The sequence below is a fragment of the Ranitomeya imitator genome, chromosome 2 (assembly GCF_032444005.1).
Source record: "Ranitomeya imitator isolate aRanImi1 chromosome 2, aRanImi1.pri, whole genome shotgun sequence".
Taxonomy (NCBI): Eukaryota; Metazoa; Chordata; class Amphibia; order Anura; family Dendrobatidae; genus Ranitomeya; species Ranitomeya imitator.
Genome location: NC_091283.1, coordinates 749,491,084 through 749,635,262, shown reverse-complemented (window position 1 = coordinate 749,635,262; position 144,179 = coordinate 749,491,084). Strand labels below are relative to the sequence as shown.

The window sequence follows — 144,179 nt, the reverse complement described above, 5'->3', positions numbered from 1 at the left end:
CAACAAAATATTGAAAATAAAAATATTTTGTTTGGGTTATGTTTATTTGTCCAATTACTTTTGACCTCCTAAAATGTGGAGTGTTTGTAAAGAAATGTGTACAATTCCTACATTTTCTATCAGATATTTTTGTTCAACCCTTCAAATTAAACGTTACAATCTGCACTTGAATTCTGTTGTAAAGGTTTCATTTCAAATCCAATGTGGTGGCATGCAGAGCCCAACTCGCGAAAATTGTGTCACTGTCCAAATATTTCTGGCCCTAACTGTAAGAGCAGACAAGAGTAGCCGGATGAATTCTGAAGTGTACCGGGATATACTTTCAGCCCAGATTCAGCCAAATGCTGCAAAGTTGATTGGACGGCGCTTCATAGTACAGATGGACAATGACCCCAAGCATACAGCCAAAGCTACCCAGGAGTTCATGAGTGCCAAAAAGTGGAACATTCTGCAATGGCCAAGTCAATCTCCAGATCTAAACCCAATTGAGCATGCATTTCACTTGCTCAAATCCAGACTTAAGGCGTAAAGACCCACAAACAAGCAAGACCTGAAGGCTGCGGCTGTAAAGGCCTGGCAAAGCATTAAGAAGGAGGAAACCCAGCGTTTGGTGATGTCCATGGGTTCCAGACTTAAGGCAGTGATTGCCTCCAAAGGATTTGCAACAAAATATTGAAAATAAAAATATTTTGTTTGGGTTATGTTTATTTGTCCAATTACTTTTGACCTCCTAAAATGTGGAGTGTTTGTAAAGAAATGTGTACAATTCCTACATTTTCTATCAGATATTTTTGTTCAACCCTTCAAATTAAACGTTACAATCTGCACTTGAATTCTGTTGTAGAGGTTTCATTTCAAATCCAATGTGGTGGCATGCAGAGCCCAACTCGCGAAAATTGTGTCACTGTCCAAATATTTCTGGCCCTAACTGTACATACCTATGAGAGCGAGAGAAGGTGAATGGTGGTGTTTTTTATATATATGTATACCCCGACCCTAATACCGGAGAAAATTGCATCTGTGGTAAAACAAAAGTGTGTAGGTATATATGCTATACGGGTGGGAGGTGACAGGAGAATTATAGCTGTGTAAGTGGACATACCAAATTTGTACCCTGAACAGGGGATCCTGTGGTTAGAGGGCTATGACCAGCCGATCTAATGGGAGAAAAAAATCCTATTAGGGAGGTGCAATATAGTGCATGTCCCATCAAAGTCCTGCCAGGTAGCATAAGCTGGTGTGCGCTACCACTGGGCACTGTAATATTACACTTACGGAGCCGTAAGTCAGGCCAGAGGGTAGGAGTCAAACGCGGTATCCGCCGCGGATCTGCTGGTGAAGATGCATAGTCCACGTGTGTGTGAGTTTATAGAGGACGGTGTGCGCGCTCTGACTGGGGATGAACCGGAAGTAGCCGACCGGAAGTGACGTGCACAGTGCACGTCAAGTGAGATTGCAGGTGCTGCGTGTGGTCCACAGAGGAGGGGGTGGTATCTGGTGCGTTCCAGGAGGTGGGGCTCCTGCGCATCTCCATGGTGAGGGATGGGAGAGAGTGTAGTAGTAACCCATGCACTATCAGTATGGACAGCTCTGTAAATAGAAGGGGAGAATTAGTAATGAATACCACACAGTGTATAGCTACTAAGATGGAGGGAAAACATGAGGTAGCAGTAGTAGGTGCGATGCTCGCTGTGAAGACTCTTATATACAAATAAATAAAGCTAAGACCAGTTCTATGGAATACACACAGGAGAAATGTATATTTGTATGGCATAAATCGGCACTAATCTATCAGACTGGAGGAGAAAAATTATTATATCCATACATGCTGCGTGAGATATTTCACATAACAGAATGCAGGTCAAAGTCTTTGTTCAAACCCTTAGGGCTCAAGGTATTGAGTTCGTGAATCCAAAAGGCTTCTCTGCGTTTGACTATGGCACAGCGAGGGGGAGTCACATGTTCAATTACCTGAAAACGTAGCTGTGCCACATTGTGTCCTTTGTGTTATGATAGGCAATTCAGGAACACAATGTACATAGCGATCAGAGCACACACAGTGATCTGACAACAACCCAAAATAACAGAACGAGCTCTGAGACGTGGGAACTCTGTAGACCGCAATTCCTAATCCTCTCCAAACACAACTAGAGGCAGCTGTGGATTGCGCCTAACGCTCCCTATGCAACTCGGCACAGCCTGAGAAACTAACTAGCCTGAAGATAGAAAAATAAGCCTACCTTGCCTCAGAGAAATACCCCAAAGGAAAAGGCAGCCCCCCACATATAATGACTGTGAGTAAGATGAAAAGACAAACGTAGGGATGAAATAGATTCAGCAAAGTGAGGCCCGATATTCTAGACAGAACGAGGATAGGAAAGATAACTTTGCGGTCTACACAAAACCCTAATGAAAACCACGCAAAGGCTGCGAAAAGACCCTCCGTACCGAACTAACGGCACGGAGGTACACCCCTTGCGTCCCAGAGCTTCCAGCAAAACAAATAGACAAGCTGGACAGAAAAAATAGCAACAAATAGCAAAGAAGCACTTAGCTATGCAGAGCAGCAGGCCACAGGAATGATCCAGAGAAACACAAGTCCAACACTGGAACATTGACAGGAAGCATGAATCAAAGCATTAGGTGGAGTTAAGTAGAGAAGCAGCTAACGACCTCACCAGATCACCTGAGGGAGGAAACTCAGAAGCTGCAGTACCACTTTCCTCCACAAACGGAAGCTCCCAGAGAGAATCAGCCGAAGTACCACTTGTGACCACAGGAGTGAACTCTGCCACAGAATTCACAACACCTTTGTAAGAAAAGTGATGCGGTATCGGAAGCAATACATTGTTGCATCTAATCGTAGATTTATGTTTCGATATCCTGTCCTTAATGGCCTGGGTGGTTTCTCCCACGTATAATAGTGCACACGGGCACTTGATCAGGTACACTACGAAGTTGGAATTGCATGTAAAAAAGTTGTCAATATTGTATTGTCTCCCTGTGTGTGGGTGGTAAATAGTGTCGCCTTTTAGGACGTTACTGCATTGATTACAGTTCAGGCATGGAAAAGTACCCTTTTTAGGGGTACCCAGGAACCGTTGAGTGGGAGGGGCCCGAGATGGACCTATATCAGCATGTACCAAGGTGTCACGTATGTTACAAGGTCACCGGAAACATGGGAGGAAAGGATTTTTAAATTCTTCTATGGCGGGATAGGCCATCTTAAGAATATGCCAATGTTGGCGAATGGCCCTATGGATTCTATAGACTGCTGGGTGGTATTGGTGCACAAAAGGGATTCTATGGTCAGTGGAGTGATTTCTTCTGGTAATGTCACGTGGGGGATTTAGAACTTGTGGTGGGTAACCCCTTTCTTGAAATTTGGACTTCATCTCTCTAGTACGTTCAATTTTGAGAGAAGGGTCTGAGACAATTTTATTGACCCTCTGAATTTGGGACTTAGGGATGGAATTGATCATGTTCCGTGGGTGAAAACTATTGTAATGTAACAGGCTGTTACGGTCGGTAGGTTTGGAGTATATGTCGGTGGTAAGATTGCCGTCCTGATCTTTTATGACTAGTGTATCTAGAAAACTGATCTGATGGTGATCATGGGTGATGGTGAAGTCTAAAACTGGCCAAGAAGTCTTGAGGAACTGGAAAATGGTATCTAGGGATGTGAGGTCGCCCTTTCAGACACAGAAAATATCATCTATGAACCTCTTCCATATGACACTGTGGGTGCGGAAGAGGCTATGGTTGTAGATGAGATTCTCTTCAAAATGGGCCATATAGGCATTGGCGTAAGGGGGTGCTATGTTTGATCCCATGGCCGAACCCTTGATTTGTAAATAGTAGGTGTTCTCAAAAAGAAAATAGTTGTTAGTCAGAACAATAGAGAGGAGGTCACAACAAAATTCAATGAGGTTGGGGTCCATATTAGCTCTAGAAAGGAGCCAGTGGGTGGAGTTGATGTCATGTGAATGGGGTATTGACGTGTACAAGTCCTTTACGTCAAATGAGACTAAAATAGAGTCAGCAGGTACAGGACTAATGGTTTTTATGTGGTCTAGAAATGCGCCCGTGTCGAGAAGGAAAGAGGTGGTATTGCAGATCAATGGTGTGAAGATTTTTTCCAGATAGATTGAAACTGGTGCTAGAAGGGAATCTGTGGATGCCACTATCGGTCTACCAGGTGGATTTTGCAGGTTCTTGTGGATCTTGGGAAGTATGTACATTACGGGTGTGATTGGATGTTGTTTAGACAGATAGTCACGGGTTTTTACAAATTTGGTATGTCCACTTACACAGCTATAATTCTCCTGTCACCTCCCACCCGTATAGCATATATACCTACACACTTTTGTTTTACCACAGATGCAATTTTCTCCGGTATTAGGGTCGGGATATACATATATATAAAAAACACCACCATTCACCTTCTCTCGCTCTCATAGGTATGTACCTTTATATATTCAGTGTTTCTCAGCATGTATCACCCTCGCCCGTATTGTCCAGCATACACTCCTGTCTCATCCCTTGGTTGTCCCAAGGTTTTTTTCAGGTCCTAATCCCTATGTATCTATTATCTGTTTCGCCAATATGGCATATGGAAGTTATAATTCTTGGTCGCCTTCTCCCGTCGTTCGATCTGCTATATATGACCTAATGTAATTACTTGTATATACTTCATTTTGGTAATTTTTATTTGTATTTGTCTATGCACTTTATTTTATTATTTTTCTAGAGCACACTGATGAAGGTCCACTCGTGACCGAAACGTTTGAACATTGTGATACTGTATGTATTGTAATAAACACTTTTGCATCAGACCCACGAGAGTGTGCCAAGTATATACTATAGAGCAATCTCCAGACCTGAACCCCATTGAAAACCTTTGGAATGTAATCAAAAGGATGATGGATCGTCACAAGCCATCAAACAAAGAAGAACTGCTTACATTTTTGCACCAGAAGCAGTGTGAAAGACTGGTGGAAAGCATGCCAAGTCGCATGAAAGCTGTGATTAAAATTCATGGTTATTCCTCATTATATTGATTCCTGAACTCTTCCTGAGTTAAAACATTAGTAAATGATTATGAACTTGTTTTCTTTGCATTATTTGAGGTCTGAAACCACTGTTGTTGTTTTTTTAAATTTTGACCATTTCTCCTTTTCAGAAACAAAATACAAAATTTAATTGCTTGGAAATTCGGACACATGTTATCAGAAGTTTATAGACTAAAAGAACAATTCACATTTTACTCAAAAATATACCTATAAAGAGAAAAATCAGACAAACTGAACATTTTGCAGTGGTCTCTTAATTTTTGCCAGAGCTGTATATCCAGGGCTAAAGAGTTAAAAATCTGAGGCTCTTCATTAGCTTTTACATTAAATCTCAATTGGATGTGTTCTGTATACCACACACAGAGAAAAATAGATTATTATGCCAAGAATAGAACATTGCCTCTTCTGCTATAGAAGCCAACCTACACCATGTCTGCATACATTACTTTGAACTTGGCACGAAAAGCTTGCAGAAAGGAGTAGGGAAGTCATGCTTGATTGTTTGCACTTCAGTAGGAAAAACAAAATGAGCATAGATTTTATGGCTACTGCATCACAGAATTAATTCTGACAAATTCAGCCTAGCAATACGTCATATAAGACAATTCTCTACGCCATTTATGCATATTTATTTATTTCATCCATATACATGATTGGAGGGTGCTTCTATTCTGAAAATAAAATCTCAAGACAAAACCACAAGTCAGTAGTGAAAAGAAAAACTGTAGTCTACAGCCTTGCACACATGGGTGAGTAGTATGCAGACTGAACACATACATGAAGCATGAAGATGATCCCAGCCAAGCATTCTAGTACTCTCCTGATTATGGATACATGGGGTAACACTTATGGGTACTGGGCTATTTATACCAAAGGCAGATTTAACCGCTGTTTCTGAGCCGTCGATCACTTCCCCTCAATCAGCGTCCCTCAAAGGGAATAGATTTCTCCAGACATTTATGCTCCAGGGGATGGATAATGCAACAAGTACGCTTCTGCATTTTTAATTTACGACATGGCTGAATGAAGAGCAAAATGGAAAAATGATAACTTCCATTACGTAATGCTTCTTCTTCACTTTTAGCATTCAGGTATATATTTTTACTTGTATAGTGCCTCGTATTCCACAGCGCTTTAGAATTACTGTCCCCATTGGGGCTCACAATCTAAATTTCCTATTAGTATGCTTTTGGAGTTTGGGAAGAAACCCAGCAAGAACAAACAAACTCCATACAGATATTGTCCTTTGTTGGGTTTCAACCAACTCTAACCCCTGAGCCACCATGCTGCCCTATAGGCACAGGTGAGAATTTACAGGGTTTGCCATATTTAGACAATTATCTTCTCTGTAAATTTCTGTACAGAATAATTTTAAAAAACATGTTTTTACTGTTCTGTAATAAAGCTTTGTCTAACCTATTACTAGTTAGAAATTGTCATACCTTGCCAAGAGGCACACAGGTATATTCATAAGTATTATCTTTCAAAAATAAATGATACTGTGAGCTGGTACTGGTGTAGGATCAGAAATGTAATGACCAGGTATAGAATGCAGGTGATGGGTACAACCATTATTAGTCTGGAATGCTCAATAATCCAGAAGATCTATCTATCTATCTATCTATCTATCTATCTATCTATCTATCTATCTACACTCCCTGGCAGAAGTTATGTCGCTTATCCATGTTATGTAAATAAAAGCTTATAACCTGATGTTAAATTCATCCATTGGTTGTATAAATTATTATTTTGAAAGCTCAAACCCTCCGAAATGTGGTTTAGGTTAAGAAAATAAATTGGCATCAATGCAGAAATATTGATCAGTTAATGGACATAGAATGGTCAGATTTTGGCACGACAAAAGTTTTGTCGCCTGGTCATATAATGCACCCAATCCTAGTTTACATCCTCACCTGTGCTCAGTAAATGATCGGTTAATTAGTGGGTGTGTATAAAAAGAAACCCAGCACCCCAGACCTTTACTTGAACTGCAACTTGAGCTCTGATAACATGCCAAAAATCCACACTGCTACTAAAGCCTAGATTATCAAGAGGCTGAAGACCAAATGCAATGTAGAGATGGCTGGCACCTTTAAAGTGTCTCAGCGTCAAGTACAAAGAATTAAAAAAAGATTTGAAGAGACTGGAGATGTGTTTGACAAGCCCAGGTCCGACAGACCCCGCAAGACAACTGCTCAGGAGGAACGTTTGTTGGTTAGAAAATCCAAAGCAAGCTCCTCTTCCACTGCAGCATAGCTCCAACAGGCCTGGTCACCTCAAGTCCCTTTGTCAACTAGAACAGTTTGTAGGATTCTGTCTCAAAATGTCCTCCATGGTCGAATCAGTGCCCAGAAGCCAGCACTAATCAAAAGGCAAATAAAAAAAGTGTGGCATTTGCAAAGTCCCACAGCCTGCTAAACAAAAGGACGCTGGAAAAGTGGCAGAAGGTGGATTTCCCTGATGAATATCTTCAGAAGAATTACACCACAGCCGCCGCAATACAGCAGGAGACCTACTGGAGCCCGTATGGATCCAAAATACACCCAGAAAACAGTTAAATTTGTTGGTGGAAAGATCATGGTCTGGGGTTACATTCAGAATGGGGGTATGCGAAACATTTGCAAGGTGGAAGGCAATATCAATAGCCTTAAAATATCAAGAAGTATTAGCTACCTCTTATATTCCAAATCATAAAAGGGGTCAAATTCTGCAGCAGGATGGTGCTCCATCTCATACATCCATCTCTACAACAAAGTTCCTCCAGGCAAAAAAAGATCAAGGTGCTCAAGGACTGGCCAGCCCAGTCACCAGACATGAACATCATTGAGCATGTTTGGGGTAGGATGAAAGAGGAACCTTGGAAGACAAAACCAAAGAACCTAGATGAACTCTGGGAGGCATGTAAGACTGCATTCTTTGCTATTCCTGATGACTTCATTAATAAATTGTATGAATCATTGTTGAACTACATGGATGCAGTCCTTCAAGCTCATGGAAGTCACACAAAATATGAAATATGACTCTAATAGCACCACAACTTCATTCACCAATGTTATGCAACATATATTTGTATTTTAAGTTAATTATTTGTTTGAATATCACATTACTTTCTGTGGGTGACAAAACTTGTGCCTTTCCAAAATCTGACCAATATTTCTGCATTGATTCCAATTTATTTTCTTAACCTAAACCACATTTCGCAGGGTTTCAGCTTTTCAGAAGTTTATACAACTAATGGATGAATTTAATGTCAGGTTACAAGCTTTTATTTACATAACATAGGTAATCAACATAGCGTCTGTCATGGAGCGTATCTATCTATCTAATGGCTATCTATCTCATACAGTATCTATCTATCTATATCTATCTATCTATTTATCTATCTCATTTCTATCTATCTAGCTAATATCTATCTATCTATCTATCTATCTATCTATCTATCTATCTATCTATCTATCTATGTATCTATCTATCATAATGAAAGAAAATTTGGCAGCATTACCAAAAAAATGGGTTCAATAAAACCTGTAAAGGTGATGATGTCCAATCCTCCAAACTAGAAAAACAGAAAAAATCAGGCAGCACTTCAAAAATCAAAATGAAAAACCACGTCATCACAGGGTTCCAATCGAGGCCATGGTGCATGGTCTAACTAACTTGTGTCTGCAGGGCTGACAGGCTATAAGGTGCATTGCAATGCTTTATAACAGTGGTCAGACTGCAAAAAGTGAAAGTCCCATAGTGGGACTAAATAAAAAAGTTGTGAAAATATAGTTTTTAAAATAATAATAGTAAAAATATATTGTACCCATAAATAAATGTTTTTATGAAAAAAAGCAAAACAATAAAAATGCACATGTTTGGTATCGCTGTGTCAGGAACAACCCGACCTATACGTAAAACTGTCTAGTTAACCCCTTAAGTGAACACTGTAAAAAGAAAAAAATGAGGTATTTTCATGTTGCGGAACAAAAAATAAAATAAAAAGCAATCAAAAATATGAATGTAAATAAAAATTGTATCACAGAAAAAGTTATTTTGTCCCACAAGCAACAAGTCACAATACAGCTCAATCAGCTGAAAAAGTTAAAAGTAATGGCTCTCTGAATAAAGCGATTCCAACATTTTTTTTCCTATAAAATAGTTTTTATTGTGTAAAGGCGCCAAATCATAAAAAATATAAATGTGGTATCGCTGCAATCCTACTAAGGCCGGGGTCACACTTGCATGTGCAATGCGAGATACTCGCGCGAGTCTCTCGCATCAGTACCCGGCGCTGCCACCAGCGCTTGGGACCGGAGCGTGCAGCTGCATGTATTTCTATGCAGCAGACCGCTCATTTTGTTTGTGCTGAAGACTCATCCCTCAATTCATACTCGAGTCATTGTCCCAGAAGATGGAGGGGGAGTGGCAGTGGTGGAGGAGGAGGCAGGAACTAACTGCTGTAGCTAACTCCTGCTCTTGCTGCTAAAGAGAAATGAATATTCACTTTGCTGGCAATGAATATTCATTTCTCTGTAAGCCTGGAAAAGGTTAAAAGCCATTTCTCAAGCTCTGGGACTCCAGTGAACCACAGTGAGAGCCATTATCCACAAAAAACAAGGCGACAGTGGCAAACCTTCCAGGAGTGGCCAAATGACCAAAATTACCCCAAGAGCACAGCAACAACTCATGAAAGAGGTCACAAAAGACCCCACAACAACATCCAAAGAACTAAAGAGCACAGTGAGGTAAAAAATACTCTGTTGTTAAAAAAAATCACAGTAATAAGCAAGTGCTATTCAAAAGATGGAAAAACAGGGTATTTAGTTGATACGTTTTTTTGCAAAAAAATGTATACTAAGCTGCTCCACCAATCGTCAAGGTATACCTATATAGAGCAGTTCTAACTAATGTATATAATCCATATCTGATGTATTTAGAAACCTGACCATCTGTATAGTACCTGTATAAGCAGGGTTCAGAGAGGGAATATCCATGTGGACATGCTGGATGGAACAGCTTTGATGCAAATAACCCATAAGGAGTGGTGGACTCCCTAGTCTTGTAGAAACAAGAGAACAATTATAGAACCAGAAACACATGGGCTACTTGCACATTGAACAAGTCTGTAGGAATCTGTTCACACACCACCAAAAAACTTGAAGACATAAAAGAGCACAGTGAGGTAAAAAATACTCTGTTGTTAAAAAAAATCACAGTAATAAGAAAGTGCTAGTCAAAAGATGGAAAAAACAGGGTATTTAGTTGATACTTTTTTTGCAAAAAAATGTATACTAAGCTGCTCCACCAATCATCAAGGTATACCCATATAGAGCAGTCCTAACTAATGTATATAATCCATATCTGATGTATTTAAAAACTTGATCATCTGTATAGTACCTGTATAAGGAGGGTTCAGAGAGGGAATATCCATGTGGACATGCTGGATGGAACAGCTTTGATGCAAATGACCCATAAGGAGTGGTGGACTCCCTAGTCTTGTAGAAACAAGAGGACAATTATAGAACCAGAAACACATGGGCTACTTGCACATTGAACAAATCTGTAGAAACCTCTTCACACACCACCAAGAAACTTGAAGACACAAAAGAGCACAGTGAGGTAAAAAATACTCTGTTGTTAAAAAAATCACAGTAATAAGCAAGTGCTAGTCAAAAGATGGAAAAAACAGGGTATTTAGTTGATACTTTTTTTTGCAAGAAAATGTATACTAAGCTGCTCCACCAATCGTCAAGGTACACCCATATAGAGCAGTCCTAACTAATGTATATAATCCATATCCACATCCAAAGAACTGCAGGCCTCTCTTGCCTCAGTTAAGTCAGTTCATGACTTTACCATAAGAAAGAGACTGGGCAAAAATGGCCTGCATGGCAGAGATCGAAGACAAAAACCACTGCCGAGCAATAAGAACATAAAGGCTCATCTCAGTTTTGCCAGAAAACATCTTGATGATCACTAAGAGTTTTGGGAGAATACCCTGTGGACTGAAGAGACAAAAGCTGATGTTTTCAGAAGGTCTATGTCCCATTAAATCTGGCGTAAAAGTAAAACAGCATTTCAGAAAAGAAACATCATACCAACAGTAAACTATGTTGGTGGCAGTGTGATGGTCTGGGGCTGTTTTGCTGCTTCATGGCATGGAAGACTTGCTGTAAATGGAACCATGAATACTGATTTCTATAAAAAAAATCCTGAAGGAGAATGTACTGCCATCTGTTCGTGACCTCAAGCTAAAGCTGAATTACAACAATTCTGAAAAAAAATGAAATATTGTAATTTTATAAAACAATTTTAAGGTTCAAGATCTAAGTTCGCATTACAGGAACTATTTGTAAGACAAAGAAGTTTAAAAATAAAAATAATTTTGGTGTTTAAAATGTACATTAAAAAAATCCATTAAGAATGTTCAGATTTTCTGGGGAGTAAACTACAAAGCACTTCCTTCTGTAAACAGAATCACAGTCAGGGAGGTTCAATCAATACTGCAGCAAAAACAGAATTATTAAAAACGATGTCCGTAAAGACTGCAAAAACAACTTGTGTTGTATTTTATGACCATTCTTATGTGATTCTGACTTTGACAATAAAAGTCACAATGTGCCCAATATTACCTATATAATATGGCTTTGAAAATACACATCATATGTACACAAAATGCCTGGCTGCATAGATCTCCCAGAGTGTGTAAAATTGATGGTATTATGAAGTATATCGCACATCTGATAATGTTGTGGTATTTAATACTATTATGGCTTTTACATCGTATATTGAATTCTGAAAATGACCTTTTCTATAATTCAGTGTTTCTCCACTTTTTTTAGTAAGTAACACCAAAGTGGATTATAAGACAAGGATAATATCTCTAGCATTAGATGACTGATCTTTATCTGAAAATTAATTAAGTGGCAGAAGCTTCCAGTGGTTGGGAATCTTAAAGTAGATATGGCTGCCATTCACTTCAAAAGCCACACTGTCCATATGTATACACAATGCCTGGACTGGCAACTGGTCTTCTCGACGTTGAAGTTATATGTGGACTATGAAACACCGCCATCAGAACCTGATGATTCAGGTAAGGGAAATTGCTGTTGTGAAGGAGTTATAATTAGAGATGAACGAACGTGTTCAGAAAATGTTCGCCAATTTCAAATTCGGCACAAACGTAGCACATTCGAGTTCATGTTCGCTTTCATGAGCATTTTTGCTCAAAGTCGGCAAAATTCAGTCACAGTTCGGTAAATCATCACGTTTCCACTAATGCTTTTGTTAGGACTTTGGCTAGGATAGTGGTGCTGTATAGTGATGAGCGAATATACTCGTTACTCGAGATTTCTCTAGCATGCTCGGGGGTCCTCCGAGTATTTTTTAGTGCTCGGAAATGTAGTTTTTATTGCCGCAGCTGAATGATTTAGATCTGTTAGCCAGCATAAGTACATGTGGGGGTTGCCTGGTTGCTAGGGAATCCCCACATGTACTTATGCTGACTAACAGATGTAAATTATTCAGCTGCGGCAATAAAAACTAAATTTCCAAGCACTAAAAAATACTGGGAAGACTCCCGAGCATGCTTGGGAAATCTCGAGTAACGAGTATATTCGCTCATCACTAGTGCTATATGATGAGATGATGAGCAAAGGGGGGAGGGGACAGGGGGGACATATTTGATGAGGGGAGGAAGTGTGGAGAGGTTAGAAGGGCATGTGGAGAGGTTACAGGAAAGGTGCGCACTTTTTTCCCCTTAACTTTATATAAATTGATTCCGGCAGCCAATCAGGGCACAGAAACCATCCACAATGTCATGACCCAAAGTCTTTCGTGATTGGCTGCCTAAGTCACATGTTACTGGCCATATAAAAAGTGGACATCTTGTTTTGCTGGTACCATTGTCTCAGTGTCCCAGTGCAGAGAGGTCGCTCCTGCACTAGTGCTGGTGCTGCTGAAAGTGAACTTGTCAGTTAACTAGATAGGATCCTGTCCAATATGAAATCTATCTTCCAGCATCAAAGTAGATTGTGCAAAAACTGTGAGGCAGTCTCCGGAAGCCCTATTTGCTACTCCAAGTCGTTTGTGCTAAAACTGTGTTTCAGTGGCAAATGAGAAGGCCAGATTTCTGCTTAAAAATTGTGAGGCCTAATATTGTGATGCAGGCACCAGGCCCAATTAGCTACTCCAAATCGTTTGTGATGCAAATGTGTTTCAGTGGCAAATCAGAAGGCCAGATTTCCACTTAAAAATCGTTAGGCCTAATATTGGGAATCAGCTACGAGTCCCACTTAGCTACTCCAAATTATTTGTGATAAAAACAGTGTTTCAAATCAGAAGGCCAGATTTCCATTTAAACATTGTTAGGCCTAATATTGTGGTGCAGCAAGGAGGCCCAATTAGCTACTCCAAATCGTTTGTGATAAAACTATGTTTCAGTGGCAAATCAGAAGGCCAGATTTTCACTTAAAAATCGTCAGGCCTAATAAGTGGATGTAGCCATGAGGCCCAGTTAGCTATTCCAAATCGTTTGTGATAAAAATGTGTTTCAGTGGCAAATCAGAAGGCCACATTTCCACTTAAAAATTGAAAGGCCAATATTGTGGTGCAGCTACCAGGCCCAATTAGCTACTCCAAGTTGTTTGTGATAAAACTAGGTTTCAGTGGCACATCAGAAGGCTAGATTTCCACTTAAAAATCATTAGACCTAATATTGGGGTGCAGCCACGAGGCCCAATTAGCTACTCCAAATCATTTGTGATAAAACTGTGTTTCTGTGGCAAATCAGAAGGCCAGATTTCCACTTAAAAATCATTAGGCCTAATATTATGGTGCAGCCGGAAGGCCCAATTGGCTACTTCAAATCGTTTGTGATAAAACTGTTTTAGTGGCAATCAGAAGGCCAGATTTCCACTTAAAAATCGTTAGGTCTAGCAGTGTTGTTCCAGCACACTATCTAAGAAAATAAATAATGATTGTTCATTTAGTGACATGTGACTGACAAGAGTGGGCCTAAGGTTGCGAAACATCAGGTTACAAGAGGGGAAAGCTACTTACAACATGAGTAGGAAAAAAGAGAGATCTTGGTGGAAAGGGCAATAGGCTTGATGTTGGACGTGCACGTGAGTTAGGTATTAATGTGAAAGAAATCTCAACTGGGCAAAAACCATCTCGTCCTATCCAAAGACCACTGACAACATCTTTTACTTTCCGAGCTACTCAACTCCCCTTCTTTGGCAGCCACACAGCGGTCTGCCTTGTAGATGCGGCTCAGAAAGAGCATGTGCTACAGTGGATGGCAAGCGCTGCATCAAGTGGCCTCTCCTCCTCTTCCTCCACCTTAGCATTACACACAGTTCAATCTTCAGAATGGCACCCCAATCACTCTTCTTGCCCCCGCGTCAAAAATGTCCAAACGCCCAACTGTCTGTGGGGAACCTTAGATAGACCATTCTGTAGAACTGTTCACATATTCTATTCTATGGGCATCAGAGTTCTGCTCCAAAGAATCACAAAATCCAGAGGAGGAAAGCAACTGCACCGATGCCCAAAAATATTTTATGTTGGATAAGAGTCCGAGCAGAATTCAGACACTTGTCACCAGACGTTAACCAACAAGGATATAGGTGATCCTGATGAGACTCAGATACCAGAGGTGCATGCAGACTGTACAGTTTTGTCAGTGCAGGAAGAGGAGGAGGGTGACTCTCAGGGTGAAGAGTCTGAGAACAGAGAGGATGACGATGAGGTTGTAGATCCCACTTGGTGTGAACCCAGAGGTGCGCAGCTGAGTAGCTCAGCAGAGAGGTAGAGGAAGATGAGGTTACGTTGTGGCTTCTCACACAGACAAGAAGTGATGCAACCATGAAAAGCACCGTATTCTCATCCCCAACTCTGACTGTGGCCAGCACCAGTCACGAATGTGCAGTCCGCAGTTGCAACAAAGGTTGCCTAGCCTGGGAGTCCTATTAATCCTATCTGCTGCTTCTTCCTCCTCTGTCACTATTCCAAGTCTTCTCACACAGGTCTCCAGCCACAGAAGCTACAATTATTTACTCTCCACAGTTGAGGTAAGTGAGAGCCTGTCATTTGTTACGGAAGTAGCCATGACTGCTGCTTTTGTGTCACCTAGCACAACACATCTTTCTCAATCCACAATAACATTTCTGCCTGCACCTCACTCACAGTCTAGCAGTTTATCCTGTTCCCCATACTCCACCCTCTCTCAGCACAGCAGCCAGCCCTCGATCTCACAATTTTGGTCAGGGAAAAGAATGTTTCCTCCTACACATGGCAAAGCTAAAAGCTTGAACTCCACCATCTCCAATCTATTGGCCATGGAAATGCTGCCTTTCCACCTGGTGGATACAGATGGTTTCAGAAAGTTGATAGCCATCACAGTCCCCCAGTACCAGCTGCCCTGTTGCCATTATTTCTCTGAGAAAGCTGTGCCTGCGCTGCACCAGCATGTCACCAGCAACATCACTTATTCCCTGAAAAAATCTGCCAGGTTTCATTTTACCACACCTGGACGAGCAAACATGGGCAGGAGCGTTACTTCTCGCTGACTGGGCACTGGGTTACCAAGGTAGTTTTGGGTGCAGGTGGTCAAGTGGCTTCTCCACAAGTCTAGGAATCCCCAAGGCTTGCAGGGCAAACCTCTGTATCTAACAGTTTCGCGACTGCGTCTGCCTCCTTCACCTTCTCTAGGGCCTCCACCAGTGCCGTCAACCTCTCCCTTAATCAGACATGCAATAGTGCAATTAGAATCCCTCCCACCGCCATACTGCACAGCCATGGTTCACCGCAATCAGGCAGTGTTTAACTTAACATGCCTTGGAGTTTGCTTTCACACAGCTCAAGAGTTGTGGACAGCTATACAGGCCAAAAAAGAGCAATGGCTGTCTCCACTAAAACTGGAGCCAGGGAAGGCCATGTGCAATAATGGTGCAAACCTTTTGGCGGCCCTACACACATGTGCTTTGCAAGGCACACGTCCTCCACCTGCTGGTACAGCAATGTCTGCACCCCTATCACTGTCCCTGTGTGCTCACTTCTGACGATTGCACCCTGCAGGTCATCGACTTGCATAGTTACAGAGGTCTTTCTGCCTACCGGTTAACCATTTGATTAGCAATGTTCCGACATGGTGGAATTACACTCTGCCCATGTTGCAGTGGCTGTTGCAGCACCGATGAGCCCTGGTGCAGTATGTCCTTTTGCATAGTTTTCGCCAACACAGTCTGAACGTGGTACAAATTACGTTTTCAGAGTGGGCACAAGTGAAGTACCTCTGCATCCTTCTGCACAGTTTTGAAATGACTACTAAGATGGCTAGTGCTGAAAATGCCATCATCAGCATCATTATTTCAGTCATCAACATGTTGGAGCACACTTTGAATAGTCAGCGTGAGGAGGTGATGGTCCCAGAGGAAGATGTAGAATCAGAGAAGGATGCAGAACAATATTTCAAATTTCCAGACTGTTGTCACACAGGTGGGTTCCATGGGAGGGTGGCTTACAGCGATCAAGTGGGACTCATAGTACAAGACAAATTGGTAGTAAAGATGTAGGAGCTGAGGAACAAATGGAGGAAGACTAGGTGATGGACGGGCAACAGTCAGGAGATGAAGAGGATAATAATTTGCTTTCTGTTGTCAGTGGTTCGCGGGAGGGGATGGAGGAAGCAACCATGAGTGTTTCCCCGCTATCAACACACCACGAACTTGAAACTCATGAAAGCGCCTGACACATTAGCATCTTCTCTCTGCACTATCTTCAACATGATGCTCATATTCATAGGGCTAGAAATAGTGCTGTTAAATTCACGGTACAAGAATAAATTTAGCCAGAAGCTTCCCCCCCCAAAAAAGGGATGCGCGCATGCTGTATCGAAACACGCTTGTAGACAATCTTAAGAGTAGTTTTCCCCAAGACAGCAGTGAGGCACACAGTGTGCATCCCAGTTCTAGACGTCAAACACCAGGAACGTCAAGGTGTCATTGTAAAAACATTAGCAGCAGCAGCAGTGTAAGTGACATAGACAATTTCTGTGAGTCGTTTAACACATTTTTTAGACCAGCCCATGCACCTGCAGAACAGAATACAAGTCTGTCACATTGTGAATGACTTGAGAAGACGGTGCAGGAGTTTCTGGAGCTCAATATCAATGCCATCAGGGGGGTTTGGACCTTTTTGCATTCTGGTCTTCAAAAATGGAAGAGTGGCCTGAGCTCGCCTGTCATACCTTAGAAGTTTTGTCATGCTCGGCAGCCAGCGTCCATACAGAATGTGTCTTCAGTGCTGCTGGTGATGTCCTGACAGATACGTCCCCTGAAAGTGTAGACCGCCTAACTTTCATGAAAATGAACAAATCATGGATCTCCAATGACTTTTACACTCCAGTTTCAGATTGGGCAGATTTGGCAATGGTGTTGTTTTTAGTGTCATGTATTGATCTCACGTTATTGCTGTTTGTGCCATCTTTGGGCTGTATTCTGTGACTGCTGTTGCTACTGCTGCTGATGTTACACACAATGTTTTGAAATGTGGAGACTCCAAGTGAGGTCTACATTTGGTGGGCTGCATGTAGTAGAAGTGGTGTCAGAGACCTATTATAATGTTTCTACTCTGTAGAAATTTATGCCACCTTAGTGCTGTGTCACAAATATTTTTTTGGAAATATAAAGACTCCAATTTGAGATTCCATCTGGAGGGTTACCTGTAGTGGAAGGTGTGTCAGAGGCCTATTATACTGTTTGTACTGTTGAAATTGTTGCCACTTTAATGCTGTGTGACAATTATCTTTTTAAATGTGGAAACTCCAAGTTGGGTCTCCATCTGGTGGGTTCCTTGTAGAAGAATGTGTGTCAAAGGCCTATTATACAGTTTCTACTCTGTGGAAATTGATGTTGCTATAGTGTTGTGTGACAATTATTTTTTGAAATGTGGAGACTCCAAGTTGGGTCTCCTTCTGGTGGGTTGCCTGTGGTGGAAGGTGTGTCAGAGGCCTATTATATTGTTTCCTGTTAGGGATCGAGTTCCCGCCTCTGCACAGGGGGAATCTAGAACCATTTCTGCTGTGGTCTCCCATTCTTCTCCAGCCGCAGTGGAGCCTGCTCAGCGGAGACATCGGTCCCAGCATCTGGCTCAGCCTGATACGGTGCGGATGATTACTGCTGCCTTTCCAGGCTTACCCATTGTAGCCAGTACTGGTCAGCGGCGAGCAGACATCTCTGGGACTAAGTCCTGCTTTTCTCCTTCTGAGCATGTCCAGGGTAAGACCTCTCATTGGAGGTCGGGGTCACATGCTCAGGTACTGCAGCAGCTCCCATTGGTCCTCTAGGAAGGTCCTGAAGTTGCTCAGGTACTGTAGCACCTCCCATTGGTCCTCTAGGAAGGTCCTGAAGTTGCTGCAGCTATAAAAGGTTTGCATGGCCGCACGGCCATGAGCTAGTATTAACCTAAGTTATGAGCTCAGCGCCAGTGTTGTCATGCTTGCATGTGGTCAGGGTTCAGCTGACATAAGCCCCTAGAATACTGGCACCTCCAGTGAGGAGTTTGTGTATGTGGATTCAGGGTTTGGCTGAAATAAGCCCCTAGATTACCGGCACCTCCGGTGAGGAGTTTTGTGTGTGCTATGCTGACTGCATGACCACTGTCGACTCTGTTTGGTAGCTTTCCCCTGTGAGATTAACAGGGCACAGCGTTCTCTTTCTCAAGCGAATCTGTGAAGTAACAGAGTTCGCTTATACCGCCATATTGTACTGTCTTTTACCAGCAGCAGGTTCTCTCCTGCACGGTGGACCCCGAGTTGCGAACGCACCTACTACTCAATATACAGTGGGGCAAAAAAGTATTTAGTCAGTCAGCAATAGGGCAAGTTCCACCACTTAAAAAGATGAGAGGCGTCTGCAATTTACATCATAGGTAGACCTCAACTATGGGAGACAAACTGAGAAAAAAAAATCCAGAAAATCACATTGTCTGTTTTTTTAACAATTTATTTGCATATTATGGTGGAAAATAAGTATTTGGTCAGAAACAAACAATCAAGATTTCTGGCTCTCACAGACCTATAACTTCTTCTTTAAGAGTCTCCTCTTTCATCCACTCATTACCTGTAATAATGGCACCTGTTTAAACTTGTTATCAGTATAAAAAGACACCTGTGCACACCCTCAAACAGTCTGACTCCAAACTCCACTATGGTGAAGACCAAAGAGCTGTCAAAGGACACCAGAAACAAAATTGTAGCCCTGCACCAGGCTGGGAAGACTGAATCTGCAATAGCCAACCAGCTTGGAGTGAAGAAATCAACAGTGGGAGCAATAATTAGAAAATGGAAGACATACAAGACCACTGATAATCTCCCTCGATCTGGGGCTCCATGAAAAATCCCACCCCGTGGGGTCAGAATGATCACAAGAACGGTGAGCAAAAATCCCAGAACCACGCGGGGGGACCTAGTGAATGAACTGCAGAGAGCTGGGACCAATGTAACAAGGCCTACCATAAGTAACACACTACGCCACCATGGACTCAGATCCTGCAGTGCCAGACGTGTCCCACTGCTTAAGCCAGTACATGTCCGGGCCCGTCTGAAGTTTGCTAGAGAGCATTTGGATGATCCAGAGGAGTTTTGGGAAAATGTCCTATGGTCTGATGAAACCAAACTGGAACTGTTTGGTAGAAACACAACTTGTCGTGTTTGGAGGAAAAAGAATACTGAGTTGCATCCATCAAACACCATACCTACTGTAAAGCATGTTGGTGGAAACATCATGCTTTGGGGCTGTTTCTCTGCAAAGGGGCCAGGACGACTGATCCGGGTACATGAAAGAATGAATGGGGCCATGTATCATGAGATTTTGAGTGCAAACCTCCTTCCATCAGCAAGGGCATTGAAGATGAAACGTGGCTGGGTCTTTCAACATGACAATGATCCAAAGCACACCGCCAGGGCAACGAAGGAGTGGCTTCGTAAGAAGCATTTCAAGGTCCTGGAGTGGCCTAGCCAGTCTCCAGATCTCAACCCTATAGAAAACCTTTGCAGGGAGTTGAAAGTCCATGTTGCCAAGCGAAAAGCCAAACACATCACTGCTCTAGAGGAGATCTGCATGGAGGAATGGGCCAACATACCAACAACAGTGTGTGGCAACCTTGTGAAGACTTACAGAAAACGTTTGACCTCTGTCATTGCCAACAAAGGATATATTACCAAGTATTGAGATGAAATTTTGTTTCTGACCAAATACTTATTTTCCACCATAATATGCAAATAAAATGTTAAAAAAACAGACAATGTGATTTTCTGGATTTTTTTTTCTCAGTTTGTCTCCCATAGTTGAGGTCTACCTATGATGTAAATTACAGACGCCTCTCATCTTTTTAAGTGGTGGAACTTGCACTATTGCTGACTGACTAAATACTTTTTTGCCCCACTGTATATATACAGTACAGACCAAAAGTTTGGACACACCTTCTCATTTAAAGATTTTTCTCTATTTTTATGACTATGAAAATTGTAAATTCACAGTGAAGGCATCAAAACTATGAATTAACACATGTGGAATTATATACCTAACAAAAAGTGTGAAACAACTGAAAATATGTCTTATATTCTAGGTTCTTCAAAGTAGCCACATTTTGCTTTGATGACTGCTTTGCACACTTTTGGCATTCTCTTGATGAGCTTCAAGAGATAGTCACCGGAAATGGTCTTCCAACAATCTTGAAGGAGTTCCCAGAAATGCTTAGCACTTGTTGGCCCTTTTGCCTTCACTCTGCTGTCCAGCTCACCCCAAACTATCTCGATTGGGTTTGGGTCTCCTTCTAGGTCAAATAGCCCTTACACAGCCTGGAGGTGTGTTTGAGGTCATTGTCCTGTTGAAAAATAAATGACGGTCCAACTAAACGCAAACTGGATAGAATAGCATGCCGCTGCAAGATGCTGTGGTAGCCATACTGGTTCAGTATGCCTTCAATTTTGATTAAATCCCCAACAGTGTCACCAGCAAAGCACCCCCACACCATCACACCTCCTCCTCCATGCTTCACGGTGGGAACCAGGCATGTAGAGTCCATCCGTTCACCTTTTCTGTGTCGCACAAAGACACGGTGGTTGGAACCAAAGATCTCAAATTTGGACTCATCAGAACAAAGTACAGATTTCCACTGGTCTAATGTCCATTCCTTGTGTTCTTTAGCCCAAACAAGTATCTTCTCCTTGTTGCCTGTCCTTAGCAGTGGTTTCCTAGCAGCTATTTTACCATGAAGGCCTGCTGCACAAAGTCTCATCTGAACAGTTGTTGTAGAGATGTGTCTGCTGGAACTCTGTGTGGCATTGACCTGGTCTCTAATCTGAGCTGCTGTTAACCTGCGATTTCTGAGGCTGGTGACTCGGATAAACTTATCCTCAGAAGCAGAGGTGACTCTTGGTCTTCCTTTCCTGGGGCGGTCCTCATGTGAGACAGTTTCTTTGTAGTGCTTGATGGTTTTTGCAACTGCAGTTTGGGACACTTTCAAAGTTTCCCAATTTTTCAGACTGACTGACCTTTATTTCTTAAAGTAATGATGGCCACTCGTTTTTCTTTACTTAGCTGCTTTTTTCTTGCCATAATACAAATTCTAACAGTCTATTCAGTAGGACTATCAGCTGTGTATCCACAAGACTTCTGCTCAACACAACTGATGGTCCCAACCCCATTTATAAGGCAAGAAATCCCACTTATTAAATCTGACAGAGCACAACTTTGAAGTGAAAACCATTTCCGGTGACTACCTCTTGAAGCTGATCAAGAGAATGCCAAGAGTGTGCAAAGCAGTCATCAAAGCAAAAGGTGGCTACTTTGAAGAACCTAGAGTATAAGACATATTTTCAGTTGTTTCACACTTTTTTGTTACGTATATAATTCCACATGTGTTAATTCATAGTATTGATGCCTTCTGTGTGAATTTACAATTTTCATAGTCATGAAAATACAGAAAAATCTTTAAATGAGAAGGTGTGTCCAAACTTTTGATCTGTACTGTATGTACTCGGTGCATTCCGCCAACCCTAACAGTTTCAACTCTGTGGAAATTGATGTCACTTTAGTGCTGTGTGACAATTATTTTTTTAAATGTGGAGACTGCAAGTTGAGTCTCTATCTGGTGGATTGCCTGTGTAAGTAGGGCTCTCAGGCAGGACTGCATTTATTTTCAGTAAACTACCTGCTTTACTTTCCTTAAATTTTTCTGCCAATATTACTGTATGAAACTAATGTTTGTGCCATCTGAGTGTGGCTGGAAAAAAAATTAAAAAATTAGAGGTGTTACATGAGGTATCAGGTCTACCAGATGAGAAGGCTTACACAGCTCCCTTAGCCACCACATCTTAATTGAAACTTCAATTCTATGGTCTAAATTCTGGCCCAGTAGGCCATTTCAGATTTTAAAATCATTTTTCAAGCTGGTGTTATAAAGTATTCTAATTTACTGAGATAATGACTTTAGGGTTTTCATTTGCGGTGAGCTATAATCATCAACATTAACAGAAATAAACACTTGAAATAGATCACTCTGTTTGTAATGACTCTATATAATTTATGAATTTCACTTTTTGTACTAAAGAACTTAAATAAATTAATTTTTTGATGATATTCTAATTTTGTGAGAAACACTTCTATTTGTGCCACCTGAGTCTGGCTGGGAAAAAACTACTGAACTGTTGCATGAAGAATCAGGGCTATTCTTACATTTTTCTACCAATAGTATTCTATGAAATTGATGTTTGTACCACGTGTGTGCCATCTGAGTGTGGCTGGTATTATAAAAAAAAATTTGAGGTGTTGCATGAGGTATCAGGTCTCCCAGCGAAGAATGCTTGCTCCCTTAGCCACCAGGTCCTCATTGAAACTTCAATTCCAAGCTATAAATGCTGCACAAGAGCCTGATACGTCATGCATGGCCTATGGCTGACTGCTGCTGTGCCATTTGCAAATTTCTGCTGTGGGTCAATTGATGTCAGATTTCATGGAGTCTACCCTTAATTTTAGCTCTTTGGGAAACTTTTTGTCACCCATTAAGGTATTGTCTATACGTTTGGTTTGGCCTCCCATTGAATATAATGGCTTTTGGGTATGTTCTTCATAATTGTTCGCCGAACATGTTTGTCAAACGTCTAATCATTCAGCAAATCGAACTGAATTGATCCTTGTAAGGTTCGCTTATCTCTAGTGTTGAGCGATACCGTCCGATACTTGAAAGTATCGGTATCGGATATTATCGGCCGATACCCGAAAAATATCGGATATCGCCGATACCGATATCCGATACCAATACAAGTCAATGGGACACCAAGTATCGGAAGGTATGCTGATGGTTCCCAGGGTCTGAAGGAGAGGAACCTCTCCTTCAGGCCCTGGGATCCATATTAATGTGTAAAATAAAGAATTAAAATAAAAAATATTGATATATTCACCTGTCCGGCGGCCCTTGGACATCACGCTGCTAACTGGCAGGCTTCTTTGTTTAAAATGCGCGCGTTTAGGACCTGCGAATGACGTCCCGGCTTCTGATTGGTCGCGTGCCGCCCATGTGACCGCCACGCGACCAATCAGAAGCCGTGACGTCATTCGCAGGTCCTCAATTCCTAGAATTAGGAGTTTAGTGAATGAGAATGACGTCGCGGCTTCTGATTGGTCGCGTGGCGGTCACATGAGCGGCACGCGACCAATCAGAAGCCGCGACGTCATTCTCATTCACTAAACTCCTAATTCTAGGAATTGAGGACCTGCGAATGATGTCACGGCTTCTGATTGGTCGCGTGGCGGTCACATGGGCGGCATGCGACCAATCAGAAGCCGGGACGTCATTCGCAGGTCCTAAACGCGCGCATTTTAAACAAAGAAGCCTGCCGGTTAGCAATACAAAAGTATTGGCACTGTTCGAAAAATCATGTGATGCTTCTCTAATTTGTGTAATTAACAGCACCTGTAACTTGACCATGTGCTGTGCTGGCTTCGATATATAGATGATATTCTATTTTTTTTTGGGGGGGGGACGGCGCAGCAGCTCGAGACTTTCATGAATCAGCTGAACGACAATCCATTTAATATCTCCTTGACTTATAAATATGACAACAGTCATATTGATTTTCTGGACATCACCCTGGAGATTGATGGCACACGCCACGTCCAGACTGATGTCTTTAGAAAACCTACTGCGGTTAACGCTTTGCTTCACACTGACTCAGCACACAACCCAGCAACTGTGAGGGCCGTCCCGGTCGGACAGTTTTTTAGGATGAGGCGGATCTGCTCCACAGAGGGCAAATTTCAAGCCCAATCTGTGGCTCTTAAGGCGCGCTTTGAGGCACGCGGCTACAGCCGCAGGTGTATCAGGCATGGTTATGACAAAGACAGGAGAACGCACGTCAGGAATCTTCTCGATACAACAGTGGACAAAACCAAAACTAGGTTAAAGAATGAAAGGATAAGGTTTATAACAACATATAACCATGAATGGTCTAACATGAGAGACATCCTTACCAGGTAGTGGTCTATTTTAGCAACAGAGCCATCCCCGAGTCCCGTCCTGGGTGACTTTCCCTCTATGACAGCTAGAAGGTCCCCAAATTTGAATAACATGCTTGTCCGGAGCCATTATATCCCTCCTGCCAGTCACCCCTTTGGTACTAGAGGCCCTCAGCTCGGATGTTTCCAGTGCGGTCACTGTTTGGCCTGTGCCAATATTTTACGGACAGCATCTTTTTCATCATCTGATGGGTCCAGGACATTTTCCATTAGACACCACATATCATGTGGCACCACAAATGTCATATATTATGCCACATGTGGATGTTCTTTAGTTTATATTGGCTTAACATCTAGGGAGCTTCGTGCCCGCACTAGGGAACACGTGCGTGACATCCGGGCAGCTAGGACCGCAGCCGATGCCTCTGACCTAAAGACGATACCCCGTCACTTCAAGTTACATCATAATTGTGATGCAGGGTCGCTGCGGGTAGGAGGCATCGACTGCGTGCATTTAGGCACACGAGGGGGTAACTACAATAAAATACTGGCACAACGTGAAGCCAGTTGGATTGTACAGCTCAACACTGTTGCGCTCAATGGTTTGAATGAATCTCTCAGTTTCTCCTCATTCCTGTAATTTCTGGCGTTCTTTTATAAGGAATATAAAATCCCTTTTGCATTGGCCTTCTTTTCCCTTTTCCTGTTACCCTACCCAGTCCTCTTCTTATAGGAACAGGGTTCCATTTACTGGTTCCTGGTTTTTATCATGTTTTTTTATATTTTCTTATATACACATTGTTATTATGTTGTTGTTTTATGTCTCACTTAATTCTCTTTTTCTTTATAGTTTCTTTTTCTACTACCTTTTATGCCGGGGAGGACGTATTTCATAATCCTACCCATTGGATATCTCGGTATAGTCTCCACCATCAGTCATGGAGTCCATGGAAGATCTTGATTAACGTGTCCCACTAATATCAACTACCGTAATGCACTATACTTATGAATCTACTGTGGGATTATGTTATGATCTGATGCATGGATTAAATATTATGGTGGGGCTTTGCCTTTTTGACACTTGGATACATCGTTCTTCCGGACCCATCTTGTGTTTCCCTATGGGTTTAGGTTTTTTCATATTCCCCACATTACCTGCAGTACGGAGCTAACTTGGTTTCATACTTGTGGCAGTGCGCATGCGTTGGTCTGACCCGCGGTCTCCTGCTCCGAAACGGCGTCTCTCCTGCCTCCTACATGTGACCGGGGCCTCCTCCCTGCCTGCATGTTTGGACGCTTGATGCCATGTTCGGGAGCAGGACCTGCCGATCATCCGGCGCATGTGCCGCAATTGCCGCATTTCATTGGCTGACATACAACATGTGACTCATCACATGTCTCTATACTGACGTATATGAAGGTCCTTTCCGGCACTACACACCACTACCCCTTGAGAAAGCGGTAAAACCACAAGCGAAACGCCCGTTGGGGGTTTCGGTTTGCACCACGGTTCCAGTCCGGTGTGTTATCTCTGCCCTCCACCTTAGCGGTAAGAGTTGCGTACCATGTGTACATGACTTCAGACTTTGTGTCAAGGTATTAGGTTACTATTAATAGCAGCGACTTGCAGCTACTTTACCAACAGTAAACTGATTGTGTCAGACTGGTTTACGTTTAGGGCATTGCAGACCGGTGGACACCTGCTTCCTTAAATCACCCTTATGCACTCTATATATATTGTCTGAATATTTTTTGTAATTTTTACTCTGTACTTTTGGATATTGTCCATGATCATCTTGTATGTCTTAATAAAATTTATATATTGTTATACCCGTTATACTCCTTTTCCTCTTTATTCCTTTAATAGCATGGAGTGGGTTGCCTTTTTCTTAGGCTTTGGGTCTTTTACCACTATTTAGTGCTAATAGCCCCTCTTGTTTTCAAAACATGTGTTCTGGTTTTGTTGCAACCTGTAACTTACCTGTGGCACCTACCAGGTGTTGGCAATTTCTTCCTCTTGACAAAGCGGTGCTTTTGCATGCGAAACACGCGTCGAGGGTCTCCTGCCTCTATACCCTGGGTCCCCCAGCTCTGCCCCCAGTAAGCTCTGCCCTCCTGGCGATCTTTTGTCTAGCGGTTTTACTGATCTTTATATGACTACTGATGGCAATCTTACCATAGCAATATAACTATATGCACTGTCACTTTACTTAATGGATCTATATATCTACTTATATGGGCATGTGCAATGGTGGACTCTTCTGGGCATATCTGTGTCTATCCTGGTTCTGTATACATTCTACTATTGTGGTGTTATGACTTTTGTACTCACTTAAGATTATTGTTAATAAAGTACAGTATATATTTTTTACCTAGTTGCTCCAGCTTTCTCCTTCTTTGCATGATTCTGGGAGCGGGTATTCTGTTTCTGCTGTGTATGGGGAGTTGCTCCTCACCCCCATTTTTATGACATCTAGAATGTTACCGAGGTTTTGTTTTGCAATAACTAAATCACACTTGCAGCCAGTTGACATGGATTAAAGTTGACTCAACCTCTGTCCTGTGTCCTTGTGTGTACCACATTGAGCATGGAGAAAAGAAAGAAGACCAAAGAACTGTCTCAGGACTTGAGAAACCAAATTGTGAGGAAGCATGAGCAATCTCAAGGCTACAAGTCCATCTCCAAAGACCTGAATGTTCCTGTGTCTACCGTGCGCAGTGTCATCAAGAAGTTTAAAGCCCATGGCACTGTGGCTATCCTCCCTAGATGTGGACGGAAAAGAAAAATTGACAAGAGATTTCAATGCAAGATTGTGCGGATGTTGGATAAAGAACCTCGACTAACATCCAAACAAGTTCAAGCTGCCCTGCAGTCCGAGGGTACAACAGTGTCAACCCGTACTATCCGTCGGCGTCTGAATGAAAAGGGACTGTATGGTAGGAGACCCAGGAAGACCCCACTTCTTACCCTGAGACATAAAAAAGCCAGGCTGGAGTTTGCTAAAACTTACCTGAAAAAGCCTAAAATGTTTTGGAAGAATGTTCTCTGGTCAGATGAGACAAAAGTAGAGCTTTTTGGGCAAAGGCATCAACATAGAGTTTATAGGAGAAAAAAAGAGGCATTCAAAGAAAAGAACACAGTCCCTACAGTCAAACATGGCGGAGGTTCCCTGATGTTCTGGGGTTGCTTTGCTGCCTCTGGCACTGGATTGCTTGACCATGTGCATGGAATTATGAAATTTGAAGACTACCAACAAATTTTGTGGCTTAATGTAGAGCCCAGTGTGAGAAAGCTGGGTCTCCCTCAGAGGTCATGGGTCTTCCAGCAGGACAATGACCCAAAACACACTTCAAAAAGCACTAGAAAATGGTTTGAGAGAAAGCACTGCAGACTTCTAAGGTGGCCAGCAATGAGTCCAGACCTGAATCCCATAGAACACCTGTGGAGAGATCTAAAAATGGCAGTTTAGAGAAGGCACCCTTCAAATATCAGGGACCTGGAGCAGTTTGCCAAAGAAGAATGGTCTAAAATTCCAGCAGAGCATTGTAAGAAACTCATTGATGGTTACCGGAAGTGGTTGGTCACAGTTATTTTGGCTAAAGGTTGTGCAACTGAGTATTAGGCTGAGGGTGCCAATACTTTTGTCTGGCCCATTTTTGGAGTTTTGTGTGAAATGATCAATGTTTTGCTTTTTGCTTCATTCTCTTTTGTGTTTTTTCATTTAAGACAAATCAAATGAAGATAATAATGCCAAAGAATTTGTAATTGCAATCATTTTCAGGAAGAAACTGAGTATTATCTGACAGAATTGCAGGGGTGTCAATACTTTTTAGCCACAACTGTATATCAAGTATTTTTTTTTCTTTATATTTTTATATCTACTCGCTGTTAAATGTTTGTAGTGTATTGCAAGTTTTCTTGGCAGTATAAAGGTATGTGCAGATGATAAGGAATTGGCAGCGCTTTGGACGCAGCACATGTCTGCTACATCCAAAGCGCTGCCGGCTATTGAACGCAGGTGAAACCACATGTTTTCACTGAGCCGTGTGGATTCACTGCATTCAATACATTGTACTCCGCAAGATAAATAGTCATACTACGGTCTTGAAATATACGCTGCATTTCTGTCTCCATGGGTGAGCCGCTGGCATGTTTGCATGCATAGTGGACATGGGATTTCTTGAAATCCTATCCACTATGCTTTAACTTCTGGATGCTGCGGGTTGGACGTTGCAGAAGTATGCAGCATCTAACCTGCAGCATTTACTGATTGCTTGCATATACCCAAAGGGTAAATGCAAGCAAGGTAAAATCTGCACCAAGTCTGCATCTGAGGTCACTGGCAGGTCACGTGCGTTTTTGATTCTTTTTTTAATGCGTTTTTTTATGCATTTTTCATGTGGTTTTTTCATGCGGATTTGTGTGTGTTTTTGTAAGCTAAATAAAGAGATACAAAAAAAAAAGAATTGTGATGTACTTTCCTTGCCCAACCTCTTCTTTTACATACTTCATGAAAGAATAATGTTTACACACACAGATAGATAGATACATCTCTAGATAGATGACAGATAGATAGATAGATAGATGATAGATAATAGATAGATAGATAGATAGATCTATCTATATCTAAAGATGTATCTATCTATTATCTCTATCTATCATCTATTATCTATCTATAGATGTATCTATCTATCGTAACTATCGATATATCTATCTATCTATCTATTAAGTATCTATCATCTATCTATTAAGATGTGCCAATTCCAGCACTTAGCCTCTCTCTTCCCACTGCCCTGTAGTGGTGGCATATAGGGTAATAAGGTGTTAATATCACCTTTGCAAGGTGACATTAAGCCGGCTTAGTAATGGATCAATAAGATACCTACCATTACTAATCCTATAGCTGGTAAAGGGTTAATAAAACACACACACATGCAGAATAACGTATTTTAATGAAATAAAACACCACACAGTTTTGTCATCTTTATTACACTGGTAATCTAAGCAAAGCCATCGATCTTCTGAAAAAAGAATAATAAACCAACAGTATACTCCCTGGTCCGATGCAGTCCCTAATAACGAGTGTCCCAAGACGAGTCCAGCTCTGCTACATCTGGATGCCTGACATCCAGTCATAGCAGAGCTTGTAGATGACACTACTAGCTCTCGTGGTCAGCTGACCATGAGAACTAGCCTAGGGTGACCTGAGATAACTCTCGGCCACCTGCACGGCAGTTCTCGCAGTAAGCTAAGTTATCGTGAGAAATGCAGTGGACGTGGACTTCAGGCGGTGTGACAGGTAAGAGATTAAATTATTAGACATGCGTAGTAAGCTGCATTTACGCAGTTACTACTCATGTGGCTAATCATTAGATGCAGCTTTAACGCATCTAATGATAGTCTAGGTAAATTTACGGCACGGCGATGGAGCGTTGCCCCATTGTAAACAAAGATGCTTTGTTCTGGAAAGACGTGTCCAATTACGCGGGTCTGCCGCCTGCGTCTTTTAACGCATAGTGCAGACAGGACTCCACTATGCTGTAACATCTGGACACTGCTGTAACATCTGGACGTACGGCTGTACGCAGCATCAAACATGCAGCGTTTCCTGACCATGGAAACAAACCCTAAGACTTTTAGGTCTGTCTGTATTGGAATACAGTGGGTACGGAAAGCATTCATACCCCTTTAAATTTTTCACTCTTTGTTTCATTGCAGCAATTTGGTAAATTCAAAAAAATTCATTTTTTTCTTATTACTGTACACTCTGCACCCCATCTTGACTGAAAAAAACAGAAATGTAATTTTTGCAAATTTATTAAAAAAGAAAAACTGAAATATCACATGGTCATAAGTATTCAGACCTTTTGCTCAGTATTGAGTAGAAGCACCCTTTCGAGCTAGTTCAGCCATTAGTTTTCTTGGGTATAACAAGTTTTTCACACCTGGATTTGGGGATTCTCTGCCATTCTTCCTTGCAGATCCCGTCCAGTTTTGTCAGGTTGGATGGTGAACGTTGGTGGTCAGCTATTTTCAGGTCTCTCCAGAGATGCTCAATAGGGTTTAGGTCAGGGCTCTGGCTGGGCCAGTCAAGAATGGTTCTGAAGCCACTCCTTTGTTATTTTAGCTGTGTGCTTATGGTCATTGTCTTGTTGGAAGGTCAACTTTCAGCCAAGTCTGAGGTACAGAGCACTCTGGAAGAGGTTTTCATCCAGGATATCTCTGTACTTGGCCGCATTCATGTTTCCTTTAATGACAACCAGTCATCCTTTCCCTGCAGCTGAAAACACCTCCATGTATAATCAGACCAGAGAATCTTATTTCTCATAGTCTGGGAGTCTTTCATGTGTTTGTTAGCAAACCCTATGTGGGCTTTTATATGTCTTGCACTGAGGAGAGGCTTCCGTCGGGCCACTCTGCCATAAAAGCCTGACTGGTGGAGGGCTGCAGTAACATAGTATTTAAGTCCATCTAGTTCAACCCATAGCAGTGATAGTTGACTTTATGGAACTTTCTCCCATCTCCCTACTGCATCTCTAGAGCTCAGCCACAGTGATCTTGGGGTTCTTCTTTACCTCTCTCACCAAGGCTCTCCTCCCACGATTGCTCAGTTTGGCTGGACGGCCAGGTCTAAGAAGACTTCTGGTGGTCTCAAACTTCTTACATTTAAGGATTATGGAGGCCACTGTGCTCTTAGGAACCTTGAGTACTGCAGAAATTCTGTTGTAATCTTGGCCAGATCTGTGCCTTGCCACTATTCTGTCTCTGCACACCTTGGCCAGTTCCTTTGACCTCATGATTCTTATTTGGTCTGACATGCACAGTGAGCTGTGGGGTCTTATATAGACAGGTGTGTGCCTTTCCAAATCAAATCCTATCAGTTTAATTAAACACATCTGGACTTTAATGAAAGAGTAGAACCATCTCAAGGAGGATCACAAGGAAATGGACAGCATGTGACTTAAATACGAGTGCCTGAGCAAAGGGTCTGAATACTTATGACCATGTGATATTTCAGTTTTTCTTTTTTATTAAATTTGCAAAAATTTCTACATTTCTATTATTTTCAGTCGAGATGTACATTAATGTGAAAAAATGAACTTTTTAGAATTTACCAAATGGCTGCAATGAAACAAAGAGTGAAACATTTAACCCCTCTGTGACCTTAGACGTACTATCCCGTCGAGGTGCCCTGGGCTTATCTGACCCTGGACGGGATAGTACGTCATAGCCGATCGGCCGCGCTCACGGGGGGAGCGCGGCCGATCGCGGCCGGGTGTCAGCTGCTTATCGCAGCTGACATCCGGCACTATGTGCCAGGAGCGGTCACGGACCGCCCCCGGCACATTAACCCCTGGCACACCGCGATCAAAGATGATCGCGATGTGCCGGCGGTGCAGGGAAGCACCGCGCAGGGAGGGGGCTCCCTGCGGGCTTCCCTGAGACCCCCGGAGCAACGCGATGTGATCGCGTTGCTGCGAGGGTCTCACCTCCCTCCCTGCTCCCTCCAGCCCCGGATCCAAGATGGCCGCGGATCCGGGTCCTGCAGGGAGGGAGGTGGCTTCACAGAGCCTGCTCAGAGCAGGCACTGTGAAGCCTGCAGCGCTGCATGTCAGATCAGTGATCTGACAGAGTGCTGTGCAAACTGTCAGATCACTGATCTGTGATGTCCCCCCCTGGGACAAAGTAAAAAAGTAAAAAAAAAATTTTCCAAATGTGTAAAAAAAATAAAAAAAAATATTCTAAAATAATGAAGAAAAAAAAAAATATTATTCCCATAAATACATTTCTTCATCTAAATAAAAAAAAAAAACCAATAAAAGTACACATATTTAGTATCGCCGCGTCCGTAACGACCCGACCTATAAAACTGTCCCACTAGTTAACCCCTTCAGTAAACACCGTAAGGAAAAAAAAAAAAAAACGAGGCAAAAAACAACGCTTTATTATCATACCGCCGAACAAAAAGTGGAATAACACGCGATCAAAAGGACAGATATAAATAACCATGGTACCGCTGAAAGCGTCATATTGTCCCGCAAAAAAAGAGCTGCCATACAGCATCATCAGCAAAAAAATAAAAAAGTTATAGTCCTGAGAATAAAGCGATGCAAAAATAATTATTTTTTCTGTAAAATAGTTTTTATCGTATAAAAGCACCAAACCATAAAAAAATGATATAAATGAGGTATCGCTGTAATCGTACTGACCCGAAGAATAAAACTGATTTATCAATTTTACCAAACGCGGAACGGTATAAACGCCTCCCCCAATAGAAATTCATGAATAGCTGGCTTTTGGTCATTCTTCCTCACAAAAATCGGAATAAAAAGCGATAAAAAAATGTCACGTGCCCAAAAATGTTTTCAATAAAAACGTCAACTCGTCCCGCAAAAAACAAGACCTCACATGACTCTGTGGACCAAAATATGGAAAAATTATAGCTCTCAAAATGTGGTATTGCAAAAAATATTTTTTGCAATAAAAAGGGTCTTTCAGTGTGTGACGGCTGCCAATCATAAAAATCCGCTAAAAAACTCGCTATAAAAGTAAATCAAACCCCCCTTCATCACCCCCTTAGTTAGGGAAAAATAAAAAAAAATGTATTTATTTCCATTTTCCCATTAGGGCTAGGGTTAGGGCTAGGGTTAGGGCTAGGGCTAGGGTTAGGGCTAGGGTTAGGGCTAGGGTTAGGGCTAGGGCTAGGGTTAGGGCTAGGGTTAGGGCTAGGGCTAGGGTTAGGGTTAGGGCTAGGGTTAGGGCTAGGGTTAGGGCTAGGGTTAGGGCTAGGGTTAGGGTTAGGGTTGGGGCTACAGTTAGGGTTGGGGCTAAAGTTAGGGTTAGGGTTTAGATTACATTTACAGTTGGGAATAGGGTTGGGATTAGGGTTAGGGGTGTGTCAGGGTTAGAGGTGTGGTTAGGGTTACCGTTGGAATTAGGGTTAGGGGTGTGTTTAGATTAGGGTTTCAGTTATAATTGGGGGGTTTCCACTGTTTCGGCACATCAGGGGCTCTCCAAACACGACATGGCGTCCGATCTCAATTCCAGCCAATTCTGCGTTGAAAAAGTAAAACAGTGCTCCTTCCCTTCCGAGCTCTCCTGTGTGCCCAAACAGGGGTTTACCCCAACATATGGGGTATCAGCGTACTCAGGACAAATTGGACAACAACTTTTGTGGACCAATTTCTCCTGTTACCCTTGGGAAAATACAAAACTGGGGGCTAAAAAATTATTTTTGTGGGAAAACAAAAAGATTTTTTATTTTCACGGCTCTGCGTTATAAACTGTAGTGAAACACTTGGGGGTTCAAAGTTCTCACAACACATCTAGATAAGTTCATTGAGGGGTCTAGTTTCCAATATGGGGTCACTTGTGGGGGGTTTCTACTGTTTAGGTACATTAGGGGCTCTGCAAACGCAATGTGACGCCTGCAGACCAATCCATCTAAGTCTGCATTCCAAATGATGCTCCTTCCCTTCCGAGCCCTCCCATGCGCCCAAACGGTGGTCCCCCCCCACATATCGGGTATCAGCGTACTCAGGACAAATTGGACAACAACATTTAGGGTCCAATTTCTCCTGCTAACCTTGGAAAAATACAAAACTGGGGGCCAAAATATAATTTTTGTGGAAAAAAAAATATTTTTTATTTGCATGGCTCTGCGTTATAAACTGTAGTGAAATACTTGGGGGTTCAAAGCTCTCACAACACATCAAGATGAGTTCCTTAGGGGGTCTACTTTCCAAAATGGTGTCACTTGTGGGGGGTTTCTACTGTTTAGGTACATTAGGGGCTCTGCAAACGCAATGTGACGCCTGCAGACCATTCCATCTAAGTCTGCATTCCAAATGGCGCTCCTTCCCTTCCGAACCCTCCCATGCGCCCAAACGGTGGTTCCCCCCCACATATGGGGTATCAGCGTACTCAGGACAAATTGGACAACAACATTTAGGGTCCAATTTCTCCTGCTAACCTTGGAAAAATACAAAACTGGGGGCTAAAATATAATTTTTGTGGAAAAAAAAATATTTTTTATTTGCATGGCTCTGCGTTATAAACTGTAGTGAAATACTTGGGGGTTCAAAGCTCTCACAACACATCAAGATGAGTTCCTTAGGGGGTCTACTTTCCAAAATGGTGTCACTTGTGGGGGGTTTCTACTGTTTAGGTACATTAGGGGCTCTGCAAACGCAATGTGACGCCTGCAGACCAATCCATCTAAGTCTGCATTCCAAATGGCGCTCCTTCCCTTCCGAACCCTCCCATGCGCCCAAACGGTGGTTCCCCCCCACATATGGGGTATCAGCGTACTCAGGACAAATTGGACAACAACATTTAGGGTCCAATTTCTCCTGCTAACCTTGGAAAAATACAAAACTGGGGGCTAAAATATAATTTTTGTGGAAAAAAAATATTTTTTATTTGCATGGCTCTGCGTTATAAACTGTAGTGAAATACTTGGGGGTTCAAGGCTCTCACAACACATCAAGATGAGTTCCTTAGGGGGTCTACTTTCCAAAATGGTGTCACTTGTGGGGGGTTTCTACTGTTTAGGTACATTAGGGGCTCTGCAAACGCAATGTGACGCCTGCAGACCATTCCATCTAAGTCTGCATTCCAAATGGCGCTCCTTCCCTTCCGAACCCTCCCATGCGCCCAAACGGTGGTTCCCCCCCACATATGGGGTATCAGCGTACTCAGGACAAATTGGACAACAACTTTTGGGGTCCAATTTCTCCTGTTACCCTAGGGAAAATACAAACTGGGGGCTAAAAAATAATTTTTGTGGGAAAAAAATTTTGTTTTATTTTTATGGCTCTGCATTATAAACTTCTGTGAAGCCCTTGGTGGGTCAAAGTGCTCACCACACATCCAGATAAGTTCCTTAGGGGGTCTACTTTCCAAAATGGTGTCACTTGTGGGGGGTTTCAATGTTTAGGCACATCAGTGGCTCTCCAAACGCAACATGGCGTCCCATCTCAATTCCTGTCAATTTTGCATTGAAAAGTCAAACGGCGCTCCTTCCCTTCCGAGCTCTACCATGCGCCCAAACAGTGGTTTACTGCCACATATGGGGTATCAGCGTACTCGGGACAAATTGGACAACAACTTTTTGGGTCCAATTTCTTCTCTTACCCTTGGAAAAATAAAAAATTGGGGGCAAAAATATAATTTTTGTGAAAAAATATGATTTTTTATTTTTACGGTTCTGCATTATAAACTTCTGTGAAGCACTTGGTGGGTCAAAGTGCTCACCACACATCCAGATAAGTTCCTTAGGGGGTCTACTTTCCAAAATGGTGTCACTTGTGGGGGGTTTCAATGTTTAGGCACATCAGTGGCTCTCCAAACGCAACATGGCGTCCCATCTCAATTCCTGTCAATTTTGCATTGAAAAGTCAAATAGCGCTCCTTCCCTTCCGAGCTCTCCCATGCGCCCAAACAGTGGTTTACTGCCACATATGGGGTATCAGCGTACTCAGGACAAATTGGACAACAACTTTTTGGGTCCAATTTCTCCTGTTACCCTTGGTAAAATAAAACAAATTGGAGCTGAAGTAAATTTTTTGTGTAAAAAAGTTAAATGTTCATTTTTATTTAAACATTCCAAAAATTCCTATTAAACACCTGAAGGGTTAATAAACTTCTTGAATGTGGTTTTGAGCACCTTGAGGGGTGCAGTTTTTAGAATGGTGTCACACTTGGGCATTTTCTATCATATAGACCCCTCAAAATGACTTCAAATGAGACGTGGTCCCTAAAAAAAATGGTGTTGTAGAAATGAGAAATTGCTGGTCAACTTTTAACCCTTATAACTCCCTAACAAAAAAAAAAAATTGGTTCCAAAATTATGCTGATGTAAAGGAGACATGTGGGAAATGTTACTTATTAAGTATTTTGTGTGACATATCTCTGTGATTTAATTGCATAAAAATTCAAAGTTTGAAAATTGCGAAATTTTCAAAATTTTCGCCAAATTTCCGTTTTTTTCACAAATAAACGCAGGTACTATCAAAGAAATTTTACCACTATCATGAAGTACAATATGTCACGAGAAAACAATGTCAGAATCACCAGGATCCGTTGAAGCGTTTCGGAGTTATAACCTCATAAAGGGACAGTGGTCAGAATTGTAAAAATTGGCCTGGTCATTAACGTGCAAACCACCCTTGGGGGTAAAGGGGTTAAAGGGATCTGAGTACTTTCCGTACCCACTGTACATCTCTGTCCATCTTAAGACTAATCAAAAAGGCAGCACAAGTGCATGAATCTTGATAGATGTTCACAATTTTATTAATTAAAATCTTTATTGATTTTAGTGTCATCCATTGTTATATTAAGGCCATGTTCACACGTTCAGTATTTGGTCAGTATTTTACATCAGTATTTATAAGCCAAAACTAGGAGTGGGGGAAGCATGCAGAAGTGGTGACGTGTTTTTATTACACTTTTCCTCTGTTTGTTCCACTCCTGATTTTTGGTTACAAATACTGATGTAAAATACTGACCAAATACGGGATGTGTGAATGTGTCCTAATAATAATTTTATTTAAATAGCACCCACATATTCAGCAGCACTTTACAATTAAGCATGATTATCCTATCATTATGTATAAGACAGAAGGTGTCAGAAAAAAAGCTGTAGACTGTGGTCAGATCACGTGTACAGTAACAGATTTTTGTCCGAGAAGCGGCACCAAGCCAAGAAAAAGGAAGAATAGTTTGCCTGGCAGACAACTTTCACAATGACAGAGCAGCAAATTGTATAAATTAATGCAAATAACTTCTTCATGCTGGAATCACCGGTGCTCCATAATGAGGTCCTAGCTAGCAACCGAACACCACCAACCATGGCAGGTGCAAGCTGACATGCCTAGCTGAGAAGATCCAATCGGAAACATCCCTGCTCTTTTTATTGTCATCTGGCTTTTCTCTCGAAAGATGAGTTTGATTGGCAGATGCATCAAGGTTCACACTTTATTGGTTTTTGCAAAAGAGCCAGATCTGCCAATTTAGACAGGGGAGTGACACAGAAGTTTCCATCTAAATGGACTAATTTTTCTATGGGGAATTCTCCGGCAGAGAACGTGGTTGCAGGCGGAATCCTGTTTTGTTTTGTCTTTTTTTTTTAACAAGGACTGAATGACAAATATAAACGACAGTTCAGAGCTGACGGAACATCAGCATTTGACGCTTCACAGGGGATCTGTGAACAAAACAATAGCCGAGAAATTGAATTAGAATCAGTTTACAAAGATAGAACACCGAATGGTGAAAAGTACAAATCCTTAACTGTCTCAATTCTTAACTCTAGAAGTATTCTTCATTACCTTTTTCACAAATGACTGGGGTAACAAGAGGGTTAGTAAAGAAGTTGGCGAGCCATTTTCGTCATGCAGGTGGACACTATTTCTCCAAGACTTTAGCCAGAATCCTGTATAAGATATAATTGGGGTTGGATATATACGCATACAAAACTGGTCGAAAAGCACTGCCTGGCAGATCAGAACTGCCCACTGAAGCATGCTGCCATTTTTGCTTCTCTCATAATTGTTAGAATTTCAATAAGGTGACAGATTATTCAACCTCTTTACAGTGGAGCTGACGTTATATCGTATGACGCAACAGACTCCTTTTTAGCCACTGTTTTTTTTTTTTTTACTTACTATTAGTAATTGTTGGAACTCTATATATTACAGTTACACCAAAAAAATGAATTCCACCTTAGGAAGTCGTAAACATTTTTTAATATAATGAAGTCAGAAATATGCTTATCATATTTGGGGAATTTTATTCCCCTCTACTGATTTTTGGAAATGCTTATATATCATCACACACTTTTTGCATAGAGGGGCTCTTCCAGTGAGATAAGAGGTGTTTTGTGTCTCATTGATGTTCCCCTTCATTCCTGCATCTTGCGCAGTTTTGCATAGTGAGAGAGAAGCTGCAGCTGCATTTCCTCCCTCTCCCATTTTTAGTTTTTAATTTACTTCACCTCCAGACACACTGTCAGCCTGCAGATACACTATAGTGGTAATCTGCAAGTACATAGCATTTAAATGTCTGGTTGGCTTAGTGGATTAGTGGATACAGGGAGTAAATAAAGTTTTATTGTCCTTGCAGCCGCTTGTTTCCAGTCATTGAGTCAGCGCAGAGTGCCGATTGTCATCCCCCACTACACATTGAGTGCGCTGTAACCCCCCACGGCACATTGATAGACAGCGTGTGTGTGCAGTGTGTGTGTGTGTGTGCAGAGCAGGGTGTCAATTAATGTGCCAGGGAGGGATTACAGCTCACTGTCTACAGTATATAGTGAGCGGTGACTGTAATATCACCTTTCACCGCCCCATGACTGGAGGCAGGCGGCTTGAGGGAAAATAAAACTTCATTTTCTCCCTGTAGCCAATACTCCACTAAGCCAGTCAGAAAGGATTTTACTGCTATTTACCTGCAGAATACCATTATTTCATGCATCATAGCATTTCTGGAGGTGACATTTTCCTTTAAGGACACAGGCATTTTTTCATCTTACCAGTTTCATTTATTCCTCTCTTTTTTCAGAGCCATAACTTTTTTACTTTTCCATTGACAAAACCGATTGAGGATTTGTTTTTTGCTGGTTAAGTTGTAGTTTTGAATAAGAGCATTCACTTTATTAACAGAAATAAACACTTGATCACTCTGCTTGTAATGATATATATGAGTTTCACTTTATGTATTGAAGAACTGAAATAATTTAACTTTTTGATGATATTCCAATTTTGTGAGAAGCACCCGTATACAGTACACAGAAAAAGGGGGAAAAATTCCTGACATTCTGAACTTCATGATAAAAAAATCGTGTTTATTTCCGTCACCATTTTCCAAAACTCATTGCTCGTTTACTTTTTCGTCAATGGGGAATTATGAGGGTGTTTTTTTGACAGCTTAGTTGTAAATGGTACCGTTTTGGTGTATATATGATGTTTCGATAGCTTTCAATTGCATTGTTTGTGAGAGGTGGCATTGACCAAAAAAAGAAGCATCTCAGTTTTTTTTTATGTTTGTCAGATGGATTTAACAATTTTTTACTTTCATAGATCAAACATTTATGGATGCAGCAACACAAAATGTGCATTTTTTTCATTATTTTAATTTTTTGAAAAACTTTTTTTTACTTTTCACTTTTTCTTAGTTCTATAGGTATCTTGACTCTGTAATAATGTTATTGCTTGTACTATATATTGTAGTACAATAATATTGCTCTACTTAGTCCTAATCACAGTCTCCTGAAACTCAGCAGGTGCCCAGCTGCCATGACAACCCATCGACACCCTGCAATCAGGTCATGTGAGGAGACGGAAACGGGCAAAAGGTTATAAAATGTACAGACCTTTATTACATTTTTTATTGTTCCATCCTCTGATGAAGGTGGCATTCACCCACCGAAACGCGTTGTGTGTTCAGCATTCTAATACAGGTCTGTACATTTTATAACCTTTTGCCCTTTTCTGTATGCCCAGCGCTCCACCTGACCGCACATTTTTTTCTTCATTTACCTACACTCCGTTGTGAGTTGCTAATGGAGCAGCACAGGCATTACCAGGACTTGTGGTCATGTGGTCCAGTCACATGTCAGCTTGGATTCTTGACAGCCATCTTTCCACTCACCGTAGGCTTCTTCCGAGGTTGTGCAGGGGTGCAACCCGGACAGGTGAGTGGATCTCCGATTTATTGGATGTTTCATTTGACCATCAGGTGTAACCCTATGAGCGCCCCCTTGCTCTGCTTTTTTGTTATATGTGAGGTGACAGGGAATAGGTGATCAGCACCTATAATGAAAACCTTGGCAGGACCAATCAGCTTTAAAGGGAATCTGTCACCATGATTTTAATACCTCTTTTGAGAGCAGCATAATTATGGAGATACCCAAGATGGTGCAAAATTACAGTCTCACCATTCCACTGACTCACCAGGGTAAGAGCAGCTGTGACTTCAGAACTTTTAGGGCCGACTACTCCACCTGTGGCATGCACAGATAGGAAGTGACGACAAGCTTAGCAAGCTGACAGTCCATTAAGATGCAAGACCAGGTGACCAGAGGGTCACATCCTAGCTTTTCTGAATATCTCCATGGAGTCAGGAGACCAGTGGTTCCCAATCCTGGCTTTTCCAAATGTATCCATAGGGCTCAGGTGACCGGTGGGTCCAAATCCTGATTACCCCAAATGTATCCATGGTTCAGTGTTGGTCAATGGAGCAGATCTGTATTCTTTCAGCCATGGGGCCATAATACTATATGAAGGGCAGTGGAGACATCATCCTTGTGTGAGAGAGGGCATAATACTGTGAGGAGCTGTGGGGAAATCATGCTTGTATAAGGGGCCATATTCCTATGTGAGAGGCTGTGAGGACCTCATTTTTGTATGGGGGCAAAAATGCTAAATGGGAGGCTGATGGGACATCATATTGATGGTTTAGACATAATGCTTCTATAGTCGGTTCCATAGTCTCCTTGCTCTTAGGGTATGTGCACACGTTCAGGTTTTTTCGCATTTTTTTCACATTTTTTCATGATAAAAACTCATTAAAAATGCATACATTTTTGTGCACATGATGCATTTTTTTCCGCGAAAAAAAAACGCATTGCAGTAAAAAAAAAGCAGCATGTTCATTAATTTTGCGTTTTTTTTCGCGTTTTTCCTGCTATTCTACGCATTTGGAAAAAACGCAAGAAAAAATGCATCAAAAACGCATAAAAAACTGGCAGAAATGTCAGGTTTTTGTCAGGAAAATTTCTGCCAGAAATCCTGACGTGTGCACATAGCCTTACAGAAAAGAATTGCCATATGTGATTCTAATTAAACTTTCTTTCTTTCTTCATCACTGTTGTAAGCCTAGGTATAAAAAGATCATGAGTAAGATCTCTGTACTGTCCCATCATACAGTATATTTGTACATTTATAATAAGATTGCCCATAAGCCTTCATCTATTCTAAACTTAATAACCCCAACTTAACCCTAAGCTATTGGCTATTGTGTGTGTTTATATTCTGCCACTATCCCTGAGTTGGGAGCCTTAGTCACTACTTCAACCTAAGCCCGCATAGTATATTGCCCAGCCCGCGTAGTATATTGCACAGCCCACGTAGTATATAGCAATGTGGGCATCATATCCCGGTTAAAAAAAAGAATTAAAATTAAAAAAAGTTATATACTCACCTTCCGTTGGCCCCTGGATCCAGGAAGTGTTTACCGACGCTCCTCGCATGCTCCGGTCTCAAGAGTGCATTGCGGTCTCGCGAGATGTTGATGTAGCAGTCTCGCGAGACCGCTACGTCATCATCTCGCGAGATCGCAATGCATGGACTGTTCAACGGAGCATCGCGAGGAACGGGAAAAGCGCCGGAAGGTGAGTAATTGATGATTTTTAATTTTTTTATTATTTTTAACATTAGATCTTTTTACTATTGATCAATAGTAAAAAAGTTTGTCACACATGGTTAATAGCAGCGTTAGTCGAGTGCGTTACACCGCGGCATAACGCGATCCATTAGCGCTGCCATTAACCCTGTGTGAGCGCTGACTGGAGGGGAGTATGGGGCGGGCACTGACTGTGGGGAGGAAGGAGCGGCCATGTTGCCACCGGACTGCGCCCGTCGCTGATTGGTCGTGGCATTGGTCTTGGGCGTTTTGCCACGATCAATCAGCGACTTGGATTCCATGACAGACAGAGGCCGCGACCAATGAATATCTGTGACAGAAAGACAGACAGACGGAAGGACAGAAAGACGGAATTGACCCTTAGACAATTATATAGTAGATACTGTAAAACATTGTCCCTTATGATAATTTAAAAAAGGCCTCAGAAGTATTGTCAGTTGCGAGGCTTATTAAGATATGTTATGGGAATGTTAAATTCCTAACCTGTTTTAATCTGTTTGTTTGCTATGGGCTCACCTGTGGATGTTGATTCTCCAAGCCATATGTCTGTATGAGCACAACACGTGGATTAGGACCAGGACAGCAAGGTATGAAGTACAGTAGATAAATATGTGGAGCAGGTAGCACAGATGAAGCAGAGCCAGGTATACAGATACATGCTGTGTTACGGGTTTACAGAGAGGAGCCAGAAGACCGCAGTGTCCTACTCCTGCACTGATTAGAAGCACTTCACCTTCATATTATGCAGTGTAATAATAATAATAATAATAATCTTTATTTTTATGTAGTGCTAACATATTCCGCAGCGCTTTACAGTTTGCACACATTATCATCGCTGTCCCCGATGGGGCTCACAATCTAAATCAGTATGTCTTTGGAATGTGGGAGGAAACCGGAGAACCAGGAGGAAACCCACGCAAATACGGGGAGAACATGCAAACTCCATTCAGATGTTTTCCTTGGTGGGATTTGAACCCAGGACTCCAGCGCTGCAGTGCTATCCACTGAGCCACTGTGGTGCCCCTGTAAATTTTGTTCATTGTCAGAGTTAGCTTATGCTGCATGGCTGTAAGATGTTGTTGGTTGCTATTTTAGTAGGCATTTGGTGGACTTATCTGTGACTGTTGCCTGGTTTTGAGTGTGTGTGCAGCGCCCCAGAGTCCTGGTTCGTTGCAGTAATGTTATTCTTCCACCAAGGGGAGTGATGTTACGTCTGAAGGCAATGAAGGAGATCTTCTGTCCAGGTATCACAACCACATACACACACTTCACACTCCATTCCGCCAGGGGTAGCTAAGCTTTTATCTATTAGGGCACTCCTCACACTTGGGTAATACTGGTGGGTTGGTTAGGAAGTCAGACAGAAGCTGACTGGAGGGAGAAGGAGATAGTCAGTGACGAAGTCATAGCAAAAGGAGAAGATTATCAGAGGGAGACCAGCTAGAAGCAGGCTGCCTCTTTCTGAAGCGCAGTGCCGGTAGTCAGAACACTGAGGGAGTAAGGATCTCTATGCCATTACTTCAGAGACTGGCAGGACAGTTAATTCCATGTTAGCTCCTTTTACCCAGGAGGCAGGGTGGCAACTTGTGGGGGCCTGGGCGTCTCTAGAGTCCCTATAAAAAGCCTCAGGCCACCAGTCATATGGGTTTGTCCTATCCGTCAGGGGGACAGAGAGAAGAGATTTAACATCTACAATAGTTGTGAGGACCTTACCGAGTTGCTCAGCAGGGAGGCACTCCAACGCCCAGGCGCTAGAGGAAGGCTATTGAATTCCACCTGGATAAGGGGACTCTGGATTTGCCTTCAGACCAGCCGGACTCTGCCTACCCTGTGGTCCCTACCCTGGACTGTGGATGCTGAAGCCTTCAGTAAAGGTAAAGAGACTGCACCCTTGTGTCCTCGTTATTCACTGCACCTTACATCATCCACCATCCACCATCTACACTCTGGGAAGCCCTGGGGATATACTTCACCTGTGGGAAGGTATACCATCTAGCTGCCATAACATCACCCCAGTGGATCCCTAAGCAGCGTCGGTTACCCTGACCGAATACCACAGGTGGCGCCACAAACATTATCCCTTTAAATACCTATCCCCCATTTCATCAACGGACCTCCTGAGGACCACGGACCGGGTCAGCCACCGTGACAACCCCCACTGAGAACCGAAGGGGCCCGGCTCCGAGTACCCCACAGCCCTTGGGGGCGCTCCAAACTTTGGCGTCATGAACAGGATCTACTTGAGCCTGAAAATCGGGTCTTGTGCGCCTAAGAACTGTGCCAGAATCGTATTTGAATTGTTTCTGCTGAAAGACTGTGTAGTGCTATTTGCCGCCAAGGTTCCCGCCAAAACCGCCGCCATTGCAGCACCATGTGGCGTGCTGGAGGAGTGGGGCATGTCATCGTGGGCGTAGCATGGAAGAACGGCGCAAAAGTAAAGCCAGCCCCTCACAGATAATACTATGTCCGGGAGATATGCCCATCAACGAAAAAGATCCATCTCCTACTCTGGAATGGTGGAGGATGAAGAAAGAACCACCCTCCGGAGGAAGAGGAGCAAGAACCGCTGGACGCCATTCGGCAGAACCAGGTTGGCATCATGGCGAGCGGAGGCAGTCCGGAAAAGGGGGAGAACACCCTCCACTGTCCCACCCAATGGGAGCCGAGCGGAACCCTACCAGGACGCATGAACCAGGAGTTTCTAGGAGCAGAAGTCGACGATCTGTGTCGGCAGCTCCGGAGCCTGTGCCAACGTGTGACTGCCGGCTCTGAGGAGCAACAATGCAGCCAACCGTCAGAGCCCCAGTCTGCGACAGAGGAGACCGGCACCAGAGATGCCACGGAGGCAGGTAACGACACCGACCCTGCCCCAGTAGCCGAGGAAGTAGCCGAGGAATCCCTGCTGGTAGATGTAGACTTACCCCCACCACGACCGCCCGGCTGGGCGTGTAGCCATCTAACGTGGGAGAGGCCCTGGGAGACTATGAAGACCTCAGACATCCCTCTACAGCCTATCAGACAGAAAGTGGACATCCAGGGAGAGTGGGTAACCTTTAAATGGACCCGCGCTACCACCAACCTGATCGGGCTCCCTGGGGAGGCCCAGCCAGAAGGGGAGAGTATTGCAGTCATCTCCCAACAAGACTACCGTCAGCAGCTGCGTCGGCAGGAGGCGGAGTGGGCTAGGAAGAAGGAGCTCCGGTGTCAGGCTGACCGTGAGAGTGACCTGCAGGCCAATGCTAAGGCTAGGCAGAGGGCCGAGGAGGACTGGGGCCCACAGCAGTATGGGACCATTGTAACCTTCCGCCTGCAGAGAGGTTGGGGCTTTATAAAGGAGCCCGGCCTCGACCTCGAAGTGTTTGTCAATCGGCGATATGTGGAGGCGCACCTCATCGAGGGACACCCAGGCTGGGATTTGTACCCGGGTAACCGTGTCAGGTACACGCAGCATTGGGGAGACAAGGGGTGGTATGCCCTTCACGTCCGTAAATACAAACCAGACATCACTGACTCACCGTCCTACCGCTCTCCACCCGAACAGGTGACCCTTGCACCGGTCACCAAGTGTTCAAAGTGCACCCAGACTTCAGTGGCACAGAGAACTGTGAGCACACAGACCCCAATTCAGAGTGAGGACGCACTCTATGTAGTACCTGGTGGTAGCCGATACCCAACAGGACTACCCCCACCGGTACTGCCCCCAGAGTGGCATCACTAATAAACCTCAAAGCCCTGAAAAACTGTAAATAGTTCAAAAACATTTCCTTTTTGCTGCTTTTCCCAGTACTGAATCCGTCTAGGGTTATTCCTTAAAGGGGTCCTATGTGTTAGTTGCACCTGTTTTGCACAAGTTTCCTACTGTTGTAACCAAAGAACTGCAGAATCATGAACTGTGCATGATCACAAACCACTGTACATAGTTGTCACCTTCCTAAAGGTGCTCCCTACTGGTTTTACAAAAAGAAGCCTTTGCGAAGAAACTGTTCCTGATGACAACGTGAAAGTTTTGCTGTTTTAAAAGTTGATGACTGACTTATTGATTGTTTGCACTACCTCAGAAAAGACTTGAGTTTCCTCTTAAAGGGAATATTCATTTGTTGCACCTTGCTAAAGGGTGATAATGTTGCCTTAAGAAGTTAGATAGTGATAATGTTTACATAGCCGATAGTATGTAGCTAGAAAGTTAGGTAGTGAAAGAATGTTTTATAATGTTGAGAATAAAATGTTAAACTGATGTACTTTAAATAAAATTGAAGTTAAGTTAAAAAAAATGATAGGCTTTAGGAAAGGAAATGCAGTAGGCCCGTGGGGGTAGACAGATAGTCCTGCATTATAGAAGAAAGATAAGGAAACTGTTGATTAGCACTTTAAGGGTTAATGATAGTATACCCTTAGAGGGTACTTGCACTTAGTAAGGTAGAATACCTGTATGGGTAATGTTCCATAGATATATAGTAATTGTTTTCCATTTGCCTTTAAAAGTCGCACGCGCAATGTAAATATGTTATTGTTTGCAACGTTCAAGTGTTCCCACCTCCCATAAAGGGAAGCTTATTATATATTAACTTCTTTTATAGCATTTCAAAAATTTTGCATATCTTTTGCTGATGTATTGTTGTTTTCTTTTTCCCAGTCCGGGAGTACTGGATTCAACGGGGGGGGGTGCAGCGCCCGAGTCCTGGTTCGTTGTAGTAATATTATTCTTCCACCAGGGGGAGTGATGTTACGTCTGAAGGCAATGAAGGAGATCTTCTGTCCAGGTATCACAACCACATACACACACTTCACACTCCATTCCACCAGGGGGAGCTAAGCTTCTATCTATTAGGGCACTCCTCACACTTGGGTAAAACTGGTGGGTTGGTTAGGAAGTCAGACAGAAGCTGACTGGAGGGAGAAGAAGATAATCAGTGAGTCCCGACTGAGTTTGGCAGAGGCTGGTTGGAGTGGGTTCCAGCCAGCTCCAGACTGCGGCCTGTGGAGGAGGAAGGTACACGGAGTTGCGCCTGCATCCCATGTGGCAGCATCCTAAAAAGGACACGAAAGGAATTGTGTTGCAGTGAGTGAGCAACGAAGTCATAGCAAAAGGAGAAGATTATCAGAGGGAGACCAGCTAGAAGCAGGCTGCCTCCTTCTGAAGCGCAGTGCCAGTAGCCAGAACACCGAGGGAGTAAGGATCTCTATGGCGTTACTTCAGAGACTGGCAGGACAGTTAATTCCACGTTAGCTGCCCGACCCTTTTACCCAGGAGGCAGGGTGGCAACTTGTGGGGGCCTGGGTGTCTCTAGAGTCCCTGTAAAAAGCCTCAGGCCACCAGTCATATGGGTTTGTCCTATCTGTCAGGGGGACAGAGAGAAGAGATTTAACATCTACAATAGTTGTGAGGACCTTACCGAGTTGCTCAGCAGGGAGGTACTACAACGCCCAGGCACTAGAGGAAGGCTATTAAATTCCACCTGGATAAGGGGACTCTGGATTTGCCTTCAGACCGGCCGGACTCTGCCTACCCTGTGGTCCCTACCCTGGACTGTAGATGCTGAAGCCTTCAGTAAAGGTAAAGAGACTGCACCCTTGTGTCTTTGTTATTCACTGCGCCTTACATCATCCACCATCTACTATCTACACTCTGGGAAGCCCTGGGGACATACTTCACCTGTGGGAACGTACACCATCTAGCTACCATAACATCACCCCAGCGGACCCCTAAGCAGCGTCAGTCACCCTGACCGAATACCACAGGTGGCGCCACAAACATTATCCCTTTAAAGACCTATCCCCCATTTCATCAATGGACCTCCTGAGGGCCACGGACCGGGTCAGCCACCATGACATCCCCCACTGAGAACCGAAGGGGCCTGGCTCCGAGTACCCCACAGCCCTTGGGGGTGCTCCATGTGATAATTCCTTTTCTTCTCCTACGTTGGTTTTACCGAATCCTCCACACCCCAGTGCATTTCTCTGTTATATTTGTGTGTATATTTGTTAGTTTGGTATTTTTTGCTTTGTTCGTATTAACTTGTTAGTCTGGTTGGTGTAATACGGTACATTACTACTCCCCTCTTCCCTGGGTGGGGGAAGGGTACAGACTGAGGGCGGATTCAGGAGCTAAGGCAAGCTACGTGGCCCCAGGGTCTTCGACATCAGAAATAATTTGGGGAGCAGAGCGAGCTAGAGTTTCCCTAGAGTTAGGGACAGGAAAGGAGCCTCTGGTCCCAGGACACCCAACAACAAAGTCGTGACATGCAGGAACACTAACTGTATAGGAAACTGGTATCTTCAGGCAGGGAAACAGTTAATCACAGGAATGCAGCCTGATATTCTTCCAGCAGGGCAATTGTTAAATACAGAAGTAATCAAGAAATAAATGTAAGGAAATGGTTACTAGCAGCGATTTAACAGAGAAGTAAATATGGTATGCTACGTTTCAGGAGGGCATTTGTTCATAGCACCTAATGTAACAAAGAAGTAAATGCAAACTGGAAACTGCAGTTTCCAGGTGTGAAAACATCTGAGAAAAGTTGCAAAAAATTGTTTCTTGCGTAATGTGTCGTGGGTGGTACCCATGAACGAGGTACTCGGTTACCATGCATCGGAACGTTACATGAAAATGGGAGGCCTGGCTGGGTGTGTGGAGTTTGGAGGGGCACTACGCCCATCCATGCATGGCTCGCCAAGACCATATGTTGTAGAGTTCAATTAGGGAGATTATCACTCCAAAATAAACTGTCTTTTACTGAACAATAACATAGGGAGTATATGCAGTGAATAGTGGGTGTAAATCTTCATGGACGTTTCCCTTAAATCATAGAACATCTTTAAACACTTTTTTTCCCTTATTCCTAAATTCAGTTGGTTCTGTCTCAGTCAGTTCTTCTTCCTTCACCACAAGCCATCACAACCTTCAGAAGCTTCCCTTGTCTCCAATAACAAGGGAATGTTATTAATGTCATCTGTCTGGGATGATTTAGTGAATCCTGCTTTGAGCAGGGGGTTGGACCAGATGACTCAGGAGATCCCTTCAAACTCTAACATTCTATGATTCTATAACGGCACTACAGTCCAGTAAGCGAGAATCCTTATTCTCAACCCATGATTCTGTGTCCTTCTCCTCTTAGGGGAGCTATGTCTGCCCCTATGGCCATTACTTAGCTTCTCTGCTTGCCAACACCTTGGAACTACCACACCGGGTAATCTCTTTGTCTTGCGTTCCCTGCTCTGATTCATCCTGTTGCCTTTTTGGCTTGCGAACTTGGGACTGTCCCTCTAGGCCTTCTTCCCCAGATCCTGCCTGCAGAGAATCACTCATTCATTCCATAATTTTTCCTCGTGTCTACCCTGCATCTTGCTAACCGTTGCTTCCATATCCTCTCACTTCAGGGACACCCACTTCCGCTTGCTGGTGAGATCTTACGTCTGCTTCTGCTACACACTCAGCCTTATTTTCCCTCATGACAGGAAGCTGTCTCAGTCCCTTCACTTTAGCCCCTCTCACTCTTGGCTAGACCCAATCATTAACCCTAACTCTAAATACTGTTAGGCAGAACACAACACTGTCACTAATAACACGTCACTAAACAATTCACGCATTTAAATACATTACAATAACATATACAGTATGTCTTCAACTGTGAACGTGGGCAAAACTTCCATCTTCTCACATTAGTGTAATAAGTTTAACTAAGTTTACAAATAATGCAGCATATAAGTCAGGATTAGCAGAGAAGATGATAGACACCTGACTAGAGCTCGGCCAAATGAAGTAAATGAAATCTAAAACTTGTGACAACTGCTGACAATGGTACTTAAGATTCAACCACTTAACGGGAATCGGTCAGTATAGAATGACTGTTCAAACTATGTATAGGTGTTTGGTGCACAAAGGCATGGCCAAACATATAAGCGCAACTTTCTGTTTCCTTCAATCTCAACCCCCCATCCTCTTATTTGAATGTCAGCTCTGGGTTCATAGAACCAAAGAAGGGTTGAGATAGAAAACAAGCAGATGGTAAGGTACATTAAAATGATTGGCCCCGCCGTGATGCACCGAGCACCTGTACTTGGTTTGAACAGACATTTTGTGCTTACAAAGGCCTTTTAACCTCTGCAAGAGTTGGCCTTAAAAGGCCAAGAGTGATGATGTCAGGGATGTTTGACAGGTTACCCGAGAAACCCGACGTAGACTATTGCAAAGGTAAGCGGCTGTAGGAGATGAGAGCCAAACAGGCACTTGTGTTGGGACAGGTGATTAATGTTTGCTTAAACGCCCTGTAATTTGCCATAATGATAGTCACATTAGAGATATCCAGTAAGAAATGTGTCAAAGTGTCAAACTATGAGTCCACCTGATATTGCTATACTAGTTTACATCTCCAAATTGCCTAGCAAGTAATATTTATTAATACAAGTCACTCCAGATGACTCATCTAAATGAGATTGGTACATCCCTGCCTAAGTAGATGGCATTTTTATTTTCAATGTCAATGTTATCCAGCCAACTTGCTCCACCATACTTCCCTGTTTATTGTCTTTTGTTTTGCCAGGTAAGGACATCATGTGCTGATTATTGAAAACTAGAAGATGAATGTGCTTTTGTTCATGATTACTTATGCATTTTTTCCCTACCTCCCCTAAATAAAAGTGCATTTTTACAGGTGGGAATCAGCACCATGACAATCAATAATATTGTAGGACAAAGGCTTTATCAGAGTTGATGACAGCAGTGATGGATTTACATGCTGTACGCTTTGGGCTGTACTGACACAAGACATAATTCTGGTTCATCTAAATGTCTTACTATTATTTTAAAAAACATTTAGAATAATAATAAGTTTACACAGAGTTTTCTGAAGAGGATTTTGAAGCCGATCCACTCTAAAATCCTCCTTAACCCATTAACGACCAGGGGCATTTCAGTTTTTGAATTTCTTTTTGCTCCTTTTTCACAGAGCCATAACTTTTTTTTATTTTTCTGTCAATATGGCCATGTGAGGGCTTGTTTTTTTGCAGTATAAGTTATACTTTTGAAAAAACAGGAAAAAAATTCCAAGTGTGGTAAAACTGTAAAAGAAGTGTAATTCCACAACTGTTTTTTTCTTTTTTTACCATGTTTACTAAATGCTAAAACTGACCTTCCATTATGATTCTCCAGGTCATTACAAATTTGTAGATACCAAACATGTTTAGGTTCTTTTTTATTTCAGTGGTGAAAAAATAATCCAAAGTTTGTTAAACAGAAAAAAAAAATTGCGCCATTTTCCGAGACCTGTAGCATCTCCATTTTTTGTGATCTGGGGATGGGTAAGGGCTTATTTTATGGGTGCCGTGCTGATGTTTTTATTGATACTATTTTGGTATATTCATGATCTTATGATTGCCCGTTATTTTGTTTCTGTGACCAAAAAGAACATAATTCTGTAGTTTTTCGTTTTTTTTCTGCTATGCCATTTACTGATCTAATTAATTCTTTTATATATTGATAGATCAGGCAAATATGAATGCTGCAATACCAAATATGTGTAATTTTTTTATTGCTTTCTTTTGAATGGGGAGAATGGGGAGTGATTTGAACTTTTATATTTTTTAATTTTTTTAAATATTTGTAAAAACTTTTTTTACGTTACACTTGCTTCAATAGTCTCCATGGGAGACTAGAAGATGCGATCATCCAATCGCTTGTGCTATACAGAGCAGGGCTTCAGCCCCGCTCTATGTAGCAGGAATGCTCACACGCTATGAGCGCCGACCGGCAATGACAACCACAGGGGTCTCCTGCAGACCCCATAGTTGTCATGCCAACCCATTGGCAACCTGTGGTCATGTGGCACGGGTGCAGATGGGTGGGATTAGTTATGAGCTTCCGGCGCAATTACATCAAATGTCGTTTTTAATCTCTGACAGGTTAACAGCTTCTGGTGGATCGCGATTCCACCCGCGACTGTTAGGGGCACTTGTTAGCTGTTCAAAACAGTTGACATGTGCCGGGAAAGATGTGGGCTCACTGCTGGAGCCCACATCAAAGGGAGAGACACGACATGCGCTGTGCATGTACAACACATGTCATGAACGGGTTAATATACACTTCATTAAAGACTACAGGCTGCTTTGTGAAAGCTTGCAGTCTCCTAAAACATAGAAATGGCTGCTTTATTATATTTTCTAGTCCATCCCCAGACCGCACACTATATCTGGAAATTGTTTTATATGCAGTTCTCTATTATAAACTGTAAATTTGGTTTTCTAGATATAGCAAATAAAGCGTGTCCACTAAAGGGGTTTTCCAAAACTAAAGGGGTTTTCCAGCTGTAGTTTGTTGTTCTAAAAAAACAAACTGTCCTGTATTCACCCTCCCAGGTCCAGTGCTGATTCTCTGCAACTGGTGCCAGTTTGTGTTATTGTCAGCAGTGCTGATGTCACATCGATGGCGCTGCTGCCAAAAACTAAGCTCAGCAGCTCTGACCAGCTAGACAGCCCGAGACGCTCAGAGCCACTGAGCTAAACTATTGGCTGCGGCGCTGTGAACAAGACACTGTGAGCTGTGAAGGAGACTCAGCACTGGAAAGTGAGTAAAGCAAACTGCAGCTGGAGAGAGGAGTTACATAGTTTTTCATTCAAATCACTGGAACTGTTGCGAGTCGCGCAACTGTATGACCAAGAAATGACCAAGACAGAATTTTCACCAACTGTTGATCTAGACTGCTCCTAAAGTCTAATAAAAAAAATGCTACATTTTTTGATCTGGCTATAGACAGTGCACAACTGTGTCATGAGTTGTGACCAGTTGGCTGATAAATACTGTATTCTCACCCATCCCTTGTAGATTGTGAGCCCTCGCGGACAGGGTCCTCATTCCTCCTGTGCCAGTTATGACTTGTATTGTTTAAGATTATTATACTTGTTTTTATTATGTATACCCCTCCTCACATGTAAAGCGCCATGGAATAAATGGCGCTATAACAATAAATAATAATAATAATAATAATAAATGGAAACCCAACCTAAATGACATTATATGTAAACTATCTATTTTGTGATCATGATGTAAAAAGTAAACCTTTCCCAAATGAGAAGGTTTGCCTGTTTCATAGTAACATAGTAACATAGTAACATAGTTAGTAAGGCCGAAAAAAGACATTTGTCCATCCAGTTCAGCCTATATTCCATCATAATAAATCCCCAGATCTACGTCCTTCTACAGAACCTAATAATTGTATGATACAATATTGTTCTGCTCCAGGAAGACATCCAGGCCTCTCTTGAACCCCTCGACTGAGTTCGCCATCACCACCTCCTCAGGCAAGCAATTCCAGATTCTCACTGCCCTAACAGTAAAGAATCCTCTTCTATGTTGGTGGAAAAACCTTCTCTCCTCCAGACGCAAAGAATGCCCCCTTGTGCCCGTCACCTTCCTTGGTATAAACAGATCCTCAGCGAGATATTTGTATTGTCCCCTTATATACTTATACATGGTTATTAGATCGCCCCTCAGTCGTCTTTTTTCTAGACTAAATAATCCTAATTTCGCTAATCTATCTGGGTATTGTAGTTCTCCCATCCCCTTTATTAATTTTGTTGCCCTCCTTTGTACTCTCTCTAGTTCCATTATATCCTTCCTGAGCACCGGTGCCCAAAACTGGACACAGTACTCCATGTGCGGTCTAACTAGGGATTTGTACAGAGGCAGTATAATGCTCTCATCATGTGTATCCAGACCTCTTTTAATGCACCCCATGATCCTGTTTGCCTTGGCAGCTGCTGCCTGGCACTGGCTGCTCCAGGTAAGTTTATCATTAACTAGGATCCCCAAGTCCTTCTCCCTGTCAGATTTACCCAGTGGTTTCCCATTCAGTGTGTAATGGTGATATTGATTCCTTCTTCCCATGTGTATAACCTTACATTTATCATTGTTAAACCTCATCTGCCACCTTTCAGCCCAAGTTTCCAACTTATCCAGATCCATCTGTAGCAGAATACTACCTTCTCTTGTATTAACTGCTTTACATAGTTTTGTATCATCTGCAAATATCGATATTTTACTGTGTAAACTTTCTACCAGATCATTAATGAATATGTTGAAGAGAACAGGTCCCAGTACTGACCTCTGCGGTACCCCACTGGTCACAGCGACCCAGTTAGAGACTATACCATTTATAACCACCCTCTGCTTTCTATCACTAAGCCAGTTACTAACCCATTTACACACAATTTCCCCCAGACCAAGCATTCTCATTTTGTGTACCAACCTCTTGTGCGGCACGGTATCAAACGCTTTGGAAAAATCGAGATATACCACGTCCAATGACTCACCGTGGTCCAGCCTATAGCTTACCTCTTCATAAAAACTGATTAGATTGGTTTGACAGGAGCGATTTCTCATAAACCCATGCTGATATGGAGTTAAACAGTTATTCTCATTGAGATAATCCAGAATAACATCCCTCAGAAACCCTTCAAATATTTTACCAACAATAGAGGTTAGACTTACTTTCGTTTTAACAGAATCCGATTCTGCTGTTGGCACGTGGATAACGTATGGATCTCTGTCATGGGCTTCTCAATGTGGCCATAACATGTGTTTTTTTACCATTGTTTTTGTAGAATAGTTGCGTCAATTTGGTCTTAGGCTACATTTCCACATTTAGCTTTTGGTGAGATTTAGATTTTGCAGATTTTCCGCACCTATTAGGTACATTAGGTTACTTACATTTTTTCATTTCATTTTTTAATGTGTTTTTTTACTTGTGTATTAATCACATTTTTGATGCTGCGTTTTTTGTCTCTTGTTAGTGTGTCATGTTATAAATAAATCTGCTTGGTTTTTTACTTTTCCTGGTATTTGGCTTTGACAAAATTTTGTTGATACAGTCATGTACGGATTACAATCATTTTTGATGCATTTCTGCTGTGGAAAGCTTTAGAAACGCATGTGCAAAAGACTTTCCACATCTAATGCAAGTCTATGTGGAAAAATTCAGTAGATAAAACTTAGCGTGCTCGCAAGAGCATTTAACATGTTGCAGATTTTAAACCCACATGGCAGGTCAGTAAAAAAGAAGCACCGGCGTAAGATTTCTATAAATCCCATCCACTCTGCTGGAACTTTAAGACGCTGCAATTTTGAAACAGCAAAAATACTCAGTGTGAAAAACTCACCAAAGACTCATTGTGGGAACACAACCTTAGGCCATGGTCACCCGGTTGCTGATTCTCTCACGCGAGAGAATCGGGCACATTATGGTAATGACACTGGGCTCAAACTCCGATAGAGTGTTATCTTACTGTGATCTGATTCAGAGCATGAGAAAATAGCATCCCTGGTGCGGAGAAGATGGAGAACTTAATTTTTCCATCTTCTCCATTGTCTCTGTCTGCAAATGTCAGACTGCATTTAGATGCAGTACGATATTTCACGGGATTCACGCACCCATAAACTTGTATGGGTGCGTGTGATCCGATCATCAGATGAATTGGCATAGAATAATATTGGTCGGAGTGCTATTTTATAAGACATTGCATAGCACTCAGCCATGTTATACGGTCATGTGAGCGAGCCCTACTACGACCAAATCCTGCTTTCGTGTGTCCAACCCTTTAAATCTTTTTTAACCTTACTTGCATTTTTGCCGTTGTGGCAAATTTAGGGCCTAAACTGCAGTAAAATATGAGTCTGATTAATTGATTTAAATGCACCAAAAGAATAGGCCCACAAGACGACATAGAAAAGAATTTATTTATCATGTGCACGAAAAAAGTCAAACAACCGAAGCGATGATCAAAGCCAACTGGCTTTAGTCAAACACGTCCAATCAAATGTTGTAGCAGAGACGTATCTCGTGTACCCGAGTCAGAGAAGGCACACTGTTTTGCTTGCTGCTTACTGCAGTTGCATCATTGCATTAGTTCAATTTAAAAGTGTTGCCTGCCTAAACTGGAACCAATAGCACTTGTACTTGTACTGGAAGAAGATCAGATCTACGAGCCAAGAAGTATGAATAGATTCATACTATTGTTCGATTACCTATGAATACATAGTCTTTCTCCTAAATATATCTTAATGTCATTCAGAAGATTTTTTTCAATTTTCGAATAGGGACTTTTCCTTGACCATTGGATAGGGTTGAATGATAAAGCATGCAGATTGTGTGTTTGTCCTGCTTTCACAAATTGTCCTTATTCCTTATAACACAAGCGTATAAAAAGAACACGGACCTGGAAATGGTATGGGGTACTAAGGTTGGGTGGGTTTACTGCTGACATTGTGGAACACTGATGACTGGCAGACATCGAATATCCAGTTTTCTTTTACATATATGCAAGTTTTTTGGATGTGTGATTAAAACCAGGATTGAAAGGAAGCAATGGGAGGACGGAAGCAAGCAATGGCAAGCACCAGCCAGGGCAACATGCAGAACAGTGTGTTTGCATAGTATTCTTTCAAATGCTTCTGTTGTGTAAAAATGAGGCAAAAATGAAGTCTTAGGCTTTTTTGCAAAACCCGCATACTTTAGCGAGTCACTAATGTTCATGCTGTGCTTTATTTGAAACATAATTTTCCTTTTTTTTTCCAATGAGCACAAGAAGACTTGCAACATACAGACATTTTGTTGTTATCTACATGATGAAAGCTTCGTTTAATAGCATGTGTAATGAAATGCGGATGAACTTATATACAAAGACAAAATATCCTTCACTTTACACACATCATCTTTCTACAAAGCAGCAACTGTTTTGTTTGGATGTAACATAAATTTAAATAATTGCCATTTTTCATGTGTTTCCATAGCATCAACTTGGTTTAAATTGGATTCTACCATACAATAGTACCACATAGATTTAGTGTCAGCAACACACTCCATACATAATACTGTATATGCTTGATATAAATAAACAGGTAGGAGGACAGGAATGCTCTTAGATTTTCAAAAAATTTCAGTTTCAAAAAAATAATAATAATAATAATTATGTTTTTGGATGCAGACGAGTTAACAAATGATAATTTGGGGCTATTTTAATCCCATTCTAATCAATGGTATCCCAAGCTTTGTTATGTATACAACAAAAATTATTTTACTTTTAGGAGCAGTTTTCTTTTGATAATTAATACTGATGATTATCGATAAAAAGTCTTCTGTCTTTCTTCAGCATTGTCGTTCCTGTAGAAATTGTCAATGAAAAATATGTATTCAACTAAGTTGGTTGTCTAGAAGCATGTCTAAGAGATAGAACATCACTAATGGAGCAGCCATAATGAAAGATAGGCATGTAAAACAATAAATATTTGGTCGAAGAAACCAAAGGACAGTCTCTCAAAAAAAAGCCCTTCTTCGTTGGACCATCTTCAGATGCAATTTCACTTACAACTCTGCGTTGAGCCATTCCTATTTTTTTCCTACCAAGAACTTGACTCAACGAACAACTTGGTGTTACGAGTGTATCTCTACAAGCTCTTACACTGTTCAATCAGCTGACAGTGCAGGGATACGCCACTTTGTTGTCAATTTAATCAGAAAAATATTGGAGGAATCAAAGATATCAGTGATTTTTAGTACCGGGCAGCACTTAATGAGAATACTTTGGAGAGATTTAACCTTATTTGGTCTCCTCAGGATTTCTCGTGGGCCATCTTAAATATGTGATCTCTATGAGATGGATATTAATAGGTCAGAATATTTTATATCATAGCCCCCCTTGTTTCCTTTTGACTGAGTCTCTGTTTGTTCGTTCGTGAGCTTTTACCCTTTATATACTTGAAAATGTTAAACTGAAAGTTAAAGTCTTATTATAGAACAATATTGGTTGACAACCTATAAATTATTATTTTTTCTTTCCCTGTAAAAATTTAAAAATGTATTTCAATAACAATTACAATTTTAAAAATAATATTGGAGGAATGCTACAACTCCCACTTTTATTTTAGGGGTAATACAAGTATTTACTAATTTAGTAGATTTAAGTTTGAAAATGTAGGATTGTAGGCTACATGTGCTTGAATTATCCTTTTGGTACCTTATGGTACATTTATGGTATCCATTAGATTTTTATAGGTGATAGTTTGAAAGGCGTATTTATCAATAATTTCCCATACATGTTTACATGTTAACCATGTATATTTGTCAGATTTGGGCTCTGTGTTAAACTTTGATGGTCATCAACTAGGTCTAAGCATAAAATATTTGGATTGCTTAAATAAAACTGTCACAATTCTACTGCATACCCCTGAGTGCCGAGTCGTTCTCTGTACATCAAATTGGTATGCATTGACTAAATAGTTTTAAAAAAAAAGAAATGCAGAATTGTTATTGCCTTCATAAAACTGAGCAATCGCTGCATTTCCATGAAAAAAATAATCTGTGGATTATGTATAGCTTTATATTGCATTCCCCCTATAGCTATCTATATATTGTTGTGTATGGTGTATGTTGGATTTCGATTTATTATGGCAAACACGACAATTTTGATTGGTGAAAGTCTGAATGTTGAGATGGCAACCGATCCATTGAACAAGGGGCCAGCATTACTTGATTGAGCATTATTTAGGCTATATATATTTTTTATAGCCCGTACATTGAAAGCAAAGTAATGCAGAAAGGAGCAAGAGGAGCATGATGCACATCAAAGACATTTCTGACACTCTGTTCTTGGAATGGACCAGAACTTTCACCAATTATATTACTTATCCAGATTATCATCCTGACCGTGTAATATGTACACTAGCCATTTGGCTGGAGAAGACTATCCCATAGAAGACCACTTTTCAATGTAATTTTGGGTTGTTGTGTCAAAGAAATTTCTTTGTACTTGTACTGTCCTTTGTTTTCTTTGATCAAAACAAAAAAGCAATCCTTCTGTTGAAGGCCAGCTCAACTTTTAAGATGGCCCACACATTGCAGAACCAAAGAAAAAAAATGATTTTGTTATCTTTCCTATTTTTGTAAGGTAAATGGATTTATACACTAAAAACTTTGACCACTTAAAGTGTGTCACTCTGGTTTTTTTTTTTAACTGGGCACCATCAGGTATCAGGAGCTTCCATAAATGGTCAGACATTCTTTTTCATGTATTTGCCTCTCTTAATTTCAAACATTAATGTGACCATTCAGAAAACCCCTTCATTTGAGTTGTTCCTCTTCCTGAAGAAAGCTTTTACCATATCAATCACAGTGTTTTGTATGCCGATTGAGTTAAGGGCCAAACCTAACAAGCCTAGATTCAAGATGAAACTACATGGGACACCGTCTTATTTAAAATTAACATATTAATGAATATGGAATGTGGAGGCTGCGAGAGTCATATTTTCAGATGCATTGCATAGGCAGTAAAACAAAAAAAGTGCCTAAAACATTGAAAACTTGAAATATGAGTAAAGATGATATATCATGAATTTATAAATGGAATATTTTAGGATTAAAATCAATGGCAATGCAAACTGTATGTAAACCACAAATCTAGGTTGTAAGTGCCATTAAGTTTTAAATAAACTTGTTGAATTTACAAAGCCATATGTTGCATTTTGTTATTTTTTTTCACAATGATTTTATGGTAAAGGGAGGTAACAGGATCCCTTAACAATGTACTCCGACACACTAGTGCAAACAAAACAAAAAAGAGGAAATATTATTTCAAGAACTGCCTTCTTTACATGTTCCTATGACATTCTCTTCCATTTTCAGCATTTTTTGCTTTTATGTTTTTTATATAAAAAAATGTCTATTGTAATTTGTACAGACCTTCATGATAAAGCATAAAAACAGTGTATTTTATATATATATTTATATATTCATATATTTTTTTTCTCTAAGTCAATTGACTTTAAAATGTTCTCCAGTCTTCTCTGAGATGATTGTTTTTTTTATTTTCCATTTTTTTTGTTCACTGGTATGGTGTCCATATGGAGTTTCATGACATGCCACGCACAATGAATGGAGTGTGATTGACAGGCATCCAATCCAAGGCAGAAAGAAAAAGAGAGGGGTTAGTTCTGAAATTCCCAAGAGAAATCACTAATGAAACACTTTTTTGATTCCTACAGTCTCCCGATTGCTAATTGCTTCATAATGATTCCGTCAGATCTCTTCTGTCCTCTGTAGATCTTTCCAATAATATGCATTTAGTTGGGAAATATTTGAGAATATCTTTCTCGTTTGATTCATTTTCTGGCTTACAAACTTGTTTCCATCTAGTTCTGTTTTACCAAATAACATTGGTTTTCGGAGTCCTACAAAAAATGTCTTCTTTGCATTGCTGACTTGAGCACAATAACACTGGCTAATATGTTAAAATGTTGCTGCCTTAAGGTCCCAGAGTCCACAGTATAAATTAATTTATGGGCCTTTCCTCTGCAACAAAAGAGTTCCAGTGTCAGGTATGTGGATAAAGTAAGAACAGGGAGGTGGGTGGTAGACAGAAGACCCTGAATAGTCAGTAGTTGTAGGTGAGTGATTGTAGGAGGCATGGCATGAGACACTCCTCTTCCCAAGATGATGATGTTCACACAGGTACAATATGGAGGCCTAAGTTCTCGCCATGTAGTTTCATATGGTTTCCATGGTAACTAGTGGCGGTCATAGGCAGTGGCAGCAGTGGGAGGTGCGGAGCCCCTGGATGTGGCACTATAATAATAAGGGGAACCTGAAAGTTAACACAGGAGAAGAATGGACTGGTTGAAAGGACAACAAGCAAACAAAACAGAGACAAACACAACAAAAATACACTTTCTACTTTCCAAATATTCCCCATTCTTATGGTCTATTTACACGAACCAAACAGCGGTACTAAATAACCGTCATAAGGTAAACCTTTACTGACTGGCGGTTTAATAGCCTGTTTTGCACAGACAGACTTTACGCGCATGGTGCCATCTGAAATTGATCGCTCAGTGCACATAGGTGGTCATTGTTCCTGGCAGAGCAAGTCCTGTTTACACAGGGCAATGTCCTCCATGAATAATGATTCGTCTGCCAGCCTCGAGGTGATCGTCAGCCTGTTTAAATTCATGATTATCATGAAACGAGTGTTCCTGGAAATGCTCGTTTACAATAATCATAGGGAAGTTCAAATTTAATGGGAAAATATATCTCCAAGATGCCATGTAGTTGGCAACATAAAACAGTATATGATAGACACAGGGTTAACACACTCACTGTACAAACATATAGCCTATGGAAGAACCAAAGTCTTTTGCCGAAACATGTTGTGCGCTGAAAAGTTGTTCTGTCCTCAAATAACTATTTTATCAGATACACTTGTACCCAGGGAGTATGCTGAAATGTAACTGCACTGGGTTTTGTTGGGGTTCATTGAAACACATGATAGTATGAATTGCTTTCCATATTTTCTTTCCCACCTTTTTCACAAGGAAATTAGAATACAATAATTGAACACCAGATTTTATTATTTCCTTATGAATCATTTCATGCCCAAAGTCTAAAAATGCTATTAAAGTAGATTTCACAACACAAATTGCATACTTTATTAAACAGATCTCTTACATCTGATTAGATTGGTGTATTTACTTTCAAAATCCGTGTTAGAATGGCTTTGTAATCCTGATATTAAGGTGAGCCCAGCTACAAATGGAAATGCCTCAAGGTGTATTCAGCATCAGCACACCCAGCCTGACTGACAGCTGCAGCTTGTACTGAGCAGTGTGAGATCTCAGCGGCACAAGGGGCATTCAGGAGCTGTTAATCAGGTTATGTGTGTAGATATTTAGTTAAGCTACACCAAAGGATTATACAGCCACTATAACATGGATCTTCAAAGTAAATAAAGCTTCCTTACCAGGTCTAAGGGAGAATTTAATAATATCTGCAGTTTACATGATAGAATCTGGTAACAGGTCCAATTTGCTAACTATCTTAAAGTTATATTGTTATTTTTTGTATTCAACGTAATAAAGATGTATTTAATACTGGGACAACCACTTTGCAGAAGCATTGAATATTAAAATGCTATATCCCTGCATTTAGATCTTTACTCACTTAGTAATGCTGGGTTGCTAAACCTCCATGCTTCATTGTATGTTGTGTATTGATGATGGCTGTAGGGATTTCCGGAAAATTCACTTCCTAGAAAGACAAAATATTATTTGTTAATTAATTTTAAGTACCTACTATGTATCCACATACTGTATGTAGGCAAAACATAGATATTTGTTTGTATTGCCCAATAGTCATAAACTTAGGTCTCAGTGGTTTCATTGGTTAAGGGTTCACAAATATTGGTTTAGCCTAACCCATTAATGCATCCAGTGCATCTTTTAACTTACAGTTCTGTGTTATATACTATATTTAATACTAAAGATGACAGAATGTGAGACATACAATTGGATATGTAAGATGAACACAAAATAATAATAAACATCAGTAATCCAAATTTCATTGGCTGCACTATGCGACCCCTTGACCAAGCTAGATGCGAAACGCGTTTTGGAAGCAATTTTCCTGACTGGTTAGGTTACCTATGACACTGTGCATATTTACTTGTAATCTATCTTTATTTAACATGTTTCATTTATACTCTGTTTTGGTTACTTCTTCAGCACATTTTCTGAAATACCCTCTTCTGGCTTGAGACTTTCATAGGTATCCGTTTACAATATCATGGCTGTATTTTATATATATAGTCTCTTGCTTTTACTTATGTAATTACTTGCCTGATCTCAATGTCTCCCAGTTGTACATTCTTGTGTTCTAATTATTGTATGCATGATTTTAAATATTGTTCAAATAAAATTACAGCATGTTATTTTTTTGTATTACTGTCTCTTGTACTCCTTCTATATGGGTTTTCTATGCATCTACACTTATTAGTATACCTAATGAATAGGCTGTATGAATAAATTGAGGCTTGGCAAAGCTTTACGAATATCACCAAAGAAGGAATAAAGATTGATGATAGTTCATATAACATGGCTCGAATTGTCATTGAGAAATTGTTCAGTTCCTACAAGGATGTAAACAAATTGCTATTTCTCCTAATATGATATCTAACATTGATCTGATATCATGAGCCCATTATGTTACAAATATATATATATATATATATATATATATATATATATATATATATATGCAGAGGAGCAGGTCCCATTAGTTTATTTGCGCACTACTGAATATTAGACATACGAAGGCTGTGTACAGAACAGCAAAAGTTACATGTGTTTATATGTGTGCGCAGGGGGTGGGAGCAGAATAGCGGTTAGTGGGAAGTGTTTATTGACGAGAAGTGAAAGCATGCATACAGGAGGATAATGAGTTTTTGAGCTCAACTGTGACCAAAAGGGACTGAGCTATCTCTTTTCCTGATCACTAATGAAACAAGTGTAATTTCCTCATCAGCATTGAATTTTATTTCCATACTCCCCTTTCTGTTCACCCGGCCGCTAGCCCTTTCCAGCAGTTCACTGCGCCAACCTGGACTCCTTTTTCTTTAAGTTATACAGTAATGTCTCAAACAAATACTCTCGTATATTAGGGAGTGGAACGTTAGGGGTGAAATATATGTGTCTGTTCTACAGCTTTATGCAGTGTCATTTAATGGAGCATTCACTCTTATTTGTTATATAACGCAGAATAAATAAACATGGGCATTAATGCATTGTCAAACCTATGCCTAGGAGAAATAGCCCTTTGTCCATCAGATCAATACACTGTATCTATAAATATGCTCAGTAAGAAAGTACTGAACCATTAGTTCTTGTTATACTCCTGACTATAAATGTGAAATAAGTTGGCTGTGATGGCCAATGACTCTTTTTCTAACACTTCAGCAATTCAAATAGGAACATACAGTCATGGGAAATACTAAATACACACTCTTTGAATTCTATGATTTTATGTATCAGGGAGTAAAAAAAAAATGTGATCCTTTAAATTAGGTAAATGCACCTTTGGATGAGCAATAGCACGTGATAATTAACACAGTGTCAGTATTTAATAAAAAAAAAACTTGGCTAAACTGCGGAAGCAGTGAGTGAACAGTTAAAGAAGTTGTCCACTGCTTGGACAACTTCTCATACCCCTTGCTTGGCCCCCACAAAATAATAAAGCTTAGGCCAGTGTCACACTTGCGAGTGTGATGCGAGAAACTCGCATGAGTCTCTCTCAGCAATACCCGGCACTGCCACCAGCACTCGGGACCAGAGTGTGCGGCTGCATAGAAATACATAGAGCCACACTCTCCAGTCAGAGCGCCGGCGGAAGTGCCAGGTATTGATGAGAGAGACTCATGCGAGTTTCTCGTATCACACTCGCAAGTATGACCCCGGCCTTATATTCACCTCCCATGCCTGATCCGTTCCCGTGGTGTTGGCAGTCACTCTCCCTGGGGCTCTCGTGCTGTGTTGTGACATGTGACGATGGCGCCCAATCAGCAGTGACGTCATGGTCCCCGCTTTTGTATGAATTCAGCATGAAGAGGAAGCCAGGGATTAATTGCAGCCCGGACTTCCTCTTCATGTTCGGTTCATCCAAAGGTGGTGACATCGATGCCAGTGCTGATTGGGCGCCAGCATCACATGTCACAACGCCTCACGAGAGCTCTGGGACCACGAGTGCCAATCCCACGGGAATGGAGCTGGCAGGGGAGCATTTTGATCAAGAATGTTGTCCTAGCAGTGGACAGCCCCTTTAAGTACACACTTACTACTATCATCGGAATTGAAAAAGCTAAGCAGCAGCCAGGTTCTTCTAATCATATGCCCTTAGTTAATTATTTATCTGGGCACTTACATTGCCGTTTGCCTTTAAATCTTTGAGTGACATAATTCAGATGAAACCCACTGAGGGATTAATTCACTATAACGAGGAAGCAGAGTTACTCTGGACTCCATATAGCCTCTGATCAGTGGAGTCCCTTTTTTCAGAGGTGCATAAAACTGTGTCCAATGGCACTTTTATGTTCTCCTAATAAAAAGATGGACACCACTGGATCAAAGGTCAGACAGCTTCCACAGTGTCTCCAACTGCCTCATTTTATGGAATGTTCTGCTGGGGGTTCCATCTGAATCCCGTATTTCAGAGATTTACACAGAAACCCGGTGTTAGCTCTTAGTGTAGAGCACAGGATAAATGTGAGATGAGCCTGACTGTGATCTTTGCAAGGCAGAATGAAAAAATCAACAGCAAGTGAAGAATTTGTTTTATTTATTTTTTACGCTATTCCTTGTGCGGTAACAGTGATTAGACGACTTTATTCTTCGGGTCGGTGCTATTACAGCGATATTAGTGTTATAGTGGGTTTTTATGTTTGGCTACTGTCACACACTAAAAGACGCTTTTTTGTTTTCAAAAACTAGTTTTTCATCACCATATTTTGAGAGCTATAATTTTTTAATATTTCTGCTGCCAAAGTCATGTGAGGGCTTGTTTTTTGTGGGAAGAGTTGACGTTTTTATAGATACCATTTTCGAGCACGTGACATTTTTTGGACGACTTCTATTCCGAATTTTGGGAAGCAGAATAAACAAAACACAACAATGTAGGAATTGTTTTTGGGGCTTTTTAATGCCGTTCCATGTGTGGTAAAAGTGATAAGGCAGCTTTATTCTTCGGGCCAATATGATTACAGCGATACCACATTTAATTTTTTTTATGCTTTAATGCTTTTACACAATAAAACTTTCATAGAAAAACTAGTTATTTTTGCATCGCTTTATTCTGAGAGCTATAATTTTTTTTATTTTTCCACTGATGGAGCTGTATGGCAGCTTGATTTGTGTATGACAAGATGAAGGTTTCAGCTATACTATTTTCATTTACATTTGTCTTTTTATTGCTTTTATTTTACTTTTTATTTGGCAGTATGATGATAAAGCATCTTTTTTACTCGTTTTTTATTCATTTACTTTTTACGATATTCACTAAAAGAGTTTACTAGTGGGACAATTTTATAGATCACATCGTTCCGGATGCAGCGATACCTAATATATGTACTTTTATGTTTTTTTGTTTTTTCATAATATTATTTTTGGGTACAATCTACTATATAATTGTCTAAGGGTCACTTCCGTCTTTCTGTCTGTCTGTCCTTCTGTCACGGATATTCATTGGTCGCGGCCTCTGTCTGTCATGGAATCCAAGTCGCTGATTGGTCTCGCCAGCTGCGTGTCATGGCTGCCGCGACCAATCAGCGACAGCCACAGTCCGATTAGTCCCTCCCTACTCCCCTGCAGTCAGTGCCCGGCGCCCGCTCCATACTCCCCGCAGTCAGTGCCCGCTCCATACTCCCCGCAGTCAGTGCCCAGCGCCCGCTCCATACTCCCCGCAGTCAGTACCCGCTCCATAATCCCCGCAGTCAGTGCCCGCTCCATACTCCCCGCAGTGAGTGCCCGGCGCCCGCTCCATACTGCCCGCAGTCAGCGCCCGCTCCATACTCCCCTCCAGTGACCACTCACACAGGGTTAATGCCAGTGGTAACGGACCCCGTTATGCCGCGGGTAACTCACTCCATTACCGCCGCTATTAACCCTGTGTGACCAAGTTTTTACTATTGATGCTGCCTATGCAGCATCAATAGTAAAAAGATCTAATGTTAAAAATAATAATTAAAAAAAAACCTGCTATTCTCACCTTACGTAGTCCGACGATGCGCTCTCGCCAGCTTCCGGTCCCAGGGATGTATTGCGAAATTACCCAGAAGACTTAGCGGTCTCGCAAGACCACTAAGTGATCTGGGTAATTTTGCAATGCATCATGGGAACGCAAGATGGCGGCAACCACACGCATCGCCAGAGGTTTGCTGGATCTATGCTGGATCCCGCCAGGTGAGTATCTAACTATTTTTTATTTTAATTTTTTTTTTTAACAGGGATATGGTGCCCACACTGCTAAATACTACGTGGGCTTTGTTAGATACCGCGTGGCTGCTATATACTACCTGGCCAGTGTTAGATACTATGTGGGCTGTGTTCTATACTGCGTGGGCTGTGCTATATATTACATGGCCAGTGTTATATACTGTGTGGGCTGCGTTATATACTACATGGCTGCTATATACTACGTGGGCAGTGTTATATACTATGTGGCTGTGTTCTATACTGCGTGCTTTATACTATGTGGCCACTGTTAGATACTATGTGGGCTGTGCTATATATTACGTGGCCTGTGTTATATATTACGTGGCCAGTGTTACATACTACGTGGGCTGTGTTATATACTGCGTGGCTGCTATATACTGCGTGGCTGCTATATACTGTTTGGGCTGTGTTATATACTACGTGGGCTGTGTTATTTACTGCGTGGCCTATATTAACGCATTGGGTATTCTACAATATGTATGTATGTATATAGCAGCCACATGGTATATACCACAGGACACATAGTACTCTTATATACTACGTGGCCTGTGCTATATACTATGTGGCTGCTATATGCATACATACATATTCTAGAATACCCATTGCGTTAGAATCGGGCCACCATCTAGTATATATATATATATATATATATATATATATATATATATATATACCGTATATATTATTTCGTGATTTTTTTTAAAGTATTTTTTCAACTCTTTTCACCTTCTTTTTACTTTTTTTACTTAGTCCCACTATGGGGTTTTCACTTTGCGCAATCTGATCGGCGTAATAAGGTATAGCAATGCAGGAGCATTGCTATACCTTATAATCTTTCAGTGCTGCAGAAACAAGTTAGTTAGATCATGATCTAAGTAACTTGATAGTGCAGGTGACCCGGATGTTGTCATAAAGATATCAGGTCACCATGGCAACGAGCAGGTCCCCGCAATGACGTTGTGGGGTCTCCGATCCAAGGTCAGAGGGGCTTTCTTCCCTCTGCCTGCTCTCTAAATGCTGCAATCACACCACCTGCAGTATTTAGAGTTAAAGTGCCAAGAGAGATGCGGGCACCGCTATTGGCACGGAGAGCTGGGTGTCAGCTGTTAGAATCAGCCAACACCTGGCGGTGATTGCCTGCTCACAGCCCCCTGTGTGCAAGTGATCACCATGATGTACAAATACTGCATTGGTCGGGGAAGTATATGTACTGCAAGTGTCGTAAAGATGTTAAGGAGTCAATGTTAAAATATAGGATTGCTTCCTCCAGTAGTTGACACCAAAGTTCCTGTCCTCTTCCTCTCTGGAGAAGCTATTTTCATATTTAAAAAGACCATAGCAGCATGATTAAAGTTTGCAACATTGCATCTGCGCAAACCACAAGACTTGTGGAGTAATGTCCTTCGATCACCTTAGCAACATGAGACACTTTTTCTATAGATACAGGGCCCAATTCATCATTTGCGATTGATTGTAGTATTGGCTGGCATTTTTGCGCCAAACTCTTCAAAATGGTAAATTCATTACATGAATTTAAAATTTTAAATTCACTTTAATGATGTCCTTAACCAATTTTTATGACTTTTTAGCACCAAAAGATCCACATTTGTCTTAAAATGTGCTAAATTGAAACCTTCACTAGAAACACCAAAAAGAACAGGCGTGAGATGCACCAAAATAAAATGCTATATTTAGTAAAAGACACATTTCTTGAATCTATCTCAAACATCTGAATAAGCAAACGCATCAAGAAAAATTTAAAAAAAAAGACAGCTTAAAAAATGGAACAAAATGTATAGAGAAAAAAACTTAAATACTGAAGCCACTAATAAAGAACATATTATATTTCTCTTAAAAAAAATCCAGAAATGACAATAATAAATTGTGGCCACAATGTTATTACATGAGTACTCTTCTTAAATACTTCTATACTTCTTGCCCATATTTTGTTTGTCATATGCCTTTTTGAAGTATCTTTTCCACAGGCATTTCTTTGCATTGTTTGGGTCCTTTTCTAGTGTATTTAAGATTTTTAGCAACCCTTCCTCCATATGTCTCTTTCTACTGGATAAATAAATGCAGCTGCTTCAAAATGCTTTGTACCTCTGAAACTTGAAATAGAAAAGCTTTGGCATCTTTGTCTTCTACTCATTCTTGTGGATCATCACTTTATTCCTTGGGATCTCCTGCTTCCTAAAATGTCCATCAAGTTGGTATGACCTAGCTACTAGTAACCACATCTATAATACCACTTTGACCAGACAAGACCAAAGAGGACATGTTTGGTTATATTGTCCTGTGTTGCATTTGGTGAAAAACAAACACAGCTTATAAATAACTACACCTCATACCAACTGTCAAGCATGGTGGTGGAAGGGTGATGATTTGAGCTTGTTTTACAGCCACAGAACCTGTGCAACTTACAGTCATTGAGTAGAGTCCACATACTGCAGAGTCAAATGTAAGGCCACGTATCCAAAAACTAAATTGGGTCGAAACTTGTCATGTAACAAAACAATGATACTAAGAACACCAGCAACATCAGAATAGCTGAAAAAGAAAAGAATCAAGCTGTCGCACTGGCCCAGTCAAAGTCCAGACTTCATCTTAATTGAAATGCTGTGGCAGGACTTTGAACGAGCTGTGCATAAAGGAATGCCCACAAAACTCAGTGAACTTAAGTAATGTTTTAAAGAGTTGGACAAGATTCCTCCAGAATGATGAGAGACTGCTAAACTCATACATTTATTGCTTTGAGATACTGATTCATGGGGTTTATATAATTTTTCACCCACTGCTTCTACACTGTGGGATAGGTTTTTGAAATAAATAATGATACAATGCAATTTGTCAAGTGTTGTTCATCTGAGGTTGTAGTTAAATTATTTTAAGACCTTCAAAAAGTATTTTTGATGATGTTCTGATATGTAAAGAATTATAGAATTTAAAGTGTATTTAGTTTTTCTCATTAATGTAGGTTTATATTATGGTACAATTATTATATTATTAAAGTTTTCTAAAACCTGTGATGTTCTCCAAAATACTGAAAGAAAAACTTAGCTCTTCCATAAGTGAATACACGGTATACTTAAGGCTAGAAGTGAACAACGACAATTAAGAAAAGATGAGATCAAAATAAATAAATTGTCACATTTAGCTTTGATTATATTGGTAGTAGAATCATAATTAAACAACAATGTAAGAAGAACATACGTAGAAGACATGACATAGATATGCACATTGTGCTAGACTCACCACTCCCAGTCCTGCAGTGAAACAGACAAGGTTTAGAGCTGGACAGACATGAACAGCACTCCACAGGTTGGACCGAATGGTGGACCGAAACGTTGGTGCCTGTCAATGCAGTGATAATGAGATGCTTCTTCCCTGTCAATGTCCTGTGGAGTGCTGCGTACTATGTGTGTCAAGCGCTAAGAGTACCTAGTGATATACTATGAGAGTGGAAGGGATTTAATCCCCCATTAATTGTAAAATATAGCTCCGGCCCGGTGAAAGCATTCCATTTACAGTACTATGGCACATTGCTTTCGCTGCTCAGTGGTTCCTCTGGTTGAGTGATTTAACAGCAACCAGAAATATTGGCTCTCAGAGACCTTTTAGAGCAATCATTAGATAATCAACAAATACTGTTCCCCTCAATAAGTATGTATTTGTGTGCTTAAGTGTCAGTAGTTCTTAACCGGTACTTTCTTCCCAAAAGTGTATACATATTAAAGATAGTGTATATCATTCTAAAGGTGAAGTAGCTAATTATAAAATGTAGAATTCTCAAATATATAGCATTTATGACTTAATACTGATCTTTAAAAATAAATTGCAATATAATATTGACTTACCAGGCACCATTCCAGCCAGTGTTGAGGTTGGGTAGCTGCCTTGTCCCGTTGGAGGAACATGAGGAGGGTAACCAGGCAAGGTTGTACTTGACATGTCTCGACCTATGAACACATAAACATTTTTTTTCTCAGATGCTGGAAAAAATCTTAGTTTGAAGCAAAAATTTAATTATTACGCACCGGGCAAACAATACAAACAATGTTGGGTTAAAGAATGGTAGATCAGTAGCTCCTAGCTCTTTAGGAAATTTTCTATACTTCTGAATAAGATTCCAATTAATGGAAAATGTGAACTTAACATTCCATATTAAATAGGTATAAAGTAGCTGAGAAATCTTATGCCTTAACTTTATATTGGAATAACTAACCTACAGTTTACATTTTGAGAATATAGATTTGGTTAGATTTGATACTATTGAGTCCAAAAGAAAATCCTGTATTTGGTGCATGCTAAGTACAATCCTCCTGAATTATATAGGATTATCTATCATATAGTGTGGTGTAGATATAGGAAAGGGTTGAGAAAATAGCACACAATCCATAACCAGTGCCAGTCATCTGTAAATATCAGCAACCTAATCAGGCATAACAACTTGGAAGTGATGCCAATGTTGCCGAGTTTCTTTAATCCCAGATAAGACTGCTCTATTGCCAGCCAACTTCCAATAAATACTAGCCGTGGTAATTAGTCTGTAAACAGAAGTTAGCAGGACTGAATCTATATGACTCTTCTTTATGGTTGACTTATACTTGGTTATCATTGGCACGCAAATCCTGCAGGAAAGCTCAGCTCAGGAAGTCAGAGGTGTTTCAATGTTCTTGATCACTTCACTGGACTCAGTGAACCCAACATTCCTTCAAACGTCTGGATTACTGCTTTACAAGATTACAAATTATATCTCTTTTGCCTAGGTCATTATAATCAAATTATTAAAGTGCATTGACTATGACTAGAATTATCTAAATCCCATGTTACATGCTTGCGGTAACGTTAGACATGAAACCTAAATATTTTCAACAATTCACAGTGATAATATAATACATTTTGATTATTAGGAGAGTCATTGGAAAACCATAGTCTAATGTACAGTGCAGACCAAAAGTTTGGATACACCATCTCATTTAAAGATTTTTCTGCATTTGTATGACTATGAAAATTGTACATTCACACTGAAGGCATCAAAACTATGAATTAACACATGTGGAATTATATACTTAATAAAAAAGTGTGAAACAACTGAAAATAAGTCTTATATTTTAGGTTCTTGAAAGTAGCCATCTTTTGCTTTGATGACTGCTTTGCACACTCTTGGCATTCTCTTGATGAGCTTCAAGAGGTAGTTACTGGGAATGGTTTTCACTTCACAGGTGTGCCCTGTCAGGTTTAATAAGCGGAATTTCTTGCCTTATAAATGGGGTTGGGACCATCAGTTGTGTTGTGCAGAAGTCTGGTGGATACACAGCTGATAGTCCTACTGAATAAACTGATAGAATATGTTTTATGGCAAGAAAAAAGCAGCTAAGTAAAGAAAAATGAGTGGCCATCATTACTTTAAGAAATTAAGGTCAGTCAGTCTGCAAATTGGAAAAACTTTCAAAGTGTCCCCAAGTGCAGTGGCAAAAACCATCAAGCGCTACAAAGAAACTGGCTCACATGAGGACCGCCCCAGGAAAGGAAGACCAAGAGTCACCTTCTGAGGATATGTTTATCCAAGTCACCAGCGTCAGAAATCGCAGGTTAACAGTAGCTCAGATTAGAGACCAGGTCAATGCCACACAGAGTTCTAGCAGCAGACACATCTCTACAACAACTCTTAAGAGGAGACTTTGTGCATCAGGCCTTCATGGTAAAATAGCTGCTAAAAAACCACTGCTAAGGACAGGCAACCAGCAGGAGAGACTTGTTTGGGCTAAAGAACACAAGGAATGGACATTAGACCAGTGGAAATCTGTGCTTTGGTCTGATGAGTCCAAATTTGAGATCTTTGTTTCCAACCACCGTGTCTTTGTGCGACACAGAAAAGGTGAACAGATGGACTCTACATGCCTGGTTCCCACCGTCAAGCATGGAGGAGGAGGTGTGATGTGTTGGGGTGCTTTCCTGGTACTCTGTTGGGGATTTATTCAAAATTGAAGGCATACTGAACCAGCATGGCTACCACAGCATCTTGCAGCAGCATGCTATTCCATCCGGTTTGCGCTTAGTTAGGCCATCATTTATTTTTCAACAGGACAATGACCCCAAACACATCTGCACCTGTGTAAGGGCTATTTGACCAAGAAGGAGAGTGATGGGGTGCTACGCCAGACGACCTGGCCTCCACAGTCACCAGACCTGAACCCAATCGAGATGGTTTGGGGTGAGCTGGACCGCAGAGTGAAGGAAAACTCCTTCAAGATTATTATAAGACCATTCCTGGTGACTACCTCTTGAAGCTCATCAAGAGAATGCCAAGAGTGTGCAAAGCAGTCATCAAAGCAAAAGGTGGCTACTTTGAAGAACCTAGAATGTAAGGCATAATTTCAGTTGTTTCACAGTTTTTTGTTAAGTATATAATTCCACATGTGTTAATTCATAGTTTTGATGCCTTCAGTGTGGATGTACAATTTTCATAGTCATGAAAATACAGAAAAATCTTTAAATGAGAAGGTGTGTCCAAACTTTTGGTCTGTACTGTATGTACATCACCACTATTTGCATACAATTTGGACAGTATCATCAAAAAATTAAATACTCTCTTTGGGGGCGGACTTTATATCTAGAATTTGTTAATTCCTCATAGACATTCATTGTCTTTGAATTCAAGTTCTTGGAGCACAAAATCACTGTACTCACTTTCTTTCATATTGTGCAAGTCTGGAGTGCTGACCAAAGGAAAGTGTTGTTAAAAAGAAACCACGTGGGAGGGATATATTCAAAATTGTACAAAAAGGGGAGAACCTCATTTTGGATCCCACTCTAATAAGCCATCAGACTTAACTTTTATTGAATTGACTAACATAAAAATGTCTCAAATCTGCCTTTTATTTATATACTTTATGAAAGGCTTCCTGCTTCCTATGCTTTCATTAGGTGGCACCTCGGGTTGTCATCACTAACTGGCAGGACAGGAGATAACTTTAATGCACAAGTCCCACCAACATGTTTCACCGCATGTGCGGCATCATCAAGGGATGGAACAATTTTATCAATATACCATACGTATTTTATTCAATTCAATAAAAGTTAAGTCTTATGGCTTTTTATAGTGGAATCCAATATGGGTTCTCTCTTTTTTGAACAATAAAAAGAAACCAACTCCGCCCCACCTTGTAATTCAAGTTTATCACTTTTCTGTTTGCCACATTCATCTCTGTCTGAACATGTTTTAAGTTTGAAGATTTGGTATTATTGATCCATACTTCCCAATCCAGGGGCAGCCAGGTATATTAGCCTCTGAAGCGCTGCCGCCCCGGATGTCTCTTTCCAGTACCATCACAGGTGATTAGCAGGTCTTTCTCTCATGTGTACATAGGGAGAGACCTGTCATTCACCTTCTAGCAGCTCTGGGAAAAGCCAGCCAGCTTTTTAAAATGTATTTTGTATGAAAAGACGTAGGGTTTCAAAGAATAATATATTTGGCAGCAACAGTGCAGTCAGGTTGCAATTCATGCTGCCCTCAGTTTATGGTACATGGATTGGCTTACAGGTTCCCTTTAAATCAACCCATTTTAAATTATAGTTGACCAAGAGATCTTTTGGTTGTTAAGGTCCAGCTTCTGGAGCCTGCAGTAATAAGGCATTGCACATACATTTCACTAAATTAAAGAGGAGTTTTTATTAAATCCTTCATGTTGTACTGGACACACAATTTAATAGTAACTACAGAGCAAAATAAAACTCTGTATACATATTTTGCTTCTCTGTTGCTGAGATATAAGCAAAGTATTTAGCACCTAAACAGCTATTTTGTTTTATACCAAGTTGACATTACCATAAAGATCTCACTGACGGTGTGTACTTCTTCCTCTGTCTGAAGCTGACCAATCATGAAAAGAGAGCAACACACTGGGGAAAGAAGAACACACCCCCACAATAGCTTAGAACAGGCTAAGTGTATTGTACTTGCATGTATTGCCAAACAGACTGTACTCCTCACTGAATAGCTTTCAGCTCTCATTTCTTGTAGTAAGTGTGGGGAAAGGGGCAGAACTGCAGAGTTGATCTCATTACAAACAATTCTAGTAGCTCTCCTCTCATTGTACTGCCAGCTCTGCCAATCATAGACAGACATACACATTCACATATTCAGTGAGAAGAGCAGACTGGTCTCACACAGACCTGTTCTAAGCTATAGGGGTTGTTTTCTTGTTTTCTCTTGTACATGGATGCCTGTTTATGAATGGCAGAGCTAGCAGGAATATGAGAGGAGATGTACTAGAACTGTTTGTCATGTGACTCAACTCTGCAGCACTGCCCTTGCCCCTACACTGACTACTGAACATGAGAGCTGAAAGCTGCAATCTAATCATGCACAGGTCTGCCGAGCACCAGCTCGTCATCACTCTGCAGCAAGGAGAGTAGACTGTTTGTCAATGCATGTCTCACACTGAGCCTATTCTAAGCTATTTTTCGAGCATGTCCTTTTTTCCGCAGTGTGTGGCTGCCTGCTTATGATTACGTTTTTTAGTTGCCGCAACATTGCAATAAAATGCAACAACAAGCAATCAAAACATTGTATCTACCCCAAAATTGTATTTAAAGAAAAATGTCAGTGCGGCACACAAAAAATAAGCCATCACTCAGCCCCAGATTCTGAAAAATAGAGACGCTACAGGTCCCAGAAATTGGCGCCTTTTTTTTAACAAACTTTGGATTTTTTTCCACCACTTATAAAAAAAGAACCTATGAATGTTTGGCATCTGAAAACTTGTAATGATCTGGAGAATCATAACGGCATGTCAAATTTAGCATTTAGTGAACATGGTAAAAAAAAAAACAATTATGGAATTCCACTTTTTTTGCTATTTTACCGCAATTGGAATTTTTTTCCCATTTTCCAGTATATTATATCGTAAAACAAATGGTGTTGTTCAAAAGTACAACTCATCCCACAAATGACAAACCCTGTAACGACCATATTGAAGGAAAATAAAAAAGTTATGGCTCTCGGAAGAAGGGAAACGCAAAATGAAAACGAAAAAAAATGGCCCGGGGTGAGGGGGTCAAAAAAATTACTGTTTAGGTACCAATTACTTTAATTACTAATATGTCCACAATGGATAGCTTTAACATAAAAAATTTAGCGGAAAATCTTCTTTCAGTAATCACAAATTTGTCAGGGGAAGTTTTGCTTTTTGTTGAAGATTTCCACTCATCCACATAAATATAGCAAAAGATTGTCTCCATGAGCTAAATCCTTTAATTTGAAGATATTCTAATAACTACTTGCTGCTATTATTCCAGAAAATAAATTGTCCTATGAGCTTTACAGAGACGCACCACAGTACTGATAATAAAGTGACATCTTGAATATATGTCCTTCACTTTACTATAACATCTTAACATATCATTTATTATAGGATGTTGCATTAGTCTGGTTTCACACATCCAAGTTTCAAATTCCAAACTCGAACTGCAATGCACAGACTGGCCGTGGCCCTCCTAGGTATATATGAGGTTGTCGAATGTGGATCAGGAGACCTACAGCCAGTCTATGCATCGTGGCCTAAGTACAGATCGCAAACCTCAGAGATGAGAAACCGGTCTTAAGCATATTGATTATATAAAATAAATAGCAATTATACAGACTACATATACATCACTCATAGTAAAGATAACTTCTAGATAAAGAGTTTTTCAAAGCAAGTTAGAAGCCTCCATTTCACATATTTTTGCTTTATGACCTTTTGGCTCTAAAAATATTTTAGCAATTTTTCTTCTGATTTTGCAGGTCAGGTTATGAACAATGTCAGCCTGGGGGATGATAGTTCCCTGCCACTCAAACCAAGTATTCTCTGATAGTAAAAAAAGAAAAATTACAAATTCCATTATCAAACAACTAATTTATAAGTAGACAGAAGCCCTTGTAATCAAAATCAGGGCAATCTCTTCAGCTTATGTAGGCTGGAACTGAAAAACTATTTTCAAATAGTCAGATAAACTCTTAATTTGATTAGGCAGATGACTTATGCACGAGGGAAGTTTGGTACCTGCTATGAGTGGCTGGCTGCCGAACTGCCCGTAGGAAGGGCCATGGTGGGTGAAGGAGCTGTACGTAGGTGTGGACGCATCAACGGTGAGGGCCATCTGAAAGGGCTGAAGATCAGCCAGTCCCGAGCTGGCTAGTGTAGAGGGAGTGAAGGGAGTAAGGGAGGCTTCATGAGGCTCTTGCTTTACATAGAGGTGAGAGGAGAAACTCTCTGTGAGGAAGAAGGAAATGGATGGACAGAAGACAGACAAACACAGGTTGGGTGGAACACAGAAAGAGAAAAAAATATATGTATAAATGTAAATGGAATGATAAAAGCAACAAAATAAAATAAATCGGGATTAAAATAAGTAAAAAAAATGGTTCTCTATTAGGTCTGTGTTAACTCTTCTAATTGTAATTTATTCTGTCCTGCACAACATTGATGTCCTTTAAAACTCTAGAAAATATATAGTAAGACCATTGCATCAACATTATAGCCAGGACCCCTATATAAACTTTAGAGTATGCTACCATGATATGTAGCACACAATAAGCTCATATAAAAGGTAGTATAAGGCAATATAAAAGGTTTACACAGGTTTACTTTTAAATAAGATGTCTTTCAAGAGACATTCATGGTATATCCACAGGTGGGGCAGAACATAGGCTCAGTGGTTAGCACTGTAGTCTTGTAGAGTTGGGATCCTGGGTTCAAGTCCCACCATAAACAACATCTGCAAGGAGTTTGTATTTTCTGCCCATGTTTGTATGGGTTTCCTTCAAGTACTTTGGTTTCCTCTCAAGATCAAAAGACATACTGATTTGGAATTTAGATTGTGAGCCTCAATGGGGACAGTGATGATGATATCTGTAAAGCATTGTGGAAATTAATGGTGCTATATAAGTGAGCATAATAAATATAAATCCATAGGATATTCCTAATAAGTGCGGGTCTCACCTTTAAGACCCACATCTATCTCCAGAACTGAGGTACCCCCATTACCTGTTTCAAACAGTGATTGGAGAAGTGGTGGCACATGTGCTGACTTTCTCCATTACTTGCTATAGAAGTTTTGAATACAACCAAGCAAATGCTCTTAGCTTTATTCAGAACTTCCATAGCAATGAATAGATAGCAGGCACATGAATATATTTCTATAGAACTGTAACGTCCTATCAAACTCTATTAAACTCAGTAAGGAGGAGGATACTTTTGGAATTTTCAATGAGTTAATGCTTCTGTTATCAAGAATTATTCATATGGTTTACATAGTCACCTTTCCCACTCTCCATAGATTTCTGCTTAAAATACCTTAAATATTTCAACCTTATTTTGAGGACTAAGTTAAATGAATTGGTAATCTTTGTAATGCCTACTGCCCAAATCACAGCAGCATTAAAGCAAATGCTGATCGGCATGTGGATTTGCACTTAGCCAGAACCTAGAGGATACAATTTCAGTGTAAAAGCACAAATCTTCTGCAAAAAAAGAGGAATTACATTGATGTTAATTCCTTACATTGTTTATTGTGTATTTAGCAATGTTAGAAGCCCAAAGCCTACTGCTTAAGGTATTGGGCTACACAGTCCCTTTAGGTTTCTATACCAGAACCAACTTATATTTTGCTGGCATTACTTAAAATGATTCAATCAGTTGACCAAATAATAAAGCTTAAATTTATAGCACTGTAAATACCGTATGTTATTTTGTTTATTTTCAGGCTTTTCTTAGTGTATCTTATTATTCTTAATGGAATTGTTGTCCAAACCACTTTTTAAAAATATGCTAGTCCTCTGATTGAATCGTGTTTTTGCATTTCAAAATTTCCAGTGATGCGCCACTGGACCAGATGCGCCAGAGTGACAGCCGGTCTTTATGTACTGCTCTCTACACTGGCTCATAGGAGAGTAACGTTTAACATGTCCATATCTTTTGATAAGGCAAATGGACTCAATGTATAATTATCAGATGCTCCTATATCTCAAGAATACTTATCAATTGCATATGCCAAGGAGGTTCAATGAGAGCATGTGCTTTTTATCATGAACAGACCGCGAAGTCAGGACGACTTGTGGGTCTCCTTACCTGACTTTAACAGCCTTATATATTCCAGGCTTTGAGTGAGGTGACCCATGGCCAGTCAGGGCAACGCAGCTTGGCCCGTGAATGTCGGACACGTGAAACTGGGTTTAGTTGATCTAAGCAGCTTCCTGTATCCAGTATGAGCAGAAAGACAATGACATTGATGGGACCCTGATGGCATCGCTAATGTTTTGTAAAATGCTCGGTTGTGTTTTCATGAATATTTAAACAATATCTGAATATTTGAATAATGGTACAGCATCTTGTTTAATCCATGATAATGTTCTGCATGTACAAACCGCAATGATAAGGAATGACATGATGAGATCATGAGATTGACCAACATATAATTACTGGAAAGTAATATCAATGATCCCAGTTCCTTGTTCGTCTGTACAGATTTAGTTGTTGCCACCTGTGATAAATGTCTGCCTCTAGAATGCTGAAGTAGTCATTCTTTAGGTTCTATCGCTAGAATTGATTCTCCCATGAAATATAACAAATGGATTTTGCAGGACAGAGAAGACACCCAGAGCTTTTTAACAAGGCAGTTTAATCCACCAAATTATATTATTATGTTATTTCCCGCTGGCAGCCCTTATTGAATCTGCACATTTTAAATTATTTTGTCAAATAAAACGATTGAACTTGGAAAAATGATTCAAGAGGGGAAAAAAAATATCAGCAAGCACGAGGAATAGCTCCAATGGTGTCTGCTTCAAAGTGAGACTCTGATCCAAATATGTAGTAAGTCTGAGAGGCGAGTACTTAATGAAATTATCTTCTAATAGCGTGAAAAAAAACCTTAAAGCATCTCTCACCTTGACAAAACTACACCGAAAGCCTCTACTTCCCTTCACCATAATAATCACTCCATGAATCATTCATCTTTAATAGATTATGCAAATGGAAGGACATAAAATCAACAATGATCAATAACTCCAGGCGTTTAATTGCTCGTAAAAAAAAAAAGAAAAACATTTTAAGATTAACCCTGATCTGTAACCTTTTTTGGCTAATGATACCATTATTCCAAAAACTGGAGCATGGCCTAAGTGCAGGAAAATAACCCCCTTCTTCTTCTTCTTCTCTTCTAAAGCTTTTTCCTTAATCTGTCCTTTAAAGTGTTTACCTTCATTACTGTTGGTAAACAGCACTGAGTCTTAATGAGGGTTTCTGCGCTCCTCTAACGTCTGATTGAAATCCTGCATGCAAGATGAACATGTTAGTACTAAGGTGCCACCTGGGAGTGTCATGCTGAGCCTGCAATGAACTTTCCTCGCACTTGGACCGAGATGGATCAGGCAGAGGCATCTCAATGACATTGAAAAGATGTAACAGAGAGGCTTGACATGTGTAGCCTGCTGAATATGCAAACAGATTCAATAAACCTACCTGCATTCTCTTTTACCACCTTGTACACTAACCATATCTAAGCGTTGAAGGGAATCCATTAATATTTCGCATCTGTCTTTTGACTGGAAACATCCCATCCTACTCAGCCCGACTTACATAAATATACAGAGAGTTGTGACCTTGGGTAATTCACCTTACCCTCGGTAGCAGTGGTTCATGACCTACTCCTGAACTGTCACAGATAATAAGAGCTGAGTGATTATTACTCATTTAATGCACTGTTCAACTACATTATAGCCCACCAGCACCTTTGTCCCCACCTAACTGTATAAACATATCCCATACAGCTGCTCCAATGCACAAATGCCCAATGCCATGTAGGATATTTTAAACTACCCGATAAGGATACTAATTATGGCTCTATCTTTGGTTTTATTTTTAATATAACAATAATCAGTATTGTCTGAAATAGTTCATTTTCACCTCTTGCTCTTTTGGCTTTGACGTGGGTTGGGACAGAGCACCAGAAGGTTCACAACACCAGGAGATGAGTGTGTTGAACATTTAGGAAGCAGTGACCAACTATCAATTTATGTGAATATGTGAATGTAGCCAATGCTTCATGTGAAAAAACAGCATCATAAGTGTGAGATGATCTACAAAAAAGACTTTTAGTATGTGATTGGTTACAATGGTTAAGAGTGTGTTTGTCCCATCAATATTTGTAGCACTGTCATGCTAAATAATTTGTTTCCTTCATATAATCCCTCTTTATATTACAGTCTCCATTAAAACTGCACAGAAATGTAAGGTTGGTCTTTAGTGCTCTCCTCTCTGGTTAATAGATGAGTGTCCGGAAAGTAGAGATCCCTTCTATTAACGCAGCATAGTCTAGGCACAACCCAAAGGCTATGCTCTTTTCTTGACTCAAGAACTTGTGTCTTTCTACATTAGTAATATGGTTAATTGGATGAATTTCATTACCTATTTTCTCCCATAAATACACTCTTGGAAACATTCTCTGTTTTTAATTTTAAAAGAAAGTAAAAGATTCAGTATAACATTTCATTGTCCTGTGAACACTAGTGCTGAATTTGAGTGTTATATTTGCTGGTCCTAACAACATACTGACACCTTCTATGATATGTATATCACTCCTAGATTACACCTTACTGACAATTAAGTTAGTATGGGAAGATGTCATTCTCTACCATGACATAATATCTCATTATTTTCCAACTGCCAACATACAGAACAAATATTTGATGTTCGTGACAATTTATAGAACCCTACCTTTAGACATAAAAGTCTAAGTGTGAACTACAGACCCGATATCTTCAGACATAGAAACCTCGGTGTGACCTATAGACCCACATATTCAGGTAAAGAAGTCTTGGTGTGATTTATAGATCCTTACCTTCAGTCAAAGAAGTCTAAGTATGACTTATAGATCCCTACCTTTTTGCATCTAAGCCTAAACATAGTGAAGAAAATATTGATATGCACTCAGAACTGTTGGGAGGGCTGGTCGGACTGGGTAATTGTCCCAAAATATAATAAAAGCCTTCAGAAGCTTAAGTATGACTTATAGATGCCTTTAGGCATAGAAGCTTACATTTAACTTATAGACAGACCCCTACCTACAGGCAAAAAAGCCTAGTTGTGGAATATAGACCCTTATCTTCAGGCAAAGAAGTCTAAGCTTGACATATAGATCCCTACCTGTTTGCATAGAAGCGTAGATATGACTTATAGAGCTGTGCCTTTAGGCATGGGAGTTTAGATTTGACTTGCAGACCCCTACCTTCAGGCAAGAAGTGTAGGTGTCACTTATAGCATAGAAGCCTAGGTTGGCTAGTGCTGAAACATTTAGGGTTCATTCAGACGTCAGAGATTTTTCTTGTATGAATGTGGTCCGATTTTCATCAGAGTTTAGTCGGAGTGTCAGTTTTTACCATCAGAGTTTCAGAAGATCATTCTGTATGATTAAAAGAGGAGCTTTTTCAAGCTTGGCATCAAAGTGCTGTCTGATTTTTTCCCAGACCCATAGGCTTGCCTTGGCGATTTTGATCCAACACTAGGACCAATATCCAACATGTCTCCATGATTTTGTGTGGACCACTCAGTCCGCAAAAATACTCAGACATTTAAACAGCCCCATAGATTATAAAAGATACAAGTGTTATGCTTCGAAAAAAACACTGATAGAACTCGTAAGAGAAAACCTGACGTGTGACGTGAGCCCTTAGTGCTATGCCATTGCAGAAGATTTTGGACCACAAAGGTGAAATAATAACTAAAAAAATAAAACAATTCAAAAGTCAATGATACAATTGTAAAAAGTAGAAGCAATCTCGAATGCCAATAATAGATAGATAAGTCACTTTTTGACATTTATATAACAAGAAAATAATCTGCACTAATGGGGAGTAAACTGTAAGAACTTCACACATTTTGTGGCCACAATGCCACATATTAATTTCAGGAGGCATAGTGTACATTGCTGTAGTCGGCTGTATTTCACCACCAAGTGCACCAGTAGAAATCATGAACTATAGAAGGGTTGTCTGTTTATAAACTGATTACACATCTTTCTTGGACACCAAATATCAAATTCAGAAATTTCAGGGAAATCTAAGGATCCTGTATGTGGAGATATTGAATGCGCCTTATGATATTCTCAGGACATAGCGAAATCTTTTGTTGGAGGTGTTTCCTTTGGATAGCATTGGTAGGAACTTGTAACTACAGGTAGCAATATAAGAGGAAAGAGTTTGACTTACCTGTTACTACTGGGTAGCTCTGAGGTCCTGACACGTTATTGCCTAGGTCCGCGTTGCCAGAGGCTGCTAAACTAGATTTGACTTCATCCAGACCAGGGGTTAGTGCTGGAAGAGAATATTCATTTGCCTGAAGGTTCAAAAATAAAAACAGATACAAAAAATTATTAAAAGCAATAGGTGTTAAGTGAAGGTGTTCTTTAAAACTATACCACCTTGATGTAACAGGTTCTATGTGTCTTTTGCCTTCCATTAACTGTTTGAAACTAGACGCTTTGATAATCTCCAAAGTCGTGAAAAGAACAGACAATCACAGTGTTTACTATTGAGCATACTCATTCTGAGAGTCGTAGGGTGAAATAAAAGGAATGTAGGAAATTATCGATGTTTCCATTGTAATTATGCTCATGTTTTAGTTACTTTCTTACAAATGATATATAGGTAACACCAAGCTGTATAAAGTCAAGTTCACACAACTGTATTTTTAGTCTGAGTGTGGTCTGTGAAAAAAACAGACATTACAGGGACAGCACTAGGACCAATTTTATTCACGGACCGAATATGTGCATGAAAAAAATCTCAGCATGCACTAATTTCTTCCAGGTGTCAGATAAGACTAGCCTATCCAAGTCTACGGCTAAGCAAAAAAAATTACCAGGTCGTATGCAGATCAACTGTTTAGCATCTGATTTTTACAGATACATTGCAATTCTTAAATATAAGAAATTGAATTTGGTCTTGTAAATTTTAATAACTGCCTATGTTTAAAAGCAGATGCAATATGGAAAACAATTGACATGAAAATCGACCATTTTTTTATATATGAAAATCGGACATTTTTTAATTTGATTTTTCATGAACTTAGCCTCTTTGTCAAAGAGGGGACCAGGATGCTGGATAATTGTGAGTCAGCCAATCATAAACTGAAAAATTATACACAGCTAAATGTTTATAAAGGGCAATTTCTTGAAGGATCTAAAGCCCAGTTGATGCTTGAGGAACAGCTGGGTTTTAGTTTCCCATCTCCAGGTTTTACATTCACAGCTCATAGATTTTTCTGGTGATATATTATAAATAAAACCAAACCAAAAATCACCTGTCTTCCTAAATCATCAGCGTTTGATTTTGTGAATGATGTGCTTCATTAAATACAATGGAAGGACACTCCCTCATCACCCTGTTCTTATTCTCCCTCTTCCTGTGCACTGGGGTATGAAATTGGGGAGTGGGCCAGAGCACATGGCCAACAGAAGGGTGGGAGGGGGAGTCATTGAATTTGAAAGGGTGTCCTGTCCAAAACAATCTAGTAATTGCCTTCTTATTATGGTTTTCTCCGGAGCAGACCTTGCTCTCTACAGCTGCCTTTTCAAAGGGATAATAAACAGGGGGAACCAAAAAAGAAAGAGAAAAAACTCTCTCTGATTAATATTACATTAAATTAAAACTGATTTTCTGCTCTTTCTTGCCCCGTTTTTTTCCATCCACGCCCCCCCACCTCTATGCCTGGACGCCACAGCCTAGTCATTTCCAATTCCTTTTTGTATTGATCTTCCTGTTGAAATCAGTTTCGTAATTAGCTGCAAATTAGGCCTTCTACTGGGGGTGAAGCTGCCCCCTGATTTATCACCGGAGTAATTCGCTGTGATCGGAGAGAAATTAAAATGAACTCAATTAGGCTTTAGATTTGCTTTATGGGCCCTGCTTTAAGTTTCAGGGGGAAAAAAATGACTGTGCTGGCGTTTAATAGTCTAATGAAAGTAAATAAAGGTTATCCATTGTAATAAACTCTGGGACTATGGTAAAAGAAAAAAATCACACTCAAATATGCCTTTTCTTCATTTCATGTTTTATAGTTTGGGGCATTTCAGGAGATTTTTTATTAATTTCATGTTCCATTAAGACAAACAACCTTCATGATATAAATAGAAAGAGGAGCTAACGTGCAAAGAGCCGAGCCAAAGGTCTACAATTCCTTTGTTTTATATGCAGCTTTAAAGCAAAGAAAAGTGGTTTAAAGGGCAAACTTGACTAGTTTTTTTTAACTGGTGCATGGCACACTGAATAGTAAAATGTTTGATTCAGTTTGAAGTAAAGAATTTGAACTTTGCAAAAAAGTTATAAAACAATGGGTTAAAGAGAAATACTGAAGACTAAAAGTTATAGTTTTACTGAAGGTAATAAGGTGCTAATATCTGAATGACCTTCTTCGGAAATAATGGCTGAGATTTACTTAACAAAATATGCAAGAATTCTGGTGCAATTTGCTCCAAAAAACTGACATTCATACTTTGCAACATATTTATTGTGTGCTTTAGAAACTTTCTGCATTGAAATCGATAAAGTGACTAATTGGAAAGGGAAGTGATGTACCAGAAAGAGGAATGGCTTGAAATGTGCATCCATGGACCACAATTTTGCAACATATTATTGGCACAAGGTAAGTCAACTAAGCTAATAGGGAATGTAACCATGGACAAAAGTGTCTAAAGATACCCCAAAGAATTAGACTGACTTAGTAAATTTGAGCTACAAAGGTTAATTTAATAGATAGTTAAGGGACAATACAATATTTTAGCAGCTATTGGGGCAGCATTCTGGTAAAGAAAATTACAGTTAGTGGTTAAGTTTTGCCTCTTATATTTAGTGTTCTGATATAATAGAGCAATGCTAGGAGCTTCTCGGGTATATGTTCCAGGTAAGGGGTGCTAGGCAGGTGCCAACAAGTCACTTTGCAGTGACCAAGATATTTAGATAAAGAGGCTAAGCCTAGCTACTAGTGATGATCTAATCTTTTGCAATTTGATTTCACCACATTCAGCAAACTTTTCCCAAAAATTAGGTTTGCTTTGAATAAACTTACCTCTAATTGCAGGTTCTCCGATTGCCATCAAAAGATGGGTATAATATTCTGAAAGTCTTCTAGGATTGCAGCTAAACCTTATCAAGCTCTTATAGTCTTAGTAATGTCAAAGTGACCTCAATATACATGAGTAAACGGCTGCTAACTAACCACTTTTCACTCTTGTTTTGTCTCACACCCACTATCTGCAAAGTATATTCAGAGTTTTCTTTGGCTTTTTCTGCCAATTTCTATAGTTAGTCTGGGAGTTGTGACACGTTTCTACTAATCAGATTCACCAAAAATTGGTTGCTTTGCTGCATTCCCTGCCTCAGCTTTTATACAGGCTGTGATAGCCTGCACTATACTATGTGATGTTCTATACTATGTGATTGATGTGCTGTACTATGTGATATAACTGCAAGCAAGACATTATTGGTAAGCCTCTGAACTTGCCATTTAGTTTTATAGGAGTATTTCTACTTTAAGTCCCCAATACACATTAGATGAAAGTCAGTCAAACCCAGTGATTTAATTGGGGCAAGCTGACTACCTGATGCTTGTGCAGCCTATTGACTAGAGATGAAAGCTTTGCGCAACGACTGTCCAGGTCAGTGCTCCCTGGCCATGAACAGGAGATACACAAATTTTCTTACTCTTCTGGATCCCAAGCTTGGCTTATGATTAAATGGGCTGGCAATATGTCACCTGTGCACTCACACACAGCACAGAAAACGTCACACCGGGTCGGTGAATCAATTCTTGCGCCTGGAAACCCACAAGCTCTGGTTTCCCGAAACAACTCCTGTCTACGGCCAGAGAGGACTGACTTGCACTGTGGATCGGGGTTGCGTGAAGCATTCCACTCATCTCTACTCCCTGGCAGATGAGAATGACCAAATCATTGGAATTTCAACAACTGATCCTTTTGTTTCTGGTGGAGATTAACTGCAACGTGAGGCCAAGTATTAGCAAAGCACCCATGTGTATGGGGGAACCAGAGGAGGTAGCTGTCTGCCAAATTACTTTTTGGTCTACAGTTATCTCAAGTGTAGGACCAACTTTTCACAGGATATAACCATATATGTCTGTCAGATGCAACATCTGAGCCCCATTTTGAACTGCTATGAATTAAAAAGTGTCAACTTCCAAAAATAAAAACCGAACATGGATGCTTCCAATATGTATATCCTGTAGAACTCAAGTTGTCAATTTTTTTATTTATTAGTTATTTCCTAGGAAAAGAAACTCACAAAATGAAGCTTGTAACAGTCGGTTTTTACGTTACCTATACTGCTTACTGCTTACATTCAAAAGATTGAAAATTTCTATAATCTACTTTACCTGTTCTGATTTGATGTGTTCTGAAGCTTGAAAGACATCAGAATATGATGGACGTTCAAATACTCGATCTAAGGCTTCCAACTGTTGCTGGGTAAAGTTGTCTGCACGTAGATGTTTCCGTAAGCTCTCCACGCTGCTCTGAGAATCTCCATTTGGACCATTACCGTCAGACCCATCTAGTAACAAAACAGGACAAACTAATGATAACTGCTTGTAGCTGAGCCATAGGAGCTACTTCATAAGATACATGATGTTTACATAAAGTAATTTTTTGGTGTTATCTGTTTTGGGACAACACATTCTATAATGCTTCATTTTTGCATTGCTGACAGTGTTGCACACAGTGAATGATAATTAGGCAAGTCATTAACAATGCATTATTATAACAATTAGGTAGGTATTAATGCTTCAGTTCTTCCTTCCCAACTTTTACATTTAGAGCATAATGTCTATTGAGGATGAGTAGATGTATTTCAGCAACATATATTACATTTCATAGTATAAATTTCATATAAAGGAAAGTATTCTCCCATGCTTCTCCAGTGGGAATAATGCCGGGAGATTACATTAAGGCCGATAAATCTTATTCTTTGCAGGTGAATGTTGTATATGATATAATCAATATTACATTATATAGCATGGAGCAGTATCCTTCATAAGCTAATGTAAAATATCAGATATTGATTAGAGGAAGTACAAAGCATTTTGTCGGACCCTTTAACAAAGCATCATTTTGTTCACACTAGAGGAAATGGCCAATGTTGATTTCTCTTTATGTTCCTTTCAAAAATGATTATGGATGGATCTGTAAGTTATAATTAGAAATGATATCCTGATATACACGTCTATACACAACACTTTATTTTTCTTTATTACTGGGCAGTTGGGAAATTTTCAGTGTGTTTGTGTCAGTTTTTAAGCATGGGGGGATTGATATGATAGAGGCATCCTCTTAAACTGACATTTGGCCTTTTCAGAGTGCGGATTCACAGCTCAGGTTAAGATTACTTTCATTGCTGGTTCTAGTTATTTGGGCTGTTGGCCCATGTTACAGGTCATCCTTAAATAAGAGTCATCCTCTGACTGAGTGGCACTGGCCATGGGTTGTCTCCCTTTTGCGATTGCAATGTTAACACTAGTTAAAGGGGTTTTCTCACGAGCAAAATATCACTTTATTCACTTGATCGTGGAATGAATATAAGGTCCACAATAGGAAGCCATTAAAATAAAATATTCCTGTGCTGAGATAATCTTATAAATGTGCTCCTGCTCTGTACTGTGTAATGGCCGTGTCTGATCATGCAGGAACATGGTCTGAGCATACCACAGCTCCTGAGAAGGGATATTGCTTATGGGGAGACATTTACAGGACACAGTAGAGGGGCTTAACTAGCACTGGTAGTATGAACCATTTAGATTTTATAAACTCAATTTTTAACTCTCGGCATGGTATTAAAAGACTCACAGTAAAAAATGACCTGGTAAACATTGAGACTACACACAATATATGTGTTCATAACGTAAAGTGACTGAAGGCAAATTTTAAGCTCTTGAGACTCAATTTTTCTATTAAGTAAGGTTAATCATTAACACCAGTTATAAAATTGACATCATGATGAAAATATTGTGTTCGTATTGAATACTCTTGGCCTTGGTTCTACCTCCCTCCCATATTTTATGCTATTGGAACACCCTTTGATTTGAAGATATGCGTCATTGATATTTTCATAAATAGCATTGTAGCTTAACGAGTAACCTATAAACCCATGTAGAGGGCTATTTATGATGCTAAAATAGTTTAAGACGCATTATTATATGATTTTGTCAGACTATAAAAATAGTGAGCAAACTTATGATGTAGTAGTATTTTTACCAGTAATTTTACTAACCAGTAAGGCTGAGTTTTCATGGATCAGTTGTGAAGAGCTGGACTGCCGTGGTGAAAGTCGTGTACTGTCTGCCGAATAAAGCAGTCTCTTACCAATTGTAGGAGTATAGTGGCCTGACGAAGGCTCCAGTTAGAATCCGAAAACCGGTTCTTGTGTTTTGAGACTATTCTGATAAAGGAATCACACCTACAATTGGTAAGAGACTTCTTTACTAAACAGACAGTGCACTACAGTTCCCCCGCAGATCAGCTCTTAATTTATCCTAACCTGTTTGGAGAACCAATCAAAAAGTGTTCAGTGCCACAGTCATGCACAGCGGTGAGTCTATACTACACACCATATATCAGTTGTGTTTGGCCTGGGGTTTTTGTTTCATATGTATAAAGTTGTAAATAGGCACCCATAGCCAAATCCAAAAACTATGTATGCAATGTCTTTGGTTCAGCTCAAGGACCAGTATGATACAACAACTGACGCGCCCAACGCTAGGGAAGGATGGCATATAAATCTATGGGATCAGTTCTGCCATCCGTTTACTACCACTACTGGAAAATAGACCACTCTATGGCTGGACAAATGGCAATGATGCCTAAAGTATTAATTGAATATGCAGTATATCATATAATGTAATGCTATATATTTAAAAACATAAGACACGCAATCAAGCTGAGCCCTATATCAATACTTCAAGTGTCCTCTGTAGCTGAAGATGTTGTGACTCCAGGGTTAAATACTACTGCCCTGTGAAAATTCAGAATCATCCGCTAACACACATCAGTTATATCGCACATTTAAAATCAAAAGATCAGCTTTTAAAAGAGCCATGACCCAATAGATAGATGTCTGATCTTGTATATGTGTGTGTGAGCCTAGATTATTCTCGCAGGGCTGTCCTCCCTCCTCCGCTTTATTTATGCAGGGGGCCTTTTCAGATCTCGACAAATCTGTCAGTCTAAATTTGCGAGAGATTATGGCGCTCCTTCTCTTGCACAGGGAGCGATGATATATGATATGTGCTAGCCCTATTGATTGCCTGATCTGGTGGCAGAGGGCCGGCGAAATGAACTTGAAATGAACATCATGCCTCAACTCATTGTGCGTATAATACACTACTTAATCCCACATTTTTCAGCCGCTATGGAATTCAATTGATCAATCATGTTCCACTGATAGTGCTCTTTTAGGGGTTATTGCTGCTCGGCACGCCAATCAGTTATTTATTTATTTTACCCACTGTGGGCTTGGGGATTGGAAGCCGGGTTCAAGAGAACATGAAAGGCAATGCCATGCTGGGAACAGGGATAGAGAAACAAGGTAATTAACCTTGTGAAGCCAGAACATTTACAGTGCATGCCGCTTTATATATGGGTGTTATTAGGCGCAATCAGTATTAGGGTTTGATGTGTCTACACAAAATCGGCAGAAAAATTACACATTTCATTTTGGTTTACGCTATGGTTTGTTATACATTTTTAAAGATTACAATGGCTTAATGTAACTTTTAAAATTTATGTAATAGAAATATAATACAATAATTTTGTACAGAAATTACTTTAATAATTTAGACGACTTATATCGCTAGGTCAAAGGTAGCTAGCTACTTTTTGCTCTTATTTTATTCTCACTAATTCCCACTATTATTCAGGTGTTTTTTTTTTTATCATACGGTTCCTGAGATATGAACCTTTTTATTTAGTGCTAATTTTTGTAATCTTTTCCAGGGAGACGTGGCTCACGGGATTGTCTAGTGGCATTTCTACAGGATGCCATGCATTATTACCCTGTGAGCAATACCCCTGCAAGGACTATAAAAATTAGTAAAAAAAAAAAGGTAATACTTCAGAACGGTGTTGGACTGGGTTGGCAAAGGCCCATCAGTAACATTGATTCTTTGGGCCCACTGTTCAGTTACATGCAAAAACAACCTGACACAAAATTACTTTTGCTTCTATGTAATAATAACTTGGGTAACTTGTTTATTGAATGATTAGATTATATCTTTTTTGGCAAATTGTGACTCAAGTGTAGTAGCACTATTCATTAGCACTCCTTCACAGGGGCCCACCGGAGGATTCTCCTGTTCTCCAGTGGGCCAGTCCGAGCCTGCTCCAAAAGGAATTAAACCAGAGCAAAACCTGGCCATTTTTTACCTGGTGACAGTATAATGATCGAAGAGGTGTGTCCACCTTTGGGGACATATGTAAAAAATGTTTCATTAAATGTGTTGATTTGAGACTAAAAATATTTTTTCCCAAATAGCTTGCATAAAAAAATTGCACTGTTTGGCTTTCACAGGCTTTTTGTTTCCCTACACATTTCACTTTAATTTGGTCTGTGGTCATAAACCAGCTGAGAGGAGCTCAGAAAAAGACAGACAAAAGAGATACACACTCCCCGTCCGACCGCAATAGCGGGCTAACTGATGGATTCTCAGTGAACTCATTCTGCAGCCAGCAATAGACAGTGCAAGACAGAGGCTTTAAATTGCAAACAGTGCAACATTTGTAATTTAACTCTGTGGCAAAAATGATTTTAAGCCCAAAATCTATGCATTTAAGTAAAAAAGAAAAAAAATGTCCCGAAAAGGTGGTTAATTTTGAGCGTCCATCTGTGCACAAGAGCTGCATTACTTGCAAAGTGATGCGCTTAAAACTGTTCGATTGCTCTTTTACGCTAATAACTAACGCAACCTTCTCTATTCTAGAGTCCATCATCGCGACGACAGGGTTAAACTCCTGGACTTCCCCAGATGAATATCTTACTTTTAATTAATAATCTAATTGCAACGTTGTGTCTTGTTCTATTACTGCACGTACTTGCCGGCACCTCCACCCCCACCTCTGCCGCGCACTTCCTAATTCCCTCTGAAACCTGCCGGTGTCAGGCATCTTTCCTGGACACCCCCTTGGGGGCCTTTCATATCGTTGGCAGTTGTTGCAGTTTCAAACTCAATTGTTCTCGTCGGTACTGAGGCAAATGGAGTCATTAATTACCTTCTATCAGCTGGGCTGAGTTCAGAAGGCGATCAATAACCCAGCGTTTGTCATTCACAGCAGCAAGCGAGCGAGCAGGAGAACAGCTAAACCAATACCCGCACAGAGCACAACAACATCATATAATCATAATACTAGTCATCAATACTGTAGCAGTGTTTTTCTTCACACAGATAATTCATTCCTTCAAAAACAGAAAATGACTTTCCGTTTCTCGGTCAGAGCGGAGGGAAAAGATGTAGGAAGCTTTGGTTGTGAAAGCTGACATCAGTCATCACTCTTCAGCCTCTGGTAGCAGGCATTGGCTGAGCATTATGCAGGGGGATGCTGCAGAGCACTTACAGCTTTCATAAATGCTTTACCTTTATTAAGCTCATTAATCATGGATTTAAGGGCTAGGCTTGCAAGCGGCATAGAAGATGTAGGCCAAGGGCATTCAACCTATAGCATGCCGCCTGCTGCTGAACCACAACCACCAGCAGGTGCACACTGCTGGAGCACGTTGTAGATGACGGCTATCGTTGGCTAATGATACCTTTATATACTGCCATGACCCTTCATATCATCCATTAGATTGTTTGGCAACTGAGGTCAACCACTTTGAAAGGTGTCGGTGAATTCAATTGTTTGTTATCAATCTTCATAACCGGCATGGACTTAATGGCTTCACACTATCATTTCCTCTCAAAATGGAAATTTTTCGTTCTTCTGTGTTATTGGGTATTTTACTTAAAAACTTCCTCTTGAACCAGCACTACTTCTGCCTTGGGCAGTGGTTGGTATTGCAGCCCAGTGCTCTGTTTACTAAATAGGATTGGGGGCACTGTTTCTTCTTGTGGACACCACCAAGCTGGGGTAACGAGAATTATAGACCTGGCAATGTTCCCTGGGAAAAAAGATATGCATATTAGCTCCCCTCCAAGAGGAAGAAGGCTGGCTCTCTAGTGACACCTGTTGGAGGTTTATGAGCTTGGCAGTGTTCCCTTGGAAAAAGATATGCATATTAGCACTCTAGATGGCTCTCTAGAGTAACTTATGGAAAATTAATATAACGGGCAATGCTCCCTGGTAGAATTGCCTTCAAATTAGCCCTCCTCCAAGAGGAATATAACTGTCTCTCTCGTGCCACCTATTAGAGTTTTATAGGCTGGGCAATGATCCCTAGGAAATAGATATGGAAATTAGCTCTTCTCAAAGAGGAAGAAAGCTGTTTCTCTAGTGCCACCTATTGGAGGTTTATAGGCCAGGCAATGTTCTCTAGGAAATAGATATGCAAATTAGCTCTCCTCCAAGAGGAAGATAACTGTCTCTCTAGTGCCAGCTATTGGAGGTTTATAGGCCGGGCAATGATCCCTAGGAAATAGATATGGAAATTAGCTCTTCTCAAAGAGGAAGAAAGCTGTTTCTCTAGTGCCACCTATTGGAGGTTTATAGGCCAGGCAATGTTCTCTAGGAAATAGATATGCAAATTAGCTCTCCTCCAAGAGGAAGATAACTGTCTCTCTAGTGCCAGCTATTGGAGGTTTATAGGCCGGGCAATGATCCCTAGGAAATAGATATGGAAATTAGCTCTCCTCCAAGAGAAAGAAAGTTGTTTCTCTAGTACCACCTATTGGAGGTTTATAGGTCGTGCAATGATCCCTAGGAAATAGATATGCAAATTAGCTCTCCTCCATGAGGAAGATAACTGTCTCTCTAGTGCCGCCTATTGGAAGTTTATAGATCGGGCAATGGTCCCTAGGAAATAGATATGCAAATTAGCTCTCCTCCATGAGGAAGATAACTGTCTCTCTAGTGCCAGCTATTGGAGGTTTATAGGCCGGGCAATGATCCCTAGGAAATAGATATGGAAATTAGCTCGCCTCAAAGAGAAAGAAAGTTGTTTCTCTAGTGCCACCTATTGGAGGTTTATAGGTCGCGCAATGATCCCTAGGAAATAGATATGCAAATTAGCTCTCCTCCATGAGGAAGATAACTGTCTCTCTCGTGCCGCCTATTGGAAGTTTATAGATCGGGCAATGGTCCCTAGGAAATAGATATGCAAATTAACTCTCCTCCAAGAGGAAGATAACTGTCTCTCTAGTGCCGCCTATTGGAAGTTTATAGATCGGGCAATGTTCCCTAGGAAATAGATATGCAAATTAACTCTCCTCCAAGAGGAAGATAACTGTCTCTCTAGTGCCACCTATTGGAAGTTTATAGGCCGGGCAATGATCCCTAGGAAATAGATATGCAAATTAACTCTCCTCCAAGAGGAAGATAACTGTCTCTCTAGTGCCGCCTATTGGAAGTTTATAGATCGGGCAATGTTCCCTAGGAAATAGATATGCAAATTAACTCTCCTCCAAGAGGAAGATAACTGTCTCTCTAGTGCCACCTATTGGAAGTTTATAGGCCGGGCAATGATCCCTAGGAAATAGATATGGAAATTAGCTCTCCTCCAAGAGGAAGATAAATGTCTCTCTAGTGCAACCTACTGGAGGTTTATAAGTCAGCAATGATCTCTAGGAAATAGATATACAAATTAGCTCTCTGTAGTGCTACCTATTGGACGATAGGCCAGGCAATGCAGACATTGACTTGTAGGGTAGCTATCTCTAGTACTTGGCACTAGACAGTTTGAATTAATTTGCTTAAATAGAACTGAGCGGCAATACCATATACTACCCATGAACAAGAGTTGGTATATTATGTAAAGAAGAACTGTCAAAATGTTATGTTCTTATTTATATGATAAAAAGAACTACAGAACCCTCTCAAGTTGTTTATAGTTGCCGTTGAATTAATTGTCACCTGGCTAACCAGCATTGATCTAAATACGTCTCAAACTTGCTATAGCAATCCATTATGCAGTGAACTAAGGTCTACTCCATCTGTACCCATCTTGCTCTCAGTAATTTCCTCACTGTAATCTTGCCTCCAAATGTGTTTCTAATTATCACATAAAGTATAACTCTAATTCTGCCTGACGCACCAAATCAGCCTAATACATGATGAGGAGGCAGCACAGAATAAAGACACCAAGTTCTACAGTCAGTGAGCAGAGAAACCTAATAAGTTATGCATGAAGACAAATTGTATGCTATCACCTAGGTAGCTCAGCAAACAAGGTGAAGATTCACCAACCACATAGCGGAAATTCAGGCACAAACATTCTAGTAAGATATCAGTTTATTTCTAAAAAAAAGAAAACAATTCTAGAAAAATTCAATGTAAACCGATATTGGAGACATGACAGGCCATAAATAAATGTGTTTTCCAGGTTGGTGTTTGCCGTCTTCACAAACAAGGTTCAGATCCACTGATCCAGAACATCACTGTAGTCTTAGAGCTCCACTACTTGAACTTTTCCTTTCTTCTTTATCAGTGCGGTTAGTTATAAACTCATTCCATTAGTGTCAACAACTGGATCTAGATTTTCCCACCACAGCATTTATGATTGACGTGAGTGGATCGCTAAAAAAAATAATTTCTCCAAAATGCAAGTGAGTCCGATTTAAAGCAATTCAATTATTTCTGTTGAAACCGTCAAGTTATACAATATCTCAGCTTATTACTTATTACCTCAGATCAGAAAAAAATTGCTTTCTTACTCACATGGTAGACAAATAAGGAGACTCAGCTGGCTCAGTGGCTAAATATTCCTGCGATCATTTTATTTACGGTAAGTTTTTTCTGAAAAAGCGGTATAACTTACAGGACACTTTTATGGAAATTTATCAATTGATGTCGACTATTTTTTTTTTGTGCAGAAAACTAACAAATGATTAAGTTTTTCTCAGTATTTGCCAATTTTAAAAAAGCTTTAAGAAAAAGATAAGCTTCCCATACATAATAGATATTTTTTGGTGTTTTGGGGTCTTTTTGACTTTTTCAATCAACAGCTATTACTCCCATATCCCCCATAAAGGCAATGTTCACAGTATTTGGTCTGTATTTCACATAACTATTTGTAAGCCAAATCTGGGAGCGAGTGAAAAATACAGAAGTGGTGCATATGTTTCTATTATACTTTTTCTCTAATTTTCTCACTCCTGGTTTTGGCTTACAAATACTGTCTTATAATATTGATGAAATACTGAACGTGTGAATGTGGCCAAACAGTTACACTTGGTTCTGCCAAGCGCTGCTTTGTTCGACACGAAAGAGCCGCTGCCAGGCTCTTCTGGCAACAGCTTATCTCATGGAGAACAAAAGGATCGGCTGTCAGTGATCCATTATATTCAATCCTTCTCTCCCTCGATATCATGTTTGGGTGAGAGACAGGAGGTCTTCATACACATTAGACTGTTGGCCGATCCCTTAGATATTGTCCGGTTTGGCTGACAGTAGTCTAATGTGTATGGAGACTTTAAGGCCACATACGCACATTGAGTATTTGGTCAGTATTTACATCAGTATTTGTAAGCCAAAACCAGGAGTGGAACAATCAGAGGGAGAGTATACTAGAAACACATCACCACTTCTGCATTTATCACCCACTCCCGATTTTGACTTACAAATACTGAGGTAAAAAACTCATCAAATACTGAGGTAAAAAACTCATCAAATACTCACCGTGTGCACGTGGCCTTAGTGTGATTAAAAAGTGAACAAGGACTCCGTCTTCCTGATATACAGCATTTATCAAGTATTTATTAACTTTAGTCCATGTTCACACGTTCAGTATTTGGTCAGTATTTGTAAGCCAACACTAGAAGTGGAAGAATCGGAGAGAAAGTATCATAGAAACACATCACCGCTTCTGTATTTTTCACCTACTCCTGGCTTTGGCTTACAAATGCTGAGGTAAAATTCCGACCAAATATTGAAAGTGTGAACATGGTCTTTAAGCCAGCAAATGGTTCCGTTATGGCAGAGGTCTATGTCTGATAATAGCAATCGTAGATTTAATGTTCCTACTGTAAGATAGAGCAAATTCTGCAAAATTTCTTAGGAGTTGTGTACCTTTTGATACAATTGGCAAAATGTATTTCCACAAATTTCAATATCCAAGTGGCGTATGAAACGCCAATCTTAATTAATGTGAACCATAGACTTCCTACCCTTTTCCTATTAGAGACAAGACAACCAACTAAAGTTGAAGAGTTACGTAATTTGAAAGTGTTAGGCCGGGATCACACATGCGAGAAATACGTCCGAGTCTCGCATGGTAATACCCGGCATTGCCACCGTCACTCGGGAGTGGAGAGTGCGGCCACATAGCAATACATCGAGCCGCACGCAGACGGCGGCAGTGGCGGCCTGGCGGGTATTACCATGCGAGACTCGGACGTATTTCTCGCATGTGTAATCCCAGCCTTAAGAAATCTCTTTTAGTCTTATTTTGCCAGCCTGATGAAGTAAAATATAAAGGATTTTGGAAGTTACAGGGACTGGTCTGTGGAATTTTCTATTGTAAACACAAAAGAATTGTGGCCATTGTTTCAAATAATGAATTTAAAGATATATAAATTTTTTTATTTCCAGCTCAACTGAATGATCATCAGACTACATGCAGGTAGCGGACGTGCTCCAAGACCATAGCAGGGAACTCTGGGACCTGCCAGAGTCTGGTAAATATCCATACTGACTTCTGTCACTTAATAAACTGCTTGTAGAAGCACAAACAAAAAGCGAACACCGAGGTTTGTGACCCATGAGGTTGAATGACTATGCACCTTTAGGCCGGAACAGCACAGAACACGAGTAAGCCTGGGAGAACCTTGCAAGCCAATCTCAAATGCCAGCTTTGTTAGCTGGAAGGACAGAAGGAAGGCGAAAAATTACATAGCATGCAGCTCTAACTATGCTTGTTTAGAGAAACTGCTTGCATTTATGAAGCCTTTGGTGCGGAAAGCAGGGTTGCAAATGACTGCATCAGGAGCGACAGTAGGGGCCATTAATTTCCTGTTATGTTTTCCTGTGTTGGGGGCTTTATTAATTTAATTTTACACTGTCGAACAACGGCGAGAGCTGACACTGCCACACTTTCATTTTTTTTTTCATCGCTTCATTCTGCTTGTCTGACATACAGCGGCAAATCGTGAGGCCCAGCGAACACAACAGGACTTCACTCTGTGATATCCATCTAATTCAAACTCGCTTCTCCTTTTTAACCCCTTCCTGTCGGCTCGCCGCTGCAATCCGTAGATCACTGACTTGCGGAAACTTGTAATTACGCAGCGCTCGAGCTTCAACAGCAGCCCTCATTATGCTGCAAGGTGAATATTGTTATTTTGCACCTTTTAATTGATCTAATTGGTCTCCATGAGTCTCATAGAAATGAAGGCTTTTTTTAGATTACAGAAACCAGTTTTTTTTTTTTTTATATATGATTTTCAAATAAAAACCTTTTATTAATATCTGGCACTTTTTTTTTGTACCAGACAGACGGGTACAGATCTGATGACCAGAATAGAATGTTTCACGTAACGTTGTGATCCAGCCCCAGACCAGCGCCTGGGAGGAATCGGGAGAAAAAATGATGTTAACTTCTGCACATTTGCATCCATTGCGATCCAGCTGAGTTGCATCAAGCCTAAATAAAATGAGCCTGATGCAACAGCTATATGTAGACCCCATTGTAGTCTATGGAGCTATTCACATGTCTGAGAGTCCACAAAATAAAAAGAGACATGGCCATTTTTAACCAATTCAAATCAATGGGTTTTTTGAAGAAAAAAAAAGTGGACGACACACAGATACCATGCATATGTCGTCTGAGAGCTTTTCATGTATTACTGTTTAAAGGGATTCTGTCACCAGTCTTTTCTTACCTAATCTCAGAGCACCATAATATAGGGGCAGAGACCCTAATTCTAGCACTGTGTCATTAACGAAGCTGCTTACTGCAGTTTTGATAAAATCACAGTTTTCTCTGCTGCAGATCTAGCAGTAATATGAAGGCTGAACTCTGTATAACTCCGCCCACATCTCTGATTGGCAGCTTTCTGTCCATTCACAGTGTATACAGAAAGTTGCCAATCAGTGGTGGGGGGCGGGGTTATACAGAGCTCATGAATATGGAGGACTACCAGGCAGCAGGTTTACTAATCTCCTAGTGATAATCTCCTGCTGATAAAACAGTGATTAAATCAAAATGACAGCAAGCAGCCCAGTAAGTGACACATCTCTGGAATCTGGGTTTTTATCTTTACATTATGTTGCTCTCATATTAGGTGGAAAAAACCTGGTGGCAGATTCCCTTTAATAGCTATAAAAGATTATTTTTTTTAATTTTTTTGTATATAACAAAAACGCATGCCACAAGAGAACGCAAGGACCAAAAATATATGAAAAATGAAATGAGCACACTGATGAAACTCGGTCGGCATTTTTTTCCCGCACTTGTAAAAAATGGATGTCTGAATGATACCTACAATGAGGAAACAAGTAACAGTAGTTTCAAGTAGATTTGGATTATCAATTGCTGGATTAAGGGTGGTTTTATACATGTCACATTTGGGAAAAATAACACTTTAGATTTTATGCTGTTTTTTGAGTCAAATCAGAAGTGCATCCAGCAGCTGAGTGACAAGTAACACTTTTCAAGTATCGGTTGGTCAGTGTGCCAACCAAAGATGTACATTGCTCAGTTACTGTAGGTAGTAAAGTGTGCACCTCCGCTAAGTACAGATATGATCACAATTGGACGGAAGCCTGATATGCAATGCCTGATGTGATGCAGTAGAGAGAATAAATGACTATATAAGCAGCATTAGTAACACATTATGAAGTCAAAAACACAACTCAAGTAACAAATAAAATCTACACACCAAAGCCAAAATTACACCTGTAGTTGACCTTACAGTAGTATTTTAATGCGGCCGTACAGAAAAGTATAGTCTATAGCAGTGGTCCCCAACTCCAGGCCTCAAGGGCCACCAATAGTGCAGGTTTTCAGGATTTTTTTAGTATTGCATCGGTGGTAATGTGATCATCTGCACAGGTGATGATTCCAACCCCTGTGCAATACTAAGGAAATCCTGAAAACCTGCACTGTTGGCGGCCCTCGAGGCCTGGAGTTGGGGACCACTGGTCTATAGGCTCCTAAAAGTATCTTTACATTGGGTAACGATTTCCATTGGTAACGGAACCACGTGTGATATGCTTATGTTTTATATGGGTCCAGGTAGAAAATACATATAAAATCGGATCAGATATAAGTAAAAATAATTTCAGTACATATAGATATATCATATTTAATAAAGTGTTTTGTTCAATCCTATAAGGTGATCCAATCTGACCTCTATTTTAGTAGGAACGTTTTTCAATGACTACGCTATTACATGAGTCGTCTGTCATCTCTGAACACACACGGAGATGAAACTCTTATCTGAAAAACTCAAACTTCATAATCAGCCGACAGTAAATCTCTTTCCTGTACTGAAATGTCGGAAAGGAATGTTTCCAGCATGCCCAGATCTACCGCACATACTTCTATTCAAGCTCAACGGCTAATACTGGGAAGCTGGAGCTAATCTAATGACACATCTCTCATCATTCTGGGGATGCCACCAAAAATTCACATTGGCTTTCTTTATTTACACTAAAGACCAATAGCATTGTATTGTGAAACACTGCAGATTGTAGAAAATGGCAAGGATGTGACATTCCAACATCACCTTTAAGGGCATATCCATGTTTGTACTCAGCCTATACCATTTTTTGGATAATTAAGGGCATCAGTGTAAACATATATTATTTATGATCAAATGTTCCTAGGGCATTTTTGCAGTGATATATTCTGCATGTTTATTCTTATATTGTGTAATAGCTAGGAAGATTTGCCATTCAGGGCCCCAGAAAAGCTGAGTGATTGCCTTTTAACTTTAAGAGGACCTGTTATGAAGCTAAAAAGTAACCATAAAAATTTGCACTAAATAAAAAAGCCCATATCTCTTGAGCTGTATAGTGAATTAAAAATAAAAAATGGAATACTTGGGATCAGCCGGAATAAAATAAGAGCAAACGGGCAACCGTTCACCTGGTGACAAGTCTTCTTTTTCATGGAATGTTTAAATGTGGGTTTATGGCCCATGGCCTTCTGTTTCTGGAGGAAAGCAGCCATGTTTTTCTTACCTCTTGTTTATTAAGTTCCTACTCATGCATCTAACTTTTTAAGCTGTTGTATAGATAACAATTGAATAAAAGCAACAGGTCTCCTTCCCTGTTACTGAAATTCTGAATATCGCGACTTGACCAACGGAAAATATGATCATGATGAGCGTTTTATATTACTAAGGTGACATATCTCTGTAGGGCCAAGATTGTACTGTAACGACATGACTTATTCTTCTTCCATTCTTGCATATTTTACCACCATAGATTATAAAATTGATTATATTACTACTTTATCTGATTATCTCTAAGAAAATAAATCCGCAATCACTGATATGGGATGCAGTTTGTATACAAGAATGGAAAACTACAGGCAGGTTCTGTGTCTCGTGTGGTGCTCTCTTGAAGAGGGAACACGAGCCACAGCCAGTCTACATCTCTGAAAAGGTTGGGATTTCTGAGGCCGCCTTCCCGTGCTGTCAAGGTCACCAGGATTAGGTTCACCGAACGGTCAGAGCGGTTTGAGTTACTGGCACCGCCTGCTGATTCCTTTGGTGATTTTTATCCATCTCTTACAGTGTGTGGGATGGGAAGATAACTCACCTAGGTCAGGGGATCTCTAAACTTCTACAGCATATTCAGGAATGTGGGAGGGTCTCATTGCCCCCCTTCCACCTTCATCTGAATAGCAGGTGAGTTTTTATTACTAGTTGTAATAGAACAATACAAGCCTTTTTGTCTCAAGGTGTAAGCAACAAAAAACATTGCAAAGTGCAAAAATAACAATGATCAGTTGTATAGTCCAAGATATACTTTCTATCCCGTTAACTTGAACTACAAAAGTTCTCAGATGCACAATGAGCCTAAATAGGTACGACTTGCTGGGAGGGATAATAATTTTAGGCTTTGATGAGTGATACGTCTGTGATGCCGGTGATCCTGGGAACAGGACAGATTTCCTCTTGGTAAGTGAGACTCCAGTCTAATGACTAGGCCTTGACAAGGCCAAAGAAAACTGTCTGATCCCATGGGTTCTGTTTACAAAGCTTCTGAAAAGTTGCATCCAGACCATTAACGTTTTATCAAATGTGAATCAAGTATCTAATCTCATTTTGATGAAGAGCACAGAATCTAAGAACGTTTCAAAAGGTACAATCTAGTACCTACTCCATTGTTCGTCTATCCCAGCCACTGTAAAAACGAGGTTTAACTGGCTTTGAACCTTGTGGTTTTCAGGATTAGCTGGAACATGGCTTGAAATGATCATTACAGGAAATAAATCAATCGAGGTATGATGACAACTGCATTTTATGGAGGTACTTCAGGAATAAATGCTCAGTAATGGAAAAACAATGTTAATGCAGAGATAGTTGTAGGACATAGTGCTGCTTATTCTCATCACAAAGGAAAGCCATAAAAGCTGCCTTTGTTTTCATCTTATTTTCTACCTATGGAGCTATTCATTATACTGAAAGTGACATAGGTTTAAGCAAAACAGAGCAAAGTTCAAAATTGGCAACCATTATGGCTCCTGTAGACGAGACAATAATTGGTGAACGAGCGTTCATAGAAACGACATTTGGCCTATCTAATGAGGTAGGCAATCATCCGACGAATGAGTAAAACACTTGTTCGTCGGGTGCGACGAATTTCATGCAGACAAAATAAATCAGTGTGTAAACAGGTGATGAGCTGCAGATTACATGAACATTGTCCTATACACATAGAATGGTCCTTGGTTTCTGTAAACGGGTCTGTGATTGACTGCCAATCATCTTGCACATTGCAAATTGTCAGTCTTTTTATGACTTGTACCTGCTCATCTAAAGGACCATTATAATGCCAGGTTTTCCACCTAGGACTCAAGAGCCTATTGTTTGTTTCTCCAGTTAGACCTTTCTTTGATCATTGGGCCAATTTCACAGTCATACTTTTTAACAACGAAAAGAAGAATCCTACACAGCTTCTCACCATCCAATAGCAGAGAGATAGGAACAACCAGGGCTCAAGCCCTTCTCTGCAAACACCCCATAGCTACCATATAGTCTACATGTGCCTCATATGTATTCCCTTTTGTACCACACCGCACTCAATAGGTATAGATATGCTGGTGTGCCACCTATTATTTAGAACTTGAAAAACTATAAAGGTTGCACCTATAAAGGTTGCACCATTATTTACCAAGAATGATTACTCTAGAACATTGAAACTGCATTACTTGCATAGAAAATGGGGAAAAAAGTGCTATATAATATATATATGAACTATTCATCTGCAAAATTGCTATGAAAATACAGTAAAAAACAAGGTACTTAGGGCATAGATTGGCCAATATATGTGAGCCCAACTGCCACAACATCAAATTGTCCTTCAAAAGATGGATCCCTGTCCTGATGTGTCACCTCTCCTGGGCAACAAAGCCTACAATGTATGGGGCAGGAATGGACCAGCTAACTACTTAAAATCACCTGTGGCTGATGGGAGCGGGAGTGCAACTATTATTTAGCCATACATAGCATGATGGATGGCGAGATATATTTACTGATGCCAATCGCAAACCAATCAAATGCCCTTTAGTCAATGTAAGAGGGAAAGCATTTAAGCAAAGTTTTCAAATCACGGAAATCAGGGGCAGGCTAATGACAATTTAAAAGGGAAAGAAAAACTATCGTTGTATCGTAACCAATCACAGCACAGCTTTCATTTTACCAGAGCAGTTTAACAAATGAAAGTTAAGCATTGATTGGTCATCATGGGCAACAAGGACACTTTTTCTTTTAGATGTTTGATTATTGAGGCCTATTGAGCTCAGAAGTGACATTCCGTAGACATGCAATGATGACACTAGCCACTCAATATAATGAAAGTCACGCCATCCTGAAAGCATTCGAAACCGTGTGCGCCATATTGTTCTTATAGGTACATCTCAGGATACAGAGCCAACAGGTTAATTGTGCATACCCCATAAGAATACATGATAATGAACTGTGATTGTGGACGGGGAGATAGGGTGATGTTGGTTCATATTAACTAGATACAGGATATTATTATCTGCCAGTGGTTCCTCAGCCTACACAGGGAGGTAATAGCAGACTGCCATGCACAGAGCTGTTCAGGTAATTGGTTTATATATCTAGAAGCAGTGGTAGCAATCTCTGCACAGACAGACTAGCAGTAAAGCCAGTTCCTTAAGGCGATTTCCTTTGTCTTTTCAATTGCTTGCACATCCATGAGAGATACAGGGGGAGAATGAGAGAGTGCGAGAGGGTGAGACAGAGAGAGAGGAAAAATGTTAATTTGTGAATTAATAGCTTTTCTCAGCGGAATTGTAAATTCAAATGTCACCTAACACAACGACTGTGGCTGGCCCGCCGAAGAAGCGGTGACAAGATACCACACTTACGCTCACTCCCTCCTTCCTCAGACTCCAAGATGCTCAAATTGACTCCTCGCTGTCCGCACTCGCATTAACTATAAGTGCTGACTTTTCTAACTTTCACTTGAGTGCCAAATAGTCGCCCACAGATCAAGACTCCATTTTTTTGTGTTTTACAACTCATCTGTAGCATTAATGCCATGCTGAAAATGCAATCTATACGAAACATACAATGTATTAATTTGGCCAGTTTAATGGCTTGCAGGAATTTTATTGACGGGCGTCAAGAAGTCAGAAAATATGCTGCCGTTTGCGTTTCTCACTCAAGGGTTAAGGGAAGCACTAAGTGAGGAAGCACTATTCAGACAAAAGGGTAGCATAGGGAGAAAAGGATTGTGCCAGTGCCAGGGAGACAGACGGACAGTGAGAATGCCAGAGGGACAGACAGCTGCTGCAAGTGTCACAGGCATAAATACTGAGGAATAAACATTTAGACATATGAGAGTAAGTATGTGCTAAATTGTGCAGAAATAATTGTTCTTTTTGGGGCACTAAGGGTTCACAACTTGTATTTGTGACATCGCATGTTTTAGGTTTTGGAAAGGATTTCACATTCTGTAACTTGGCTTTTTTGCTAGGACGAAACGATATCATCAATCCCGAAGCACACCACCATTGTCATCAGCAAAATGGCTGACAGCGCATATTTGCCTTTAAAATATGTTTAATGGTTCAACCAGGCTGTTATGATTAACCAGATACGTGCTGTGGGGAGGCTCACAGAATTTATGCTTGAGTGTCGAGGCTTATATTTTTTAGATTTAATCTTTAAAAGAAAATAGAGCGGCCTGGATCTTGTCGTACAAGGTCATCCCGGCCAGCGTGGGTCTAATCATCAACTGCATAAATTATGTGAACATTATGTCTGCCATAATTGTATTTGCGGCCTTACTATGTCTTGTTAACTAGTGATATTAGACTAAGTTCACACAGAGTTTTCTGAAGAGGATTTTGAAGCAGATCCATTCTAAAATCCTCCTTAAAGGGGTTGTCCACCTTTGGTAACAATTTTGTCTACTTATTTAAATGCATGCAACTGGAGCTAAAAATCATTTTTGCGATTGGGTTTCGTTACAATTTTGCACCTTTTAGCTCCGAATTACACTGTATATTGCTGGCTACAGGATGATTTGCCAGGGTTGGCCACATTATCTTTATTTTATCAAATGTGTTGTTGAGGACATGATATTGTGGCACTTACTGTTATACAGGTATGACAGGTAGGTTCTTCTCCTGATCTTGTTAGTGCAGTTTTCCTCACAGACTGCCATAAAATGGCTGCTGGTGGAGGAGCATGTGAGCAGAGCTGTTGAGCAGTCTCATCCAATTTGAAACCTCACATGAGAGAACAGCTTTGCTATTGGAGGAGACTGATGGAAAGGTTTGGTCACATGCTCATCCAACAATAGCAATTTTATGGACTGGTGAGCTGTGCAGTCTGTGAGGAAAGCTGCACTAACAAGAGCAGGAGAAGAGCCTGTCATACCTGTATGATAGCAAGTGCCACAAAGTCATTTTCTCAACACAATAATATGGCCAACCAGAGTAATTTGGTGGCTTTTTAAAGCAAACGATGCAGTATTTTTAATGAAACCCAATTGCAAAAATTATTTTTAGCCCTAATTGCATGCATTTATGTAAGATAAAAAATTGACATAACTTTTAAGGCTATACACACAGAGTCTTTTTCCTGAGTCTTTGTAGTAGAAGCTGAGCAGAAAGAGGAGTTTTGTGTTTTTGAGAAGGGTTAGGAGAGTTTACACTCAATGTCTATGGCGCCCCAGGGTCCTGGTCGTCACAGTAGCATTGCTTTCCTCACGGGGAGAGTGATGTTACATTTGGAAGCGATGAAGGATATCTTTTATCAGGTAACCACAATGCATACAGCATGTTCACACTCCAGGCCAGAAGGGGGAGCTCTAAGCCTAGTTTAGGGTGAACTCCCCTATAAATACATTCTGATCTGGAGGGAAAGGAGTTCAGTTCAGAAAGTTACAGACAGAGGAGAGAGCAGACCAACATAGAGTGTCAGAAGGTCTGAAGGGGCCATGTAGTCTGAAGTACTACAGCTCCTGGAAAGGGACATACAGAAAGCCAAACATTGTTCAGTGAGCGTGAAGGAGAGCGAAGCACAAGAGCGTGACATCAGGGGAGACCATCTAAGAGCAGGCTGACTCCCTCTGAAGCACAGATAACCGGTAGCCGGACCACCGAGGTTGTAAGGGACTCTACAACTTACAGCAGAGACTGGAAGGACAGCTGAACTGCAAGTTACCTGTCCGCCACACAAACCTGAGACACAGTAACACATAGAGCCCGGGGCGTGCTAGAGTCCCTGTAAAAAGGCTCGAGTTACCTGTCATGCAGGTATTGTCCTATATGGGGGACAGAGAGAAGAACTGTGAGGACCTTATCTGAAGCCATAGGCAGTGAGGTACTACAACACCACCGCGCTAGAGGAAGGCTTTTAAATCCACCTGGTAAAGGGGACTCTGGATTCACTTCCAAGCTGGCCGGACCCTGCCTGCCCTATGATCTGGTACCCTGGACTGTGGCTGCCTGAAGTCTTCAGTAAACCAGGTAAAGAGACTGCAAACCTGTGTCCTTGTTCTTTACTGCGCCATCACCATCTTCCATCTACACACCGGGAGCCCTGGGGATACACTACACCTGTGGGAAGTTATACTATCTAGCTGCCATAACATCACCCCAGAGGACCCCTTAAAGCAGCATCAGTCCCCACTGACCGAATACCACAGGTGGCGGCACGAACATATACTCTATTAACCAAATCCCTTTAAAGACTTTCCCTTTTTACATGAGCACCCAGGGCCATGGACCGGTGACATCCCCCTGTGAACACCAGACCCGGTACTCCACGGCCCTGGCAGGTGACTAATTTCTGTTCTAAAAACTCCTCAAAAAACTCTATGTGCACATAGCCAAAGACAGTTTTAAAAAATGCTTTGAATACACTCTGCCTATTAATTTCAATGTCAAATTCTCTGAGCTGAAGTTGTTTAAAACCCTTTCACACCATGGCCATTTTCAGTTTTTTCTTTTCGTGTCTTTCTCCTCTTCTTCCAAGAGCCATAACTTTTTAATATTTTTGTCAATATAGCCGTATAAGGGCTTGTTTTTTGTGGTACAAGCTGTATGTTTGAATGGCACCATAGATTTTACCAAGTGCGGTGAAATTGAAAAAAAAGTGTAATTCCACAACTGTGGGGAAAAAATGGTGAAAAAAATCCAACATTTGTATGAACAATAGGTATTTGCAATCATCATCATGTTCCGAAACTTGTAACATTTAATTTTTTGGACCCTGAGCTGACGTTTTTATTGGTAATTGGTACCATTTTTGGGTAAAGTTTTGTGTTTTTTTATTTTTTTCATATTTTTAAAACTTTTTTTTCACTTTTTACTGACTTCAATAGTCCCCTTAGGAGACTTAAATCTGTGATCATCTAATCGCTTGTGCCATACATAGCAAGACGTCAGTACTGCTATATATAACAGGAATCATGATGTCGCATGAACACCAGCCACAAGATGGCGTTCACAGGAGTGCAGACCCCCAACTTGCATGATAACCCATCGGCGGGTACTCCGAGATCACATGATGGGTGCCAATGGGTGCCAATTGCCTGAATGACATGCTTCTGGCCGGAGCGTATTAAATCTTACTGTCAGAGATACACAGCAGGATTTAACTGGTTTAACAGCCATGGATGGAGCTGTGGATCCAGGCTACTAAAGTCACATGACAGCTGATTACATTTTTTTAAAAACTAGCATTTTTCTTGAACAAAAATTCAAATTGAAGATCATATCACATTTTTCTTTCTCCAAAAAAATTCTGTCTGAGCATACCTTTAAGGTACCTTCACACATAACGATTTCGTTAACGATATCGTTGCTTTTTGTGACATAGCAACGATATCGTTAACGAAATCGTTATGCGTGACAGCGACCAACGATTAGGCCCCTGCTGGGAGATCGTTGGTCGCTGGAAATGATCAAGACCTTTTTTTTGGTCCCTGATCACCCGCTGTCATCGCTGGATCGGCGTGTGTGACGCCGATCCAGCGATGTGTTCACTTGTAAGCAGGGTAAATATCGGGTTACTAAGCGCAGGGCCACGTTTAGTAACCCGATGTTTACCCTGTTTACCATTGTAAAAGTTAAAAAAAACAAACAGTACATACTCACATTCCGGTGTCTGTCACGTCCCCCGGTGTCAGCTTCCCTGCACTGACTGTCAGCGCCGGCCGGCCGTAAAGCAGAGCACAGCGGTGACGTCACCGCTGTGCTCTGCTTTACGGCTGGCCGGCGCTGACACAGTGCAGGGAAGCTCACGCCGGGGGACATGACAGACACCGGAATGTAAGTATGTACTGTTTGTTTTTTTTAACTTTTACAATGGTAACCAGGGTAAACATCGGGTTACTAAGCGCGGCCCGGCGCTTAGTAACCCGATGTTTACCCTGGTTACCCGGGGACTTCGGCATCGTTGGTCGCTGGAGAGCTGTCTGTGACAGCTCTCCAGCGACCACACAACGACCTAAACAGCGACGCTGCAGCGATCGGCATCGTTCTCTATATCGCTGCAGCGTCGCTAAATGTGACGGTACCTTTAGGGTATGAGGCATTCCTATAACATGAACTAGCCTGTTGTCTTTCAAGATGCCCATGGTAAGCAAACAAGCCTGAAATGAGAACTGTAATCTGATTGGTTTGCATGAGTAACAACTTTAATGTGCCTAGTTTTCATCATAATCTCGTCCATTGTTTTGTATGTATATTCAGTAAAATATGTTGAAATACATGAATACTTGTGTTATATAAAGCTAACCAAAGGAGTATAGATAAACATGTCTTGTATGTATCACATATAACCAATGATTTTAATATTTTTATACAGTAACCATTTCCAAGTCAACATTATTGAAATAATATTCCCAAGTACAAAACACATCCCATGTGAAACTGCTCTTGAAAACGTATCCAAGTTTTAAAGTTTCCAAAGGTATAATGATGGAAAATGAAACAGACAGACTAGAGAGGTGCCAAAGAAGAAAATCAATGATGCCAGAACCAGAAATACTTTGGAGGACCATAAGTGACAAAAGTACGAACTCTTAAGCTTCAGTGGTATAAAGAATGTTTATGCCAGATAACTAGAAGACTTGCCAAGAAGACATAGACCGACACTGCCAGAAGAAGCGGTTGACAGAGCCAGACACTTTCAAGTACAGCCATATTTTAAGAATGTAATGCCAATGACAAAATATTTTTTGAAAAGTATTTTGCGTATCTGAAAATGAGAAGGAGCAGAGCAGTGTCAATATGTCACACATAGAAACTTTTTGTCATTGTATAAATAGCAATTACCCCAAAATAAAGAACGACCTGCTAATTGACATTCCAGAGTTATTTTTTAATAATCTATTGAGCCTGTCTTCTTGATGGAAATTAATTTGGGACATCAGAAGTTGTCATCTTTCCTAGGGTTTTGAATACATCTATCTATCCTGTAGACAGAGTATGTACAAAGATATAACTAGGAGGACTCTTTATTCGGGAGCCTGGGAAAACTTGGTGTGACCTCGGTTGATTGTCACCAAAATTCCCCAGAAGCAGATATAATAGAATATAGTAGGAGCTCACACAACAGGACAATTCAAGGACTCATATTTGAACCAGATGCCTTTTAGGGGGACATGCTGTTAGATCAGAGAAGCAAGGCCTGTTGCATCTGTCTCAGTTAAGTTTGGCACTAGCAATTCCACAGTTATGGTCTTTAAAGAGCGTGCTGTGCATTTTCAGGTAATTTGGGCCATCTTGGGGTTGCAAATAACTGATTACGCCTCTCACGTGCAGCATATAATATAAGGGACGTGCTAAAAACTGAAAGTCACAATTTAAAAATAAAAAATAAAACCTCTTAGACCAGCAATGTGTAACCTGTCAACACAGCAAAAATCTAACAAATCTATAAAGAAGGGAAAAACAGGCTGAAAATGATGCTGCTCCAGTCACTTCTAATACCCACAACAATATACCAGGCTGGTTATAAATCCAAGAATAAGGCATAAAACCTGAAACATCATGAAAATAATAATTAATTTCTTCCACGACCTAGACGGAGTATGCCACCAAATTCTCATTTTAACCCGGTCGCTGTCGAATAATCATTTGCTGCTAGGATGTGATTAAATGCCGTTTGTTTAAGATATCTCCCTGTGCTTGTTTCTGTTTAACGGTGGAATCCGGGAAAATGTACAAAGGAGAATTACTTGGCTGATTTCCCTTAACTCTTTCAATAAACAAGGGAGAATAGAAGTGTTCAGCTCTCCCTCTCTCTCTAACACAGAGCCGGTGCTGTGAATCACTCTGCTGCCTTCACCCAACCAGAGAGTTTGGCTACATCATCCTGACACATAATTATCTCTACTCTTCTTAATCATCCGTGCCGCTGCTACTGTGTAATGAAAGCAGCAACAAAGATGACACAGTAGAGGAGGACTTTCACCTTCTATAGGATGGCCAAGAAGCAAGTGTATCTGCAATGTATCTATATTCCCGTAGATTTATACTTTCTTACAAGTAGTCCAGTCGCAAAACCAGAATGAAGAAATCAAAACCCAATTTGTTAGGTTCTAGATTGGGTAAGATCTGGCTTATGGGACAGTTATGAGGTCCAATGCTGATTTTAATTAATGGAAGCCTAATAGATAAGACTATGGGATACAGTTTTATTCAAAATCAAGGGCAAGGGAATGTCTATCTTAGAGGTTATCAATAGGGTCCATGGAGAATTGGAGTCAACCGCATTCCTCATGGCAAATTTTACGCTGCTTGGCGGTCCTCCTGTACATAAGCCATGTAACGTAAGAATAGAAGGGAGGGAGGAAGGAACTGGCTCAAGAAATAAGAAAACAAGGGTGACATCACACAGGATGAGGGTGACATCAAGCTTTCAGTGAACTAAAGCTTTTGGTCTTATATACTAATACTTCTAGTTAAAATATATATAGCATCCGAAAAAAGGAGTCACCAAACTGCCACTTCAGGTATAAAAAGTAACAATATTTATTAATAACTTTATAAAAAAGCTCAATATACAAACATATAGATAGGGTAATTATTGTGAATCATGAATAGGGTAACAAGACCAATACACACAACCAACTCAGCGGCTTGAGGTCTCAGGTTCACTAGAAGCTCGTATGTAATCACTAGTATACCATATCTAGTCCCACTCAGGACCCATAGAGGCATGTAAATCTAAATAAATATACAGGACTGGACCTCACCCATGTCAGCCGCGTTGTGTATGTAGTCACGCCAGCCCCTACGCGTGTTTCGCGTAGGCTTCTACCGGGGGCATGGGTGACATGGGTGAGGTCCAGTCCTGTATATTTATTTAGATTTACATGCCTCTATGGGTCCTGAGTGGGACTAGATATGGTATACTAGTGATTACATACGAGCTTCTAGTGAACCTGAGACCTCAAGCCGCTGAGTTGGTTGTGTGTGTTGGTCTTGTTACTCTATTCATGATTCACAATAATTACCCTATCGATATGTTCGTATATTGAGCTTTTTTATAAAGTTATTAATAAATATTGTTACTTTTTATACCTGAAGTGGCAGTTTGGTGACTCCTTTTTTCGGATGCTATATACTATTTATGGAGTGTTGTTCTGTCCGTTTGTGGACTCATATGTGTCTCGGATCTTATTATTTACATACTTCTAGTTAAAGCAGCACTCCTCCCATCAAAGTTTGTATCCTCTTAATATATTGCAGTCATCATATTATACAGCACTGTGTATTTACAATTGACTTTCTACCCCATTAATTCTTCTCTTTCTCTGCTCTGTGTAGAAAGAAGAAGGCTCTTTTCTTCCAAAATTCATAATTCCCCTCTTCACCTCCTGACCCAATTGCTCGGCTCCTTTCTGCTACCAGGGACTTTTGCAGTCACTGATGAGTCATAAAGGAAAAAATTGACTTCCTGTTTCTACATAGAGCTTAGAAGGATTTAGCTAGTCAGTTTTTAATCTTGTGAGGTCAATGACCTAATGGAAAATAAAATAATTAACTGGGTAGAAGGACAAAATAAGCAATTGTCAATACACAGTGCTATATAATATGATGACTGCAATATATTAAGAGAATAACATTTTTATGGAAGTGCTACTTTAATGTCACGTTCACTTTATGAAGAACTACATATCTCATATATTTGCTAGCAAAATGTAAGACATTTTGGATTTATTACTCCCATATTCACATATCAAGATAGACCTGATAAGTAAATTGTGTATACAAATGTACTTGTAACAGTGATGTTATACACTAAGGCTAAATCCATAAGGGCAACATGCATTATATTGGTCTGCTCTACATACCTCCAAGGCTCCCCAACCTCAATTTCCAAAATAACATCAATCGTCATTAAATAAATATGATAAAAGTACACAAAACAGGCTCTAAACTACAAATATCTCACAAAATAAAAAATGCACAGTAGCCATCTATATTCTCTCTAAGTGCTGTATCAAGTGGGCACATTTAAAGTCATTACTGATTTTTACTAATGGTTTAAAAAAAATCTCTGAATCAGGACATTATGTGAATGGAAGGGGGGAAATCGCCTCATTCTACTAAAGCATTTAAATCAAAAATATTCCAAATTGCCCTGGTATTGTAGCCTTGTGACTATGTTATGTTGCTGGATACTAGAGTGTGATGCACAGCATAGCGCAGGCAGAAACCTAAATAGTGGACCTGTCACCAGTCCACTTCTATGGCATAAAAGACTTCAAGAGCAGAAGGGTGGTGCATAGAGGCTTCAACTGATCTGGTATAGGAGCAGCTGGTATGCATGGCTTTGAAATTAGACCCTATTTACAAGAGATACAGAATAAAGCTCTCTCTTTTTCCCTACCTTCATCGCGTTTCCTTTTTTCACCATTTGAACGAGGTATACCCAGGATCCCATTTATGGAATAAGAGCCTACGGGATCATTGGAGACGCTGGAGACAGGAGGAGATGCTGTACTGGGAACTAAACAAAATGAGAAAGGACATATAAGCCTGTGAGGAGACAGCTACTGTGGATCCTTCAATAGTTTACTAAAAGTATGAAAGCTTCTCTGGAATATTCCCAACAGGAGCACATACATAAGGGAGTTACTATAGCTCTTCCCTATCAAAACTAATAGTCACCCACTTCCCAAACAATAGAATCAGCCATTTTGTAGATAGGCCTAAAATTTAGGAAAACCTACTTTGTATACAGCGACTAGCAAACAGCACTTTACTGCTTCATGGAAAAAAATTAGCTACTTTTCATAGTTTTATTAGTTTTATTGCCAACAGAATGGCTGTTTCCACTGTAACTTGTCCCTATTAATACTACTGCACTGAGTGTGGTATATGAAGCTGACGGGAGTGATGCACGCTACCCTAAAATGTCAACTATTTGATAGACTTTTTTGCAACTATTTTTTAGGCATTCACGATGTGATTTGCTGTAGTTTGCTATAAGTTACTCTTAATGATGCCAACTGTTAGTAAAAGAAAACTGGAATAGGGCAAGAGTTAATTTGGCGTACTTTTAGACCTACCAAATCCAGGCCTCTTTCTAAAGACTTCTGAAAAGGGTCTACTTACGGGCACACATCTTTTCTTTTTAGCGCAGATCAATAATAATAAAATATAAGAAATCGGATTACAATATGTTGCTTGAACCTAGAGGGTTCAAGCACCATAATAATTAAATTATAAAGTCTGGTTCGACACCAAAAGCAACTGTGGGGCAATGTTTTGCTATCATTCATATATTGCATAAGGTAAAGGTAGTTACAAGTTAGTGGAAAAAGGAATAGAAAGAACTTTTCTTTACCCATAATGTATTAATACAAAAAGCGTGTCAACCTTTATTAATAAATGCGTGTATACGGGTAAGTAATAGTCATGACTTGTCTAATATCTAATATAAGCAGGTTTCTATCCAAGGTTGGAAAATCAGCCCTCCTTACTACCGGATGTGGAAAGGAAAACATAACAGCCATCACATTTTTGGTCCTGTTGAGCGGTCGACAAATGATTTTGATTAAACTTTAGGCTTACTGAAGTTCTGAACCATATTATGGTGCAGTGAAGAAATAGCTTAATGATTTAATGAAATCACCTTACAAGAATCTTTCTAGGTGATGCAATCAACAGGGACTATAGTAATGACTTATGGGGTATTCTTTTTTATTCAAATTATGAATCACCCAAAATAAATTTCCACCTATTTTTCCAAAACGACAATAGCTTTTTTATGTCTAGTGCATAACATTTTGTTCCCTCGACTTTCCAATATGATGACACATTCTTCTATTCTGCAGCATAGTGGTTAAAAGTTGAAACCAGTAGTTACTTATTGGTACTTAAACCATCACCTTTTGCCCTTACTAAATCATGAGTCAGTAATCACATGAATCACAGCGGAGGTTTTCATTGGGCTACTCACTAATTTAGATCTGATGACCTCATCATGACTTTCTATAGGAAGTGAATACAAATGACTGCCTATGTACAAAACACAAAACGCGCTAGCTATGTCAACATGTAATCACGTAGTAGTAGCACAAGAGAAGCACTAAAGTGACCCTGCTCCACATATTACCACAAGTCATATTCCAAGACAGAGTAAATACCATTTATATTATATCTTTCAATGTAGGCTTTAAAATGTTACCAAGTTTTGGAAATTTATGTAAGCTCTACTATATCTTCTGCCCTACCAAACGAAAATATCTAAGGCAACATTATAGTACATATACTTAAAAGAAATCACATATTGTGAATGGATTACCGATGGTGTGCCCCGGTGCGCTTACTGGCGTTACAGATCCATCTGGCGTTGGGTGAAATGGTTGCTGTACTTTTGTCCTGATGATTCTAGAAGAGACCAAACAGACAATGATTTGTTATCAATCTCAGATATATAATTGATTAATTGGATATGTTGTGCATACTAATGTATTTATAACAGTGATGTTATACTGTGAAACTAAATCCAAAATGGCAACCTGTATTCTTATCTTGCTATTTCTGCCTCTCGCTCAATGTAATAAAAACGCAACATACATAACTATGTAATAGTCCAAGCGATAGCCGACACTCACATCTTCTTAAAAGGACCATGCAGGTCTGAAGCATGTTGCCTGGGAGAGCAGTGGATATTTCTTTTCTGCCTTTTTCGCTTTTGTGGTGTTGTGCTCAACCATTTTTTGTGCATTTCATAATATTGGATCAATAAATTAATTCTTTTAAGAAGATGTGAGTCTTGGTTACCGTTTGGACCGTTGCTGCCACTAGAGTTTTTTGCCGTGAACCTGGACAAGTGAGCTGATTGCTCTTTTTTTCACATTTCATACATCACTGTGTACTCGAAACTAAAATATCTCAAATCCCTCCCAAACATCTGTGAACTGATTACAATTTTTTACTTTGTTAATGAACGTAATTTTTGCTTTAATACTAAAGAAAAGATTTGCTCTTTAAAACATTACTAATGACTTGGGACGTGATTACAGCTCAAGCAGATTAATGCTGGCAATTCTTTTTAAGCCATAACAAGCTTTTCCTAGACAATGAAGCTTTAAAACAAGCTGTGAAAATCAAGCCAGGTTGTGTTTCGCCAACACTATGTATGGTTTGAAGTAAATTTAAAGGTATAAAAAGGAGAAGTGGAGGTGCAAGCATCATAGCAGCTTCATAAGCAAGATTGTCTCCTGTCGAACAGCGTCTCGAGTGTGTTCTGCTCTCTAAACCAAGACAAAGCCAGTAATGTCTTCTTATCTCTTTTAAAATACATGTTTTTACAAGTTATATCAATGATATCAAACTGACAAATCTTCCAAGCTGAGCGAACAAAATACAGGAACTCCTGCTGCCGCCAGGGGTATGCTCACTGAGCCAAGCCAAGGAAGATTTAGGAATATGCAGTTATATTACTAAAACACATATATGCTTCGATGTATTTAATATTTGTGTGTATCAGTAACATTGCCTCCCAGTCATTTTATATTTTTAAGTGAGTCCTGTGTACAAATCACAATCACATGCATCGCATTGACGTTTTTCTCTTGTCTGTGAACATTGCTTCGATGTAACACCATGATGTGCGCTCAGACCTTAACTCAGAAGTTAAAAATAAAAGTCTCTAAAAAATGTCTATATAAATCAAACCTTACTTGTCTACATGGATTTTTTTTGCGATCCATAAGAGTGTCGAAAAATATTTTTTTTCCAATTGATTTCATCATATTATAGACAACTAAAAGTTTGTTGTAGAGGTCCTATAGCAACTATAATAAAGGTAATGAAACCAAGGGGTTTCCAGTAGTAGTTAGTGGTACTCTCTTTAGACTCGGGCCTAGTTTATACTCTTTATTACCGTTTTCTGTGGCCTCTGACTTGCAAGAGCAAACAATGACTTCATTTTATTAAAAAGGTCATTTGTGTATTATTTTTGTCATCGGCACATTCTATCTTCATCTACCTATTTGGCAAAAAGTGCTAGAGAAAAAAAATAATGACATTCCATTCTGAGTTATTTTAATACTCGTACAGCAAATTTATGCTGGCATTGTACGTGAAAAGTTTAGCCCTAGGCAGTTCCCAGACAATATATTCCTTATCGGCGAGGTTAGGCTGTACTTTATTTAGCCAGTGATTAATTCATAAAGTTTAATAAGTGGTTTTGGGAGGAAGCCTGTAGGTGTACTCCCTGTGCTGTCCTATCGATGATATCTTCATGTACTTGGCTTTGGACTTTGGTAGAGTCATTATAAACAGAAGATGACTTATTATTATGTATCATTATATTTATTGTACGGTCTGAGATTCATACATTCTTCATATCCTGATCCCAGGTTTATGTGTCGGTCTCTTCAGTCATTGTCCCTTTGCTTTGGTCTTTAACACTTAAAACTTCCAAATGCCATAGCCTGACTTCATTGATTTTACCAGAGCTGTGAGGCCTGAGGATGGGGACGGGGTGCAGGCAAAGAGATTTAAATAGAAAACTATAAATTATTTCTGACAGTAAAGCAATATTGTTAGTGTGCTGAGCTGAAGTCCTGTGTCACTATTAGATGCTTCTTAACCTGGTAACACTATAGAAAAGGTTAAATGCCTGATGGAACCATATACCTATGGGGCTTAATGGATCCCAGAAGCCAAACAAGGCATACTGGCCAAATATATCAATGCTCTAGGCTGCTAATATTTATCGTATTATTGACTGGGGCTCTGAGTTCATACATCTGAAACCACCATAGTTGACATGCGGATTTGAGCATGATAGAGAACCATACAAATGAAGAATTATTCTGCATTATTATCTTATTTTATTTTTATCTTTTTACAGCGATGCCTAGCAACATATACACACACATAAACATATATGCAGGGTTCATTTGTAGGGTCTGTTACCATCTTCAAAGTCATATTATGTACATTCATATTTATGTAATGTGAATATATATATATATATATATATATATATATATATATATATATATATATATAGGTGTATAGACATTTTTATATGTATATACACAAGCATATATACATATATAGGCATCTCTATATTATTACATAACTTTCCATTTGTAGGGTCTACTACCATCTTCAAAGCCATATAATGTGTATGTATATATGTATATACATAAATAGATGTATATATATATATATATGTACAATATATATATATATATATATATATATATATATATATATATATATATAGGTGCACACATTTTAGCCACTGATAAGGAGGATCTAGAAAATATATTAATATTTTTGGATATAAATAAATGAAGTTAAAAAAAATCTAAATACTAACCAAATATTTGCCTGCTATTATCAGTGAAGTGTGGTGTCGGAAATATAACAAGCACATTTTAATAAACTATAGGTTTACATATTGGATGCACTGAAAAGTTTTCTGCTTATTTCATTTCACTGTAGACACTTTTTTCATTTATTCATTTGTCAGTGGAAATACCCTATTATACATTCCATGTAAACAAGAAATTCACTGAGTCAAGCACCTGAACTAATGAAGTCTGCTTTCTTATGGATTTGTGTGATATGGTTGATTGACCCGTAAACTAAAATATACAAAGATTTCCTCATACCTCACAGTGCATTCTTAGTAAGTGATTAGGAAGTCATGGAGGAATAGATAATGACTGGCAAGTTTTTTCCTTGTGATGTCATCAAAAACTATTAAATTTAAATATAACATCTGTTTATTAGTTATGGAACGACAAGAAGGGTTGAAGAATCCCCTGACAACCGGAGATGTTGACGCTCCTTTGATGGCCAGTAAGCTACTGGATTAGCATTATTAAATATGTAGTTGCTCTACTCGACTGCAACCCAACACTCTGTTGTTACCTGTTACTATTTTGCTATAACATATATATTACACCTTCTGCGTGGCAATAGCTTGACAGAATATTGGCTAATGTTCAGCCATACAATAATACCATGCAACATGCCCTAAAATAACTGTGTTAGCACACCGGAAGAAAATGCTGAAGACTTTATCTTAGACGCAAAAAAAATAAGAAAGACCTATGGGAGTGTCCTGCTTTATTTATGCCTTCATTCCCTCTTATGCTGTTTTATTCAGATTGGGAGAGCAGAGGCCATTGTTGAAGGCTTTCCCCCAAGGAGTCCTTGTCAATAGGATCTAACAATGGCTTTAGCGGACCTATGATGTGGATTGGACTCTCCCATTCAGGCGTATACTGGTTTAGTTCTGCAGAACCAGTATGACAGATATTAATATAGACAGGACCTGGTATGTGCTCACTCGGAAGGAGAAACGCTACTTTTATGCTGTAAAGAATAGTGTGAGAGCTGATATATAGGATATACTGTACATTATATATATATATATATATATATATATATATATATATATATATATATATATATATATTGTTATCACCTTCTATAAGTATGGATAAGAAAACAAGAGTCAATACTTTATTTATATTTTTACCTTAGCTCCATAAGAATTGATTGACCGCCTGCCCTGTGCCATTCACATAAATTCAGGGACTTTATTCAGGAGTCATGTTCGTTCTATTGAATAAGCAATTTGGGAGGGTGAATTAACTGCCGTTGCTAGAAAGTCCCTGAAGAAATATTAAAATTGCTGGCAGACCAAATCAATACTCACTGAACACCCAGTATGAGTGGCCTTGGATCATGTCTATAATGGATATGTGCAGAATCCTATGCCAAAGAAAGGGGGAATCCTTTGCACTCGCATAGCTGTGCTTCGCTGTCCGTCAATTTTAATAACAACTGATCTTCTATGGGAAAAAAAGTGATTGTATTTCTTTTTCTACAAGTCCTCCTCTCTTGATTACTCTGAAACCAAGCGTATAGAACAGTTCAGATCAAACACATCAACAGATGTTTATAGAGTCCCTGCCCTATTACTAGCAGTCCAATGTCTGTCACATAATGACTACCTCTAAATAATAATGGAAAGTGAAGGCAGAGCTTACTAAAATCGCTAGTTTTGTCAATATGAATTGTTCGGTGAGAATCACTAAGTGCTGATGTCAGTTGTCACAACGTAAGGTAATGGCATGCTCAAGTCAATAGAATTGTATGGGCCAGGTCAGGCTGTGCACTTCAGTCAATCATAATCCAGTTGAACTGTACATCTGAAGATGTCAGCACTTTATAAATGATAACTACTATCAATAACACTGTTTATTTCCATAGATCTCTTACTGCCGTGAGTCCGCAAATGTAATAATTGAGGTAATACTAGGTGCCTCATAATCAAATTCACCCAGTCGGTGAGTAGCCAAAAGATAAGCTATATGTATAGATGTAAGGATAAAATACTCCGCAAATAACTAATATCACTACGGCTGGGTTTCTATTTCTCTCTGCCATCAGGATCCGTTTTCTTATGCCTCAACTGATCACAACTAATGTTAAAATGGCATTGGTTGTCATCTGGCTTAATCACCGGCTTCTGCAAAATCGGTGAATTGTATCTTAAAACACAGCATGCATCATTTTCTGATCTGCCAATTTGAAGGATCTAGTACCACCACCAATAAGCTGAAAGAATGTAAGAAATCCCGTAGGATCAGTTCTGGCTTCTGTTTTACTACATGCACACAGTGAAAAAGAAAACAGAAGGCCAGAAAAATGGGAAGGAGGTGTCTCAAACCTCTTCTAATCGGTCCCATTAAATTAATGCATCAGAAAATATGGCAGACAGATCATGCTCCATATTTACTGACATAGTAAACTGCTTTTACCTTGAATAAGTGCCCTTTACTAAGGCATTACAATGATGTTGCATTAACAGTGTGCAGAATTTGTCCACGTAAGTTCAGTTTTAACACATCTCCAATCACTCAGCTAACAGGGGACATCGGGTGCAAGCTCAACAGACATGGCGCTCCTAGTCCTGTTTAAACATTAGGCATGAGTTGCCGATTAATGGAAAGCATGTAATTTCTCAGTGCCAAAGCTTGGGTACCATTGAGCAATGATAAGAGAAGGTGCTCTGAATATTTGGTGTATGAGTGTTCACTGTACCCCAAACACCTGCTTCAAATAGGGGTAAATGACCTTATTGACACCTTATAACTGAACAACCTGTGCCAAGAAAATAATAGAGAATAAAGTTGACACTGGCACTAGTTACACAAAATTGTAATTGTACGCCACCTTACCTAGGCTTAAAATAATTTTCACCCATAAGTAAATTGTTTAATTTGAAACCAAGCCACTCTATAGATTACATTTCACAGAGTTTCCCCCCTTTCCAATTTTAGATGTAATTTTGTTTACTTTTAGAGCATGGTAGCTCTTCTTTCATGGCATGGGTTCTCCATGGTTTCCGATAGTTTCCAAACTGGACTTGGTCATGTTTGCTTCCTACAAAACTTATTTTCCAAAGTTTTAAATTACTTGAAATAGCAGTGAAAATGGCCCCTTTCTACTGCTCCAAATGCTCAACTATCTAATTAGACTTTTATAGCAAAATATTTTTTAAAATATCACTGATCTAGCTTTATACTCTTCCGTGTCTGCACCATGTTTATCTCAGTAGCTTTAGTCTGTTGCTGCCATATGCTTGATCATTACTGTTAACATTTCATGGGCTATGTTACTATTTAATTAATTTGTGCACTGAATGTTCCATTTTTCATTATGCCTGTGTGACATTTAACATTTTCTATGTCTTTGACATAAATAATGACACAGGTGTGGCAATGTGGCTTGTGTGCTCGCATAAAGTAATATCTTGTTTCTTAAAATCTCTGTTACACTTTTTGCATGAGGACAATGTAAGCTGCATTTAATATGGCTGAATCTTTGTTTGTTGACTCCGTACAAAAGCTGGGTTTCCGTCTATCTGGGCCGTCCTAAACAGTTTTTGTGGACCTCATCTGATCAGTGATCACAACTGATGTCAAAATGGCATCAGTTGTCATGCATCTATTTCATCAATTTCTACTGCAAATTTATGAGCAGGATTAAAAAAAAATGTAAGTAGCGTTTTTTGATACAGCTCTTTGTAGGCCCCAACTGGGAAAGAATTAAAGCAAAAGATGAATGTGAATGATCCCAGAGTAAATGAGAAGATCCATTCTCACATCAGTTTCCTATCGATGTTTCATTTACACGCAGAAGGGGAAAATTCTGGATCAGCAGATACCTGGAAACCCTTTCCGACAATCCCATTGTATTATTAGGGAGTATTACAATTTAAGATCACTTTTGGATCACACACAGAATGGTTGCCTGGCAGCTATAGACTCTATCTTTGCCATATGTTTTTGCACCCAATAGTGGCCTACCTAACAACTATAACAAACGGATTGGATTTGGTCAGAACTCCTTGATTTGTAATGAGAATTGGTCTGTCATGTCAAATTTTTTCTTGGCTGTTGACCATGATAAAATCATAATATAGAAAGTTTGAAAATTCCATAATTTTGCACTTGGTTGCAACACGGCAACTAAGCAGCTCTTAGCCTCTGTTCACAACTCGTCAGGGGTCTAGGTTGGCAAATGCCCCAAATTAATAATTCGATTGTGCTAATAGGACACATGCTCATATTTGCACAAACATTTGGCTCCTATATGTTGGTATACCTTTTGTTAGCTACATTCAAAGGTATAGCCAGTCATATTTTTTAATATGAAGAGATACATTTTCTACAGTATAAGTCAATGGGTGTATGGCATGTAGTGCATACTTTGGAGCCATAAGTTTCAAACATGGGATATAAGAAGAGCCTAAAAATAGAAAGTCCAGGGTAGTATTAATGGCTATTTGCCATGATAATAAATATATTTTAGATAGACATGATTTGTCTATAACCTAATACTACAACCAACTATGAAAGACCAACCCATGGGTTAACAGCGCCTTAAGTGCTGCAGTTCTTTCCTTCCACATAGAAAGCTTTCATTATTAATTATGTCCTCTACTTATAATATGTAACAATAGATTTAGAAATGGCTGATCATGGCATGGCGAGACACTCGGGGCTTTATTTTTTGCTGCCAGGGTTGATCTATGTTTGCCATGTATTTAAGCAAATCTTGAATTATAAAGCAATAGTAAAAACAATGTGTTATATGAACAAGTGCTTCCATTTTATAGCAGCCATAACATTCTCCGTGCAGTGGGACTGCGCACATAAAATAAAGACCGCCACACTGCCCGTTACATCCTGCTTTTTTTTTTACCTAACACATTTGCTTCTGTAATGGCCTTTATCAATACTCCTGGGAGAGCGCTGAATGTTCAAATGCATAAAATAGAAGGTTTTTGGAAAATGGATTTGTTTGGACTAATTTGCCACTGTGGCCAGATCGAGGGGCGCTGCCAATGCTATATTATTATTATTACCTGCGTTATTATATTTATTTGTTTATTCATAATCTAGTGGCATGGGTGTATCTGGATGTGTTAGCAGTCATTTAGCCTATTCTCTTCATAATTGGAGCGGGTACCTTTTTTTTTTTTCGCAGAAAGCCTAGACAGCTAGTATTATTGGTCAGAAATCCATAAACACATTGCTGACCCTATGTTTCCTTACTGTGCAAGTACTTTCTGCTGAAAAGGCACTACACAGTTGTATTATATGCAAACAGCATTTTGCCACAGTGAAATTAACCTGGCGCCCATTTCCATATTTTAGTGGCGTAACGCATGGGTGGATGCTTTAGAAAGATAAAAAGCTGAGAGTCTGCCGGAATATCTCTCTCTCCGCTCTGCATATAGGGCCACAGTCTATTTTATAATATACATACACCTCTGTGCCTTTTTACGGTTCATTGCGCTATGTCAATTTAATATCATATTGGCAAGAAAATCCTTTTTGAGGTCATTATGCGGACAGCGGCAGCCTCTCGAATCTGTTTAAGACAAATAGAGGATATGTTCATTCAGCAGTGCTAGTTTTCAGTTTAAGCCTAGCCCCATAAAAAATGTAAGTATCGTCATTATTATAATTATCCAATTTCATATTGTTATTATTATTACTGATACACAGTGTTAGCAGGAAAATAAGGTTTGTAATTTGCCGTAATGTCTATTTCATCGAGGTTTTGTTCGATGGTCTGTTTGAAAGCTAACCTTATTCACTTAACAACAATCAGCATGGCCATACTTGGAGGATATTGCTTTGTAATGTAGCCGCGCACTTTGGATGCTTTTATATATTTATTTCCGCAAACATTTGGACATGCAATGGGGATTTGACCTTGCAGAAAAGAACAATGCCCTAGGAAAGCCAAAGGGGGTGGCGGGGGGGAAAAAAAATCACTCTGGTTTTAAATAATTGCAGGCTGTTAAACAGAGAATCCTAGCATATCATACCAGTAATGGAAATAAATCCCATTGTATTTGCATTTTAATTTTCCACATAAACAATAGGCCCATAGTTATGCTGGGTTTCAAGAAGCAAAAAAAAAAATCACCGGGCTGAATTTAATTAGAAATGAAAAGTTTATAGGTGCCTCTTTAATACGATTAATGCACAGTTAACATTTATCACATACATATGCTGGATCCTGCTCAAATTGCCCTTTCTTAAGCAGCCACAGTGCATGAAATGAATTTTTCCTCACTTTTTGTGTGTGAATGCGCGTGTGCGTGTGTGTGCTTGTCTCTTGTGAGGCAGCCCGCTCTCTAAACATCTCATTAAAATGTTATGCTGATGCCAGTGTAACGGAAGAATGACCCCTAGTTACAGTGCAAAGTTCATTAATGCTCTGCACAGATGGGTGGGATTTGCACCTGACTCCTTGCTCTCCACCCTCTATGCCAACAGTGCTGGTAGAGAAAGAAAAACAGGGTTGTGATTTCTCTTCTATGTATCATAGACTTTTAGATGTCTTCTACACCATGTGGACAGTTTGTACGTCTTGAAATGCCATCTGCATTAGATGTAAGCAGCAGGATGTGCTACCAATTCTTTATTGGGCCACCATGCAATACGAAAAGTAGAGTTTAGTCCGTTAGAATAAATACAATGGCAGGAAAAACATATTGGCCATATCACTTCATACGATGCACTTTTCATATGTGTCTCTCTACCTATAATTATGTATTTCATTATAATGCTAACGCATTTTCCACGCAGTATTTACATCTCTGCGCTACTACTCATTGATCAAGTTAACATTTGATCATGCGGTAACAGTAGATCAAAGAATAAACCTGATTTAGGGTAGAAACCAACATAGCAATATTCTTTCTGAGGGACGTTTCTGAACTTTTGAAAACTCAGGTGGATCAACATTGGCTTGATACAATGTCGGTCTGATCCACATTGAGCTTTAAACGAATCAGGTATAGCCGGGGGCATGAATACTCAACCACACGCAGGAGCGACATTGTAAAAAGTCAACAAAAGTTTGATGAAATTCTTTAATTCTGTATAAGCATTAATGATGTTGTGTAGACATAAGACGCTGACTAAATTAATGGAGGATTATTTCTTGATGGAGCGTAAGTCTCTTGGGGAGATTTCTATTATATTAAGTGCTACTTGTACCTGTACCCTATGTCTATTAGCATTGGTCTAATGATGAAAACAGCTACTTTTCTGTATTATAGCAAAATAAAGCATATTCAACCAGAAATCCAATCTACTGAGGCCTTATTATCTCTTGGATATGTATTCAGTGGAATTTATGTTTCCCATTGAGGGATTTCCATATTGAACTATTTTGATGTGTGTTTCTCAGTGACAGTGGATCTGGTTACATTGTTATTGATTGGTTTTTGCACAGACAGAAGGTTTTGTGCTGGTCCCTGATCTAAATCTACCTCTCTATGGGCCAATTGTTGCAAATATGGGATAGGGTTGCATTCTAGACCACCCTTGATGAGCTGTGCTGCATTGAATGGACATTAATAAATGGACTTGGGTTGTGTGGTAAGAAAGGGATTGAGTGGTTTCCTTGTACATTTATGGATTTATTGCACTTCATATCAGAAGTGATTATGCTACTGAGTTATTAGTCTATTGTCTTATTCAGTCACCGATGATCTCAGTGCTTGATTTCTCAAACATTTTTGTATTTCTTTGACCTATACATGAGCCTAAGGGTACGTAACATTACATAATAGACTTGTCAATTACAATAATCCAAAACCAAGTTCTTTTTGTAGACTAGTCGCAGAAACCAAAGGTGTACATTAATTTTTACGTATATTAACACATGAAACAATCTCTGCTGTGGAACAGAGAACTGCGGCATCTTACGATATATGAAATACATTGGAGGACTAAATATTCACTTAGGAGGGTAGCACATTGTTTAGAAAGTGAACATTTAGGCGATGATTTACTGGGGATGTGAGGTCAGTATATTTCTTTTCGAACGTATTCTGTACACTTATTTGGCATTGGACGTATGCCTCTTTGCCCAAAGATGGATTATCCACTCGCATAGTAAAACGTAAATGAGGTTATCCAATTGAGGCACTTGTTACTACATAAAGTACATGTAGGTTTGAATCATGGCGGAATTACATATATAAGTAAAGTAATCATAAGGCAACGAATCACAGATGGCTTCAAAAGTAAAATACCGTATTAATCATTGCCTCTTGGAGGTAGTATCTCACAGTTCATTACAAGTCTCGAAAAGTCCATTCACAACAACCTTATCTTAGAAATAGGATATAACTAGCATAGGAACAAGAAAAAATTGCTGAAATTTGATAGACGCCAAGATAAGCATTGTTCAAGTAGACTGGTATTAGGCTAACAGTCAGTAAATCCAACAGTTGTATAAAGAAAAATGGAAGACAGATAAGCGGCCGTACATAATAATAATTCTTTTTTTTTTTTTTAAATCTTAAAAATCTGCGTAAATTTATACCTTATCATTAAATGAAAGTGGCCAAATATAAAATTATATTCTATAAAGATACACTGATAAAAATAGCTTTTTTCATTACTATTATTATTTATCTAGCTCTATATTACAGTATATTGGTTTTCACAAAAAATAGTGCCAAAAACTTAACTATTAACTAAATTGCCTTAACAATGCGAAAAACTTCAGAACTTCAAATGAAATATATTCAAACTGTAATATAATAAAAAGATAAATCTTTTAAAAATGTAAAAATGTGAAATAATTCATATATATAACACTGAATAGTATCGGCCGGATTTACTATTAATAAACAAACAACTTGGAATAAGAGAAATAGGTAAAATTTTAAATATATGTAAAATACACAAAGAATAGAGCGAAAAGTACGATGAAGGTTTATAACATCCTGAATTGTACAAATAGCCTACTATGAAACATTAAAGATACAAAAGCACTTAGAATTTGAAGAAATCAATTTTTTTCCAACAAGCAGAATGCAGTAATTAGTCTTTGTGACTGTGATGCATTTACCGTGATATATTTCTCTAGGCTACAACTTACTAAAAATTACCTTTTCGATCATCAAATAACTACGTATGACAACAACCGCCAAAATACTTGTAGCTTCGGAAAAGTTTTAGCAATTCAAAAGTTTAAAATCAATTTTATGAATGAATCGTCTTGGTGCATGAAGTCAGTCTCAAAATCAAAACTTAACCATTTCAATTTTCAAAACGTCATGAAAGTTACAATATATAATTAAATAATGAGAAAATGTCTTGTAATGTCACAAATATCTTTTTTTTTTTAAATGTACTCATATAACCTCACATGCAAAGCGCCATGGAATAAATGGCGCTATAATAACAAATAATAATATAACAATATTAAACCCTGATTTAAAACATGGATCTGCAAATTCTGCATAGAATTATATACCTTTCACATCTATGGCAATACCCTCAGTGATACATTATAAGATTTGTGATTGGTATAGCAATTATTATTCCTCATTCTGTAAATTATCCAGTTTGCTATGGATCTACTAGGACACCTATTCTACCAATGAAAAGTCTTACCTAGAGGTTGTCTCACTATGTCATATAATTCCTACCTAACTTGTTCTGATGGCATATGTACCAGAACTGATTGCCTTCTGTGGATCATATCCCAATATATGTTCTTTGGTTTTGCATGGGTATACTTCACCAGCTCAACTCAAAGAGTTGTATCAACGAAGCAATGCCAGGGAGTCAAATGACAAATTCCGCACTGCTACGTATGTAAAACTGTCAGAAAGACCCTGTATGAGAACTTGATTTCATTCTTGTGTTGGTAGCTATATTTAATTGTAGGCCCCATTTACTTGAAATTATTAGCATGCAATGCCCTAAACTAACTATCAAGTTACCCAACTACATGTTTAATCGTTGAAAAGGAAAAGGCGGCCATTCCAATTCATTCCGTATACAACCTGCTCTGGGGCAATGTGCATATTATACAAGACATTAAACACAGTCTACTAATGCCAAGATATTAGAGAAAAGAGAGAGGCTTACATCACGCATTCATTGTGCCGTCTAGTATAGCCATATATTAAGAAGACTCTAAACTTACACTGTTTAAATGGCGTAGGCCAAAGGCGGATCAACAAAGGATTAAAAAGCCTAATTAAACGGTAGACGAAACAACAGAAAGTTGTGTAGTAATCATTACATCTGCTAGACTCCAATGCTGGAATACTCCAAGACTTTTGCATTGGTCGACTGGATCATTGACATAAATATGTGAACCCATATTCACAATGATGGAATACTCCAAGACTTTAACATTGGTCGACTGGATCATTGACATAAATATGTGAACCCATCTCCATCCAAGCAATGAGCATATACTGCGGTTTGCAACAATGTGATGTATATTTTCTATCCATCAACTGCACAATTGAGTGCATCTCCCTGTTCCGAGAACATTAACAAGCTATTTTATTTTTTTTTATTTTTTTTTACTATACCAAACTGGGAAAAGCTTGAAAAAAAATGACTGGGGGAAGTTTATGGTAAGGTGTATAATTAGTCTATCAGTATTATGTTACCCTGTTCATATCTTAATAACCATTTTAATACAGATGACACACACAGGAATAATTTCCTCAAGTAGCCCAGCAGTATATTACAATGCATGTGTGTCTCAGGGAGTCTTTTTGAGCCAAGGTACATTCCAGCGGTTAATTTTACCTGCTGCTTGCGAGATGACTTGGGATAATTCCATGTCATTTGTGAAATATTAAAAACATTTACGTAGGATGCCAGAGCAATTGGAACAGATAATATCTAAATTGTATTTTCTGCTGTATCTGTATGGCGTTCACAATTATAGCTGTACCCTTTCCTTAGTTATGCTTTATGAATATGTAATAGCAGTGCCCCAGATCTTATGAAAGGAGAGCGAAACAATGGCATTTATGTGCTGGACTTGTGGTTCAGGGCGGGAATACACATTAGCGGCTGCTGTGGCTATATATATATTGTACTTAGCTAACCCTGTAACTCTGAGAAAGAAAGGAAAGAAAGGAAAGAAAGAAAGAAAGAAAGAAAGAAAGAAAGAAAGAAAGAAAGAAAGAAAGAGAGAGAGAAGGAAAGAAAGAAAGAAAGAAAGAAAGAAAGAAAGAAAGAAAGAAAGAAAGAAAGAAAAGAGAGAGAGAAGAAAGAAAGAAAGAAAGAAAGAAGGAAGGAAAGAGAGAGAGAAGAAAAGAAGGAAAGAAAGAAAGAAAGAAAGAAAGAAAGAAAGAAAGAAAGAAAGAAAGAAAGAAAGAAAGAAAGAAAGAAAGAAAGAAAGAGAGAGAGAGAGAGAAGGAAAGAAAGAAAGAAAGAAAGAAAGAAAAGAGAGAGAGAAGAAAGAAAGAAAGAAAGAAAGAAGGAAGGAAAGAGAGAGAGAAGAAAAGAAGGAAAGAAAGAAAGAAAGAAAGAAAGAAAGAAAGAAAGAAAGAAAGAAAGAAAGAAAGAAAGAAAGAAAGAAGGAAGGAAAGAGAGAGAGAAGAAAAGAAAGAAAGAAAGAAAGAAAGAAAGAAAGAAAGAAAGAAAGAAAGAAAGAAAGAAAGAAAGAAAGAAAGAAAGAAAGAAAGAAGGATGGAAAGAGAGAGAGAAGAAAAGAAAAAAAGAAAGAAAGAAAGAAAGAAAGAAAGAAAGAAAGAAAGAAAGAAAGAAAGGAAGAAAGAAAGAAAGATATTTTATCTATGTATAAAGAAAAAAAACAATAGGATGCAGCACTGCAGTGGAAATCAGTGAAAAAAGTGGACTTTATTCCCACAGATACATGATATGTTTCAGCTTCTCATTTGAAGCCTTTTTCAAGTATATATATGCTTGAGAAAGGCTTCAAATGAGAAGCTGAAACATATAATGTATCTGTGTGAATAAAGTCCACTTTTAATTCAATTAAACACTGATATATGTATATATATATATATATATATATATATATATATATATATATATATATCAGAGTTTTATTTATTTAAAAGCCCAATATATATATATATATTTGCAGATCTTACTTTCTTGCTTCTAGGATTAGATACATACATTTTATGAATAAATGAAAGCTACATCTAGACACATGTATTTTTTTTCATAGCGTTCTCCTTCTCCATTGGAAATAGACACATAGATGACACAATGATGCTGACTACTTAGCAGGATGGCTGGTGTAATCCGCTAATAGCAGTCATTATGGCCAGCACTGTCTGTTTTCCTAGTGGAGAGAAGTTTTGGTTACTTGCTGAATCCCCTGTAATCCTGCTCCCATGTTACACTTCTAAAGTCTGTTTGGTTGAGATAAATAAACATTGGTATTTTAATGGTTCAGTAGCTGAGACTCTGGTGATTGTCTGTAAATTTGGGAGCTGTTAAATTCTTAATTACTGAGAACACTAAACATTAGATGGAATATACTCATAAACAAAGGGAAGGCAGCAATGGTGACATTCTACACTAGATGCAGGGAGAACCCAGCAGAAGAGCCATTTCTTTACAGTGACCTCCAATGTGCACAATGTAGAGCAAATATTCCAATTCATATAATAATAATCATAATAAAGCAATGCATGGAGAAGACAGGAGAAGCACAAGCCCAGGCGAGAGGTGGGAGCATAATGGACAGGATTACACAGAGGTGACAATGGTCAGGTTGTACCTGTTAATGGAGGAGACGCTGGGCACAGTGTCATTGTCACAGATGCCTTCTGCCAGCAGCCTGTCCCGGATCTCCCAGGCAAACATGGTCGGGTTCTGCCTCTTGTATTCTGCTATTTTATCTACTACTTTCGGTGTTGCTACTTTAGGCTTCGATCCACCAATTACTCCTGGTTTGATGCTGCCGGTCTCATAATACCTGCACAGAGCAGTGAGCTTTAGTATCACATCTATACATTAATCTATGAATGTTAGATATAATATTCACTATATATATATATATATATATATATATATATATATATATATATATATATATATATATATATTGTTTTTTTTATAAATGAACATTATATTTGCACATATATTTAGTATTATCTATTTAGCATTTTTTAACTGCCCACATGTCTATTTCATTACAGGTGAGAGATGAAACCTCGTGGTCTCTTTTCTCCGAAATTGAACGACTTTTGTGCAAGATCCAATCGTTCTGATATCAATACAGCAGTGATGATGATTCCATGATACTAATGGGAAAACAGCTTTTATCATTAGAGGATTTGAGCTAATTTAAAAATCAATGCATAATTGCTATTAAAGCCTTGTAATGTCATCGAAATAAGCAGTGTGGCAAATAAGTCGACAGGGATGGAAAATGATCTAAAATCAGCAATGACTGGAGCATTAGACTATTAATGAAGGCTGCATACATTATCCTGGCCGCACTCAGGCTGCATACATTATCCTGGCCGCACTCAGGCTGCATACATTATCCTGGCCGCACTCAGGCTGCATACATTATCCTGGCCGCACTCAGGCTGCACACATCCTACTGGGTGTCAGTATTATTCTGCAGGACAATGATGATGAGTATATATATACATATATGTGTGTGTATTGTTATTTCCATTGTTCTATATATCATGGATGAAGTATGAATTCAATTCTTCTTATGTATTTACAGGTGATAATGAAGCAAGAAGTCGCCTTACCTGCCCAGGATCTTGCTGACACAGCCATGGCTGACCCTCAGCTGCCTGGAGATGTCACAGGGTCTCACTCCTTGGTGGGCCAGCTCCACTATCCTCTGCCTCACCACATCAGGTAAGGGTCTGCCATTCACAAATACCCCCCCGAGCTGGTTCACACCCCCATGCCCTGCTGGGGAAGATGGAAGACGAAAAAAAAATAAAAAAAGGAGACACAAAGAGAGAAGAAATGGGAAACTCATTAGATGGACACTAATATATGAGACCTTCCCTATATAGTCCTGTATGCAAGTGGATTGTTGTGTTACAATGACATCAGCAGCATGGCTGTAATGTCTATTTATATAGGGTATATATACTATAATGGAGCATCATATACAGGGCTTAGTGTGTGATGATGGTGACACTGATCTGCCAGATCTAACATTTCACAGATGAGCTGCATGACTACAGTGCAAACACGTGCTCCCCGGGACCAGGGCAGCCCACTGCAGGCCACTCATACAGGGGGCTACCTACCCCATGTGTACCACCAGCAGACCCACAGAAACACAGCAACACGTGACCCATCACTAAGCATGCGCCCTGCTCGGTACCTTTAATTACACCATTGCTTTATAAGTATGGGCATGTGCCTAGTGTGGGTGGCATAGAGGGCACGGCACCCTGTTACCAGATCACACATATATACAGTACACACATAACTACGGTATATATAACCATTTGTGTGTGTTTATGTATATATATATATGTATGTGTGTGTGTGGATATATATAAATATATAAGCAAAGCATCATAAATAAATAATATATGTGTATATATGTTTGTGTGTATGCATACATATATGTGAATATACATATATATATATCATATACGTACATATACACTTAAACACATAACTAAAATTACACATAAAAATACACAAGTATATGTATATGTACATACACACTCATATACATAAACATATATATACGCACACAAAAACTCATAGATACACACATATATGCACACTCATATATATGCATATATAATTGTATATATGTGTACAAAAACCATATATATATATATATATATATATACTCATAAAAACACCCACATATATACATAGATACTCATAAAAACACACACACATATATACATAGATACTCATAAAAACACACATATATATAGATACTCATAAAAACACACACACACACATATATACATAGATACTCATAAACACACACACATATGTACATAGATACTCATAAAAACACACACATATATATAGATACTCATAAAAACACACATATATATAGATACTCATAAAAACACACACATATGTACATAGATACTCATAAAAACACACACATATGTACATAGATACTCATAAAAACACACACACATATATATAGATACTCATAAAAACACACATATACATAGATACTCATAAAAACACACACACACATATATATATATATATAGATACTCATAAAAACACACACACACACATATATATAGATACTCATAAAAACACACATATATACAGAGATACTCATAAAAACACACACACACACACATATATATAGATACTCATAAAAACACACATATATGTATGTATGTATACACATATATATATATATGTATGTGTGTATATATATTCCATTGTTGATTAATAAAAAAAAAGAAAAAATATATATATGGCAACTGAAAAATATGTACCGATTGTGGGAATTAAAACAGAGGAAAACTTTGCATCTGTCCATCTAAATATCTAATATGGATCCTCCCCTATCTGGCCATCATTCTGTCTCTGGCACAGTTTCTCTCCCGTGCAGATGACAGGGACTTATTGACTGTGAACTTGAGGAAACTCTCATTGCCCTTCCATCGATCCAGCGCACAAATCCTGTTCTCCCCAAAGATGTGCCACTCCTGCTGCCCTACGGTGTATGTGTGCGCTGTGCTGCACTCCTCACAGTCTCATCATCTCCAGGTATCCTCGTGTCCTCTACACATGAGCTCTACAGTTACCAGCAGTCATTTTCTCAGCACCTCTGTGATAAATAATTCACTGCACCTCTGATAACTCCTATTACATATTATTAAAAGGCAACAGATGCAAAAAAGATTGCACATGAATAATTTACTGATTGGGTACAATAACTGCTTGTTGTTGCGTCTGGAATGTCGGGTAGTAAATATGAGAGTAAGTGTGTGTTTGTATAAAACTGTGTGTGTGTTTATGTATGTATGTGTAATTTGTGTAGTATATTTAGATTCCCATAAGCATGTGTCCAGATACCGCACACAAGTGTTGTTGTGGGATTTCTTGAAAATAATTCAATATCACAATTATTTTTATAGCCCGTTAAATTTCGGCAATTATTCTAGTTTCAATTTGATTTAATCAATCTATGCATTAAATCTCCCTAACCTTTGTTTCCCTGTATATATATATATATATATATATATATATATATATATATATATATATATATATATATATATATATATATATATATATATATATATATATATATATATATATACACACACATACATACATAGGGAAACAAAGGTTAGGCAGATTTAATGCATAGATTGATATATATATGTATATATATATATATATATATATATACATATACATATATATATATAATGAATCATTTCGGCATTATGCCTCTTTAGTCCTCATTAATACTATTTATATTAATTTAGATTTTTTTTCTTTCAATATATTTAAAATAAATATTTTCTATTTTCTTTTCTCAAAAAACGATATAGTTACCAGTTAAAAGTAAAAACCAAACAGTAAATACTAAATGTATGTAGTTCCCATGTTTATCTTATACTGTATGTGATAGCACTTATCTAATGGCTTGTTACTGGTAAACTGATTTTTTTTTTTCTAGGCGATTTCTTTATTTTTGCTAAGCTATAAAATGAGGATAATGCTGATATTAATGATATTTATTCTCTAAATAATATATATATATATATATATATATATATATATATATATTTTACAATATATTTTAAATGAATGGATCATTATTTTATAAAATAAATAAATGTGACATTCTTATATATTGCAGGTCATTTTCTGGAGCTATGATATTGTAGTGGTGATTGTAGTTTTAAGTGGCATTAATGGTAGGAGGCTGAGAGCAGCGTGGGTGGCTGTGGATGCAGGAGTGGACGTTGGTGCTCAAAAAGCAGCGGAATTGGGTGGAATAGGAGGTCATAAATAAATGGCCAATGGCTCGATTTCTGCACGAATGGAGCAGAGCTGAGGAGGGGATGGATCAGTGGGCATGGCTGGTGCTTGGAGTGTAGGTGCATGGAAGAGTGGGCATAGCTGGTCATGGTGGAGGATGCAGTGGCATTAGGAGGAGCAGGGCTCCAGTACTCACGGTGCATGGCCGAGAAGGGGTCTGCCTTGCAATGCATATCCATGGGGAGGCAAATGAAAGGCAGGTATTCGGCTGTAGTCGCCGTTTCGCCTCTGGACTGAACTTCAAGACTTGAAAAAAAAATGTTGTGCGCTCGTTTCCAGCTCAGCCGGCTTCCCCTGTGCCCGTGCTGAGGGCTGGGCGAGGGTCAGCTCTGGAGGTGGACACTACAGTCCTTCAGATTCCCTGGGAAGAAGAGCCAGTCTGTGGCCAGCAGATGCTTCTGCTCATGGCTGCTGCTGGAGCCTGTGTGAGCTGAGGACCAGGAGACCAGGCTACTTGGATGGTGGAAGGTGGCCTCAGCAAGAGTCCTGCTGTCCTCTGGGTCTTTGGTTGGACTTGTCTGACTTCAAAGCAAAGTTAACAGAGAAGAAAACAATCCAGGGGTGTGCAGAAAATCAGGGGGCAGAGCAAGGTCTTTACTAAGATGCAGCTGAAGTTGTCACTTTAAGGTGGGATGTGTGAGCGAGGAGGTTTGGCTGGAGAATGGAGCCTCCTCTCCCTGTGTGTGTCTCTCTAAAAGCTGCCCCCCTCCCCACACCTCCACTCACACACTCACTGCCCTCCCCCTGGAGCGGGGAGATGGATGACTGTCAGACAAAGGGACTAGATTCCACCACTCGGTGATTCGCCAAAGCTGGAGCCCTGGTGAGGAGGTCCCTGGCATCACCCTGGCATCACCGGAGGGGCAGCAGGCGCCACACATATAGCGACACTGTCAGCCACATCATCGCGACAATGGCTCTGAATAGAAGAGCATGGGTGATGATGACTTAAAAAAAAAAAAAAGTAACTTGGAAAAAAAAAAAGTTTATCATTTCCACAGCTCATTCAAAAAAGCTTATTAGGTATTCCCTGTAGGAAGAGGACTTCGATTTATCATTAGTGTGATGGAATCAATAACAAATGTAGAAAGAACAAGTGCAGCTCTGGCTCAGGTAGAAGAAATGCAGGGAAGTGGACAAAGAGGGTATTAATAGTGTTAACCAGAGAAAGGGTGGTACACAAAATATATTAATATCTATCTGTCCATGAATATATAGTTTGCATGACCGAAGCAATGAATACATAAGTAGTGTGACAATATTTACACCAAGTCAAATACACCCAGAAAAATAATGATCGAAGTTTTAAAATTATAACCTGTCAAATAATGTTTTATCTATCCATATATTATCTATGATATAATATATTATATATGTATATAAGCTGCATCGGTCATAAGTATATTGCCAGTGATATATATATATATATATATATATATATATATATATATATATATATATATATATATATATATATATATATATACACACACACAGCGATCTATCTATCATTTCTATCTATCTATCTATCTATCTCTATCTATCTATCTATCTATCTATCTATCTATCTATCTATATAATACCAGGAGTGACTGTTCTAAATAAACATACATACAAATGCACAAACAGATATGTTTAGTCCATTTTCACCGAATTTCCAGAGAAGTCACCTGCTGAGAAGTCTTTTTTTCACCCTATAGTGGTTTTCTAATGAAACATTATTACATGTCCAGTCCCTTTAGACAGAGCACTTATTAGTCATTTGGAGGCTCATCCAGAGCCACTGGTGCATGCTGCTTGTCCACACTAACTCTCCTGTGAGCAGTCACCCTGAACCTGCAGCCTCCTTCTCCCCGGGCTGAGCCCACACTGCTGAGAGGCTTCTCATGTTTTCCTCCTCCTGATATAAGCTGTATATCTCTCCTTCATGTTCAGTCTGCAGTAGATAGATGTAGAGCGGCCTGATTTCACAATACTGGGACCGACCTGCAATTGGATGATCGGATGCTTCCGCACTGCCGCCTGCAGATGGCGCTATGTGGTCTGCTTTTAAATCTACAGATTATTTATAAGGGAGGGAAAAAAAAGTTCTCAGTGCACTTTTTAACCCAGTCTGGCTGCAGAAAACTACACTTGAGCTAGGAATTGCCAACATTTCCTATCATACAGTAACATCAAAGTAAAGGTTTGTTCTTTTATTTTATAGCTAAAACCTTATCTTGTTCTGTGTTATTTTACATCAATAAACAGTGTTTCCTGAAGAATTTCCTTTGGATACTTTTGTAATTGTTGCACCTGTTGCATTTTTTATTAGATTATTGAGTCAATAATGCTAATATATAATAATTATAATAACAATAATAATAATAATAATTCAGTTGGTTGAACCTTAGTTCTTTGTGTCATATCACTAATTACTCACAGAAAAGCCACAACCTGCAAATACAAGGTTTAAATGCCTATGAAGGTTTTGTGTTTATAATCTGGACTCTACTAACTATAATCTCCTGTGCTTCTGTGTTTTAGGAGAACATCACTATGTGACCTGATGGGGAACTGTTCAATGTTACCACCACTGAAGAGAAGTGAAAAGAAAACACATTAGACATTAACTACATTCTGGTTGGGTTTATATGTGTCATTTTTCACGCAATACAGACAATTGATGGAGAGATCTATACAAGCAGCTCCTTAGAACTCCTGAGGATCTGTCACCATGGAACTACGAATAATAAAGTGCAGACTTTATCTAGTCAAATAGTGTTTATTTATTATACTTACCTTAAATGTATACTTGGATAGAAAATAATAATACATCTATCTATCTATCTATCTATCTATCTATCTATCTATCTATCCATCTATCTATTGTATTTATCAATTCTTTTTCTATATACTAGTGTAATTTTCTAATCTAATCTATTTCATATCTATCTCATATCTGTTTCTATATATTGTATTTAACTATTCTATCAATCTATTGTAATTGTTTATCTATCTATCGATCTCATATCTATCTACCTTTCTATCTATTGTATTTATCTATTCTATCAATATATTGTAATTATTTAAGCTATCATCTATCTATCTATCTATCTATGTCTATCTATCTATCTATTTATCTATCTATCTATCAGTCATTCTATCATTCTATCTATCTCATTCCTTCTGTCTATCCCATATCTATCTATCTATCTATCTATCTATCTATCTATCTATCTATCTATCTATCTATCTATCTATCATCTATCTATCTATCTATCTATCTATCTATCTATCTATCTATCTATCTATCTACCTACGTATCTGTATCTATCTCACAGCACCACACTCTCGGTATCGGTAAGTATTGGTACTATAGGTCCTATAAATGATTGATGCTGGTGCTTTAACTTCTGGTTAGGGTTGATTAATTTGCTCAGTTCCTAGCATCAGACTTTAAATTACTTTTTCCCTCTCTCTCACTCTCTCTCAACAGAGAACTTTTCAGTCCAAAAATTTACACTTCAAAAAGGTTCCCGCCTGAGTGCGGAAATTTAGAGGAAAATAAACTTTTCTCTTTCCCAGAGAGAAACTAGTGATAGTGATCTGAGGACTTGCTTTCTTTGTTTTTACCTTCCAGCATCAATAGCCATAATGTAAATTATATCTTCGTATCTCAGTATTAATACTAATCACCATCACTGTGGCTTGTAGATTGTTTCCTATGATTCCATTCTTTCAAGTTTGATCAAATTCTGTGTATCTTTTTGGGAAGTGACTATATAATGTTCAGGCTCTCTGTACATTTCTGATCTTATCTGTCAAATCTGCTACTCTGCTTTTAGAAACTCTTCCCATTTCCTTTTACCAAACAGCTAAACTTATATCTAATATGCAGGAACGATGACTCTTCAATATGATGTGTTCCATTCATCTTTAATATATTATCATTCAGGGCAATGTTACTAAACAAACCTCACTTCTCATTTAAATAAACAAGCTTCAGGGAGAGTTAACATGAAATTCCATATGGAGGTTTCCACCTGCCTGTGCTCTAAAATAGTGTGGACTAATGAAACAGACAGTCATACATGGCCACATACTGCACTGCCATTCCTTATCATATCATACCAGAGTATAACTGTGTGTAAGGTCTATCTATTATCTATTCATCTATCTATCTATCTATCTATCTATCTATCTATCTATCTATCTATCTATCTATCTATCTATCTATCTGTCTGTCTGTCTGTCTGTCTGTCTGTCTATCTATCTATCTATCTATCTATCTATCTATCTATCAATCAATCTATAGATCTATCTAGTAGTATATAAAACTATCTCTCTATCTATATCTCTCCTTATTTATATTTAATGTTTAAGTTATCAGTATTGTAACATATACCGAAATATATTAAGTTATCTCTGGACAATACATTCCTAATTAATTGATATATATATATATATATATATATATATATATATATATATATATATATATATATATATATATATTAAAATATATAATCTATTTTTGCCCCATTTATTGAGGGCCAAAAAAATGCAGGAGACTGATGTAAGACCCTGCAAAAGGCAGAATTTTGTTCAGCTTCTGGTACAATACGGAACACCACAGGCTGCAATTTCACACTCCACAGCACAATTACCCTACAGCTATCCCTTCCTTCTCTCATCCAAGACCCCCTATTTCCTTTGCTCTTAATACCGCTGCATATGTGATCCCAGTGCATTCCGCATTGGGCTCAGGTACCGCTGGAGAATAATCACATAGAAGTGAACTGGGCCGGACCGCTGCGCAGGACACGGTGGAGACTGAGCCTTCTGCTGTAATTCTGTGTTCCCCTTAAAAAGGGACAAATGGGCCACGCGTGTTCTTTATATGTGAAACCCGACATTTAGCCTCTTCTCTAAACAAGGGGCATCTCCACAAACACAAAGCAAGAGGGTGAAGACCCTCACGACTGGAAAACCATTGTACAGACACAATTACTGGAGGGAAATAGTGACCCTAAGAGAGATGATGGGTGCATCGCTGGCCATGTGCTGGGGCCACAGAACAAGGGCAGTTTGTGGTCTCTGACTGTCTAACGCTGAAAGGACCAGTGCGGTTATAGGAGCTTTCCCCATAAAAGTGCAAATGAGTGAATTATCCGCCTTATTAAAAGCCCCTTGTAATTAGCAGTAATGAAGGATCCTCCTCCTGTCTCCCATTCTGCCCTTCCAAGGTTACATCGCCCCAGGCCGAACCCAAATGTTCACACATAGACTCAAAAATAACATTTATATAACCTCATAGGGAAAGGCGGGACAAAGTGGTGGAAACCGCAGAATGCCTATACACTGTCCATCCATCTACTGTATCTATCATCTATCCATCTATCTATCTATACATCTATCTATCTATCTATCTATCTATCTATCTATCTATCTATCATATATCTATCTATTATCTATCTATCATCTATCTATCCAGCTATCCATCTATTATCTATCCATCTATCTATTATCTGTCTATTATCTATCTATCCATCAATCTATCCATCTATCTATCTATCTATCTATCTATCTATCTATTATCTATCTATCTATTATCTATCTATCTATCTATGCAGCTATCCATCTATCTATCTATCTATCTATCTATCTATCTATCTATGCAGCTATCCATCTATCTATCTATCTATCTATCTATCTATCTATCTATCTATCTATCTATCTATCTATCTATCTATCTATCTATCTATCTATCCATCTATCCATTATGTATCTATCCATCCATTATCTATCTATCTATCCATCTATTATGTATCTATCTATCCATTATCTATCTATCTATCTATCTATCTATCTATCTATCTATCTATCTATCTATCTATCTATCTATCGTGAGATATATATATATATATATATATATATATATATATATGTACACATATATATTTATTTAGACAGGTTAATATATATATATATATATATATATATGTGTGTGTGTGATAGTAATTACATATGATATAGACAGATGTTACACTGGTAGCATATATATATATATATATATATATATATATATATATACAGTATATGTGTGTGTGGGTGTGTGGGTGTGTATATAAATATATATATATATGTATATCATTATTATATGATAAATGTATTTTTTATATACACGGTAATGTGATGTAAGATATTAGGTAAATGATATTAATTTATAGGAAAAAAATAAAGAGAAAAAGATTACTAACAATAAATAAAAAATAGGGTTTTAAACTTTAAAGTTTAGAGCACACACACACACACACTTTAGAAGAAACTTTTACTGGTTCTTACTCTTACTTCTTGTAGAGACAAAAGCTTTTTAGATTTGTTTTTTTAATAATGATTAACCCCCTTTGAAAGTGAAAAAGACCAAGTTTGACGTCTAATTAAAAGGGGTTTGTTAGAATGGCAGGGAGTCATTCATCTTCAGCAGGAGCTGTTAATGGCCTGTGAGTTTAGTGAAAGGGAGAAGAGAGGGATGATGGGGAGCAGGGTGCTGGGGAGCAGGGTGCTGAGGAGCGGGGTGCTGAGGAGCGGGGCGCTGAGGAGCAGGCGCTGAGGAGCAGGGGCTGAGGAGCACTGGGGCGATGAGGAGCGGGGTGCTGAGGAGCAGGGTGCTGAGGAGCAGGGTGCTGAGGAGCAGGGTGCTGAGGAGCAGGGTGCTGAGGAGCGGGGCGCTGAGGAGCACTGGGGCGATGAGGAGCGGGGCGCTGAGGAGCAGGGGCTGAGGAGCACTGGGGCGATGAGGAGCGGGGCGCTGAGGAGCAGGGGCTGAGGAGCACTGGGGCGATGAGGAGCGGGGCGCTGAGGAGCGGGGTGCTGAGGAGCACTGGGGCAGGAGATGTGCAGTGGGTGCAGGTAGATAGAAGAGAGCGCGATGGAATCTTCTTTCTCAGGCAGAGAGGCATGGAGGTGCCAGTGAGTGAGAGGAGGGGAGGGAGTGTGTACAGTGATCAGCCATCATATCCTCCCAGCAAGCTGAGCCTGGGGAAGACGATCAGAGGTCTCTGGAAGAAGAGGCAGAACAAGCAGCTGGACACAACGAGGCGCACACACCGGACACTGCCCGCCAAGGTTTGCAGAAACTCTCTACTTCTCTGTGCTGTGCACTAGTATATATCACCATTATGCTGCTCTGTGTCCCTCACAGGTCTCACCATGACACCACTCAATAAAGCGCCCCCGCTGCTGCAGAACACTGTCCTGGCTCTGATCCACTGATTATGTAAGTCTGTCCTCTGTACCATTGAACATAATGTGTACAATATCTATTATCTGCCATTAATAGATTATTAGCGGCATGTTAGTATTGTAATTTTGTCTGACTGATCTGTCTATCTATCTATCTATCTATCTATCTATCTATCTATCTATCTAATATCTCTCTATCTATTAATCACTCTATCTATCTATTATATATCTATAGATCTATCTATCTATCTATCTATCTATCTATCTATCTATCTATCATCTCTCTATCTAATATCTTTTTGTCTATCTAATATCATTTTATCTATCTATCTATCTATCTATCTATCATCGATCTACAGACCTATCTAGCTATCTATTTATCTATCTATTATCTCTCTATCTAATATATTTTTATCTATCTATCTATCTATCTATCTATCTATCTAATATCTCTATCTATTAATCACTCTATCTATCTATCTATCTATCTATCTATCTATCTATAGATCTATCTATCTATCTATCTATCTATCTATCTATCTATCTATCTATCTATCTATCTATCTATCTATCTATTATCTCTCTATCTAATATCTTTTTGTCTATCTAATATCATTTTATCTATCTATCTATCTATCTATCTATCTATCTATCTATCATCGATCTACAGACCTATCTAGCTATCTATTTATCTATTATCTCTCTATCTAATATATTTTTATCAATCTATCTATCTATCTATCTATTATCTATCTAGCTAAAATTTTTATCTATCTATCTAATATCTTTTTATCTATCTATCTATCTATCTATCTATCTATCTATCTATCTATCTATCTATCTGTCATTCTATCTATCTGTCGGCCTAAAGTTCCTGTTGCCTTCAACAATACTAAAAACAAATGAACTGATAACATAACAAAAATAGCTAAATTATACTCATATAAAAAATAACAGCAATAGCAACAATAATGGTAATAGTAATAATAACGATGCCATTGCAATGTATTGTAAATACGAAATAAATATTAATATATATTATTGTACTTGTGACTCTTCTTCTCTGTGCTAAAACGTTTTAAAATGTAAAAAATGCATATTGTTTTTAATTGTAATTTGATTTCTTACATTTGGCTGTAGAATAGGCCCCTGGTGGGATCCTGTAGCTGATCTGCAGGAGTAGGAGGGGAGGCAGAAGAAACTTCTGTTCTAATACATCAATTAATAAAGGCAATTGGTGTTGAGGTTTGTGCCCCCGGGCTCCCTGTATGTGGGTGGGAGGAGAAGGGTCAGTCAGATCATTCGCTAATTCTTTATCCTTAAAATCCTGACAACAAGCCACTTAAAGTATAAAAGGCAGATTGAATGTCGGATTTCAACGGGAATCATATTAGATGGTGTTTAGAAAGAGTTAGGTGGCTAATCAGATAAGGGGACACAGGCAC

General features: G+C 39.6%; 1 protein-coding gene and 1 long non-coding RNA gene across 4 annotated transcripts in view; one reads left to right on the top strand and one right to left on the bottom strand.

Moving 5' to 3' along the window:
• Positions 1–59,868: 59,868 nt before the first annotated feature.
• On the bottom strand, positions 59,869–136,192 carry PAX2 (paired box 2). 3 transcript variants are annotated; one of them, XM_069755843.1, is made up of 10 exons: positions 135,644–136,192; positions 132,249–132,414; positions 131,258–131,455; positions 115,467–115,552; positions 113,547–113,666; positions 87,228–87,403; positions 83,048–83,174; positions 70,653–70,754; positions 61,979–62,065; positions 59,869–60,626 (listed from the first exon to the last, which is right to left on the bottom strand). In XM_069755843.1, the coding sequence occupies exons 1-10, from the start codon at positions 135,684–135,686 to the stop codon at positions 60,550–60,552; spliced, it is 1,182 nt and encodes a 393-aa protein (XP_069611944.1). In that variant the 5' UTR covers positions 135,687–136,192; the 3' UTR covers positions 59,869–60,549. The 3 variants fall into 3 exon arrangements, with proteins under 3 accessions (XP_069611944.1, XP_069611941.1, XP_069611942.1); XM_069755840.1 differs by having other exon boundaries at positions 59,869–60,607; positions 132,249–132,417; positions 135,644–136,117; XM_069755841.1 differs by having other exon boundaries at positions 132,249–132,417; positions 135,644–136,017.
• Positions 136,193–142,495: 6,303 nt separating this feature from the next.
• The window catches only part of LOC138667744 (uncharacterized), a 5,346-nt gene continuing 3,662 nt past the window's right edge, over positions 142,496–144,179 (top strand). Inside the window, exons 1-2 of the long non-coding RNA XR_011318918.1 lie at positions 142,496–142,617; positions 142,694–142,768. This is a non-coding gene — a long non-coding RNA (uncharacterized lncRNA). The remainder of the gene's footprint in view (positions 142,618–142,693; positions 142,769–144,179) is intronic.

Excerpts from the sequence above, each read along its gene's own strand:
- PAX2 (XM_069755840.1), bottom strand. The coding sequence starts at position 135,686 with ATGGATATGCATTGCAAGGCAGACCCCTTCTCGGCCATGCACC. Across the intron at positions 113,667-115,466 it reads CGCACCGGGGCACACCATCG|TTCCCAGTACAGCATCTCCT; the intron begins GTAATCCATTCA and ends CATTTTGTTTAG. Across the intron at positions 87,404-113,546 it reads AAAAAGGAAACGCGATGAAG|ATGGGTCTGACGGTAATGGT; the intron begins GTAGGGAAAAAG and ends TTTTGTTACTAG.